Source organism: Caloenas nicobarica, chromosome 6, assembly GCF_036013445.1.
Source record: "Caloenas nicobarica isolate bCalNic1 chromosome 6, bCalNic1.hap1, whole genome shotgun sequence".
In the NCBI taxonomy this organism is placed as follows: Eukaryota; Metazoa; Chordata; class Aves; order Columbiformes; family Columbidae; genus Caloenas; species Caloenas nicobarica.
Window position 1 is genome coordinate 14,601,647 of NC_088250.1, and position 110,374 is coordinate 14,712,020.

At 40.0% G+C, this 110,374-nt stretch overlaps 3 protein-coding genes across 8 annotated transcripts; 2 read left to right on the top strand and 1 right to left on the bottom strand.

Annotated features, from left to right (window-relative positions):
• Nucleotides 1-18,989: 18,989 nt before the first annotated feature.
• HIBCH (3-hydroxyisobutyryl-CoA hydrolase) lies at nt 18,990-59,211 on the top strand. Of its 2 annotated transcripts, none has more exons than XM_065638275.1 (14): nt 18,990-19,078; nt 20,010-20,052; nt 20,792-20,932; nt 22,329-22,413; nt 23,315-23,395; nt 25,471-25,523; nt 36,263-36,341; nt 42,167-42,312; nt 42,721-42,807; nt 44,370-44,428; nt 45,204-45,285; nt 51,242-51,361; nt 52,530-52,563; nt 56,976-59,211. In XM_065638275.1, exons 1-14 carry the CDS (start codon nt 19,047-19,049, stop codon nt 57,089-57,091), a joined length of 1,158 nt encoding a protein of 385 aa, XP_065494347.1. In that variant the 5' UTR covers nt 18,990-19,046; the 3' UTR covers nt 57,092-59,211. The 2 variants fall into 2 exon arrangements, with proteins under 2 accessions (XP_065494347.1, XP_065494348.1); XM_065638276.1 differs by having other exon boundaries at nt 19,057-19,109.
• C6H2orf88 (chromosome 6 C2orf88 homolog) lies at nt 58,744-100,089 on the bottom strand. 5 transcript variants are annotated; one of them, XM_065638279.1, is made up of 11 exons: nt 99,697-100,089; nt 94,380-94,563; nt 88,882-88,958; nt 78,182-78,221; nt 76,314-76,388; nt 71,434-71,669; nt 70,793-70,970; nt 66,452-66,525; nt 65,762-65,836; nt 64,698-64,761; nt 58,744-62,219 (listed from the first exon to the last, which is right to left on the bottom strand). In XM_065638279.1, exon 11 carries the CDS (start codon nt 62,051-62,053, stop codon nt 61,790-61,792), a length of 264 nt encoding a protein of 87 aa, XP_065494351.1. In that variant the 5' UTR covers nt 62,054-62,219; nt 64,698-64,761; nt 65,762-65,836; nt 66,452-66,525; nt 70,793-70,970; nt 71,434-71,669; nt 76,314-76,388; nt 78,182-78,221; nt 88,882-88,958; nt 94,380-94,563; nt 99,697-100,089; the 3' UTR covers nt 58,744-61,789. The 5 variants fall into 5 exon arrangements, with proteins under 5 accessions (XP_065494351.1, XP_065494352.1, XP_065494350.1 ...); XM_065638280.1 differs by lacking the exon at nt 64,698-64,761 and having other exon boundaries at nt 71,434-71,659; XM_065638278.1 differs by lacking the exon at nt 64,698-64,761.
• MSTN (myostatin) lies at nt 99,573-106,514 on the top strand. Its single transcript, XM_065638277.1, has 3 exons — nt 99,573-100,036; nt 102,185-102,558; nt 104,791-106,514. Exons 1-3 carry the CDS (start codon nt 99,664-99,666, stop codon nt 105,169-105,171), a joined length of 1,128 nt encoding a protein of 375 aa, XP_065494349.1. The 5' UTR covers nt 99,573-99,663; the 3' UTR covers nt 105,172-106,514.
• Nucleotides 106,515-110,374: the final 3,860 nt, after the last annotated feature.

Below are 110,374 nucleotides of genomic sequence, written 5' to 3' on the forward strand. Positions count from 1 at the left end.
AGGGATGGTGTTCTGTAGACAAGAGCTCCAAGCAGAGCCGATAAAGCCAGCAGGCTCCAGTGGTCATCCCTCCAGCATCACAGCACGGGCAGCTCCTGCCCAGGACAGCGACCAGAGTGCCGACGTTAACCAGGATACCACAGGGCAAACGCCTTACCTACTGGCATCTTCTCCTTTGTACTTTCTGAGGGAGGATCCCCCTTTCCTCAAGGCGGGGCAGGGGGGGAACCACATTATTTTGCCCAAGGGAAGAAATTGAGAGAACATGACAAGTTTGGGTAATTGAGGCAGACAGAGAGGAATGGCGGCACCACGGGCGTTCGACCCATTTAATGTGAGCCCTCACTGGAGTGCAAGGGACACCAGTCCCCACCGAAGGAAATGCTCTCTCAGGGTCGCTCCCCTGCCACACTAGCGTGCGGATGGGGTGCAATCTTTGCATGCAGATACAAAGGCCATTCGGGACACCATCCGATTAAAAGCTTTACCCTTACAGTACAGGCCTCTCCTGAAGGAGGCAGGAGACAAAAGCTGAATTTTGTAGGGTGATGACCTGGGGCAGGAGAAGGCTTGTTTATCATCTGTCTCTTCATCTTTGAGAATTGCCCCCTTGGCTAATTAACCACAGAGAATGCACGTCTGAGGAAACCAGGAGTGCAGGCCTCCTGTAATGTTGCAGAACTCTGAGACAGACAATTATCCACTTGTACAGTGGGGTTTTTATTACAAAATGTTACTGTAATAAACCACATGTCAGCTCCAACTGAAATTACTTGATGGAGACATGTTGGCAAGTTACTACAAATGCTTTTAGGGAGAACGGGTATTTCAAATTACTTCCAGTCACTGTGAACTGAAAAGGAAAAAGCTGATCTTCGTAGTCACAGGCTACATTTACTGGAGCCACAAAAGCCATTTTTCCCTAAACTCCGAAAACTCAACATCGCTGTCCTTTTACTACTGTTTCTTGGAGCTGCGTTTCTGAGGAGTTACACCCTGATCATCCCCCTTCCTTCTGCTTGGTTTCTGAAGTGCCAGGGGTATTTTCCCCCCTCAAAAAATTGCTCTCAGCATAGAGGAATTAAGACAAAATGTGTAACGTTTCTTTGCAGGCTGTTGCGTCACCTGATACGTGAACAAGAAGTTACAGCTGATGACCAGAAAAAATAATATGACCAATACAGAGTCATTTACAATGCTTTCTTCATATATATATATAAAAATAAATATATAAGCCATATAAATGGTTTCTTATTTAATTTAGAAGCCAAATCCAGTACAAATCCAGTATGACTGAGTTTGGTCACAGAGCTCAGACCGGTAAGTGTTGCGAAAAGCTGTGGCACCAAACAGAATTATTCCAACCTGACAAGCGACTCCAGCATGAGCAGACCGGAGCATAATAGGGCTCTGCATGGTTCTTTCTTTCCGCGAGGCTCTGTGTAAAGATCTGGATTACAGCCTGTTAGAAATTATTACACTTGCTCAGAGAGTTCTTTCTCGGTTCTTTCAGCTGTGAAAATGAGGATTAGCAAAAACAGAGAAACTGCTGCAGTGCACACAAACTGTCCTAATGTATTTTTATCACATATTTCTAGCCAAAGCATTGTTCAGAGAAAAGGAAAGGTAGTTCTAAGCTACTTAAAGTACCAAGTTTTCTAGTAAAACAGTTGCTAGTATAAAACATCACAGAAACTAAAAAGCTGAGTCAGGTGTAAAATCCATTGAAATTAATCGTAAGATCTATTTTTTTTTCTAAGAGCTCTGGATCAAGCTCTGAATCACAGTAAAATGTGATATATGGAGAAACTACCAAACAGCAATCTGTTTCTCTTACCTAACAGACAGAGTGACACTTATAAATATGTACCTGACCACTGGATATTAGTATATTCAGAAATAATACTTTATAAAATAAATATAATTATGTCATATGCATGCCATATAATAAACTCTGTACTATAAACCCACACCTGGGTTAAACTTATCCATGAAATGGCAAGAATACCTCTGGATCTTTGTGGGCTTTTGGTTAAATGCATGTGTTACTTTATGAAGATTTCAAAGTATGTGTCCTATACCACTTTACCATGTATCATGGTGAGAATACTTGCCAAAAAAGATACAAATGCCTTATTGCTTAAAAAACAAGCAAACAAAAAACTTTCATGTCTAAAAGAAAGCCCCATATAAACTGGAAAATTAAAGGAAAGTAGTTATTTTTAAAAGGAAAATAAACAAAATGACATAAAAATACCTGCTGGAACTGCACATGGCTAACCATAGTTGGTTTTGCTTGAAAATGACTCAGTGGTGTCAGCTGACTCAGTTCCTTAGGTTAGAGGGAAAATAAAGCAAATATTACATAATGCAAAAAAACTTCATGGAAAAACATTCTGGTATGTTTTATGTATGACAGATCCATCTTGTGCTTCTGACATTTTCCAGTAATGGCACAGGTAACGTATGATATGGAAATGGTTTCTAGGAGCTTAAATTTTAATCTATAAAAAACTTCCGACTTGGTTTCTTTCATAAGCTAGAGCTGTACTTTGAAAGCAAGAATTTCTGGATGACACAAAGTATTCTGCTGTCCTGTAGCAGCTTTTAAGTCTGAGCCAAAAAAAGAAAAAAAATATAATTTACATCAGTCAGATTAGAATGATAAATTTGAGATTTATGCTGCTAAGACTTGCTCCAGAGTACAACAAAGACAACAGAAACGCTTTCATTTCCATCAGAACTTTACTATATTTTGCATAACATGAACAAAACTACTTTAGTCAGTCTTTTGCTAGGAGAGGCAACTTCATAAAGGTCCCTCTTAAGGAATCTCTTCATAACACACCAGTTTGTACATATCCCAGCGTAAATCTGGGAACAAGATAAGTCATTATGAGGAACAAAGTGGCGTTTCCCTACTTTCTCAAAGACTAAAAGCAACTGTTTTACCAGTAAGAGAAAAATCCCAACAGAGGAGCTAAGAAACAGACATCCAGTGAATCAGCAAATCATACGCCGCTGCAAGCAATGTTAATGGTAACCGAGGAGAAAATATTCACAGCTGGTAAGACAACAGCTGCCATTGCAGTGGTCTGTCTGGTTTGGCAGGAAGCAGAAGATTCTCTTCCTCCACTTTTTAGGTTAACACTCTTAGCAGTATTACATTCATTAGCAAAGAGAAGGCAAAGCAATGTGCAAAAGCAAACACTACTTACAGAAATTGTGTTTACTGTGACTATGTTTTCCTCTCAAAATTAGATTTGCTTTTGCATGGTATCTGCTTGTACAGTACTCAACCTTTCCTCACCCCAAGAACCTTTGAGCCCACTAGCAGGTATCAAATTTGTTGTGCCATGACAGCCTCACAAATATTAAATTCCTGCAAGGTTGTGTGAACACCAGTGGCTGGTGAAGGAGGGAAAGGCAGGGAGGAAAGCCTGTGGCATCAACGGCACAGCGGGCTCCCATTTGGCCCATCAATCATTGTTTGTTCCCCAGCAGCAGTTAAGCTACCTTGTGAAGAGCTGAGGGCCAGGTAAGGGAATAGAGGAGGGAACAGGAGGAAGAATGAGAAGCTTTTAAAGCCGGCGCTTTTAAAGTGATGGAGGAAAGGGAGTGGGTTGTAGAAGTGTGATACACAAACCCATAGGACATGGGCGTCAAACTCATTTTCACCGGGCCCACATCAGCCTCGTGGTTGCCTTCAAAGGGCTGAGTGTAATTTTAGGACTGTGTAAATATAACTGCTCCTGCATTTATACAGTCCTAAAATTACATTCAGCCCTTTGAAGGCAACCACGAGGCTGATGTGACCCCTGGTGAAAATGAGTTTGACACCCCTGCCATAGGAAATTGAGCTTCATTAGTTTTGCTGTCCACTGCTGCTAACATTGACATCACTGAATATGTGTAAAAACATGATGGCCTTGATTCTGTCATAAGCTCCACTGGTACAGTCTGGGAAGTTCACAAAGTCCCACTGACTCTCTAGTCCAGGCAGGAACTAGAGACAATTGATGCAATTTAGCCACAGAACCTGAATTCTGCATTGGCCTGGGAAGCTTAACAGGCCAGAGCATTGAGATGGATCTGCTTCGACCTTCTCTTATAATGGGATCCGCAGAAAAGGCCAAACTTCTAAAAGTTAAACAGCCCCTGCATGCATACACATTTTCTTCTAAATAAAAACTAGAAATGTTAAAATAAAAATGCAAAATTACTTCAGCAGACAGAATAGTTAAAAATATGACATATACACCCACCTCCTCTGCCAATGTGTCCTGGCAGGATGGGTCCTTGCTTCCACACTTTGCTTCAATAACACAAATGGATGCCTTCTACGTGGTATTCTGAGTGTGCTACATACCTATTGAGCCCACGGTGGTTTTAGTAACTGCACACATATGACCGAGGAGAGGCAAACTGACCAGTTCTCTCTGATCCCTAGGAAGTTCCTTGTGTCCCTTCTGAGAGCAAGGGGTTGAGCAAATACTGGCAGTCAATCAAGAAATTATTTTCTATCATTGAACTTTACATACACTGCCCACCCCCCCCCCCATCAAACCATACACCACCACCACACACATAGGGTTAGATATCTCTGTTTTCCTAATTACTAATCAGTGACTTGAGGTCAATGGGAATTTGAGTTCTCAGCTTTTGGCTAAATTAAGTTTCTGAGAACAGCCTTTAAAGGAAATGCAATACCACTGCACAGCAAAATATTCCCTGACCAAAACAAATTTTAATTGAGATTCAGTATTCTACATATTGAAAGGTTATTCAAGAAAATTACTTCTGATTTTACACAGCATTTTATATTCTTCTCCTTTAATCCAAGGACTACTCTCACCATTTATATGGCTAAAAAAAACGTGTTAGCTCAAAGCAGTTTTTAACTGAACTGCGTTTTTTTGAACCAGATACAAGCACAGTCATATCATCTTACCTCCCTGATTAAATTCAGGTTGTCTACAATGTAGGTTTGTGAACCTAAACCAAGACCAAGGCAGGCATTTTTACTTAGTACATGCAAATGCAATTTTTGATGGAAACTACTTGATTGACACAAGCAGTGAAATAATCTTTTGTGCTGAGGGACACATTGCACCAAATTCAGGCTAAGACCAACTGCTGCCTTCAGAGGCCTCACATCTAACTCCCTCTATGGCTGAATTGGCCTCATTATAAATAGGAGCAGTAAATATCATTTTTCATGCAGAAGGGAGTAACAGTGTTAGCCAAGCGATCTAACCCCTTTCTCCAGAAAGCACACTGACCTTTTTTTATTTCGTATTTCATCTCAGGACCACCACCATAACTGATTGGTTAATCTGTTTTAACTTCTTGGCTAATATGACAACAGCCAAGTGATACAGGTAGTTTCAATGTGAATTTCAAACACTCCCCCCTCCTCAAAGCATGGAGACAATGAGCAATTTACTGATACCCTTCTCAAATTCTCAAGATGATATTCCTCACTATAAAGAACAAAGGACTTCAGTACTTCAGTGTCAGTAGGATTGCCATAGACTTCAGTTACAATGAGATTCGAAGCAGTATCTCTGATCAAAAATGATTGTGAAATAAATAGAACCTTTTTAGACAAAGCACTCATCTACTCAACATATGTTTAGGACAAGTAAACTATGTTGTCAGTCATGCCACGGAATAGTAATCATAAATACAATGTTCTCTGATAACACTAGAGAATAATACTTCCATTTTTGTATTCAGATTTCTGATTGGAAATAAAAATCATTAGTAACATATAAGAAACATTCCAGATATTTTGGTTTTAGGGTAATTAGTGCAATGTGAGATAAAGACTTCATGTAATGGTACAAATTGTTTCAGAAATATTGTACACAGCTATTCACTCATTTCCTACAGTAATCACAATGTATTTAAGGTAGGACTTAACATACTGTAGTATTCTCAGTGGAAAGCTTCTGAACATCTGTTTATTTCAGAGCATAAAGTTGAAGATAAAAATTAGACAAACAAAATCTCAGAAGATATTAATAGTCCCATAGTTACTAAGCTCATTAATAAATGCATTGGATTCCTCCTCAGCAATGTTTCTATTCCAAACCTGGAAACTAAATTGTTGACGGTGAAAAAAACCAACAACATATGTTTAGCTTGTGACAGAATATTAATTTATGTTTGAAGAACCTGATTCTGCAGTGTGTATTGGCCTAAACTTCTATTAAAACCAATGAAAGCTGGATATGCACTTCAAGGAAAGACCAGGTCTTACATTAGTGGTATGACATTTTATTTGGTAAAGACTGAGAATATATAGCTTACATCAAACTATTATACTTATATATTAATAGTTGCCATGATATAGCTGCTGTGAAACCCAGCTGGGTTTTAGGAAGCAGCTTCACTTCAAAACAGAAACACATTGCAGAGGAAGTTTGCACCTTCCATTTAATGTTTTATTTCACCTACAGTCACCAAATCATCTCTCTCACAGTCACTCTAACAGAGTTATATAGTTGGACGATAAGAAAATGGACCTCAGCTACATGAATGTTGCTGGAGGAATAATACCACTCCCAGGTAACAGGTTTCAGTGCAGGATCTGTCAAAGTCAGTTTGGAAGTGTGAGCAGGATCTAAATGACCTTATAAAGTGCGTACTCAAACAGAAAAAAAAAAAAGCACTATGAAACTGTTTCCCAGTTTTGAGTTTTTCACTGCTTTGTTGAACAAGGACAAGGTTTCAACCATATGCTATGACACTTCACTAAAGGTGAGGTGTTTTGGAGGCAAAGTGGAAAAAGGGAGCGAACTTGATGAATGCTCCCATTCAGAGCACATGGGTACTGCCAGAAAAATTATGCTGTAAAAGTTAAATGTTCTGATTTAGTGGCTCTACAGTCTATAAAAGAGTAGTTGCCTCTTGTGTTTTTGCCTCACAGTAAGGAAGGGCGAAGTGCCTCCTTCTCATATCGCTGAGCTGTGAGCTCCAGGAGACGGGGCTGGACGTCACTCTCTGCTTGGCACCGTGACCAAAAGTGCCACCTGATTCCACCTGGCCGTTCCCCACTACTGCACAAGGAGCGCAGGTTCCTCTGCTGCGGTCAATAAAGCATTTCAAACGGAGTACTGCGACTCTTGGAAACATCTGAAATCTCAATCCACATCTAAATTTTCCAGCTAACTTTTTACAACATTTCAATTCTTTTTGTCTCCTGCAGATTGTGATCTATTTATACCAGCTCAGCTATTTCTAAACCTCAAGCAGACAGAAAATTGATGCGTCATTGTAAGGATATGCCTTTGAAATGGGTGGGAAAAGAAAAAAAACAACACAGGAAGGTGACAAAACCAAAAAAATAGTCTTTGTGTAACAGTATTAACATTTCTTACATTTTTTTTCTATGCCATATCTCATTACTTCCGAAATCAGCACATCAACTGTGAATTCTAAGTACCTATGCTTTTTAAAGCCATTTACTAATTCCTTTTCTTCTTTCCCCTCTCTTCCCCCTGTTCTATTAATAGTTGAGAAAAGGTCTGTTGCCTGCAGTCTTGGACAATTTTATCTGCTTTTAGGATGTACAACCTAGCTCCCTGAAGATTTCTTATATTGCTATAGTGTGCTGTTAACTGTTTGTTACCAGAAGGCTCAAAACTGTCAAAGTACTTATGAGGTGAAAAAAAAAAAAATTTAAGTGCAAAACCAATTGCAAAGTAAGAAATAATTCTATTTTAGCATAATATATGGATTTTTTTTTTTCACACAGAGAGAAATTCAGACATGGATCCCATATGAATTACAGGAAAAATGCAGTATGGTCTCTTCATTTCAAAAAGAATATATTAGTGTTGGAAAAGGTTCAGAGAAGGATGCTGAAAAGTTTGAAATTACTTCTCTGCCTGGAACAGCTGAGCAGCCTGGTATTGACCAGTCAGGAAAAGGGGCAACTTAGCAGGGATACAGCAGATTTACAAAGTCATGAACTGGAGAAAACAGCTAAATTTACTCTTTCTTCTCATACATGGTACACCAAATGAAGCTAGTAGGAGACACGGCCAAAGTTTGCAAAGATACTGCAGATGCTAAAAGTCTGTCAAGTTCCAGGGGAGGCTGGACAAATGCATGGAAGAGAAATCCCCAGGTTACTAGACTGAAAAAAAATGCTACCACATCCAACTCAGGAGACCCCTAAGCTGAAAATAAAGCGTGAGCCATGTTTGCCCTATTCTTACTTTTCCCCATGCAGCCCCTCAGGGCCATTTTTGGGAGATGGTGTCCTGGGCTAGACCATCCTTCAGGCTGACTCTGCATGGTTGTTTTTATGTATTTTTGTTTCCAAGAGCTGTAATCCTCTGGGGAACAATTAAAATACATTAGAATAACAACAAATCAGAAGCTCTCAAACGTTTTGTACCACGGTTTATTTTCCCTTCAGTTTTTCAAAATATCATGCATTCTTATGATTAAATGTTTCAAGTAAACACTATATCTGTTTTTACAGATCACCTTTGGGTCACTGATGTTTTCATGGACCCTCAAGGCCAGCCACCATGCAAAGAAGTGCTACTAACCCTCATGCTTTGCCTTAAACAATAGCTTATATATGTACCAAGTTAGGAAGGCGCTTTTCTTATCCTGCAGAGCCACTCTAACATACTTAAAACAGTTGCATTTCCTACTAGTGCACGTCTGTCAGTACACGAGTGACAGAAGGAGAAGCCAGAGCAAGCTATCAGCAGCTGGCTCCTTGTTGACATATCTATATATGTCTATATATATATATCTAAGTGAGAAAAGCAGTAGGCAAATGTTCCTCATGTCTTCCATAGCCTTGGTCATAGATAGCAGGAATGTTAAGGAAAGCCTAAGGTGTCAGTTGTTTCTTCCTTCGTGGCATGCGTGTTGAATAATATCACTACAAAGAGTGCAAATGTCATTAGCTCCGAACTTTAGGTTTTTTTATTATTCAGGTTGTAGTAGAATAAAAAGCTAAACCATTACCCTAAACCCTCTGGAGGACAACTGTGAAACAGCCCTCCTGACGCCTAAAAACCCTTCAGACAACACTCTCAGAAGTAAGACTTCCAATCATGAAAATTCTCTGGTAAGCTGGGTTATTTATAATTTGACAAAAATGAAAATGCTTATGAACATAAATGTTTGTGACACATAGGTTGCCTACCTCGTATGTCTCTCTTACATTCTAAATTAATAATTTAAGCATCAACTACCATTCCAAATAGTAATACTGGAGAAGAATTTTAAAGACCTCAAACTGCAATATATTTTAAATTCTGACACAACACCACCAAATTATGAGTCAATGCAGTATCACTAAAATGGAATGCAGTAATTGGTTTACAAAACCTGTCTTATCTGACCCACCTTTAGATTTATTAGCTCAACAAAACTGCTAAACCTTTGGACTCTGAGCTGGGTGGGGTGGTCTCCTTGAAACAACAATGGCTGAACAAATATACCTGGTTTATACACAAAAGGCTCAAAAGGAGGAAGCAAGTGTTGGAAGGTTGGCTACTAATTAACGCAGGCATATCTGGGAAATGGAGACAGAAAGTGAACTAAACTACACTTAAAACTCTATAGTGTTGAACTTTCATTTAGCTATTCATTGAGCTGAAGTACTTTAAAAACATACTGAACTATTGTTTTCAATGAGATAGGTAAATACTGCCCACATTCTACATATTAGATAGGTGTGAAAGATTTACGTGGATCTGCAAACAGTTCCAAGTAAGGTGAAGGTTACACAGCATGGGCCACCGAAATCTTTGGCAAAAAGTTTCCAGGTATTTAAGATGAAGTGACATCTTCTAGGGAGGATGTTTTCCTTCGCCTTCTAGAAATAACTCCACATATTCCCGAGAAATCTGCTTCTGGTTGTTACCAGTCACAATCCGTTGTTGCAGTCATTTTGTAGTTAGTAATTTTTTTACCTGCAAGCATTATGACTGCTTATTGTGAGTAACTAATAAAAGCAAACAAATTATTGTAAGACAGAGAGCTGACAGCTTGTGTGAATACCCTGCAAACCTCCTGAAACTGCATACTGGAGTACCTAACACTTAAAAAGTGAAGAAGGTGGAAAATTCTCAGATTGGTGGGAAATTTCCTCAGAAGAAAAGATAACTGAAATACTCCTGAAGAAAGGAGTGTGGCTGAGTGAGCGCATTTTATTACAGCATGGATTTGTTCATCCTATGCTAAAAAATAAAAAATAAATAAATAAAAAATCCTTGTTTCCTGCTGTAGAGCTGGGAAACAGCTGATAGATGGCAGCACTACAGGCTTGTAGGTGGAATAGCGGTCAGATTATTCGCTAGAAAGAAAAACCATGCATCCTTTCTAACATGCATACAAGACCCTGGTTGGATGTCTGTTTATAACAGTCTACAGAACAGCTTTTCTTTTTCATAGAAGCAGAAAATATATTCCATGGGTTGATTTGTAAAGCAACACACAGAAATTCAAAGCACATGATATCCGAATCCTCTTCCTCTGGATCCCATAAGCCCGGGTCATTGTGGTATGTGGCATTTTCTGGTATGCACACTGCAAACATACAGATAAACTATACTTATGTTTTAGCTCAATAATAGGAGCTATCCTTTGTGTAATGACAAGATGCTATTTCTCACCAGTATATAGCATCTTACTGTTCCAACCATAAAGCAAATGTTGATATTACAATGGGACACTAAGGGTTACTTTCTTCACTTTACAGAAGTGAAAACTAAAGCAGAATAGTGAAAAAGCTATGAACCTATTTCTCTCTGTCTGCTTCTTTTGACTGTTTAAAGAATGTTGGAAACTGTATGTTGCTATTGTAATTACAATGACAGACACCTGTACCTGTAAAATTCAGCAGCCTCTTACTAGGAAGAAACTAGTTGATGGTGAATGTTCCAAAAGACTCAAAAAAAAGCCACAGGGGTGCTAATGGTGGCACAGGAAAAGGAATGCACAGTCCAAATGTGGTTCAATGTGGTTCATGATTCTCCTGCTTCGTCGTGGGACATTTCAGACTGAAAATAGATTTTCCTTTTTTTTTTTTTTTTAAACATAAATAAAGGGTGCTGGCCAGAACTTTCTCTTCTTGAATTTTTTTTTAGGCTACAAATGTCAATAAAATAACTTTTCAAAGTGTCATAAATTTACAAAATAATGTCCCAGGCTAATTCTGTATGGTGCTAGGTCTCCTAGACACAAGCGCAGTCTTTAATTCAAGCAACAGATTTGTGTGCTTTAATATCTTGGCAGGTCCCAGATTGAAACCCTGCCGTTAGCTCCTGCAGTTAACCACACAATAAAGCATCTTCTCACTCCCAGAGCCTGAAGAAGTGCTCTTAGCAACAGCTCTACAAGGTAGTGCCTGCATTTTTCTTGGCAGACAGAGGTGTGTCAAAGGATGACTAAATCACACTGTGTTGCATGTTATTTCTGAAATAATTATATATTCCCACATACTGCTCTCAGCAGCATGAACCCCCGTTCTAGCCTGATATTGCAGAGACAGAGAGAGAGCAAGAGAGAAAGAAAGACTGTCCAGGTCTGGACAGGAGAACCAGTGGCATCATGAAATCCATGGGGCAATGGAAGATGATTACAGGGAGGAACTAATGATACTAGAGACCAAATATTTCCTTGTGAACAACTTAGGTCTACATTGTGCCCAGCCACAGCTGCCACTGCCTTCTTCACCGAGCAGCATATCCCTGGGGAAGTGTATCCGCTGAATGAGGGCACCAGGAACCAAATACTCTGTCCCTGTCACTTCCATTGCAAGTTTGTTTATGATTCAGGATGACCATATTTCTTTTTTAAAACAAACAAACACACACTTTCCCTTCTGACTTGCTACGTGTCCTTTCCACCGCGTTAATAATTATACCCAGAGCTGATAAACTGAGAGCATTTGCTCACAGTTACCCCATATTGGAGCCTGGTAACTTATACTTACGAACAGAATGTAATTGCAGCAATGAATGATATATGCTTATTTTTTTAATAGCTTAAAGGCCTCTATTTAGCCTACCAACCCATTTTTTCTCCTAATTTTTAAGTTCTCCAATCTGCTCTGCTGTCCCTTGCATCATTTGTGACAGTAAATGAGAAAGAGACATCTTTCCCTGGGCAATGTTATTCAAAGGGATTACTTTTTTAACAGTTTTAGTTGTATTCCAGGATTAAATAAAATAGAAATTTTGAAAAATATTCGTAATACTGACTTTTAAAATCAAAGGTAGATCTTTGCAAATGAAAATTAATACCTGTGCAAGGTGTTAGATGAGTAACATGGAAAGGTTTGAATACATACACATCCATTTAATAAGATACTGTCACGCTGTCAGCCATGCTGCCCTGCTGAAGAGCCTCACTTTAATTTAGAGCAACAAATTCTTAAAATAAACATCTGAGGTGTTCTCCGTACTCATCAAATCCCTGGACTGTCAGAAAGCTACTAATTAGCATCAAATGCTTTCGTGCTTAATTCCCCGTGATTTTGACCGAAACAATGTAACTAGCTGTTCACTACAACCCCTAAGGAGGAAAGGTTTGGTACCAGATGGTTCAAGCTGAACAACACATAAAACAGGGAAGCCAACAGAGATGTTACACACAGGACTGAGCTCCTAGAAAAGATATTTAATGCATCTGATTTTTTTTTTTAACTGCTTCTTGAATAATATCATTCCACCACAATAGATCATATGAGGAAAATTTCAGGCTAACAGTAGCTGGCAAGATAAGCATATAATCTGCATTTAAAATCTGAGGTACATTCATGGATATAAAAGGTATGAAAAGCACTACCTTTAAAGTTAACTGAACCAATGCTAAATGTGAGATAGAATTACAAGCGGGCCAATAGTGCTTCAAAATACTGCTGACAAAGGAATGACTGCAATGTTTTAAAGTAAATCAGTCAAGTGACATGAACTTACTATTTGGAATATTGTTCCTCCTTAGGGTGGGTATGTAATTCCAGTAGATTGTAATTATAAGTTACATAAGATTCAGCGGAAGGTTATAAGTATATTTTTAAAATATTAATCACCATTCAGAAATAAGACTTTTAAAACATCAGGATAATTAGTTCCATTAAGGTTACATCTCTATTGGCACTGCTCTAGCTCTTTCTAACATGAGTCTATCAGCTGATCTTTCTGTTGTGTCACATGCTAATGTGTTAATTAGCCTTATTCATAACTTCCTTTGTTTCTGAGCTGATCAGTGTAAGGAATTATGCCTACATTTTTCATTCCTCCTCTAGGGTAAAACCTCCAGAGCTACAGAAAGTAGGCTGGAAGCAGGGGGAGGCACCGAAGTCAGCGATCCCAGTTCCATACTGGGTTGTCTCTGTGCAGTCCTGGCCTGTGAAAGGGACCTGGCAAATTGCTGTGTCTTGACTGGAAGGGAAGTTGCCTTGTGACAGGATTTTGCACTCCAGCGTGCACTCCTTTTCCATGAAGAAAGTTACTTCACGGGGCTAAAACCACTCAAATATCAAGTGCGACGTTTCTACTCACTAGGAGAAAATTCCATGCCCTGTGCAATATTTTTTTTTTAAATCTCCCTACTTGAAGAGCTAAAATTCATTCATTGGCTGTTATTGCATTCCTTTGAAACATTACAGACCACATCCTGATATAAGACTCTGCATCAGTAATATATATGGAAAGTCTGATGCTGGTGAGAAACCTAGTCAAAATAAATGTATGGGTAGAGTTTTGCATTGAGAAGAATGCATATAACTAGGTCAAGTCAGGACAAATTTGATTAGGATGACATACCGCAAAACCTGAACTCCAGATAGCTAAATCAAACCAACTCAGAACCTGAAAGCTGTTCTGTACTCTTGGTTCTTGAAGTCTATCAGAGAAATTTCTCAAGAAACAGCAGTACCACTGTACGCTCTATACCACTAGTCTTACGAGGTCTGTTTTCCTATACTAGTTTCACTGCTATTTTAATGCAATACAAGCAAAGCACCCCAGATAACATCCTGTTAACATAAATAAGCTTGAATTTAATTTCTTATAGAAGAACAAATTTAGAGTAACTCTTGAATTAACTGATATTCTGGGATCGTGCTATTTCAAGAGGTCCAGCAGGAATGGTATTTTGAAATACAGACCCACACTGTGTGAAAACCACATGCCTTTTTCTCTTCCTACATACAGACAGCTCTGACTCTCACAGAATCAAACACGAACATCGTGAGCAGAACAAGAGACGTGATGACACAATGGGATGCAATACAAATATCATTTGCTAAGCAGACTTCTGAAGTCTCATAGGCAAGCTTCCCTGAGTGAGGAGTGCTGGCTGCCACTTGCACTACCAGGGAAAAAGAAACTCAGTTTCATTATTTCCAGACCTGGGAAACTCAGCCCCAAGAACTAATGATACACTCAAAGACACCCTCAACAGCAAGATATCCTCGGGGGATTTTCCTGGTCCACTAGAAGTTAACCGTCCTACCAACAGCAAATTCACTTTCCTCTGGCCCCATTCCCACACATACTCCCTACAGCTATTTCCACCCACGCTACAGCTCTTTTTAACTGTGTTTAAAAAGCTGAAAGAGAAATGTGCTGCTGCTGGTGCTCCTCCTCCTCAGGTGGGCGGGTTGGTAGCTGGTCACTTTTCTGCAGCATTTCTCATTGCTGGATGCGTGGGAGGCCGAGAGCAGAAGGGAAGGAAGCGGGTCCTCTTAGGAAGGGAGCACATCAAAGTGAGAGGGAAGCAAATAGCCCCTTCCCACCCACACATACACAATTATATGCAAATGAAAACCTAACACAATAGATCTGCAAGCAGAGCTTTCCAAGCTGTGGTCCTAAAAAGGTATCAAACAGCTTGGGTCTCAAAGCCAAATTCAGGGGCGACCAGATTTTTCACCCACAAAGAAGAACGGGAGGGAAGGGGGAAGGGATGAGGGCGTTCCTGACAGTTATGGTTTTTTATGTAGGTGGAGGGTGGTTCACGGGGAGGAGTGACAGATGGTGTGTGGCAGCAGGGAAGAAAGACGTGGGAGAGTGGTTGCCCAGGGTCCCGTCTAACCTCAGAGGCACAGGCAGGGTGGATGGCTAAGCCGGGATGGTGAGAGGGGAGGAACCCACTGATGGACGGACCTTGCTTGGAGCGTCTCCCCAGCCTCACCGACACAGCAGCACCGGCAGCAGCACCCAGCCACCCCCACAGGCCAAAAGAAAATGGAAACTACCTCACTCATACAATTTCATTACAGATTTGCTTTCATCCTTTTCCAAATGCTCCTAGTTCGCCACTGATAAGATGCAAATTAACTTTTTTTTTTTTTAAGTTTTTTTTTTTCCCCTCTCACACACTTCCTGGTTACAGGAGAAATTCACTACTGCATGTCGTTAGCTGTGCTCTCATCACAAATCTATGACTTCAGATGTTATATGGATACATTATCTGAAGTCTCTAAGAAAGGCACACTGTTCCCATGGGACTACTCACATTACAGACAAAAGCAAATTTTCCTTCTACATATTAACTTTGTGACTTCTGTGTTTCCCCTGGGCTGGCCTACTGTTGGAGAGTGGAGAAAGAGATTAGTTTTCTACTTATTTTAATTCTACTTCTACTCTCACTGACATCCAAGAAGAGTCCCCACTGCAGACCTGAGCCTTTAGGCGCCCACGTTGGCACAAGGAACTTTGAACCCGTGTCATGCGTGGAGGTGTTTCAGAATATTGTCAACTAAGACTGGACTAAGAAAAAGCAAACTGAGGATTGCTTGTCAGTGCAGTAATAACCAGTTAGCAGGGATGAACTGGAAATTTTCCCATTCTGTTCCGCAGGCCTTCATAGACTCATTTTTCCTTACCTTCATACACTGTGAGGATGCACTTACTACCCACACATAGAGAAATCGGATGCTGTTAGACCAGAAAAGATTAAATTTACAGCAAACCTGGATGCAGGAGCACAGGACTTGATGAAGTATTATATCATTTATTATCTGGTCCTGGTGAACTACACTGGGAGCTCTCAGAGGCAAGTGAGAGGTACTAATTAATTAATTATGTCTATATAGGTTGCACACAGAATGCAGCTGAGCTGCTCTTGGAATCCTTGGGAGCAAGAGCTCCCACATCCTGAAGTGATATGTTTTTCTGGAAAAGAAACAAACAAAAAAAAACCCCAGAAACAGATCCTGAAAACATCTGCTCAACTCTAAAGTCCTCCTACAGTCTGCAATTTGTTTTCTCTTTCCAAACCTGCTGAACACACTGCCAGGGAATTTCTCCAAGGGGAGGAATTACAACCTGCCTGTCCTTTGGCTGTTGCACTTACACTACCTGAGTTCCCGGCTTGGTTATTTAGGGGTGCTGCTCACCCCTAGTATATCCAGTCTCCTGCAGCCCTCCTTGTTAACAGCAATATCATCTGTAACTCCCAGGTTAAAAGTCATCTCATTATGCATATTCTCATGCAACTCCATTATTTTAACTCTTTTTCCTATTTCTACTTACAGAAGTATTTTATTTAATTTTAAGAAAACATTTTCACTTTGATATTCCATCCTGTAGAAAATGAGGTATGCAGGAGGACTAGTAAAAACCAGTTACTTTTGGACTGGCTTTCAGTCGCTAAATGGCTGGCTGTGACAAAATCATTATTTTCCAACACCTACCAACCTCCTCCCTGCAAGCTATCAGTAAATTCAAGCCATCACTGGCATGCTTTAAAATAAAAGTAGAACATTAAGTTTGAGGAAGATGGCTCTTCTGTTACCACCCTTCTTCTTGAAACCAATTTAAAAAAAAAAAAAAAGGAAATAACATGAAGAAAATATTACACATCAATTCAGTGTCAGCACTGTGGGAAAAAAAAATCAGTAGCTATTGTAAGGTACTGGTTGCTGTTTCTTCGGTGTTTACAAATAAGCAGGCCTCACTCTTATTCTAAATCAGACATACAGCTGGAAGCCAGCAAAGAAAGGTCTACACCATTATTTATACTGAAGGCAAAATAGATTAAAATCAGCATAACTAAAAGATGAATCAGACCACTGATTTCTATTCTGGGCTCTAGAACCAGATATCCTATGTAATCATGACCTGATCACAGCCTTGCCCATGTGGACAATGCACAGGTGGAATTTATTGATATTCCCAGGGGCTTCAAACAGCTTCCACTTGCTCTTACCCAAGGGTAGCTTCCACAGGCTGATTTATTTATTTTCTTAATTACACTGACAAAAAATTACCCTACAGAAAGGTTCCGTTCATATTTGTCTGTGACATGTATAGACTTGCAGGCATACAATACATAAGTGTTAGCTGCTTATGAAACTCCCCATAATCTGGTTATGCCTGGCTCTACATAAGGGTTCAGATTTGGCAACTGTGATAATTCAGTGTCATTTAGACTGGTTTAGATTTAATTGCATGGTACTTGCTGTAAAACAGCATATTGGGCTGTGTATACTCAAGATGACACTAATAGGCTGCATCTTTGATGATCCTATAATCTGTAGGTAAAAATTTGACTAGTCTGGGTTGCCTAATGAATTCTGCAATTAATTAGTCCACAGTCGGCAATCTCCCAATGCCTGCAAAAGCATCTCATGTCCTGTTATCAGTTACTTTTTGTTCACAGCGTATAAGAATAAAACTGCATAATACAGAAATGTTCTGTGTCTTTTTTTGTGCCCATTTAGTCTAAGATTTTTACAACCAAATTGAATATACTCTGAGAGTTACTGCAACAGAAATGCCAACACAGATGATGCTGCTATAAGCCTGGGCAGAATCATTTCTTGGAATGAAGAGCAAGGTTGCCCTCTGGAGACTTCTGTAAAAGTGCTTCCAAGAGCTGGGAATTTTTATTCCAGCAAAATCATTTTGCTGTAAGTTTAAGATTTTTCTTTTAAAATATGAATCAAGAGAGCCAGTGCTAAGAACTTACTACATGGAGAGATGATGAAGCTACATTTCTACTTAATGCACTGTATCTTCATTTACTCCATGGTTCATCACACTTTTCAGTATCGATGGCATGCTGGTATGTGTTAGCCTAAAAAATTAATTAAATGGTCTTAGTTAATGAAATAAAAGTGAATTTAGTTCTATAGACTCCTAGTGTGATGGCCATAATTTTTTTTTTTTTATAGACAATTTCCCAGTTGCAATTTCTGAGTCTCTTTATGCTGAACACGTGCTGTGTTGGAGCTCACACTTGTGTCTGTAGCTCCTGCCGGGGCAGTAACCACACTGGCTGCTTAACCCCTGTATTTACCTTGCAGGATAACCAGAAGTGGCGGGCTGTTACCTCAGAGCAGCTCCTTGCTCAGTGATCTGTGTGTCTGTGGCTCAGTGGGCAGCACAGCTGCGGCCAGAGGTGTGAGGGATGAGGAGAAACGGAGAATCCAGAAATTAAAAAAAAAAAAAAAAAAAGTTTTTACTGCTGAAAACAAGGAATCATCGAAACGCAGTTTCAGTCCACGAAGTTCGGCTCTGAAGGTAATTTGGCAACGTGGCTTTCCCCACCTTGGGCATCAACCACGGTGGTTTATGTTATTGCTACACACTGCGCTACTTGCTTCAGCCTCACCTCATGTTCTCACCGCCCCCGCCCTGACCCAAGGCGGGGAGCAGCGCCCCTTCGGTGTGGATCCCTTCAGACAACGGGGGCAGCGGGCCCGCAGCCGCGGTGACGCGCCCTCGTCAGCCGCCGCGCCGGCCGAACGGGCTCTGGAGGCGGGAACCGGCGGCCGCCCCCGCGTCGCCTCACGTACGTGAGCGCTGCAGGGCGAGCGGGAGGCGACCCGTGGCGGGGGGACTGCCCCTCAGAGCGGGCAAGGAGCCCGGAGGAGGCGACGCCCCCTCAGACCCGCCCGTTCCCCGCGGCAGGGTGCCGGGGCAGCTCGAGCGCAGCGCAGCCCGCCCGCCGGCCGCTCCCCCCGCGCATGCGCCCTCGCCCCGCTCCGCGGCGTACCGCTCCCCGGCGTACCGCTCACCCGATGACGGCGATCGAGCGCGCCGGCTGCCGCCATGGCGGCCCGGGTGCTGAGGCGGCTGCCCAGGTAACGGGGAAGCGGCGGTGGCCGCCCTGAGGTACAGCCAAGCCTCTCCCGCGTCGCCGAGGGGCTTTAAATGGCGGCGGGGCGGCCCGACCGGGCCTGCGGCGGGAGCGCTGCTCTGGGGAGGCCTCTGGCGCCGGGGATTGCAACCCCCTCAACTGGGGTGAAATACGATTTAGGCCTCAGTCAGACAGGCCTAGGTTAACTTTCCCATTCTAAAATGAGCGTGTAGTTCTGGATGCCGGGCGGCTGGGATGTAGCATGGTAATTAACTGTGTTTTGTGCTCTGAAGCAGCTGGAAGATAAAAGTTGCTTCTTGTTGTTGACAAACACCAGGTGTCTGAAGTCCAGCGCGCACCATTGATAACTGTCTTCCTCAATAGAGTACAGTGACAATAACCTCGTTATCTAAGTAACATTGTTCACAAAACATCCAAGCACAGGTATCTCCTTTGAGCCTTGTTCAGGCCCTTAACGTAACCCTTACGTAAATGTACATACACAAGGATGCAAGGGCAGGTTTGGTGTTCTGGAAGCTTTGGAAATGGCACAAATTTTTGACAAGGCCATTTAAAAAATGCTAGTATTCAAACATCCAGAAAAAGACTGTAAATATTTAAAAGACATGCACTGCTAAGAATCAAGCATATCCTCCAAGCTCTTCATCTTGTTAACTTCCAGCTTCTAACATGAACACATTGAAAACATTGGTAGGTGGCACTGGTATCTGCCATCTATTTACTAGTAAGCAAATAAGTTGCCAACTGTTATGATCTCAAAATTGTACTCTAATTTACTTGATTTTAAAAAGGAGAATATAAAACAATTGTGTTCAGAAATTTTTCTGACAAAGCTTTGCTTAACTTAGTAGTCATGTATCTGGGCATTGTGTAGCTGGTTTATGGTTTTAGCTGTCTTAATTTTTTTTTTTCAGGGTGAAGCCATTCAACAGGCTGCAAGTAATATTACAGCATTTGGTAAGAAGAGCATCTTGTTTGACTGAGTTGGAAGCTTTTAGGACTCTAACTCCCCTGGGACAGACAGCACATGTGACTTGTTCATATGTTCACAGTGGTTCTGAATGCCATAATTTATTGCTCAGGCATAACGTTGCGGGTGTGTCTGAGCACTTTCTTGCGTGTTCGTAGTACACTGTATATTAAAGCTTAATTATCTTGGCCTTGCCTACTTTTATAGTTAGTGTCTATGTTAGCTTCTGTATTCCTTAAATATCATTCAACAGTGAGTTTGAAACCAATTGTGATTTGTTCTCTGCTGTTAAAAAAAGTTACTTACAAAGCGATGAGTACATTTAGGTTTGCAGTATCAAACTGCCAGTAGAAAAACACGGAACCGTCATTGTTATAATTGTTGCAGGTATTTTCTGAATGTCAGTCTTAAAGAACCGTGGTTTTGTGTTTTGTTTGTTTATTTTTAATGAACTCCAATGTCATTGTCAAAGAGTATGCGGCTCAAAAACTTATCTGAGGTTTATTACACTGAGGTGCTCAAACATAAAGTGGTTTCAAAAAAAACTGTTTAGGAAATGCAACTAAAACTTGAAGTACAGCTTGAAAGCCTTAGCATACAATTCCAAAACGCATGTTTTATGATCTTAAATAGTGCACTTTGAGAATGTATGTCCATAAATACTTTTGTATGTTACTCAAGGTATCCAACTGATCACATTTGCTTTATGGTTTTTTGCATGTACAGAAAATGTCTAAGCAAACAGATTCGACAGCTGAAGTGTTGTTGGAAAAGAGAGGAGGTGCAGGAGTAATAACTTTGAATAGACCCAAGGCTCTCAATGCACTAACTTTTTCTATGATCCAACAAATTTATCCACAAATAAAGGTTAGTAGTTCCACTTCTGCCCAGCCACTATACATGTGTTATCTGAAACCAATTTTAAAATTCAGTCTGAACTCAGTGCATGGATTTAAAGAATGAAAGTCTGTGTGAGTACATTGTCCAATGAACTCAGATTTGTAGGGTGGGAAAGAATAGACAGTTTCCAGCAAGTTAGAAAGAGGATAAGACATGTCAAAGAAACCAGCTGTCAGACAAAGTTAAATTCAGCATCTGGATAGTTAAAGAGGCACCTATATTAAAACCAGAACTGAATTAAAAGCAAGCAGTGCTCAGCATTTATATATTCCCTTTGGCAACACCCAGCTGGTCTGTCATGCACAAATTCCAAGCTATACGTGGTGTCACCTCTAGATTTGGTGCACGTTCTGTGGGAAGGCTGCGTGGCTGAAATAAAAGATACAAGCCATTAGGAAGCAAAGTGCTGTCAGTGTGATTCTTTAAAGGAGAACTTTTTGGATTTAGGGGCACTTTTTCTACAAGCTAGTGAATTAATGTGACATTTTAAGCATGTAAATAGTGCTTTTAAATGTCATTATATTATTTATTATGTTGCAAATTTATGCATTCTTTGAAGAACATTTAAAGAAATAAATACTTAATCTGTAGTGCTGAATACTGGGCTTTATTTGAAGCACAACCTTAAAAGGTCACATGATTTTAAATACAGTAGCTGGTATAGAGAAATGTCTCATCTCTCTTTTATTCGGGTACACTTACTTGAATAAGGGATATGTGAGCATAGTTTAGGTGGGGGAAAAGCCTGTAAAAGGCATCTTTTTCTCAACACAGTTACACCACTGCTGGAGTCTTTTACCAGTGTATTTAATTCAGAAAAAAAAAAAAAACCAAAAACCAAAACATAGTCTTTTTACTTAGCAAAACATCTGCACACAAATTGATTTGATCCAGTCCTTGATTAGCATTGATTGCAGTCATTTTGACAAAATCCGTCAACAGTTTAAATGCTGTTTTCCGTGCCATGCGTCTTAGATTTACACAACTTCCGTGATTTGGCCTGAAACATTGTTATTATATTTTCTATATTACCAGCTTTCTGCCCCAGGATTGTGTTCCCATTGAGATTTATGTCAGGACCTCTGTAAGGGGGTGCTACCTTTCTTCAGAGTTTGAGAGCTCTGCACAGGCATTTTTCTGAAATACTAGACACAGCTCTGCTGGTCTGCTGTGTAGAGGCTGAATAGGACCCAGGAGTGGCAGAAAGACATTCAGCTCTCAAACTTCAGTTTAAGACAAACTATTTTAAATATGGTTTGATTTGCTTTTTCAAAGAGTAAAAAAAAGGATTATAGACTGTATAGAGAGAAAGCATTTTTTGCAAAGCCTTTAATCTTATGTGGAAACATTTACTTCTTTTTAGACTTGGGAGGAAGATCCTGAGACTTTTCTAATAATTATAAAGGGAACTGGAGAAAAAGCTTTTTGTGCTGGAGGTGACATCAAAGGTAAGGATTACAGTCTCTTAAACATTTGACATATCTTTGCCAGTTACTACATTCGTTAACTTCCTTTATTTACTGTGACTCAGGTAAATAGAGGCTTGCTACACAACAGGAAGAGAGATTAGTTGTGCTGACTTCTTATGACACCTGGATGTGCAGATGTTATTTGTCAGGAGACAGCTGTCAGAACATTGTATTAAAGAGTAAAAATTGGGCATTTATGAATAACTGGTAATATCAGCCAAGTCATTCCTAGGAAGAAAGCATTCTTGTCTCTGTTGTTTTCTTCCCAGATTTTCATTACTAACAGCTTCTTTACAAGAAATTTCAAGAGTCCTAATAGGTAGCTCTGGTGCTATTGGACAATTTGTGTCCGATGTTTGAGATGGCTAGATAACAGAGCTGACAATGGTGGTCAATGCATCTGTGATTATTTTGTTATTATGAACTATAGCAAATCTCCAGACTCTGAAAATTAGCAGTTGTTTAAAATTTTAGGTAAACAAGCAGCACAGTTTGTTGTTAAATTATGTGCTGCTCTAATTAACTTCCCATTTTTAGTATTCAGAGTCTTCAGTATAATCAGTTTTAAGTGACTGTTCTATATATTGATATGAAGTATCACAAACAAGACTACCAGACATTAGGAGGAGTTCCATACCGTAGAAAGTAGCCTGCACTTTCACGAGTATGTGACAAAGTCTCCAGCACAATAGAATTGACTCAAATTTGAAACTTGGCATTCATATTTAAGCTTGAGCAAATTATCTCAAATAAAAAAAAAGCAGTATTAAGTTGCTGTTTGATTACTGTAGGAAAAAACTGTTATCATGTGATACTTATTTTTTTACTTGTATTTTCTATTAAACTTATAGTTATTTTAAAAATTTTTATTTCTCTTAAGCCATCGCAGACGCAGGAAAAGTTGGAAGTAGAGTGACAGAAGATTTCTTCAGAATAGAATACAGCCTGAACAATGCCATTGGTATGTTTAATATCAAATTCTGAAGCAGCACAGTTTTCATAATAGTGGCTTTGAATCTAAATTCACTTGCTCTCTTTGCTACTCTAGGAAAGACTATGATAACATAACAGAAGTAGTAATTTTTTTTTTTTTAACCAACTTCAGTACCAATAGTGTAACATGTCTCATTTTTATACTTTGCATGCAGGGTTTGTTTCTTTTGCTAAGATATTTTGATAGCTACCTCATCCCATTCCATTTTTCTGGGTAGTTATATTTCTGCTATGGATGAATTAAGTCTTAAATGCAGACAGTGCACTTCTGCACTAAGTATCATTCATCTACTTCAAAGAAGACCTGAGATGAAAATAGATGCACAGAAAATCATTAATATTCAGTCAGAAAGCAGAAGATCAAATTATGTTAAAGCTTTCCATTTAAATAAACTGCGTAAATGAATACCCAGGCTAGGAGATAACTGCCTCACTTTATTGCAAAGAACCTAGGAGTACGTGGTCTTAACTAACAGCAAAGACACTGGGTAAAGTTTACTGTCATAAAGGATTTTAAGAAAGGATATTAATTCTTTAGAGTACAAGTTGAATGTTTCAGTGAGAAGAAACTGCTCCAAACGTACTTTAGTTGAATACAGTTTTAGTTTTTAAACACTGTAACTAGTGTTAGCTAGCACAGAAGGAGAGGTGAACATGTTGCCTATCAACTTAGGTTGACAGAAGAGCATAGAGTTAGAGTAATTTCTGAAAAGTTATTTTTACTTTGTTTGGCAGATATTCCCGTTATAGCATGTTTGTCATGTACCTTTCTTGCCTTCCTGAAAAAAAAGCTTAAGGTTTCACATACTTGGGAAAAACTAGTATTATCATGGCAGTTAGACTAGATGGTGGTTGTAGGTCCCTTCCAACTGACTATTCTAGTCTATTCAAATATTAAAAGGGTACATACTTGAAAAGTTGTGGGTTTTTTTAATGATTAGGGTGTTTTTAAATGATGTGGGTGTTTTTAAATGATTAGGGTGTTCTATGTCTATAACTCATGTAATTACAAAACCTAGATTTTTTATAACTTTAGTATGATTGTATTCCTTCAAGACTGAGATTTCTTCCAAGAAGATTTATTTATATCTTACATTTCACACCTTAAAATACACAGCATTTTCTATTGGAAAAGCATGCTTCTATAGAAATTTAGTTCAAAGACTAGCATCTAGAACCCATCCATTAGCTTACACATTCTACTTTCTAACTACTAGTTTGAAGAACTGAACAGGCTTTTAAAATAGTTCTTTTTTTAAACGAGGACCTATAGTTGCTGCAGAAAAGCTAACAACATGGCTGCAGCAGATACCCATATCAACAATCTGACTGAACTTTAAATCTGACCTGAAAACACTGAATATGAGGCAGCAATTTCATTCACAGTGAACTTCTGAGTCTTTCCATGAATGGTGATTGAAAGCATCAGGTCTCTAGTTTTATGCCTCCTAAAGGCCCCAACAGATAAAGTTGATAGATAAAACTAGGGTTGGTACTTTAGGACATTATCATCTCAATCTTCTCGTGCCACATTCAGGGTTGTAACATGCAACAGAGCTGGCAGGACAGAACATATTCGCATAGCAGTAGTTCATAAGTCACATTTGGGCTGAAGCCTCCCAGTGCATCCAGCTTTGTGGTAAAGTACTGGAGCACTGGGACACACTCTGTGCTGTTAATCCAGGCTGTGAGATGGTGTGAAAGGGAAATGGTTGTGTCCCAGTGTCCTACAGAGCTATTTGTAATAGCCAGATGTGGCTAAATTGTCAGGTACTCACATAACAACCAATCTGACATTTGATGGTTGTATAATGTTCTCTAACAATGCTCAGAATCCAACAAGTCACTAGCTGGTGTTTGTTTTCATTGCTTAAGAATTACATTAAGTACCTTCATTATAAGTTACTATTTTACTGTTTAATTTACCATATATTTTCTGTTGCTCTTCCTGAAGTAAGACATGGGGAAATGTGTCATGTATACAGTTAGTCACAGGTCCACTCTTTTGAAGAAAATGTACAATCTTTTTTACATTTCTTACAGGCACTTGCAAGAAGCCATATGTGGCACTTATCGATGGCATTACAATGGGAGGAGTAAGTTAAATACCTTGGTGTGATATCTGATATATTTTGCTTTAAAGTAATCTAATATTCTGTACTTGAGTTGAATGAAGCGCACATGTGGCATTTCAAACATTTCAATTCAAGAACAAGCATCATAATGCGAACCTTTGTCTCTTGCTTGTCATGGTAGATGGCTGTGCTTCTAGTGCTTCTGCTGTCCTTTGACAGCTACTGCAACTGCTTTCTCTGAGGATCTGGTGACTGAGAAAAAGAGCAGAATTCTGTCACTGTAGGAAACACCCCTCACAAAGGTTTGCAGAATACTCAGGTGTGAGTTTGTAGATCATACAAGAGCTGAGAAGAATTTTGTGCTCAAAGTGTCTTAAAAAAATAGAACTATATACAAATACAATTAAAGGAGAAATTGGAAAAATATCATTCTGAGCTATACTCTAAGAGACATTAATGAGTTCTCTATTTTTCCAAGAAATAATCTGGAAATGCATCTATTTTCTGATCTCTACAGTACTCCTAAAATATGACTTCCCCCATATCCCCACCAAGGCCACACCTTATTACTAAAGCAACCTGGAGAAGAGTCCATCCCATTGCTAGTTACCCTCAGTGCTAATAATTGTTTCAGCAATTATTGGCTCTAAACACCATGAGTTGGTAGTTAAAGGCCAATACCATGCTTTTCTACATGCTGAAATGCTGTTCAGTTTGACATCTGTTGGATATATTTACACCATAGCAGGGAGTAGAATACAATAATCTTAAGTTATTTTGAACAATGAGTTTGACAGTGAAGTCTGCCTGTCATACTGTCATTTAGATTGTTTTCTTGCACATCAGTATATGGATGTACAGTCTGTTTAAATTAAGCTTGTTAAAGACAGCATGCAGGAAGCGGAACACCACATCATCTATCACCTCTCATGACTCTTCCCTTTCCATCTTTCCTTATACATTTTGTCTACTTTGGTTGTGGTCTTTTCAGCTTGTGATCTAGACATGCAAGAGCTCTCTTCCCCTTTGCTCCTCTGCTACCAAGCCCCAAAGATCTCCACTAGATAGCCATTTTTTCCTCCCAGTCTAGTATGCAGAAATTGTTTCCAGAATAAAGAGGACTAGTCTTGTAGCTCTTTCTGCAGAAGAAAGGTTTTTTTGAACAGAGGAGACCTGAAGTTTTGTGGATAAGAGATATTTTATGGAGTTTCGTGTTAGTTTTGAGTGGTCTTCTATGCTTTTCCATTCTACCACCTCCCCTGTCTGTAGGATTTGGTTTGATCCCTCTAAATGGACTAGTGCTTACATAGGAAAAGTGCTTTAGCTCCCATCTTTCCCCCACCCTCTTCTCTCACCATGTTCAGCAGTGGGAGCTCCATCAGAACTGACCGCAACCAAACTTCAGGCTTGCATCAGCTGTTTTCTATTGTGGTTCACTACAGTGGGATTTTATAGATTAAAACCTCTAGAAAAAGCTCTTGAACTTGTCGCGATGATACTATTATCTCGTTTTGCTTGCTGTATGGAAGTACTCTGTGCTACTGTAATTATTCACTAGAACTGCATACAGTCGAAGGAGTTACTCTATTCAAGGAATAATTAGATGCTTTGTTTTAAATCACTCAGATGCTAGCATCTATGTTTTTAACACAATCAGGTCATATTTCTTCTGTTTCATATGGTCAGGATCTGGCTTAGTCCCTACAAGGCAGTGTGGGAGCTAGAAACATTTGCCACTTACAAACTACAGTAAATGCCTTTAAAAAAAATTTACATCAAGCCCTTGGCTTTAGAAGCAAGTGGTTTTAGCTTGGACTTAAAAAATCAAGGGACACCTCTTAAATACTGCAATTTCACTATAGACTATTTATCTATGAAGGAAAATGCAAGCAAGTCAATCTCAAACTTGCTAAAAAAAAGCAGCTCTATGCACACTGAGTGTTCTGTTGTTTTAATTTAGAATAAATTAAAAATCGGACAAGTGAATTAGAAACTCAGTAATTATGTGCTTAGATAGTAAAAGTTACTACTGATGCACCGATATCATAGATCCGTGATGGTAAAACTTGGAATTGTATCAAAAAATGAACTGGTTGCACTTCAGCATTGATAGCTAGAGGCTGGTGGATGGCTTTCTCGAGAGTTTAATCAGCCAACAGATGGGGCCATGGAGCTTGTTTCTGCACTTCCTTGTCTATATGCTCATGTATGTTCATCAAAAATTGATATTCAGTGTAAATATATCCTTTTGTATTTATTCAGAGCAGTAAGTGCAAATGACAAGTATGTTCGATGAAGCAAAGATGACTGCATTTTACTAAAAAATCGTGAAACAAGTTATAAATACCGCATTTACTGCTAAAGGGTGTCTACCATTTTAGGGAACGCTGAGCACGTACTCATGCCACTAAAAACTACTATTCAGATTATTTCAGTTGACTTCTACCCATAAATTTTTATTTATTTGAAATGAAATACCTAAAGAGTGGACAGGAAACGCAGAGTATTTAAACATTTTTGTTTGTTTTAATATTATTGTCTGTAAATGACGTCCTAACTTTGGGCTTCTTGGTTCTAGAAAAGCCCCAATCTTTCCTGAGTTCTTTGGAGTTGAATAGAAGCGTGCTTTGTAATTGCAGTCTAAATCTATGGTTAGAAATAGGGCTTTGGCACAAAATATATTACGGCGTCAGATACTTTCTCTAACATACTAAAAGGATTAATAAAAATGTATTTTAAACCTGTTTCACAGCCAAATAAAGTACACTAGACAGATTTGAGTAGTGGCTTTCACTTGATTTGGCTGAGAATTCAAGGTGAATATGTGACAGAAAAAAAAAATGCAGGGCATAGACTTTGGAAGTTAATGAATGGGGTTCAGGTCACTGGACTAACTTTATCACAGAATGTCAGGGATTGGAAGGGACCTCAAAAGATCATCTAGTCCAATCCCTCCACTGGAGCAGGAACACCTAGATGAGGCTACACAGGAATGTGTCCAGGCGGGTTTTGAATGTCTCCAGAGAAGGAGCAAATTTAAAACTTTAGTGATATATTGCAAAAGGAGAAGTACATCATTTTTAGGAGCAAAGGCCATTGCTTTTATTTTAGGGAGGAATCTATGACAGAGTATGCAAACTATCCTCTTCCTTAGTATCATATCCTAGAGCATGCATGATTTAGAAACTTCCTGAGTTAGGCTTTATTTCAGAACCACGGTGTTAATAACCATCAGTAATCCTGCTGACCTCTCCATTCATCTGGTAATTTTTGACAATAAGTACGCTTGGTCTTCAGAAAGGCCTGTGGCAATTGGTTTCACAGCTGAACTTCTTGCTTTGTGAAAAGCAATTTGCTGCTGTTTCAGGCCTATTGTCTAGTATTATTGAATGCTTACATGTTTAATTATTAATAAGGCTAAAATAGGCCCCAAAATATTTATTTTTTTACTGATGAGTAAAGACTATTGCTCAAACGTAGGAATTCTTGGCTTTGGACAATTATGTACAGGATTTAATCCTTTATTGTGACCTGTTACACAGCATATTTGTTAACTTTATTTTAGCAAATTACAGATTCATAAAGGTTATATCATTATGTTATACTTCTTGCTTTAACAATTAATGCTTTGAGTTTTAGGATAACACCTTCCTGTGGAGCAAGTAGATTTAAATTATGTGATAACATGCAACATTTTCAGTACAGAGATAGAGTTTGATGGAGTTGCCAGCTCTCTTAAATAGCTTGCAAAGCCCTTTAAGAATCTTATTTTCTAATCATGTTTAGGGAGAGTAAGAGGAAGTTGAAAGTTTGTTATAGCTTGCAATTTAAGGAGAGGAAAGGTCACCCAACCTTATTTCCATCCCCAACTCTCAGATTCTAGGGCCCAGTTTGTGAGAGCAGTAGCAGTACACAGTACTGACTGCTTTATTCTCTCTTCAGTAGAAAATGACCTCAAGCATACGGACTGCAGTTATGAAGACAACCTGTTAATTGGGTCTTGGGGTTCGTTAGTGGCTTTCCATTAGTTTTGTCAACACACCTAGCAGTACAGATTTTTTTAGGCAAGGTCTTTTACTTAAACTGAGAGTCTACATCTAAGTTACTTACATAGAGTATCTTTAAGGTAACTACCACAGAGTAGAATTTTTAAAGAACTGTTTGAGTCTGTGTTAGTCATTCAGGTAGCGTCAAATATGTTAAGCTTTAGATTATATGGAAGTATAGAGTTGAGAAGAGCCTCAGGATTATTCTTTTGCACTTGAAGAAGGGTTAAATATAGCAAGGTAATTGCTTAGCAGTTTTTCAGAGCTCTCCAACAGCAGGAATTAGTTATTCTTTCAGGTTAAGATTCCCCAGTGTCTAATTTAAGTCTTCAGTATGTATAATCAATATATTCTTGTCTTAGTCACAGCTCTCTAAGAACATTTTGAGATAGTTGCATTCCTTGCTCCTAGTCATCTCTCTTTAATAGGGATAAGGATAGTTATTCAGCCTTAGCTATAGATTAAGTCTCTTGGTCTTCTTGCAATCCTCTGGAATCTCTCCAATTCGTGTGCTTTACAGTTCATTACTAGAGACCAGACAGTATTTCAACTGGAGAAATCGTCAGCACCAAGTAGAGCAGAATAATTATCCTCCATATATCACAGAGATAATCTGTCACAAATAGCCCATGTAAATGTCAGCTTCTCAAAGAATCAGGTGCTAGAAGGCCATCACTTCTAGTTATTCTTAAAGCTATTACTCTGAACTCTTTCCTCCATTATATAACATAAACTGCTATCACAGTACATTTCTTTATTACTTACCTTTTACCATTTTTTAAATCTTATTCCTTGAACAAAGCTTGTTCGTCAGAGTTAGTCTTGTGGAGCTACTCTTTTCCTCAAAGTCTACAAAGAAAAAAAAATAGTACTCATTTTCTCTTTCAAGAAACTTGAGTGCTATGTCATCTGGCATTGCCTTTTATATTATAGCTCCCCGTCAATCTGATGAGTCTTCTCAGGTGCGTTGAATTGAGGCTGAGGAGGTAACGCTTCAGCCCTTTGGTGCCTGCTTACAGAATAAGTGTTTGCATTCCTGTGCAATGTAGTGACACATAGATCACATCACAGAGCCAAACATCACTTGTCTACTCCGAGACTAAAGTTGAAGTTTTAAGCTGTACTTTCTAGAGTATTATTTTTTTCTGAAACCTGTGTATGTTTAAAGGAGGTTTTATTTGTGGCTTCATGGAAAGGATTTTCCTACCCCTGCACTGCTGACTGTCATTGCAGTGATTTTTGCAGGCTTCTGCACAGATTTATTCTTTCCATTTAATACCAGACTCTTTCTTGCTAAAAGCTGCACTATTTTTCTCTAATTCTAGGCCTTCATGTAGATGCCTAGTCTCGTATTGAGAGTTCTTTCATTGTTTCCCTCTCCTTCCCTTTATTACAGATCAAGAGAAAAAGCTTCTGAAGAGAATTATCTTTGCGTGCTTCTCCATCCTTTCATATTTCTGCTAATTTTTCTCATTTCCAGAAGAATTCGAATACTCATTTTCTCCTGGATTTAGTTTTAATCTGTCTTATACCTTGTAAGCACATTTTCCCGACAAATAGCACATCATTACAAAATGCCTTCAGTTCACTCCTGTCATCCCAAATAACTGTGCCCCTGTTTAAATTAAGTTCTGTTGCATGTGCCTGTCTTTAAGAACAAGAAGTGTTTCCTCAATTTTAAGATAAAACCTAAAAGCTTAGTTACGCATTGGTGCAAGTTGATGAAATGGATTCCCTCCTGTCCTCCCTGCAGACATTAAGATGTGGCGAGTTGGACATACAGATTTCTTGCGGTAGCTGAATTATTAGGTGATACAGAGGGACAAAGGGACAGAACTTGTCTTCCAGAATTTTAGAAATCATTTTAAAAGTACTTACTTTTGTTTTCTGAACATACGTGGCCAGTTACATATAGGGAGACACTGGGCAACAACATTGGGAAAAAAAGAATGCTTTTAAATTTAACACTAGAAAGTTTCACTTGTTAGTAATTAATTACTTTTGCTATAGGCTCTGACATGAAAGAACTTTTAAAAATTCAATCTAAATTCTTTTGATAAGGGACACTCATTGTAACAGCACTGGTGCACGGAACGGCCGATGTTTGGGATTTTTTTACAAGTTTCAGTGTCAGAAGAACCTAAGTGATTCCTATTAATGTGGTTGGATCAAATTTGTTTACATAATTAGGGATCAGAAGAACAAGACTGAAACATCAGATATTATTACAGAGAATCTGTCTCCAATGGGCTAGTTGTGCTTCTGTGAGAATCTCTGATGCGTAATCAGTATGTGGAAATTAATATTTTACATTTAAATCATATTACATTAATATTTTTGTTTTAAAATATCACACCAGATGATTGAAAAATTAAAAAACTCCACCGTTTTAAATGATATTTGAAAAATACTTTTATAGAGTTGATTTATATTTTATCAACCAAATAAAGTGATATTCTTAGTCCAGATTGATCTGTTATGCTGCATTGCTCTGGTTCACTAAGTCATCTTGTCTGTTAGTATCTACAGATAAAAACGGATTATACTTTCTGGAGTGGTCCATAACATTAACGATGAACAAAGATTAATTTTGATTCAGTTTAAGATTTGCTATGTCTGGATGCAGGGGATAATGCTCTTACATCAGTGATTTTGGATCTAACATCGCTATAAGCTCCTGCTGCTTCCTGAATCAATTCCACTCAATCACTTTGCCAACTGATGCTTTTCAAAATGTTTTTGCTGCACCTTGGTTATTTTTACACATCTGTAGTTAGCTATATTTGCCCTTTGTTGTGTTACGCTCAGTTTCTTTGTTGATTATAACGATTCTTTTGTGGTTCTGGCCCTACCAACAACTGCATTCTTATGCAGTTAAAAATGAGTGTGATCATTGCATGTTAACTGGTGCAACAGAACTTTCACTGCAGACGATATTAATATTGGTATTATCACAAAATTATTTGCTTGAAAAGCTAAGAATTCTTTATCAGCCTAGCGAAGATGATAAAAGCAACAATCCTGAAGGATTTTCTGTTTGTATTTCTTTTATTCTGTTGTTTATGCTTTCCTAGGCAATGTTTACAGTCTGAGTTAGGTTATTTAGTAAATAGACTAAAAATAATTTATGCTTTTGCTGTGACACAGATCTGCTTTTCTGTATGTGAACAGATGTTTATGCATGTCATTCAGGAAGGACATATTTATTTTGTGCTGCATGTTGTGGTGTCCCTCAATTTCTTAATAAGTTCCCTAGATGCGATGAGTTCTCTGATTTACTAATATGGGTCATTCTCAATTCAAGATATTATAAAACAGCCTTCCAGCTACAGTTTAATTTTCTGTATTCTAGTTCTCCATCTATCAGTAATTTGCACCTTGGTTTTCATTTGAAAAATACTCCTAGTTTCTGTATTCATCATGATAAAAACCATGGAAATCAATGATAAATTTTCTATACACAATCATATAATGACTTTTGAAATATGGCATTGAGTAGGAAATAGGGTATCTGAAGTAAAATTCAGATACTCTACCGGCTGTTTTAGAAGCTTGTTGGGGAATTCAGACTGAACTGCCTGTAATATCATGTGCCTTATTAAGGTGAGCTGAGCCTTATAGTTGAGCTGTAACACACTGGTTTTAGGATTAATATCTTAATATCCATGTAGTAATAAATCTAATTTGTAACCAAAGACCTGCATAGCTAATCGATCCCTAGTAATACATTGTCAGACCACCATTTCTGCTATTATCTATGTTTTTGCTTAATTCATATGTAAGCCCTACGGGAAGATTGTTTAAATTAATTGCTTAGTAATTTCTTAACTTCTAGTCTTATTCTTTAAGCATCCTTTATGAAATTCAAACATTCAGCTGTCAGCAGAGGAAAAAAAGTTTAATGCCAGTATTAAGATAAACTACCTGCATTAAAAAACAAGCCTGATTCACCGTAGGAATCTATTATCTTGGAAAAGTCTGAAGGAAGACATTAGCTTTAGTATATATTTTAACTCTAATTGTGTAAGATTTCAGTTAAATTTAATTTTTAAAAAGCCAGAAATGAAAGAGGAATGCATTTAGACTTCCTTTACACGGGATACTATTATATTAAACTAAGAAGCATCTGTCCTCTGTATTAGATGGAGAAGGTTAAACACATACAGTGAATGTGTTAAAATAACTATTTGGGAAGTTGAAAATAAACATTTGAAAGCACATGATCACTAGTTTAATAAATTACGGGGGTTTCTACCCTCAAAGCACTAACTCATTTTTCTCTCCTTATTTTATTTTCATGTTGGATTATTTAGAAATGATCTTCAAAGAAGTAAGGACATATTTGCATTATTTTCTTTATAATGGATAAAAAGAAAATATAGTTTTAGTCTTTTAAATACACATCTAAAATTAAGCTCTTATCTATACTATAAAGCTTGAAGGCTATCTAGAAAACAAATCCAATTATGGCTTTAGCGCCTGAAAAAGTGAAATCTGATTTAATTACTTCTTTCAAAAGAAAACTACCTCTTTCAACATTTATTTTTAAAACTCTACAGTTATTTTTATCACTATAAAAAAGAACAAGCCTGGAAGAGCAGCTCTCTTCATGGAGTTCACACTCTAGTCTTTGTTACTTAGTACTCAAGCTGAAAACTTGAGTCCTTACATAAACTTCCGATTGTCTCAAAAATAAGCCAGAAAAAACGCTTTATGGTAGATAGTATTTATACTAGATGTGGGATTAGAAAAAAATTAATTTCAGCATTAGAAAGAGCAAAATGGGCATGATTTTTAAGTTTCATTTTCTTCATAAAAAGATGGTAATTATTGCTGGACATGCATAAAAACAACAGCAGGCTTTACCAAATACAGTGAAAATGTGCTTTTATGATATTTTTAAAAGAGTTGGAAGTGATGAAGTCACATTTCCATTTCATTGAAGAGTTCTAGAGCTGGTTTTGGCTTAATCTCTGGATATAAAATCAAGTATGATAACCAATTATCTTAAGTGTCCATTTCTCAGGAAATTAGACTGGAATCTTAAAAACTTCATACGTCTCTATTAAAACCTGAGGCTGGCAGATATTCATTTTACAGAAAAAAACCTGAAGATATTTTCCAGTTTAGTCAGCTATCACCCTAATGGAATAAGCAGTGACAATTAATTTCTTGCTGGGCAGAATTGGAGGAGAGGCCAGGGAAAAATGCATGAGAATGGTGTGAGGAAATGGATGTAACTTGTATTACATTGAGATAACTTTTTAAAATTAAAAACCCCACCCAAAGATCTCTGTAGATAAGCAAAATGACAAGATGCTCTGCTATGTTCTACTCTCTCCTTAAAATCCCATCAAATATATAACGCTGGTCCAAGCCCGTATCACCCGATTAATCCCACTATTGTTGATGCAAAGTATGAATTACTGTGAACGCTTTTGTGGATACCAGTAGCCTTACTTGGATAAAGTGCCATTTTTTCTAGTATCTAAACAATTAGAAATGTTACTTAAAAATCTATTATATCTTCATTAGACACTGACTTCTTTTGGCCAATGTTCTTTAAGGTATCTTAGTTTAGTAGAAAAATTGGGTGGATAGAAGGACTAAGCAAAGGGAAATTTAACAGCAAGGAAAGGAAATAAACTGGAACAGTGGAAAGGAAAAGAGAGAAAATACTTGTATGAAGAAACTTCTTGGTAGAGGGTTTTGTCTCAAGTAGGATCTAACACACATTCTTAATTGACATGTATCATGTAGATAAGCTTTGGGAAGTGGGACTTCTTTACCCATATGTTGTGGTTGTGTCCAGTAATCCAAATATTCTTGGATTGCTTTGAATATTACCGCTAAATAATAGTAACTTTGTCAGATAACCATTTTTCTTTAAATTTGTCAGTTTGCCTCTTGAGCTGTATCTAAATTAAATTATTTTGTGTGAACTGAAAATATCTTTTTCATTTGGCCTTGCTGCTGCTTACTGCCTAAATCTGAAAAGATGTGATGGCCAATACCAGGAGCTCTTCTGCTCCTGAGGGAAGTGTCAAATCAGGAGGGAGTGCTAGAGAATACTAGATACCTAGAAATGTGAATTCTACTTCTGACTTGGAGAATGAAAGTCCTCAGGTTAAAAAAGCAAGTTTCTGACCACATACTTTGAATTTTAATCAATAACACTGAACTGAAAGCTTTTCCTGCTTAAAATACTTCTGTATTGATATAGTAGGTAATTATAATATTATAAGAACAGTTAAATTTTTTTTTAAGTATTAGAATTACAACTTCGTGCAAGTCGTGTATATTCTGAAAGTATTGGTGGGCTTTTTTTTGGTGGTGGTTTGGAGTAAGTGCAAAAATTATAGATGGGGTAACGTTAGCAAAAGGATGTCAATTTCCGTAATATTCTAATGGGGAAAATGGGTCACTCGTTTATGTTGTTGCTGTCTCTCATGGGTGTTTGAAGTTAATCTCTGCATGAGTCATCAGTCTTTTAAAGCACAGAATGCTATTTCAGCCAAATCATAAAGGTAATATGATGCTTTATTAGTGTTTGAACCGTAAAAGGCCTTTTAATATTTTGTTGAGATGTGCATGGTAAATCTAATGTTATTTCATTGTAGAGCAAAGCAAGAGGTGCATTACATAGGATTATGGTTATGATTATTTTTACCGGTAATTTTATAATTGTGTCTTTTGTTTGTGCTCCATGCATAGGGAGTTGGCGTTTCAGTCCATGGACATTTCCGAGTTGCTACAGAGAAGACAATTTTCGCAATGCCAGAAACAGCAATAGGTAAGTATTTTAAACAGATTATCACATGTTAACGTGTTTATAGTTTCACTGTTTGTGTAATTGGGATAAAAGGTCTTTGACTGAAAGCAGTGGCAGTAATGAAAGAATTTTAAAAAGGAATCAGAGACGACCATATTTTCTATTAAATTAATAGAAACTTCTCTGTATTCTGGGAGGTTGAACATTGAGGTTCTTAACCTGAGTTTACTGTCTAGACTGACACAAAGACCAGCAGGATACAATTCTTTAAAAACAGAAGTGGATCTGAGGAACTAGGTCTTTGCTACAGATGTAGGCAGGTAAAGTGTGAAGCTCCCAGTGCAATGATGTCACCCAGCTTTACATTTGGAGGGCAGTATAAGTCAAACTAGCTGTACCACAAGCTGATCTGCAATATTAATGAGACAGATGTTGAAATTGCAGCTTTTCTTGTAGATTATTAACATAGACCCATTACAGTTGCATACAGATTGGGTGCAGGTGAGATCACAGTGTTGTCTTTTTTTTTTTTTTTTAAATAGCAACATGTATCTGGTGTTTCCTAATGTTTGATCCTCCAGCTTCTTTGTCAGCTCTAAGATGTACAAAATCACGGAATCACAGAATCACAGAATCACAGAATGTTAGGGATTGGAAGTGACCTCGAAAGATCATCTAGTCCAATCCCCCTGCCAGGGCAGGAACACCTAGGTGAGGTTACACAGGAAGGCGTCCAGGCGGGTTTTGAATGTCTCCAGAGAAGGAGAATCCACAACCCCCCTGGGCAGCCTGTTCCAGTGTTCCGTCACCCTCACTGAGAAGAAGTTTCTTCTCACATTTAAGTGGAACCTCTTGTGTTCCAGCTTGAACCCATTACCGCTTGTCTTACTGTTGGTTGTCACCGAGAAGAGCCTGGCTCCATCCTCATGACACCCACCCTTTATATATTTATAAACATTGATGAGGTCACCCTTCAGTCTCCTCTTCTCCAAGCTAAAGAGACCCAGCTCCCTCAGCCTTTCCTCATAAGGGAGATGCTCCACTCCCTTAATCATCTTTGTGGCCCTGCGCTGGACTCTCTCCAGCAGTTCCCTGTCCTTCTTGAACTGAGGGGCCCAGAACTGGACACAATATTCCAGATGAGGTCTCACCAGGGCAGAGTAGAGGGGAAGGAGAACCTCTCTCGACCTACTAACCACCCCCCTTCTAATACACCCCAGGATGCCATTGGCCTTCTTGGCCACAAGGGCACAGTGCTGGCTCATGGTCATCCTGCTGTCCACCAGGACCCCCAGGTCCCTTTCCCCTACACTGCTCTCTAATAGGTCATTCCCCAACCTGTACTGGAACCTGGGGTTGTTCCTGCCCAGATGCAAGACTCTACATTTTCCCTTGTTATATTTCATTAAATTTTTCCCCGCCCAACTCTCTAGCCTGTCCAGATCTCGCTGGATGGCAGCACAGCCCTCTGGCGTGTCAGCCACTCCTCCCAGTTTGGTGTCATCAGCAAACTTGCTGATAGTACACTCAATTCCCTCATCCAAGTCATTGATGAATATATTGAACAGTATTGGTCCCAGAACTGACCCTTGAGGCACTCCACTAGATACAGGCCTCCAACCAGACTCTGCCCCATTGACCACGAGACTCTGGCTTCTCTCCTTCAGCCAGTTTGCAGTCCACCTCACTACCCGATCATCCAGTCCACACTTCCTCAGTTTTGCCGTGAGGATGCTGCAGGAGACGGTGTCAAATGCTTTGCTGAAGTCAAGGTAGACCACATCCACTGCTCTGCCATCGTCAATCCACCTTGTTACGTCTTCGACGTAACACAATATATAACTACAATATAACTACAAAATATTGTGTCTCAGAGCTCTATGAAGATCGTGGTATGGCTCAAGAGAAGTCAGTCAGATTAAAGTGAACCCTCCTGTGAAATCATTTGTGCTTCCCTTTAAGCCAGTCCTGGCACCAACAGGGTATCCCCATTGAGCCTGTTACGATCTGGCATATATACTGCATTAATGCTTTCATCAGTGTTCCAGTCCCTTCTCCCTGCTTATCAACAACGTTTATGAAGAGCGCTTAAAACCTATAGCCTATCCTACATTTCTCTCTTGCAAAATTTCTAGTTTCTACATCCTTCCAAGGCAAGGCAGCTGAAGGATGATTGCGTTTGTTCTGATCTTTGTGTCCTCATGCAGGAGAATGAGGCTGGTCTGTAATATGTGGCCCTGTTGAACATATTTATGCAGAAATGAGAATCTTATCTGATGGTTAAATAGTTTAAATGGCACCAGACACGGAGCCATTAGGTTCAATCTCAGTTTCACTTTGAAGAATTAGTTGTAAGGACTAGTGACCATTATTTTCTTCAAAGAATTTCCGAACAATTACATAATACTAAAACAAAGAAATAAGGTAAAAAACTACCAACAAATAAGTTTGGGATGAGAAAAACAAAAACTATTGTGGCTCTCCAAATACTTTTTTCCTGCTGAAGGAAAATGGTAAATTAAATAGCTTAAGCACTAAACCAACATGAATTTGCTAAACTCCTGAAGTTCATCATCAGTTGTGTACAAGAAAACCATTTGAAGGAAACTTTTTTTTTAACAGGGAGGTTCTTTGGCATATGAAATTACTCTAACACTAAAGTTATCTTCTTTGCTTGCTTCTTCAAAGGTAGTTTTAGATTAATAAAGATTATGTACTTTACATACATTTCTTGTGTTGACAAGGACTGACTTAAACAAAAATAGACTGTGAAGACATGGAAAGGAAAAGCTTAGCAGTTGCTTAGGAAATAAAGTAATGAAAACCCTTTTAGGATCAATTAGATGTAAAACCACTGAAATCTGTTTGGATTTAAGGGCTTAGTTGTTTCGATCTGTGGTGTATGTTTAAAATGTCTAGCTCTCTAGATGTTTATTAATTTATTTTTTTCATATGTTCAGTTATTCCAGTAGGCATTACACCTTTTCTGTGAAATGAAAACAAAGCCTTCATTCAGCTGCTACATTTTCACACAATTATTCTGCATTCATACACCACCATAAATAAAAGGATATAGATAGATACGCCACTTTGCAAATAGAAATAAAGGGCAGTTCCAGATTATAGGAGTTTGAACCTGATAGACATAAGATAAGATAAAGCACTGGAAAATAGTTCAGGTAGAACAAAAGGTGAAAGTACATTGTAAGAAGTGGGCTCTAAGGTGATGTTCTGAAAACAGTGGACACTTCCTTGTATATCCCTCCAAGTTTTTAGCTTTCTGTAAGTCATTTACTAATAAATCTCTAACCACCTCTGCAAGTTAAGGTAGGAATGTAGCAGCAGCACCTTTACCTTATGTTTGGCAACTGCGGGGAGTTTCACTATAGTTATTACAGTGAAGCACGTTGCATCTGTCTTAGAGCGCAGACTGCAAGGCAGCATTACAGGCACAGGTTTTAGCCTGCTCAGCCCAGCAGACAGTCAGTTCTTCTTTTATTTAAGTAGGAATATGAGAAATAATTGGTAAACACTATGAAAAGGAAAAAAAAAATCAAGTGTTATGGAATATGGTAAGAGAAATCCAGTAGCAAGCAGAAACATACGGGAAGCATTATTGAGAGAATTAAGAGAAATATGTAGAACAGGGAAAAGAGGAGTAAAATTAGAAGAAAAGACAACAGGGACCTTGGAAAGGATACAGTAGAAGCTATAGTGGACTACGCTTATGCAACCAAGTTAGTTTAAAGTGGATTACTTACACCTTCACTAATCCTGTGTGTAAATTCCCTAATAAATTAAAGAAACCTTAATTCAGTTTAGTTTTATTCACCTCTAAAGCAACTTAGTCTAACCAACTTCCCAGTTTACTTAGAACTAATTTCCCTGTGTATGGCCACGTGGAAGGGCCCTGTAGATCCCAACAGGTAAATGGCTTTTCCTCTGGGAACTCAGTGGAGTGTGGAGAGGATGGTACTTCAGCGTCGGTATTTTAGTTACAGCAAAGAGAGAAAGGTTGTTGCTGCTGCAGTCCTGGGGGATGGGGAGAAAAATGTAATTGCCTTTTTGCTTTGGAGGGCATTTGTAAGAAAGTTTCATTTTGAAATGAAGGATTTTTTTTGCAGTAATGGGATATCCAGGGGGAGAGAGATGAATAGCAGCATAGAACTAAATTACAATCTTGGCATCAACATTATAGATACGATGGCTCAAACTGAGAAGGTTTGCAGAGTAGACTATTCAGAAAGTGAGTGCAGATGAAAAAAAGATCAGTGATGAACTGAGGTTAATACAGCTCAGGGCTTTTAAAGGGTGCCAATGAGACAATCAGTGATTTGGGAGAAGAGCTGTATGTCTCAGGAATAAATCAGTGAATGGCAACATGCACGTCACTGGGAATGGGAATAGAATACTAATAATTGGTAGGAAGTGGCTACTAAAAATAACTTTGTGATGTATTAGAGGCTGCAGAACTAAGAGAGGACCAAGAGGAAACCAGAGGAGAAGCTGAGATGGGTGAGAACATAAGGCAGTGTTGAACTTTAAAGATTATCGAGAAGAGAAAAACACTGAAGAGAAGCTGTCTGAAAAAAACCTCCCCTTGATTCCATCCAAGGGGAAGGGATGTTCAGGCACCACTAATTTCCCACATCTTAAAATACTTGCAATAAAGTCTTTTTATAATACATACATTGACTCTTTTGTGACTGAAAGCAACTACTTGTGAGTTAAAAATTATCACCTTCTGTCAGAACCCCATTTAAACTCCCTATGTACATCTTAATCTTTCCAGCTACTATCTCTGCTTTTGGAAGTGTTTTCTGAGTTTCTTATTGCTCATTTGTATCTTTTTTTAATTTATTTTCATGTTTCGTTCTCTCAAAGTGAAAAAAAAAATCACACCTTTAATTTCTTCAAAGGACTTTCAGTTTCATGAATGCACCATGGGTGATTATTTCAAAGTAGTAGCAGGACACTGCTTTCCATTTAGATTTCTGAGCTTGATACAGCTAGCTTAAGTTTTCTTAAGTATGTTAAAAGTTACAAAAAGTGTTTGAATTTATTTTTTAGGTGATTAATATATATAACGGAATAAGGTAGATATTGACAAAGTTATTTTAAATATTTAAAGTTTGATAAAAGTAGTTATGTTTTTAATTTACTACTTTTAAACATCTTTTAAATTTTATTCACAGCTTTGAATTTTTTAAAATTACCCTACTCTATAGATTTAAAAAAATATATATGTAAGACAGTCACTGAATGGGAAAGTTATATAATATTTTAAATTGCAGGTTAGTCCTAGTCATGTCAAAGAGACGGGTATTAGGTCAGCATGTCGTGCCTCCACCTTGAGGAAGACCCTGGTAATATTGTTGATCTGTTAAGAATTTCTCAGCCTCAACATTTGTTTAGACTTTGATGTGCAGGAGGCAATAAATAACAAATTTCAGAGAAAAAGCAGCAACCAGTTTGAGATGGCACAGATTATTTCACAGTTCTTTGTGTCACCTCTGTTTTTTCTGAGAGCACACTTGATTCTTCAGGCTTCTAAAAATGTGTCAAGTTGCTGGCAAATAGAATGAACACTGTTGTCTGGTAGATATTTGTAAATTATGTGCCACTGGAAAGGAGGCAGTTTGGAAAGGGTTCCAGAGTTTGCTTTTAGGAAGGGTTTTGATGAAAGAGAAATGTCAAACTAAGTCAAGTAGAGACTTGGGCGAGAGAGCTGTGCCTACATCAGGGAGATAAAGGCCAGACAAGAAAAAAATAGCTGCTAAGTTACATGCATGATTAGGACAAGTTCTTTTCCCTTCATGTTTTGGTTTTTGTTTTGTTTATTACAGGCCTTTTTCCTGACGTAGGTGGGGGATATTTCTTGCCAAGACTTTCAGGAAAGATGGGCTATTTCCTGGCACTAACAGGATTTCGGCTGAAAGGAAGAGATGTACTAAAAGCTGGCATCGCCACGCATTTTGTAGACTGTGAAAAGGTAAGTGCTAACCAGGGCTAGCAAGGGCACAGCCTGCACCGTAACGACAAGTTTGAGTTGTGTAGCACACCAATATGCTTTTATCAGCATGCAGAGGCGCAATTACATTAATAAACTGGCCATGCACTGTGAACAGGTTTTTTTTAAATAGAGTTAACACCCCATTAATGTGTTCTTTATCAGTCTGTTACTCATCACTGCAGACATAATTAAATCCAGATGGTTCAACACTGGAAAGTGAACTCTGGTTCCTTGTGTTGTTTACTTAGTACGTCTTTAAGATCTGTCCAAAAGTTGTGGGGTGGTGTTTATATACATATATACTATCTAGTACTATTACCAGAGCAGTAATAATCCAAGAAGTACATTTTGTTTTACTTATTTTTAATTAAATCTTATTTTTAATAGCTACCTGCCTTAGAGAAGGACCTGATAGCACTGAAATCTCCTTCAACAGAAAATATTGCAGACTTACTGAACTCTTACCATGTGAAGGTAATCTGATCAGTTGCTGAAATCAAGCAGAACTGTTAAACATATGTAAATACAAATGCTTTTTTTATCCATGCTATTGATCATTTGTTTTATGGTTAAAAACTAATGGATGTCCAAACTCTTTGCACTCTATAAAATTCTAATTTGTAGCGCTCATTCTATAGTGGTCAAAATTAAAATTTAAATGCTTGATGCATTTGATGTAAATTTTAGCATTATTTTGATGCAGATCATCTGCAGTTCCAATTTGAAACCTGAATTTAAAGGCTCGAGTTGTTCCTTTAATTTCTGAAATATTTTATATGTTTGTAACCTTGAGATAATTGAAAGACGGAATAAGCACAGCAGTTATCCATAGGATAAGTACTAGCACATACATTGTAGGGAAAGCACCTGAGGTCTTACGGCAGTATTTTAAGTGGGAGAAAGCTGCTGCTTTCCCAGCAGACAAACCCATAGCTCTCTGTTGTGATTTCGGACGTGAATGTAACTCTGCTGAGAATACATAATCAGTATTTGTATTAGCCCCATGTAAAAACGGGCATGAAAACAATACATTTGGGCTTTACAATTGCTTTATTCAGTGATTATTTTAGCTGTTTTGATGTGCACTGTAATCTTATTTCAAAAGAAAGGAAACTTCTGGAGTCAAGTCAGGATTCAATGTATTCAGTCAATCTATTACTCCCCAGTTGTTTGGCTTTAAAATGAGCAGTGTCTACTCTTGTTATTTCTGGTTTGGAATGACTAAGTTAATATATAGAGATTAATCAGAAAAATAAATGGGATGAGCTAATTTACATAGTAGTACTGATTATTTTGACAAACTGGAAAGCTATGAAGTAGTGATGATATGTTGCAGTGTAGTGCTTTACAAGGTGACACTGGGTGGAAAAGGAAACTGTGTATTTTTAGTTACCAGAGCTGAAATGACAGGGAACCTTTCTCAGCCTCAGCTGCTCTTACTGAAACATCTGCTTATGTCCTAAACCCCCAAATGCCAGAAGATAGGAAACATTTGACAGCCTTTCCACATAAGGACAACAGATCTTCTGTGCTCTTTAGCTGTCTAAATAAAACTTTGTAAAATGACAGAGAAAAGATAAAGAAGAAAAATGCCTCTTTTTTTGATAGCTTTTTAAAAAAATACATACATACATGGCTTTATATTTTTTGAGGAAATAAAACTGCTGGTTTTTTTTTTTTTAAAACATCCTCAGGTTTTTGAGTAGATTTATCTACACTGGCTTTCTTAGTGTATATTATAGAAATGTATTGATAGAATAATAATGATTGCTTGTGTACAACATAAGCGCCCACTCAAATATGCATCAGTAGTAGCTCAGAGCAAGCACTGCATTATGAGGTGACATCTTTAACGTTCACAGGATAAAGGGACATGTTCATTTATACACACCGCAAAATAGTAATTCATTAAAAGTGTCAATGTCTTATGAATAGTAAATGTTAATATATGATATTTCCGTAACACGAGTAATTTAATTTTTTCAGTACTGATAAGCTTTCAGTCTAAAATAACCAAGTATTTGCTTTTTAAATAGAGCAAAGTTGATCAAGAAAAGCAGTTTGTACTTGGTGAACATATGGAGAAGATTAACAGGTATTCAGCAATCTTTCTTATTTTTTTTCTTTTGGATAGAGAATATGAAGTTAAATCCAGTAACAGTACTAATATTCCACATATAAGGTGACAGAAATTACATTCAGGTTAATAATTTAAACTTTTTTGTCTTTAGGGAGCTTTATCTGAAGCTCATTAAATATTTCACTCATCAGTATACTAAATACTGAGCATATTTACATGATTCATACACCATTATATTAAGCAACTATCCTTTGGCACATTAAAATGAAAATTTTCTATAGAAAGTAGATGGGGACTTGTGAGAGTAATCGTTCAGTTGGACATAAAATGTTACGTAGTGCATTTACACTCATTGGTATAAGACCATATCTATGATTGGAAATTCTGTGTATCAGAAAGGGAAGGAGAAATAAATGAGAGCAATAAGAATCAGCTAAAACTCTTGAAAAAGGATGGCAGTAACTAAGTTTAGAGGTGAAAGATGCTGGCACCAAACCAGTAGAATGGAGCCCATAGCTAAAGATTTGATGTGTTATAAAAATACAGATAAAACTGAAGGTAGTCATTAAAGTTTCTGGATAAATGTCGGAGTTTGTGAGTGAGATTTATTGAAATGCTGGAGACTTGTAAAGGAAGAGGAGATGCCTGTCACTTAAGTGAGTTACTGAAAACAACAATTGCTAAGAAAAGCCAGATCAGCTGGTTACACTTTCTAAATTCTGTTGCTATCACTTCAGAGGGAGGAGGAAGCCTGAAGCATTTCATTCATTTATTAACTCGTTTCTTTTAGTATTTTTTCAGCAAATACTGTGGAAGAAATTGTTAAAAAATTAAAGCAAGATGGTTCTCCTTTTGCCATTAAGCAGCTAGAGGTAATGTCTTCTATGTTATTTTTGTCACAGATTATTTCTGGTTCTGTACTTTCTTATCACGGGGCAGACTTTAGTCACCCTATTAACATCACTAATGCTACGTGACACCAGTAGGACACTGGACCAAGATCCTCAGGTTCTCACATACAGTCCCGTGGGATTGTCAGTAGTTCTACACAGACAAGAATCTTCCTCTGTAAAACCACACACTGTGCATACCATCATCTATCGCGTAAAATTGTAATCTAGTAAAAAAAACCCCTCCCTTTCCCTTCTCCCCTTCCCATGTTTGGGGGTTGTTGGTGACAAAGGTTCCTTTTACAGCTGCTCATTTTATTGCCAAGGATTGCAATAAAACAGGGCCAGAACAACGTTGTTCTTCTTCCTCCATTCCAGATATCTCATTTGGGTAAACAGCAAGCAATTTATCATCACAAAGTGTTTTTTGATCTCTTTAATGCATTTCTGGGTGTTGGATTTAGTCACTACTCAAAAAAAAAGTGCAGTAATACTACACACTTAATACACACTTCAGCCTCAAAAGCAAGAAGCAATTTATCTTCATTTCTAAGTAATGTGTGTATTTTCTCATTTTCTTTTGAAGTGTCTGTATTCAGGTGCATTGTACAAGTTTGTCCTGGAGCTGTTAAATATTACTTACAATTGGATAGAACAAGCTTTGTTTGTACTTTAGTTACAGCTTACAGAAGAAATCCTGCTCTTGTAAGAAAATAAAACATCCATAATCTTCAGACTTTTGTTTGAGCAGAAAGAATATAATTTTATAATGTAGTATCATTAACATTAGGCATCCTGTCCCAGATACACAGATACATTTTGGGGTTTAGTTTTTAATTAAAGGTTTAACATTTGGGGACTGGAACTCTCAAACAGTTTTTGAGAAAGGAAGTTTTAAAATTATCATTGTGCCAACAAGTATGCCTAGTACATTGCCAGAAGTTTAGCATATGCATTATGGAAGCAAAACTCGATGAGAGTTTTGCTTATATTACGTTCAACTGATATTCAAGTTTCATTGAACAAGAAAGTCCAATGAGCTAGTGCCAGAATAATAATTTTATGTGTTTGTAGACCTGAATTCTGCATAGGCTACCATCATGGTTTTCCTCCAAACTGTGCAGGCTGCATTATTCGCTTCTTCACTGTTTCCCTCTCTTATGATGGCAGGGAAAGTATTTATATTAAGATCTGCTGAGACATTTTGATAGCATGTGAATAGCAGTCGCTTTTGGTGGCTCTTATTTCTTTATAGTATTGAGCTACAAGGCATATTTTATTTGTAGATTTTGTAAAGCTTAATATTATTCCCTAGGGATATTATATTGATTAGTTTCAGTGAAGGTTGAAAACAATCAAGAATTATTTGCATATTGCTTTTCCTAAGTTCGTTTCACATAATTTTATGGCACTTCAAAACATAATCAGACCTAGTGGAACTCTTTAAAACAGCATATAGCCTTTAAAGGATGCTTTGTTCGAAGTACAGTTTCTACTACAAAACATGCAAGGAGTCCAGAAACACTTTGTTACTGAAATACATTCACTAGGTAGTTTGTTCTGCCACATTTGCTCTAATTACCCAAACCTGCTCAGCTTGCTTCCCTCATCTGCAGCCTCATGACTCAGATCTCCTTGATTTAAAAAAATAAAATAAAAAAGTAGTTCTTCCTTGTTGTTTAGAGGGGTACATTTGTTTCATATTTTAAATTTAGAACTTAAAACTACGTCATCTACTTCAAAGTTACGATTTTGTGTAACTGATTTTTTTTAAAATTCCTGAACAACAAAAAAAGGCTCTTTGGTTGCTTCTTCAGTTTTCTTCTTTCATGTCTTTAATAGGACTTTATAGCAGCTTTTTTCTTTCCTGATTCATAAATGAATGACTGTCCTTGGAGCTGACAGAAGTTCCTGAACAATTGTCTGTTGTCTGTTCAAGAGATGAGACTATGTTAATACAAGTTGCTTCTGCCCAAATAGAAATTTGGGGGGGTGGAAGCACCCCACCTTTTGTGGCAGGTGCCAGGCTTATTTGTGTGAACAAGTTCATAAGAGTCGGACAGGTTTCTAACAGCACACATTCTGTGCTAAGCAGTAGGATTAAGTCAGCTTGTAGGAGCAGATACTTCCTTTCTTCTGTGAAAGATGCACAAAACCGAGGAAGGAAAATGCATTTGTGGGAGGAAAAAAAGCTATAAAGGGATTCAGGTATAAATCTGGCTTTCTCCAGGAAATGTTTGCCAGTTAAACTGGAGGCTTTGATTTACTAGGGAAGCAGAATTATTATTAAACTTAGTTGTAGCTGGAGGAGGAACAGCAGCTTGTGCCCTGGCAGCTGCACATTGCACAGCACCTGCAGCCGCGGCACCGGGCGGCTGTCATTCCGCCCAGAGGAGCAGGGCTCAAAGAGCTGGGAACACGGAGCAAAACCAGGGCAGCCTGAGAGGATCAGACATGATCCGTGACTACAGGTCCCTGTGTGAAGCGAGGCGTTTTCCTCATCAGGAGTATCAGAGTACCAGGAGTCTGCCCACAGGTGATAACCGTCCTGTCACTCTGTGAAACCACGGCTTGGCTTTTATGTCCACGTACAGGAACAACAGTGCATTCAAACGATAAATACAGAGACTGCAAAGGATTCAGTAATAGCAATGTGTATGCCTATTTCTTTGTTTCCCTGTGTATTATTACGACGTTATTAGTAAGTTTATGGAATAATCTCTAACTGAAAGTCTAATGCAAATACCCTCATTTGGAGGTACACCTTGGATTTACAGGTACCTTTTTGTGTTAATAAAATGGAACTTCTAGTTTTGCTATAATCCAAGTATGCTGTGAGCTGTGCTATCCCAGGTATCCTGTCCTGTCCTATCTACAGTACTTCTGCTTTTTGCTTTCAGAACATGCCTGGGTGGCAGGCTTTCACGTATCTGATAGTTAAGTGGTTTGCATGAATAAGAATAATGTAAAGTTTTTAAAATTCTACTTGAGAATGGCTTTATGATTTAAATAACATTTTAAACTCAGTTACAAATAGGTAGAGAACTAGAGTACTAGCACACTTCTTGAACTCATAGTAAAATATTTTTTAAGCCTTTAACTTCATAGCATTACTTTGTTTTCAGGATTTACAGGAGCCAAAAAGCTTTAATCTGTGTGGCAGAAGTACCACTTCTAATTCGATGAAGTAAGCTTGTGGGGTCAAAATCTGAAAAGCATCAGATATATGACTTAGTTTTCACATGATGCTTTCTTACAGCTATTTTGGCAGGACAGCGTACCTTCTGATGACCGATACTTCCTGGTTTAATAGCCTGCCTTGTTACTGAATGAATTCCAGCGTAGTGTGCAGGACACTGCAGAGACTAAGAATTACAAGACACCTTGTCCAGCTCTACTAGTCAGGCTGGGATGCAGACACTGGCTCCTGGAACTTGAAATGGGTTTGCAGCAAGTGGGCGAGAGAGATTACAGGAATAAAGCTGGATGGTGTCTCAGTAGTGTTGAATTCAAGCAAAACAGCATTCTGAAACTCTTAGCAGATCAGCAAGAGAGCGCTATTTCTGTCCTTAAGCAGCTTTTCTGTGATGCTTTGGCTAGATACACCTATTTTGTCAAAGCTTGTCCAGAACTGTTGTTCCCTGTGTATAAACAAGTGCTTTGGTATCTCAAAGTATAAATGATGGGCATCCTCACCTATTGCAAGGGAAGTGATACACCGGACCTCTGAGAGCTATTTTGTTTATTTTTAGGTTAAAGCCTCCCTCAGGGACCCTCAGAAGCTCATGTCAGAAGCCTTAACAGGCCATGGAGACAAAAGATGCAGCCGCTATTCAGCTGTTATTCTTCTAAGGGTCTCCACTGAGTTGGTGCCACTTAATTCAGTCACCCTCTGATAGTATCTACTTGGAATTCAGGTCTAGTGCAAATTCAGCTTGTAGCTTTCAGGATCATTATGTTGAAATGAAGACGGTCTCAAAGATACAGGAATAGATGTCAAATATGTCTGTGAAGACTTCTTTGCATTTTAGTCCCCCCACTTCTCCTTTTCAGGCTTGTTCCCTAGCACTGATCCCCTCCTCCTCCTTGTACAGGGAATTTATTTCTAGATACACTGGTGACTCATTTTTCTGCAATTACACCTACCCATTTTCTTTCCTCATTCCTCTTCAGACTGATTTATGGCAGTGCCTCCTCCACCTTCAGCCTCATTGGTATGCCAAGAGAAGGCAGCTGCTTAATGCCCTAGACTAGTTGAGTGCGGTTTTCAGATCTTCCCCATTTTGATGCTTTCTTTGACTGGAAAGAACTTGCTGTGACCATTTCACCTGTGGAACCATCTGGTTGCACTGTGCATACCATTTAATCTGGCCTGAGCGAAGAATCCTTAATCTAGTGACAGAATGTGAAATGCAAAGGTGAAAAGGTCCCGTTCAAAGGTAGAGCCAGCAAGAGTGTATCACAGGAAAGGAAGAGTCCAGTTAAGAGTCGCTATCCATCCAAGACCTACATGATGATATCATTAGAGGTATAGCTGGTTTCTTTATCTGCTGAAAAGCAGCTCGTCATTAGAGAGCTTTACCTGAACTGAGGAGATGTCGACAGCTTGAGCCAGCATTAGCTCTTTCAAAACCAGCTTGTCTCTCAAGGCAAGTGGTCAACACGCAAATAACAGACTGACAGAACCGGTGCTTTTCCAATACACTTGGCAATCGCGTGTTTTCCAGCTTAACTAGGCAAAATGGGTCATTGCTGCATTAGCTGGTGTCTGGAGAGGGATGAAGAGTAATTGGGAGCCAGGAAAAATGTTAATGTTGATGACCTGCCATTTCAGTCTGTGGGTGAGGAGTCTAATGTCTGCCATGAAAATAACGTAAAGAGGCAAATCTTACCATCTGCCACTTTTCACTACTGGTAAAACGTCCTAATCAACGGGAAGTATCTATTGTACTTGAGTACTACAGAGCTTTTAGTTGGGTTTAAAGGGAAAGAAAAGTCTTGTTTGGAGCAAGAAAACAAAGATCAGCAACAATAAGGTTTAGCTGCTTTCCCCCACAACCCTGAAAGCTTTAAAACTCAGTTGTTTTCTTAACTGGGTTTTTGTCTTTCTCCCCACCTCCCCATTCTGTTTGCTGGCATGTTGTTAACTGAAGGATAGTCATGAGAGCCAGATTCGCAGCATTTGTTTGGGTGCCTTAATGAGATCCTGTCACATAATATTTATAGCTCAGTCAAAAGGAGGGTAAGACCTCCAGCCTTCCTCGCGGCAGAGCAATGCAGGGCTAAATTACTGCAGTATCTGTTGATCCCAGACCAGAAACCTGGACAAATACACATTTATATTTCATTTCTTTTAATACATTTTTTCTTCCACAATTTTCTTCTTAGTCTGTTGTCTAGTCTTTGCAGATGATTCTAAAGCAACTACTTAAAGTCTGTGGCTAATCTCGCTATTATTACCTTGCTATTCTGGCTATTTTACCAAATAAAACTTAAATGCTATACAATACTAATATCAGCTACCATATCAGTAACATCCAAGAGCAATTCAGACTATATGGTATTAAAAAATTGAGTATAATTGCTTGTAACACTCGCCTTCACTTCTCAAAACAACCTGTTTGGAAATGGCTTTCAAGCTGCATTAGGTTCTCTGGCTAGTAGTAATTTGCTCATAAATTATGTGACCTTAGGAGTTTGAGGCTTTTCACAAGGGATGGCGCACAGCCCGGAGATCTTGCTGATAGAAGTTCCTGCAAGTAAGTTCATTGAGGATGACAGCGCGGTGGGAGGGGGCAGAAGGAACAGGTATCACAGAAGCACGCTCAGGGGGAAGAGTGCTGTCATGTCCTTCACAAAGTCTAAAATGCAAAACAGACAGACTTGCAAATGTATCTGAATTGAAGAGAATAAAAATAATCGTTAATATCTTCCCCAGACTCTTAATAAGATGTCACCTACCTCCTTAAAGATTACTCTCAGGCAGCTCAGAGAAGGAGCTTCCATGAGCTTGCAAGACGTATTCAGGATGGAATACAGACTGAGCCAAGCGTGCATGGTGAGCGAGCGGTTCTTTCCATCAAAGACTCACAATTTATAAGTTTTAGTTTTCAATATCTTCTTTGTGTGTTTGTTAGGCAGTCGCTTGCTTTTTTTTCCAGTTCCTTGTCTTTCCGTGCAACTCGAAGGAGACTACGTTAACGATGGTCAGATGGGAGTGGTAGAGGGCTTTTGTTAAGAAAACTGCGGTAATGTTACAATATAGAAGGTTTTGTATTTGGACCATAATTTTAAAACTCTGCTGTTCTTGAACAGATTTCCTATTTAAATTACTTAGTCCTCAGTGCCTCAGTTCCCATCAGCAGGATGGGAATAATTGTATATCACTGCCTTTCAGGAGTGCTGCAATAAAATTATTAAAGAAAACAAGAGATGTTAATATTATTTGTAGTAAGGGCTGAGTACTCGGATAACATTTGAGGAAGAGATCCTTTCAGTAGAACAGAGTTGCTAACTAATTATCTGAACTAATTCCTCATAAAGCTTCCCCATGGCATCCTTATTATTAGTTTTGTCAGATTTTAAAATAAGATTTTTATGTATCCAGTTAAATGATATGTGATGGCTAAAGAAAATGCTTTAAAATAAAATATGGCTGAAAAATGTATCTAATTCTGACATGTTGTAGTGCCTGGCAGTATCCTTGCCATATCTGTCTTGAAACTAGTAGTATTCCTTCATTGCCAGTGAAGCATCCTTAGAGATTTAAGTGTTATGTTTCCCTTTATAAAAAAAAAAAACAACAACTGGATGTTTCCAGGATTCCGTTTAACCAAAGCGTTCCAAGGATGCAGAACACATCACAATTCCTGAAGACTGGCCTTTCTCTGAAGAATTTCTGATCCTACACACCTTGCCTCTATCATGCAAAACTCTTTAGAAAAACAAATAAAAATCTGAGATGTAACGCAGAGAGAGGGTGTGCACTGCGTAGAAGTTGGCTAATCAACTATAGTTTAACAGACTGATTTTAAGAGTTGTGGCTGCGTTCAAGCAAGAGAATATAGAGCTCTTTAGTAAGTGACGAGAAAGCAGGACGAGATGAGGACAGTACAAGTGGGATTTAAACAAATCTTGAGAACTTGCGTTTCAAGCAGAAATGGGACAAGGAAAGCCAGGATAAAAGAATCTGTCATGTTACAGCTTTTTTTTTTTTAATTTTTCAGAAAGGCCATGACTTCTATGAAGGAGTTCGAGCAGGTAAGCATGCACACCTGAAATGCTTCCCAAATTTAATAATACATAGACTCACTGTTGTGTTGCACCTCTAGAGGTTAAGAACAGTGCAGCAGCAGCTGCCCAGAGAACACTTCCCAGCTTGCTACTGGTTTTGTTTGTTGGACTCCCATATGATCACAATTTATTACTTGTTCCGCAATGTAACGCACGTGTTCTTTCCTTTGTGCAACCTCAGTTTCCTAACATTATTTATCTGCCTGGTAACGCAGCACCATGAAAGGGTCTCACCAGTTCATTGGGAAAGTTCAAAATTTATTTAATGCTGACAGTAGCAAGTAGCTGTATGTATCATTTGTGTGTCCAGATGGAGTGTTGCCACAGAGCTGGTTCAGCCAGTTATAACATGGTTGAAGACTCAAAGTCAAGACCAACTGTTTGGATAGAAAATTGTTAGAACAGACACTACATTCACCCATGTCCAATATATCTCTGTACACAGGTGTTTTACTATTAAAAAACTATATACGCAAACTTAAATAATTCAGCATTTTATGGCATGGGTCAAGATAGGTAAAAGTAGAGCAGCAGCTCAGCAAGTTCATCTAGGGGACAGACTTAGACTCTGTCCTTGATTCTACTGCTGATTCACTGTGCAGTTTGTCAAACCCAATGTCACATCTGTTAGAAACTGTAGTAATTATTTATGTACTATTCAGCACAAGATGAAACAAAGCACCGGCATTTCCTTTTCCAAGGAGCTTACAGTACAAGACATTTGGATGAATGACACTTGGGAGTTGAGGGAACCTGCCTTTTAATGCACACAGTTTTATACTTGACTATGTATCATCACCTCCTCCTTATTTTTATATGTCTTTATAAAGTAGTTCAAAATCTACTTGAGTAGAGGATACTAGTTTGAGTGTTCACTATTAGTAATACTTTATTTTAGATATACATATAAATGGTGTGAGAGGTGCAAAGTTTGTTTGTACAGCATGGGAAAAGACTCTGATTTTAAGAATTCATCTTGGCACTTATTAGCAGAGACTCCTTTGAAGAATTTGCCATGCATGTTGAGAAGTGCATGGTTTTCTTTGTGTTGGTAATGGGGACAAAGATAGTTTAAAAGGAATATTCCTAGGATATATTCCAAATCACCATGTAAACTGCTGAAACGTTACTCACGAAGCAACGGACTCAAAGGCTGAGAGGCAGACGAACCCCAAACCAAATTCTCACTGTAATGCACAAGGTCATCAAACCATCTGGGGATGCAGTAGAGGACAAAAGTAAATCATTTGTCAGCATGGCCAGTAAATTACACAAACTGCTTGTAAAGGAAGCAGCGGCAAGAACAGCAGTTGAGAAGCTTTGACATAGGGTGATGGAGCAAAGTCTTAACTCTTAAAATTGTTTCTCTTGTTTAAGAGTGATGTAGAATCTCACTCAAGATCATTTTTGTAGTTGGGTCTAATCTCATAAAAATCATTATCCAACAATGTGCTGAGCATCCTTGTTAATAGGAAGTAAGATTATTAAGCACTTCACAGGATCAAGCATGATGAATAAAAATAATAAAAATTTTAACTAAGTATTACCTTTTTCTATATTAAAACATTACATTACAAGCATTTAAAAGCCAGCTGTTGACCCTGTCTACCACAAAGTAAAAATATAATCAGATTTTAGTTTTTAATGATTGTTTTTCAGCAGCAACGGCCACAGATTAGGTTTTAATAATAGCTTGAATCTGCTTCAAACAATAACTTTAACAGGACTGCTAGGGAAGGAGTATGCTTAAAAGCTTTTTAAGCCTGCTTTGACCTGAAGTCAAAATTTCTTTTTTCTTTTAGCTAGTTCTCTTTCAACCAGACTGAAAATCTGCTGGCAAACAGTCCTCCCTATTTATGATTCTTGCGATTGGAGCTACTAAAGAAAAGCCAAAACCCTTAAGGCATAAAATACACAGATCATATTTCATTGTATTTCATTTTCCATATAATAGTAAATGTGGTCTTTGAACACTTTAGGTATCAACGTTTCACCTTGATTTATAGAAGAATACATAAACTAAGAAATGTGTAGCTCTGGGTGATTTCCAATAATTTTGTTTTTAAATTTTTACTGCATAAGAAAGGTAGTCATTTTTGGAGTCGGTGCTCAAACACATCCAGACAGACCACAACCTCAACAGCTGAAGGGGACAAAAATCTGTTAAATGAGCCTCCTACGGACTTGTGCAGGGATGTACACCCCAACTGGAATTGTAAAGGCCTCCTACATATTCTTCGTCCTGCAAACACCTTATTTCTGTGTGGCTCCTGCCCTCTCCCCTACTAAACAGAGGGGATGTTTGTTTTTTTGTTGTTGTCGTGGGTTGTTTTTTTTTTTTAAATGTAAACCACAAGAACAAACCCTTAACACAATGTCTGTTCAGTTACTTTTGTCTTACTGAACTTCCCTTAGCTTACCTTTGAAGCTTCAGAATTTTTGCTCCATTCTTGTAGCGATCGATATCTCAAGCTGGAGAAACACAAAATATACAGAAGTTACTACAGAAGGGGAATACTTTCATGATCCTATTAGAAAACAAATACTTTAACTCAGTACAAGGTTAAAGATTTCCTTTGAGAGACCATTATGAGCAGTTTATCCACCAGAGTAAAACTGGCCACAAATCCAAACAGAAAGATTAATTTAATTACACAGCGGTGCCATAGAGTGAAGAATAACTAGGAATTACAACCGTATTTCAGAGTTGAAGCTGTAGTAGTAAACACATGGACTTTTTTTTTCCATCTATGTAATGGGTTTCTTTTCAAAATCAGCGTTTTATTTGTATCAATGAGTCCTTAGTCCTGTATTTGCAGGTAAATGGATGCGGGACTCAGGTTCTCCTTTCTCTTCGGAGATGCAAGTTAAAGGGTTGCGATACCTGTATGTCTTCGGCTACAGAAATATTAATTAGTGCCATTATCATTTAAACAGTATTTATTTTCTAGGTATTTTCCAAGAGTTGGTTAGAGAGGGAGAAGTTAAAAATAAGTTTTCAAGTCATATTTTTTACCACAGACTGCCATAATGCTTGTCTTTTACTAAGACATAATCTTTAGGTAAGCGTTCTTTCCGCTGAACTTCAAATCTGACTCCTTTGCACGTTTCTCATCCTGGCTGGTTCTAGTTTAGTCACCACAAACGCAGCCTGTTTAGAAAGACATGACCACTTACCAGAAAACCTGTTATTCTTCGAAATATCTAGTCTCTGAGTGTCTTCTGCCCACACACCTTTAGAACCATCCTGCTCCAAACTTGTCAGAAAAGAAACAAGTTCTGTTCTCAGCAGAGGAACTGGGAGGTGTTTCCTCCCCATCCTCCCTCATGTGCTGTGTGTGGTCAGGAGGTCTCCAGGACACACCTGCATCTCCAGATCAGCTGCTCGTACCGCACACCTGCAGGGAATGTGAGGAGGGGTGTTGGCTGATCAGTCTATCCTGGAGACCTACCCTCACTACAGCTGCTCTTTTTTGAATTATTAGAAACCCCTACATTTTTAATAGCATCTTTATGGGTTTTCTTGGAGCCAGAAAGGTGCTTGGAAGGACGTTCTGGGATTCCATTCGCACTGGTCATTTTTACACACAAATAAACTCTGTCTTGTCTTATTATTCTTTGCCAGTGCAGCTGTTCTTGCTAACATGCTGTCAACACTCCCATGATGCAAGGAATGCTTTTTGAGAATTGGTATTTTCTTGTTACACTTTTACACACGATTCGTTCAGTGATGATTTGCTCTTCGGCAATGTATTTCCCAGGATACAGTGTAAAGGATACTTACCAAGATTATACACATCTTCACAGTTAAGTCTACATAGGTCTGCAGTACCTGTCGGTATTTACAAATAAATATTCTTGATTTTCCCATTAAGATACTCTGCTTTACTCTGTCCTCATTAGTCATTTCATTAGGAGTTTATTTGATGTGTTTAAATTAGCTTTAGGCATTTAATACCTACTTTGAGTCATCTCCTATATGCTACAAAGAGTCAGATTTTGCACCGAGATGCAGAAGCCCTTGTCCAGAAGGAGCATCATCCAGACTTAGTTTCACACGGAAAAGCAGAAGTCAGTAGTAAATCGAACAGAAAGCACTAATTTCAGATCTATTCTTTCAAAGCTTGGGCTACTGCTGCAGTGATCCAGCGTTCCTTGTGTCATCAGGAACCCCCAGCTACCTCTCTAGACAGGTCACAATGCAAGAATTTTTATTCTAGTAGAAATAATTCTGTTACAAAACCTCCATCTTCTCCAGAGCACATTGATTCTCTCCCCCATGTACCTGCTATGGTTGTCTGTCTTGGTGCAATCTGACCTCATCTGAATTAGACAGAGTTTGCAAAGTAACTTTTGTGTTTTTATTCCCCACTTGGCAGTGCTGATTGACAAAGACCAGTCCCCCAGGTGGAGGCCAGCTGCTCTGGAAGAAGTTAGCGATGAATTTGTGGATAATTGTTTTAAGCCACTGGGAAACAACGATCTCAAGTTGTAAAAATCAAGCCTATGGACATCTTATACATCTGCTTAATTCTATGATATAAAAATTAATAGTAGTGTGATAAAGTTTGTCAAGGCTCTTTAGCTAGCCTGAGATTCCTGAGTCTAACTTTTTGCATTCAGGAGCATTGTTTGTTATGCTGTCTTAATGGCAAAATAATCATATCTCTGCTTATTATAGGGGAAACATTACTTCAAGGCAAATTGTTATTTTTACTGCTTTACCCAATGATTAACATTTATTTTTTTGCATAAACTCTTTGGGGGACAGAACATAGTTAAGGTATGATCTGATCAGCAAGAAGTCAGGAGACCTTTGTGTTCTCATCTCTGTCACTGATCTGTTAAATTTGGATTGCGCCTCAGATTCTTCTCTGTACAATGGAAATAAAATATACATAACGCTTTAAAGCAGCTACAAAGGAAAATGCAAGACGTTAAATAAGATAACGAGCAGCAGAGGGAAACATTAAATATCTGCTGCTACACGGATAGTATGGTATTTTAACACAACATATCCTAACAAATGTATTTTTCGGGATCAAAATTTAAATATACATCAAAAACCCCACGTTGTATGTGTATATGTTGCTAGGTACTAATACTAATACTTGAAGTTGTATGAAATAACCAGAGCTCCTTGATAAAAGTATCATCTTTTGGGGGGGTAAAATTAATTTTTCTACTGTTTATACAACGTACAGCTACTAATCTTCACGATCGAGACTGCGTGCTTTTTTATGGGTAATCAAATCATATATCAGTAGCTCATCCTGCTTGTTTCTACGCTTATAGGCAGGTGACAAATACAAATTTTTGCTTCTCTGAAGATGAACCACTGAGACTAAAGGAAGAAAACTTTTGTTCAAATAACATAGTCAGTAATCAGCCCTGGGGAATCAAAAAGTAAGAGCTACAGCAGAACCGGTAACGCAGTTTCGAACTTTGCGCAGTTTTTCTTACTGACAGTAGCCGGCTATGCTGGCTCAAGGCTCCTTCCCTCCCAGCAGCTGCTGCCTGGAAACAAAGTCCAGGAAACGGAGGCATCGAGGTGAGCACAAGGCTGATTTTCAAAGAAAGAGAGGTGAGCAAAACGGAGAGCAAAATCCAGAAAAACTCACACCTTGCTTTGTCACTAGAATCTTTAAAATTGTTAAAAATTTGAGCTGTGACCTAGTGCTCCCATGTACATATTTGTTATGAGACAGTCCTGGAGTTTATTTTCAATGGCAGCTGAGATTTCATCCATACTTTTAGGGTAAATCTGAAAATATGACTTGAATTTCTGCCTCATGCTGGTTCCGTAAGAAATGGAAACTCCCCCTCTTATTTTTTAAATTTGTATATGTTTTAGTTTCTTAAACAATGGCTATTTATAATTTATTTTTTAAAAATTGGTTCATTCCATTCTTTTTGTACAAAAGGAGCAATCTTAAGTGACCATGTTTAATGAAAAACACAGGGATCATGCCTTCTCTGACTGAACGTTTTAGCAAGAGTGCACTTCTGAATCCGTAAACTTTGGCTTGCATGTTCAGTTGCTTCCAAAATGTATGTGAACGGGAATTATCCCAAACTCCTGGTAACAAGATCCTGGTCAATCTGTGCATTTTTACCAAATAAAAGTCATACAAGCAGATGGTAACTTTAATTTTATTTGGTCCACAAGAAAATATTTTCCACAAAAAATATTGTAAAAATATACTGTAGTGTGTTTTATTTGGGCATACTGACATATTCTAGAGATGTTGATTTTACAAAGTTGTGCTGTAGTTAATGTGTTTTGAACCAGTTTTAGTATATCAAGTCAGTCACGTTGTACCCACTCAGCCTATACTTATGTTTCCTGGAGAAAATATAAAGCAAATGTATTTTTAACTCCTAAATAGAAGTAAATGGTTTTGCAGAGTATGCCAGTCCCATACTGCCGTGCCTTTATTACACAAAATCAACTCAAAGAATCAGTAGCACTGTAAGTTGCTTTATGAGACTATAGTACAGCTTAGAGTAATCTAATGAGAAGTAAACAGATCTAACTTTATTTAGGTAAAGAAGTCTTTGTTACTATTATGTATTAGTATTGTGCCCATTAAAAATACAGCAGAACTCTGGAAAGAGATCCTTCAATCTCACTAGGTCAGAGTCTTGAACAGGTTTTTTTTTTATTAAGGGTAAGTGCATTATTTATTAAAGCCAGTGCCTTGTAAAGAGAGATTTTCCTGGTGAGAAGCTTCACAAGCTTGTTTGCTTACACCAAAGTAACTTGCTCCTTTGCGGAAATTCTGAGTATTTATCAGTAGGGATGCTACGATGGAACTTCAGGCTGCTTTATATTATTTTATAATTCTGCCGTGGCAGTCTGCTGACGGAGAAGCTGCTTCCGACAGCACGTCTGATATTGTGACTCCAGAAGAGTCGGATGCTAAAGCTGCATCCAAGGAGAGGATTTGAGACATTGCAAGACCAAAGTCCCCATGGCAGCCACCAAGGTGTTTCTGCAAGGGCCAGCACAGGTACACCTAAACGCACTTTAAAAGTGCATGCAGATTTCTATCTGCTATTCACCCAGCTGGCAAATCACCTCTGTGGAGTTTGGTTTGGTTTATTTTTTTAATCGCTGTCTTTGGCAGTGTTAACATTCTTAAGACCAATGTTACTGAAAGGTTGGCCTTTTTTTTTTTTTGTAATAAAGCTTTATTTTAGCTATAAGAATAGGAATCTTTTTTTATATCCAATTAATATATACTGATCGGTGTTTTGCTTTTTTTTAATTCGCCTTAATATATGGCATGGAGTTTTTTTAGACAGAGCAAATGCAGGGGATGATCTAATGATTTACATGCGTTAGAGCTTCAAGGAACATCACTGTTAGCAGTAGAATTTCAATGCGCTGTAATACCTTCATCCCACTATATATGGGCTTCAAAGAACTCCATTACATCAAAGGTGACAGTACAGCATAAGCAGATTTTGTTCCCTTTTTCAGCAAAAGCCCAAGAACAGTCTTAACAGCAGGGTCTAGTCTGGTCACTGAATTAATGGCAGTCTTGCGCTGCTACAAAGCAGCATTTGATTTGATATAGCTTCCCCCTATAGGTGAAGTTCAAATAACTGAGTTTGCGTCACAAAGTTTGCAAAACAGCTCAATTCATAGACTGTGTCATGTCTGAGAATAAGCCAAAAATAATGACTTACGTGGTCCTCTTCCCATTGCTTCAAAAATCACCCTTTATATAATTTACTAGAACTACACGTACCTTTCAGTAACAGTTTTTGCCAGTATGGAAAGCATTTTTCTACAAAAATGAAAACATAAAATAGAAAGCACTTAGATATAGGAAAAAAACCCCAAAACCTGTGTCCTTTAAACTGGCCACAACAGAAGAAGGTGCTGGAAACTCAAGCTTTTACAAGGCATTCACTTTGTAGAAAATGTCAGCAAAAGCCTACCCTTAAGATGACTACGATTAACTCATCCCTTTCGCAGTATCTCAAAGGCGAGTTCTGAGGACGGTGGCTCAGGCTGCAAGTCCGGGAGGAGCAGGTGCAGCGCGTGGATAGAGAATGGGTGAAGAACACAGCCCTGCGGCTTTGGGCCTGAGGGTTGTTTTCGCCAATTCAGCGCCAGGCTCTGGGTTTCTGTCGCTCATTTTTGCATCGCCACACGGAGTTTCACCAACGGGGAAGCGATGAAGCCTGCAGAGCCTGAAGGCAGGCACACCGTACCAAGGGTGTTAGGGCGGAATTTTAGTGAAACGCAGCCATAGTTCCCATGAAAGAAACAGTCCCAAAACATTGTTATGCCTCTGAAGGTTCATTTTGCTAGTCAGCATCAGCAGTTTTTCAACGCTTATCAGGGTTACAGTAAAAAACCACAACAAACACCCCCAAACCCAACACAAAAATAAAATCCAAAACCCCAAACCAAAACCAAAATGAACAGCTTTGGTCTGAATGCAGATTTTAGAGAAGAGCCATCATGCATTTACGGAAGCCAGAGCATCTGTTACTGATACAGCACTGTTGATCAGTATTGTCATGTTTCTCACTGCTTCACTTGAGAAGGGAAGCTGAATAGTATCACAATCCCTGTGGTTCCCTGAATACTGGTTTTATAAAATGCTTCTCATCACCTTCGTGATTTTGTGATTTACAGATATTGTCAGGTCAAAGCATCAAAGTAAAATTTATGACAGCAGTTACCTTTGCTACATGTAGACCCTGGTTTCACATTAGCAAAATGAGGACAAATTTACCAAGTATTGCAAGTTCTTCTCATTTCACCTACAAACAGGCCACTGACTTTTTATGCTGTACCGAAAAATAACCCACGCTTTGTTGTTGAGCGTCTTTGGGGCCTCAGTGACAGTGCCTGTACAGTTGCAGGGCAGCCACATTCTCATCCCCATTTTTAACACTAATTTCTGATCACATTCAACACATGCAAAGACAGAATATACTCAACGTACAGCTGATAACAAATGACACTTGATTAATAGATTCTACTGTAATCCAGTTAGTTTCTTAGCAATATAGATTAAAAGGCAATTTTTTTCAGCCTCTTTTTGCAAACACATTCATATAGCAGCTCAAATTATGCTCAAATCACAGCTGATGTTACTTTATTTGCACTAGTACCAAATACAAACTGCACAGCAGAGATGACACTCGCAGTGGAGTCGGTCCTCGCCGCTCAGGGCACATCACTTTCGATAAAAGGGATGTCGCTGTATTTGCTCTCAGTCACTGCCCACTGTTTCACGGCCTGATCGAGAATCTCCCGGGACAGTCGGTGCGCATAGTCCAGCACTATCGTGCTCGATGGACCTTTCTCGTCCGCCTTCGCTGCGATCAGTGATGATTTCTCCCCAGCGCAGCCTTCGTCACCTTCCCGGATCCTTTCATCCTGGGTAGCATTGGAACCTGCAAAGGCGTCCTTGGATTTGATGCATCCCATGGTACATTTGAAAACGCAGCCGCAAAACTCAGTTCAACAGCATGTTTTGAGAACCTGGAAATGGTCTCCTTGTTTGATGCACAGTGTTGCTGCTTCTTGCTGCTGGTTGCAGTTATTTTCACAGAACAGAATGTTTCCTTTTGCCCTTCTTTACTTCTGAAGAAATCTGTCAAAATAGTGTTTTGTATAAACACAATAAATAGTTTACCATTCTCAGTGAGCTCAAAGGAAAGCTAAATTCACTACAGACACTTGTAGAGGCAACTTTAATAAATCTCTGCATGGTGTGCGTAAAATGTTTTTATCAGTAACATCCACCTACTACGAGTAGGCAAAGCTTGACCTGATTCAAGCCGCCTTTGAATGCAATTCCCAGGATGTGATGTAAGCCATCTAGGAATGTAATGGTCTTGGAAAAAAATAATAAATCTGTTTCTTCCAAAGTGACAATGCAGTGCTCTTTTCTTGAGTCTGTAAACAAATACTGTTTAACTCCAGTGACTGCTGCTGCAAAAGAAAATAAAAATAAAACCCCAAACCGCCCCACGGAAGCACCACACAAGCACCACCGAACACGCACCATGTGTCATGGCTGTTGTGCGCCCTTTGGGCAGGAGTGACACTAATTCTCAGTGTCATTCTGCTGTTGCTCAAGGAGGCTCGGGCACGCAGCCACGAGAAGGTATTCACCAGAAATGAGCTGCTTTCAGTTTTTTCCCTTGAGAGGCTGGGAGAGCAGCAGCAGATGATGGCTGCGCTCAGAACAGTTCTGACGGAGCCAGAGCCCTGTTCTCACTAAAGCAGGACAACTCCAGAGCTAGACAAGGGAGAGGGAGGAACACAACACCCCACTGGGTCCTCTCATCAAACTGCTCAAGCATCAGAACTGGTCAGCCCCAAATTCTGGTCTCTGCTTTGGTTATTAGCCTACAAAGCTGGTTCTCAGGCTACTTCTTCTCCATGGGCAAAGCAGAATCCCATGATGTGCCTGACTTTGCTTGGCATGAGCTTACCCGCTTCTCAGAGTTAATCGACTGGCAGCCAAAATACAGACTGTGCTGCACAGAAACCAACTGTTCTCTACAGCTTCACCCGATGATGTTGTACTAAGGTCAGCCAAAGTTAAACCACTTTTTTGTAAATAGCCTTTGAAAACATAATCATGGCAAACATGTTAAGCCTTATTTATTCGCTTTATGTACTGAGGGGAACGGGGTCTCCGATCAGTAACCTGATCGCAGGCAAATATTTGCAGTGGAAATCGATGCTGTTTGCAGGCAAACGGTGCTGCACAGGTAGGACGGGACTTCCCTGGCCCAGCAGCTGACTCAGGAGAACCAGGAGCTTCTCTCCTCTTTCTGCTAGTTCATGAGAACAGCACTACCTGTTCAGAAAACAGCTTGTAGAATTGAAGTGCCAGCACTCCGAGGTGCTGGTTGGAGTTCCTGGAAGACAGTCAGACCTAAAGGGCTTCTGAAACCACCAAGGACATACAAACATTTTCATACCTTCAGCTTCGTAGAGGAACATTTCAGTGGTTTAGAGAAATGTTTGTACATCACTTTAATAAAATTCAGTAAGTTACTGTTGTGCGCAATGACACACGGCAGCATGAGCCAGTGTGTTCTGGAGCAGGCAGTACAGTTAACAAGCCTCTAACAAACCCTGTTGCTGGCATTTGTAGTTTTACCCAACGCAGAGAGCCGAGCAATGGGGGAGATTTTTATTGTAATAACTTGTTATTAAATGAGTAAAAGGAAAGATTCCTTTCGCTGCCCAAGGTTTATAAGAAAGACATGAACTTTATACCCATGTCTATCAACTGCATGGATTGATGAAACTTAAACAGCTTACAGAACATGCGGACAGACCAGAGGCTGATGGCTGAAAGCAATTCAGACATCTGAATAATTCAAACTGTCCTAATAGCAGTATCTTGTGCATGTCTAATGTCAATATTTACCCTTAATAAAACATTAATAAAAAGAATTTCCACTTGCTCATCTGGACAAATATGTAGCTTGAAGTACCTACTATGGTACCGGATCACTAACTGCACATATAAGGCAGCGTGCTGCCAGCCGCAAGCTGCAGCTCCGTGCAGAGCAGGCAATGGCCAGGTGTCACCGGCAGGCACACAGCTGTCCTGGCTGATCCCTTCTTACTGCACCGCTGCTCACAGAAGTTTTAGATTAGAGATCGTGTCCTCCTTAGGCTGAGTCAGAACTGTAAATACGGTAGATTTACACCTTAGATTCCCCAAGCATACAAATGCTCTACACCACAGTAGATACAACAATGCATTTTATCAGAGTTTTATCCCTGATGGTTTACCTAATGACTATTCAGCTTTAGATTTTTTTAATCTAAGTTTGGAGCCGTATTCTTTTATACATTACCCATTTTTTGCACTTTTTAAAGGAGATCTGTTAAATGGTAGCCAGCTTTAGTTAGTATTTTGTTATTGTTATAGGACGTTTCCATCCTACAACTGGAGATTTCCTTTCCTCTTCTGTTAGGGGACACCAGCAGCTGAGTTGGTGTCCAGCAGAAAGGAGGAAATGTAAGCAGAAGAAGGACAAACATCTCCTAAAGCAGGTAGGGAGAAATCTCCTAGGGCAGCATCTTCCTCTGTAGGACTTACCTCAGCTCCCAACTTCTTACCTCCACCTTTTCATTTGGGCTAAATCAAAGTTTGTCTGACTGTCCTACACAGAGGAAAAGGGCAGGCTATAAAACTTCCAGATAGAAAGGCATGCAAGACAACTAAATTGTTCCAAATTGATTACTAGTTAAGCTTAAAAGCAAAGTTATTGACCTTAGTTTAAATTCTTGACTGTTGCTCATTTCATTATTTATAGGGTGCGGTACTTTCCAAGTCACTGCAGTAAGTTTTATAGTTTGCCTGCTCTACTTGAGTTAATAATTGTTGGCACATAAATGACTGCAAGTGAAGTTGCTCTCAATCTTCTGACTGCTTGCCTGTTTTTCTGACAACCATTGCTTGCACATACACAGTAAAGTGCTGTTTAAATCTTCTCAACTCATCTCCAGAGCTTTAAGTTCTGACAGTGATTTTAACATCTCTAGCTTCCCTCACTACACTCACACCCTCAGAGGGGAAAAAAAAAAAGTTCATTTTACTCCCAGCACGGTGTTCCATTCCGTAACTGCACAAGGCAAAACTGTCCGATAGAAATCTGTTTCTGTCTCCAAGCTCTAATCTGTTGCCAGTTGCATTTCAGAAACTGCTGCACAGCTGAGTGGAGGCTCAGGGCAAAACCTCTGCAGCTGCAGCTCCCTGTGTGAGCAGCTGCCGGCAGAGCCTGGGGAGCTGCAGCCTGTTCTGGGACACTGTCAGCCAGGAGGTAACACAGCACCAGCCTTAACATATCTGCTCTTTTAAAAGACCGATTTTACAGTCAGTGAAATGTTGATTTAATTCATCTTAAAAATACAGACTCCTAGTTGTGCTCAATTTCAGTGGACATATAGTCAATATGCTTCTAAATACCTCGTTTAACCTCAACACGATAAACACTGTGCATTGTTTAAAGAAGACCCCTGAAAATAACGGATTGCCTTCCATGTCCCTGGAGCTGCAAGTTCCCAAGGCCAAGTTCAGGCGTTGTTTCACCTGTTCGGTTATGTACGACCCGCGTGCCCTGCGGTAATGCAAGGAGAGAGGCAATACCGAGCTGAACTCACCTTGCATCAGAGGGCTCAGCACTCTCTGCTGGCCTTGCTAAGCGTATCCTGCCAAGGCAAGTTCATTTCTCATCACTGAAGGAAACAAAACAATGGTAAAAAGATGGCTGCAATTCACTCTTCTGCAATAAAAAATGCAGGAAAAAAACCCCACTGATAGCATAACTACAGTTTTACTTAGACAAATAAGACTTTTTAAGGTATTAAAAATATCAATAAGAAATAATTACAAAAAGATACACGCAAGCTATCCAAAAATAAAGAATTTCGTATGCCTCTTTGGAATACACTTTCCTATGAAGAAGACAGGCATAAGAGCAAGAGTTCTGCTGTTACACAACATCTTTAGCTTATCACAGGCGAATAAGTTCCTGCCACCATTTAAATGGTTTCTATCCATACAACTTTAAAAAAAATCTCCTTGAAGTTCAATGCTATACTGCAAAGAATCACTTTCTATCACACTCTGTTATAACAGTGACCAGATTAAAAATAAATCATACTTTTCAAAATAGCTTAGTGCAGCTTTGCCCAATTGAGCACAGTGAGTAATTTCTGCCGTGACAGAGCCAGTCTCCTCACTTTCCAAACTTTTAGGTTCAAAGATGAAACCTCGAAACCCTCCTTCAGCCAGGGCAGCTTTTAGTCTTTTCCTCAGTATCTGCGAGAGCAGCTCAGTATGCTACTTACCCAGAAAGCGTCTGCTTTTAACAAGTTGTCCCACTTGCCCCCAGCACAGCACAGCCAGCTTCACGACTGGGACTCTGCAGAGGGAATCAATACATAAAACTCAGCGCTCGGGAAGATGTCACAGTTAGCACCTTATCACGAAGTCAGACGAACCTGTAGTGCTGTCCTTGAAGCAGCCTGCTTGCCTGTTCTCCCACAGTACTTGGCTTTGCCAAAGGTAAAAGGATGACAAAGCACTTAAGAAACACACAGCACCCAATCCCGGGTGCGCAGTGGAGCCGCTGCTTGGGCAAATGTGCTACATGCAGGATTCCAGCTTCCGTCTGCAGCAAGTCCAGTTAAGGACGATCTCAGCGAGGATGCAGGAAGGGTGACACCCCACCATCTGGAGCGCCCCATCTTTTGTGCTGGCTTAAAAGTTCTCTCGTTGTCCCTTCTCCCTCTCAGAGCTTCTGCTGAGACCTGGACCTTTATCACTCAAGCACATATTCACAGTGCTGTCACGATCATGGGAACAATACACATCACTCTTTTGTAGCAAAGACCTTCAGACTCCAGGCAGGTGACCCAGCTCACATACCAACTGAAGGAAGCCAAACAGCTTTTAGGCATCCAGACCTCTGAACTGCACCTAACAGTATGAAATATTTACGTCCTCCATGTAGTAATGGAGAGAAACAGACACCCAGAACATCCTATGTCTGCCTTTTCTCTCCCTCATGAGGTGAGATGTTATTCACAAGGATACACGACATTATGCCTTTGGATATTCTGCAGTTTTGAATGGAGCAGCGAGCACACGGCAGAGGGATGAATCATTCCCTTAGCGCACAGCGTCGCCTCGGGACTTGGGCTCCCCGTGCAGAGCAGCCCCAGGCAGGGGCTCTCAACACAGGCCGATCCACTGGGTTTAATTTCTGCCTCTCCTTAACACCCAGTTTTCTACAAAACCTACAGGGGAGACGCGCCATAGTAACATTTATAATAAAGTCTCCTTCCAGTCACAGGAAAAGGAAATTTTAAAAAGCTGGAATTATTTTAAGACAAGCACGATTCCCAAGATCCAGCTACCTCCGATCACCAAAATACCTAAATACGCTGAAACGAGTTGGGAAACAACAAGCAAAACCAGAGCCCTCATTCCGCGCAGGGCTGTCCTCTCCCTCTCATGTTGCTTGCTGCCAGCAAGAGATAACGGAAAGGGCTGGATGCGGGAACCGCAAACAACTGCTGTGCAGGATTAGCAGCGAGTGAAAGTCTCCCGGTTATCTGCCTCAGGGTACGGGCTGGAATTTCAAAGGTTTGGGTTTTTCCCCTCCATGGCCAGAATTGATAAAACCTCTGCAGGCTTCTAAGCATTTTTTTACTGAATGGGGAAACAACACACTCACTTTTCAGAATGGGGCATAATCTCCAGTTTAAAAGGCTTTTCAATAAGGGACAGTTGATGTAGCAAGGAAAGGTGAAGTACAGCCAGGAACCTTCAGGGGAAAATCCCAATAGTTCAGAAAACAGCAAGGCCAATAGGTACAGTCCTCAAGGTTAGTTTTCATCCAGGGGAAAAAAAAAAGCCTTGTTAAAATTAAAGAACACCGTGTGCTTAGTAGCCGTCTAATTTAATGAAAGTAAAACTGCACCCAGTCCTCCTGTCCTGAAATCCTCCCTCCTCCCTCCAGTACAGCTGTTTATTTACCAGAACTGCTTGCAGGTCGGAGAGCAGCCTGAAGACAAGAAGAGAAGAGGATGCTGAAAACTTCTTACAGGTCCTGCTCTCATTTTAACTTAGCTGCTTGTCCAAGCAACTGTACGTACTACTATTCTCTCCAAATTTGGACAGAAATATGTCCAACAATTCTAGATGAGTTAGAGCAGACCAATGGATTTCCTTAGCAAGGGAGGCCACAGAGCAAGGCTGTAGAAGAAAAGGCATGAAGAAGACAGAGGGTTTCTCAGAAACTCCATCTTGCAGGAAGTTCAGCCAAGATTTAAGGAACTCAACTATGGATATTACAGAGGAATGCCTTGGTTCAGAGGAAGGAAAAACTCATGGTCATAGAGTAAATATGAAACTCTCTGAGAACTCAAACACAAAATAATGCTCAAAACTGGTGTGTGAACAGAAAGAAAATATAAGAAACAGATATAAAGTTCTTACATAGATGTACAACTGTTTCCTTGTCCCACGTAACATGAAAAAATAAGGTTTCAACACACCTTTCGACAAAGCCCACAGTTCTTGCAGTTATCAGCCCCCCATACGTATTAGCCGCAGATCTACAGTGTGAAGAAGACCCCCACAAACGTTTTCCCCACAGCAGGGGAAAATGCCAGGTGTCTCGCCAAACAAAGGGTGTCAGAGATACGGGCCAAGACCCACACCCAGGCTAGACTGCTCCACGGCACGGCACTGGGCCCACACGGAGCAGCCTCTTGGTTTCTAACAACGCTGTGACAGCATTCGGAATGAACTAGAGCGGAAATTGGTATTTTCCTATATTTACCACAAAACTTCAATCCCAACAAGTCAATCGTGGAGTCACAGCTCACCTTCAGGAACGTGTTAAAACATCAAGCTACTCATGCTCATGCTAAAGCTTTGGCTCTACCCTTGTTTCTAAAGATCTATTACTGTCCTCCACAGGTGCCAGCCAAAGCCAGGCTGCTGCAGGCCACGAGCGGGGATGCATCGATCTTTACAAGCAAGAAAGCCCTTCCTGCCACTGTTGCTGGCTGCTGCCCAGCCTGGGGATCCTGCCAGCCAGAACTGATGAGCAGCAGCAGGTAAAACAGTGCATCAGTATCTCAGTCTGACAGGGTCGCGGTTTATTGTAGTATCTGTCACAAGATTCTGCTCCGAACATATGGAGCTGCAAATCATAAGGGATGAATTAGGGAAACTAGTTTGCTTTGTGATGCCCTTATGAAGGCAAAGGCCCCACTGGATTAACACAAATAAAAGTAAGAAGGACGGGGATGGCCAGGATCTGCCCAAGATCAACCAGAGAAGAGTACAAGAAAAGCGGCACGCAACCTCATTCTATCCTTTAATCTCCCTATACAGAACCCAATTGTAAAACTGGGAATCAGAATTAGAAATGCCACACAAGACCCTTTTTTTCACATCTCACACAGGAATGTTCAGAACAACACAGCTCCACGTTTTAAAATCACAACTACGTTACTAAGATGGGCAGAAATCAGCTGAGGCATAAGAGAACAAAGCAAGGAGTTAACAACCAGCTGCTCCAACTGTACAAAAGCTGCCCAGAACTGCAATAAAGAACTACGTCAGCCTTAAAAATCACACTGTCTCACAGCTCTCCCCCAGTATTTGTTTTCTTGAATTTCATCCCTCCTAACGTGCCAGCTTCTACTTCTCGGGGAGCTGCCGCCCTCGCAGCGGGGCAGCCGGCAGCCAGGAGAGGCGGCCGTGCGGGCTCTGCCCCCCGGGATGCTGCCCATGGAGCCACCTTGTCCCCGGGGACACAAACATATGACTTGTAAAAACCAAAGTGATTTTAAGGAAAGGATTTTCTCAGCAGAACCCAATGTTCAGAAGAAAACTTGTTTGTATGTATTTGAAGGTTAAAAACACCACTTTTTTAAGACTATAATATAAACACCTATATTTTTCCTTTTTTTTAATTACCATATTTAGAAACCTAACTTGGACTCCTACTTCCTGAACCATGAGAGAACATAAGATGTTTCTAAACGTTTTACAATTTTTTGCCATGACGGATCTCATGTTACTAAATCTGTATTTTATAACGTGCCAGATCAAGGTAACCTTTCCTGTACAGGTTTGCGCTGAAGCTTGGGAAAGGTCCTCACGACAGAACAGAGGCAGAGGAGAAATCCTCTCCCCACCTTGGCCAGCAGATACAGCTGTCTCTTGTCTCCCCCGCAGCAGGAGAGAAGCAGCCATGCCATTTACCTTCCCGCTCTGCATCACTCATATCGCTTTATGTTGTACTACCTCTTCCCAGGCAATCCCACGGGTGCCCAACTGGAGCAGCACCTCTGGGTTGCTCAGTTTTGAGGACTTTTCTGCTAGCAACCTTGCTGCGAGACGATGAGAGGAGGAAGGCGTCGCCTCTGCCAGCCCCGAAACACCCTGCCTCAAAGCCCAGCTCTTCTTCCTCTCCTCTACAGCGCCAGCTTACGATGCTGAAGGCCAGTCCTGCCCACGGCCACTGCTCACCCCACGGATCACCACGCACCGTGACAGCTGCGAGGGAACGCAGCCCGTCCCTCCTGCAACACCGTGCCAGGCTGTCCCAGTCCTCCTTGTAGGACCTGAGCAAGATGAGAAGGGAGCAAGAAACCCGTCTGACCTACCAGCACGATGGGGCTGGTCTAAGTGCGAAGAACACGTTGCAAACGTGATCCCACCAGTGTGCCTCCAGCCATCGAGCTGAAACTCCAGTGGCCAGTCAGCTTGGAGAGCGCTGCTCCTTCCTCCGAGGCGCCTGCAGGGTCAGGCCCTCGTCCCACCAACGCCGCGTCCTCCAGGTTCCTGTTGGTAAACAACAAGGACACGAAGTCATCCTCCAAGTCCATTTTGACACCACTTCGGGGAAACGACCCGCAAGCGCCGCCGGAGCAGCAGCACCGCGGGGCTCCCGCCAGGCAACGCCCAGCGCCGCGGCCCCGCCAGCACCGCCCGCCGGGCCTCCGCCACCGGCCCCGCCGCCCCGCTCCTCGCCCGGCCCGGCCGAGCTCGCACAGGTAGCGGCCGGGGAGGGGCCCCCGCTGCCGCCGCCGCCACTCACGCCGCTCCGGCGGCCGCTCTCCCTCCGCCCTCCCCGCGGCACGGCCGGGGCTCCGGGGCGGGGAAGGGAGGGGCCGCGGCCCCGACCCGCCGCCCCGCCCGCCGGGCCGCCCCCCACACCGCCCGCGGGGGCAGCGGGGGGCAGGATGGGGCCTGCGATTTAAAATTTAAAAAGAAAAAAAAAAAAGGGGGGGGGGAAACCGCGTACCCAGGAAAGACGACTCTCATTGGCTTCTCCGTCTTTTAAATGAGGGGAAGCGTTTCTAAAGGACAGGCACCCTCCGAAAGCTTCTGGTCGTCAGAATCGCAGGTTCGGCTCAGCCCTTGGGTAAAACACCAACGTGCCACAGAACGGTGAATGATTCGGTACTGGTGAGTATTAAGTGAAGACAACTGCGGAAAGTGCTGGGGCTGAGGCCTGGGTGATGTGTCTCCTATTTTATCCTGCCAGACAGCATCAAATCACAACTACAGAAAAATATTAATTATAGCAAACCATTTAAAAAAACGCCCCCACCCTAAAACAAAGCTTCCTAAATGAAGAACCTGAACAAACTAAAACAACATTTTAAATTTTTCTAAAATAAAAGTGATGCCACGAATGAAAAGAATATTCCTCGACTGAGGCTGAACAGAGATCCCAGGTAAAGTGTTCCTGCCTTTGGGGAGTCCTGACATCAAAGCTGCTGCAAAAAGCACAAGCGCGCGCCTTAGGTCTCACCTCTGTGAGACCACCCTGGAGCTCACGCCTGGCTGGGGCTGGAAACCAGCACCCCAGGACTGGCAGGGGTCTCCCAGTCCTGGCAGCGACAGGCTCAATGCTTCGGGATGTGAGGCTCCTGCTGAGCCCTGCTTTCTCCTGCAGCGAGAGGCTAAAAGCCAGGGTGCTGCGGGGCTGAGCACTGCGCTCCTGCCCCTGGCTGGAGGTACAACTGGCTTTAAATGCCTGTGCTGACCTGCGGCGAAATCTTCCTCTGTATTTAGGCAACTGTTTTATTGTCAAGTAGGTTTCTAATGTATTTCCAGTTAGTCATTGGCCAGCTGAGGAATTTATTGCAATATTATCAAAGCCAAATAAAACACTACACTGGTAATATTAATAAAGAAAAATAGTATAAATATAGCTGCTGGGTCACGATTAGTTCATTGCATGGCTGTTACTAAGTCCTGGGGGTTCTGTGCAGAGCTGGACAGCCAGGGCACAGAAAAATACACATGAGCAGCAAAAGCAAAGCCCCCCTTCTCCAGCCCAGAGTGCTGGGCAGCCCCCCATGCACCTCCACAAACAAAATCCAGCAGCTAACGCAAAAGGATCGCTGCCTACAGCTGTTGTGACCACTTGACAACAGCACGCAATATTACACTCATTACTTGCAAATAGTCCATCAGTGAATAAAAAAAATATACATATTTTACTAATTACTGCCTTGGGGGCCTGGAGGAAGCATTCAGCTGACAAGTCCTGTGCATTGGGATCGCACATGCCGCATTTGCTGCATCATTTCACCGAAGCACTAATGGGAACCACGCTGCCCTTAGAGAGTGAAGGGAGAGATTCTGGGGCTGGGGTGCAAGCAGGGGGGCAACCTCGAGCCTCCCCGCAGCAGTGGTTCCCAGGGGAGGCAACCTCAGGTACCAACATCAGCTCTGGCCGCTCACACGTGGGATTTTCAAGTGATGAGTTCCCCAGCCGGGAGCTAAGCACGTGTATTTAAGTGTTTGCAGGAGCGGGTTTTAGGAGCTTGACCCAAAGCCTCTTAGAACCGGCAGCATTACATCCTTTGATTTCAAGGAGCTTCGACTTGGGACCCGCTGCCTTGGGTGGATTTCAGTCAGATCTTTTATTACTGTTTTAGTTCGCCCCTGGCTGGGTAGAAGAGCAAACCAACTAAAATCATAGGCCTGGGAATTAAAACATGACAGAGTACTGGAAAGGCATGGTTGCCTTGCATTAACACAGTGGTATTGTTACAACAGTGATTTTTAAACTATATACACTTTAAAAAAAAAGAATTTCATAACAAAATTATGAATATCTTTGTAGCAGTTTACGGCTACTGTGCTCTTTTTTATTCTAGTCTGCTTTCTAACACAGCTCCACTTTGAACTTCAGTTTTTAAGTGAATGCAATTCCCACTGAGCAACTTTGAGCCGTGAGGCAGACATTTCACAGGCTGCAAGTACATCACTAGCACCCGATTGGATCACTTTGTTACATCCCAACTGCTAATAACCATACAGCACTTGTGCAGTGCTCGCCTCCCTGTGTCATGACTTGACAACAAACCGTTTAGTCTGAGCAGCAGCACTTCAGTGTAAAGCAGAGGGAGACAGGGAGGTAAGGAGAGGGAGATAGGTGTGATGAGAATTTTGAGTAGATATTTATTTCTGGGTGCCAAAACATATTTAATATTTTATAAGCTGTGGAGTATGCAAGACAGCTTATTATGTTTGGCTCTAGCAAAGCAGTCAGTCTTTTTAAATGCGGAGCATCCATTTGAAATGACTACCACCAGGCAGTCAATGAAATATTTTGCTCATAAAGCATTTTGGTGGGAAAGGCTGGGGACAGACACATGTGCTGTGATGTTGAAAAGCACAATGCCCAAATCTGAAGCGCCCCAGCACGGAGGCCTCAGAGGTGCAGCAGTCGCCCAGGGAGCGGGGCTGCAGGGTCCCCACCCCCTGCCAGGGCACAGGAGCCCACGCTGCGCACTGACCAGTTTGGGAGGACACCAAAGCCTTTCCTGGGACTCAGTTTCCCAGATCATGCTGTTTCTTGCAGCCCCTTCCCAATTTGAGTGGCTGAAAGCATTTTCCTGTAGGGGTAAGAAAGGCATTTGCCCTCTGGAAGAAATGGTTTTGAAACAAGTTTGACGTTTTTCTTGTCATAAGATCTGATGTTTATTTTATTAGCTATTTTTATTAGTTATTTACTTATTGGAGTTTGCTAGATCTTCCTGTAATAGCCCTAACCCTCTAAATGCTTGGCATGCCATGGTCTGCACGCAGATGTCCCCAGAGTGATACAAGCACTTTCTGATAATAAGGTGGATGCAGTATAAATATATTTGCAATGGGAGGAAAATGGCACAAACCGAATCATGGAAGTTACTGAATGGTACTTGAACTGGCATTGCTGGAGCAGTCACCAGCTCCAAGACTTGATGGTAGCTATGCTGAAGTTTCAGAGGAACTTAGGTGAGAAATTGCTAACCTACTACTTTTGATGTAAAATTTGTCACTTACCAACCTCTGTACCAGATTGCAAACTTTTAATGAGTTTGTCCAAGGGTAACAGAATAAATTAAATCTGGTTTCTCCTTCCCTCTGATACAATTTCATAGTTTCTGTCCTCATCCTTCCACCTGCTGCCCTTCACAGCTTCTCCACGTCTGCAAACCCCTCTCCAAGCTTCCAAATCCTCCTCTATGTCCCCAAAACCCACAATATCTGACACTCATTTCTGTACTACTCATGTCCTCCTCTGTTTGGCAACATCTCAGCTCCCTCCCATTTCACCTGTGCCCAATTTGCACTAACCCCAGCTTTCTTCCACATCTCCCGACCTGTGCTGTGCAGCCGGCCAGGTGGACAAAAAGCGACACGTGCTCTGGTTTTGATTAGGCACTGCCCAGATAGCCAGTCCTTCAGTCCTGCACACCAACAAATGCTGGGTCAGATTCCCCCTGCCTTTCTTTCAGAAAAAGCAATCCTTTTCCCAAGCAGTGCTTAAATTAATTTAAGATCTCACTGACATGGGATGTGGCATTCAGAAAGTGCTACAAAACTCCATGGAGGAGTACTGGATCTGTCCAACACAGTCATCCGTTGCTCTCTTCATGCTTGCTCCATTTCTCTCTCTCTTTTTTTTTTTTAAATATACATCCACACACCTGTGTTCAGGAGGGCTTTATTGAGGCACATGTTTCTAATTCAGTTGAAGAATTACAGAAGGGAAGGTAGGACAAGTATTCTCTGCCATGGTAGTTCCCCCCCTGCACGCCCATGGTCACGTGGTGACTTTACAAAATCTATTTATACGTGCAGTAACTCACTAACTGTATGGGTTGGAAAATGTTACGCAGTCCAAAAATAATCAATATAGAGTCTGAAGAGCTAAAAAACCCCAAAGTTTTTTTGTTGACTAAAATCTCTTAATCCAAAAGCCTTGAAGTTTTACCTGACATGCCCTGATCACCCTGCAATAAGGTACTTTGGTTTCAAAATCAAAACCATGATGCAAAGCTCCACTTCCCTGCAACAATCAGCTTTATGGACTAAGTAACCATCTTTTAAATAAAAGCTATATTTTCACAAACTTTGTTGATGGGAGAGATGCTCCTTTCCTCAGCTATGGATTTTTCCTCTCCTTTTTACTTAATTCTTGTTTTATTATGCATTGCTCTTATCTTCTGTGCACAACTGAGATTTACAAAAGCCTTTTCTCAGAGCTCATAGTTGTCTTAAAATATTTCCTTGATGTCTACAACTAGATGGATTAAGAGGATGGACAAGTACAATTAGAGTATCCCCAAGCAGCATAGGCCACAGAAATCACTGAGGGCTGCCCTAGTTTTCAACTCTCTTACTATAAAAGTACATTGCAGGGGCGATTGCACATTTGCTCCAAACCTTAGGGCACAACATTGATTTCTAGATCACAATTATTTTTGGAACATCCCATCCTCCCACTCTCAAAAAAGGGTTTGATGGTTTTTAACTAAGTTTAGAATATAAAGGTAAACCCTTGTTCAGCTTTCTTGTATGAAGGTATCCTGAATATTTAAAATATAATGTTTAACCTGTTACTATTGTTTTTTTTTTTTTTTACTTGGATGTGCATATACTGCTATAGCTCAAAGGAGAACAAACAACATGAACCATCCATATATTCACTGAACTTTGTACACATTAATGAATCCCCAGCACTATGTGAGAATAGCTGACTCTTATCGTCAATCTTCATCATAATTGTAATGAGATATTTGGGGAAAGACCCTTTTTTTTTTTTTCAAAAAAATGGGTGAAAAGTCACATTTAACAGCAGAACTTGAAGCACATGCTCAGTTTTACTCATGTACTTACGCTTCAGCGTGTGCTGCAGTCTTTCAGCATATAAGGGCTGAGTTGCAGTAATTCATTTCATCCAGTCATCAACACCTGTGTGAAGACATTTGGAACTACTTAAGCCACCATATTCACAACATTTTCCATGAGAAAAACAACAATATTTACTTAGAACTTGTCTAGATGCTTACTAATGTGCTAAAAAGATAATTACGACAATATGTTACACTATAAAGGCACTCTGCCCAAATAAAATGAGATATAATGTGTGGGTATTATTTTCTCCCATAGAACAACTATACTTATCAGTAATAAAAAAGAGGAAACCAGAAGAGGGGTTATAAAATAAATTACAAATTTATATACAGCACAAATGTTTAGCCAACTGAATATAACAGTTGTTAGATGCATTTGTTTCAATGTGTGTTAACCATTAATCCAGAAATTAACAGAAAGTTTGTAGTGGAAGTCTATTTGGGAAATTTTAGGAATCTTTAAAACAGAAGTTAAATGGATCTTGATTGTTTGATAAAACCTGTAATATTTTCAAGAACTTACATCATACCACATCTCATTGAAATACCGTTAAAAGGACTCCATTAAGAAAATATGTTTAGCTTTTTGTACAACAGACAAGACAAAGTTTACAAGAAAGCATTAAGTCAGAGAGAGCCCATGGAAGCTTTTGTCCTCTGCTCTCTGCAAGGTAAGGCCTGAAATGCTTTCCTTATTTCTGTTTTTTAGTCAGAAACCTGATGCCTGTTTGTAATAAATCTCCTCTTGTCCTTTCTTTATCATTTTTGTACCTCTCCTGTCTTACGGCTTTGTTTAGCAGATTTCTCAAGAAACATTTATAAACCAGTAAATATTAAATACAGAAAAACATTGCTATCTAACATGCATTACATCTTCCGTAGCGCTGTTACAATACAAAAAGATGCTTTCATCATATAGGGAGGTAAAAGCAGGACCAGAGTCTGGCCTAAGGATACAGAGGGAAAAGCCTTTAGGACGACACAATACAGAACATTGTATCTCTAACAGGAAGAACAAGACCGACATTTGGATTATTAGTCACACCAGAAACAAATGTATCTTTCCTTCCTTCACGAAATTGAGATGCTTTTGTAACGTAAAGCCTCGTTTTATATGCCCCATATGCTCTAGAAGTGTAACTAGAGGAAAATTTGGTTTTGAGCTGAAAAACTAACTTAGAAAAGTCTTGATTTTTTAGTAATTATCTAGTGACTGATGTGAAGTAGTTTCACCATACTAGATTCTCCTGGGTTGCTCTGAAGTGCAAAGATTATTATATTATAAAAGCCTAATGTTTTCCCAATGCTCTTGGGGCTTTCCAGGTTTTGTCCCCTACAACAGGGAGTGGTACTGACCCCCTGGGACTCTCTAAATTACCTCGCTCTGCAAAAGCAGGGTAGTCAGCGTCTTTGAGTAAAGGCAGAGCAACGACACCTTGGAATTCAGAAGGAATTCAGAAGCAGCCAAGAAATCTTGAAAAAAATGATGCTGACTATTAATTCTCATTTAATATGACAATTTTCTAGAATAGTGGAATTTCTTACAGTGGGAGGAGGTTGACTATTTCAACTAACAAAGACTTTCTAAACGATGGCTCCTTCTGTGATGTGTGTAGAAGCTGAGCACTGAGTCACCAAAGCAGCACTGCATGTTCATCACAAAGGAAAACTGAAACAGCAGCAATAGAAGCTCCCCAGGAGCTCTGGGGAAAGTGACAGCTATATTTTGTCTAGATATGAAACTGGAGATCGTGTTTGGCAGAAGGTTAGGAGTGAGTCTGAGAAGCTGTGTGTGAGAGACAGCGTGGACACGTGGCTTCAGCCATACAGCCCAGGCAGTCGGGCACTCACCTCCTTCTCAGTGGAGACCATCCTTACCCTCTCCACAGCACTAGAAAACATAAACCAGGAAAACAGTAAATACCAAATATTATTTACATTTTTGCTAATAAGGCAGAGAAAAATTCCTAATTTATATGCAAATCCCCTTTTCTTTATTGTTTAATCAATATCTAACAGCAGTAAAACATGAAGCACAGGAGGACATGCAAACTGCAGCCCTGCAAACACAGCAGCACAGCAAGAGGATTAACCATGAGGCATTAGAATATTGCAAAGAGGATCAAAAGAGATTTGGGACTGAAAAGCTGCCCACCAGAATTACAGTCAGCTGAGAAGCAGGACAGACAGAAAGCGGGTAAATCTTTTACATTTAGATCTCTCCTAGAATAAACTCAAACTTATTGCACACTGCAATACGTCACATCAGGCTTCCCTGCAACATAAGGCCGCAAACGCCATCTTCTTCTACATTGAAATTTATAGCTTTGTGATAGGCAAATATTATCTGGGGAAAAGACAAAAATCACATTGAATATGTTCACTGGCACACCAGAAACTAAGAGCCCTGAGGACGGCATCAAAGCAGTAGCTGCACAAAAAATTGCCACACAAAGGGAAATAATACAGAGAAGTAAGGGGAATTTAAGGACCCAGTCTTCGCATTCCCTTCTCTGAAGTAAAAATCAATCTCAGGGTTCCCAATCCAAAAAGATACTGAAGTAAAATATTAAACAGGAAATTTCTTCTAAACAGAGATAAAGACACGTGTGGCTGCAGGTGAAGCCATGGACTAGCACTGACACACTAAGACCCTGCTCCTCCTGATCCTGTAACACCTGCGGACACTGGTGTACTTAATGTGGAGAAGTAATGTGTTTCAGAGGAATGTTGTACCAACAGCTGCACCTTCAAATTTTCACGCTGAAATCAACATCATTATGAGCAACAACTGAATAAGATTAACACACGTGAAACAAGTAACAGGCTTTGTACTTGCCCTGGACCTCACAGGGATGGGGTTAACTTTCTCCACAGCAGCCCATAGGGTGCTGCAGTTCGGATTTGCAGCCAGGACAGTGTTGATAACTCACCAATATTTTGGCTTTTGCTCAGCAGTGCTTGACTTTGACTGGAAGAGACCCTCAGGATCACAGAATCACAGAATCACAGAATGTTAGGGATTGGAAGGGACCTCGAAAGATCATCTAGTCCAATCCCCCTGCCAGGGCAGGAACACCTAGGTGAGGTTACACAGGAAGGCGTCCAGGCGGGTTTTGAATGTCTCCAGAGAAGGAGAATCCACAACCTCCCTGGGCAGCCTGTTCCAGTGTTCCATCACCCTCACTGAGAAGAAGTTTCTTCTCAAATTTAAGTGGAACCTCTTGTGTTCCAGCTGGAACCCATTACCCCTTGTCTTACTGTTGGTTGTCACCGAGAAGAGCCTGGCTCCATCCTCGTGACACCCACCCTTTATATATTTATAAACATTGATGAGGTCACCCCTCAGTCTCCTCTTCTCCAAGCTAAAGAGCCCCAGCTCCCTCAGCCTTTCCTCATAAGGGAGATGCTCCACTCCCTTCAGCATCTTTGTGGCCCTGCGCTGGAGTCTCTCCAGCAGTTCCCTGTCCTTCTTGAACTGAGGGGCCCAGAACTGGACACAATATTCCAGATGCGGTCTCACCAGGGCAGAGTAGAGGGGAAGAAGAACCTCTCTCGACCTACTAACCACCCCCCTTCTAATACACCCCAGGATGCCATTGGCCTTCTTGGCCACAAGGGCACAGTGCTGGCTCATGGTCGTCCTGCTGTCCACCAGGACCCCCAGGTCCCTTTCCCCTACACTGCTCTCTAATAGGTTGTTCCCCAACCTATACTGGAACCTGGGGTTGTTCCTGCCCAGATGCAAGACTCTACATTTTCCCTTGTTATATTTCATTAAATTTTTCCCCGCCCAACTCTCTAGCCTGTCCAGATCTCGCTGGATGGCAGCACAGCCTTCCGGCATGTCAGCCACTCCTCCCAGCTTGGTGTCATCAGCAAACTTGCTGATAGTACACTCAATTCCCTCATCCAAGTCACTGATGAATATATTGAATAGTATTGGTCCCAGAACTGACCCTTGAGGCACTCCACTAGATACAGGCCTCCAACCAGACTCTGCCCCATTGACCACGACTCTCTGGCTTCTCTCCTTCAGCCAGTTTGCAGTCCACCTTACTACCCGATCATCCAGTCCACACTTCCTCAGTTTTGCCGTGAGGATGCTGTGGGAGACGGTGTCAAATGCTTTGCTGAAGTCAAGGTAGACCACATCCACTGCTCTGCCATCGTCAATCCACCTTGTTACATCTTCATAAAAGGCTATGAGGTTGGTCAAACACGACTTCCCCTTGGTGAAGCCATGTTGACTGTCCCTGATGACCCTCTTATCCTTGATATGTCTTAAGATGGCACCAAGGATAAGGTGTTCCATCACTTTCCCAGGGATGGAGGTGAGGCTGACCGGTCTGTAGTTGCCCGGGTCCTCCTTCTTGCCCTTTTTGAAGACTGGAGTGACATTTGCTTTCCTCCAGTCCTCAGGCACCTCTCCCGTTTCCCAAGACTTGGCAAAGATGATGGAGAGCGGTCCAGCAATGACTTCAGCCAGCTCCCTCAGCACCCGCGGGTGCATCCCATCTGGACCCATGGATTTATGGATGTCCAGATTGCTCAACTGGTCCCTAACCCAGTCCTCATCAACTGAGGCAAACTCCTCCATTGCCCTGCCTTCCTCTGGGGCCTCAGGGGTACGGGGCTCCTCAGGACAGCCTCCAGCAGAGTAGACAGAGACAAAGAAGGCATTCAGTAATTCTGCCTTCTCTGTATCTTCTGTCACCAGGGCACCTACCCCATTCATCAGTGGGCCTACATTGCCTCTGGTGTTAGTTTTATCTGCCATGTATTTGAAGAAGCTCTTTCTGTTGTCCTTGACCCCTCTCGCCAGGTTTAACTCTAAGGAGGCCTTAGCTTTCCTAGTTGCCTCCCTACATCCTCTGACAACAGCCTTATATTCTTCCCAAGTGGCCAGCCCCTCCTTCCATGATTTGTAAACCCTCCTCTTCCACTTGAGTTTGCCCAGCAGTTCCCTGTTTAACCACACAGGTCTCCCGGCTTCCCTCCTTGACTTCCTGCGCGTCGGGATGCACTGATCTTGAGCTTGGTAGAAGCAGTCCCTGAATGTTAACCAACTATCTTGGGCCTCTTTACCTTCAAGCAGCCTTGCCCACGGGATTTCCTCCAGCAATTGTTTGAAAAGGCCAAAGTTGGCCCTGCTGAAGTCCAGGCTTGCAATTCTGCTCGGTATTCTGCTCCCACCACAGGAGATTCTGAACTCCACCATCTCATGGTCACTGCAACCAAGGCAGCCCCCCACCTTTACTGCTTCAACCAGACCCTCCTTGTTAGCGAGGACGAGATCCAGCAGCGCACCTCTCCTAGTCGGCTCCTCCACCATTTGCATCAGAAAGTTACCGTCAATGCACTGGAGGAACCTCCTAGACTGAGGCTGGCTGGCTGAGTAGTCCTTCCAGCAAACATCAGGGAAGTTAAAATCCCCCATAACAACCAGAGCCTGTGACTGTGAGGCCACGCTCAGCTGCCCGTAGAAGGCCTCATCAACATCCTCACTCTGATCTGGTGGCCTGTAATAGACTCCCACAACAGTGTCACCCCTGCCAGCCTGCCCCTTAATTCTCACCCACAGACTCTCAACTCGCTCCTCAACCGCACCTGGACAGTACTCTATACATTGTAGTTGCTCTCTCACGTAAAGAGCAACTCCACCACCACGCTTGGCTGGCCTGTCTTTCCTGAAAAGGACATAGCCATCCATGACCACATTCCAGTCATGTGAGCTGTCCCACCATGTCTCTGTTAATGCCACCAGATCATAATCTCCTGACCGAACGCAGGTTTCTAACTCCTCCTGCTTATTCCCCATGCTGCGCGCATTGGTGCACAGGCACTTCAGGGAGCGAGCCGAGTACACCGATTTCACCCTAGGGGCCTGAGGGGCCTCCCGGTCTTTATCGATTCCAGCATGCTGCCCCACTGATGCAAGCCCAGCTACAATCCCATCCCCCTTCATATCTAGTTTAAAGCCCTGCAAATGAGCCCTGCTAATTCCTGTCCCAGCATCCTTTCACCCCTGTGGGATAAACCTTTCCCACATATCACTGACCGGACTGGTGTCTTATAAAACCAGCCATTATCAAAGAACCCAAAGCCCTGCCTGTAGCACCAGTCCCGAAGCCAATCATTTACGGACTTAATTTTTCTATTCCATCCCACATCGTCACCTAAAAATGGAAAGAGGGAAGAGAAGATAACTTGAGCCCCAGACTCTTTCACCATTCGTCCCAAGGCCTTGAAGTCTTTCTTCATTCCCCTCAGACTACGGGATGCCGCTTCCTCCCCATCTGTCTGGAAGATCAGTAGGGGGTAATAGTCCGTTGGGCGCACCAGGTTGGGGAGCGCCCTGGTGATGTCCCTGATCCGAGCTCCAGGTAGGCTACAAACTTCCCGATGCTGAGGGTCAGCTCTGCATATCGGGCCCTCTGTCCCTCTCAGAAGGGAATTGCCTACCACAATTACCCTTCTTTCTTTTTTATCGGAGGCAGTCTTGAGGCGTGGAGTCAATCGCCTCTTCCTATGTGACCTCGTAGGCGGCCCTCGCACCACATCCCCACCTACATCTTCTTCAATATCCAGGGCCTCAAACCTATTACGGAGGGGCACCTGGGGAAGCAAAGCAGGTAGGGAGGGGGCTTGCCCGCGACGCCTAACTGGAACTTGCTTCCAACCCTCCTCAGCTGTTTGGCCCCCTACTTCTGCCCGACAGCGACAGGATCATCGAGTTCAACCATAAACCCAATACTGGCACTAAACCACGTCCCTAAGAACCTCATCTCTGTGTCTGTTAAACCCCTCCAGGGATGGTGACTCCACCACTGCCCTGGGCAGCCTGTTCCAATGCCTGACAACCCTTTCCGTGAAGAAATTTTTCCTCATACCTAATCTAAATCTTCCCTGGCGCAACTTGAGGCCATTTCCTCTTGTCCTATTTCTTGTTACTTGGGACAAGAGACCAACACCCTCCATGGTACAACCTCCTTTCAGGTAGTTGTAAAGAGTTACTTCATCCCAGCTTTGTTCAGAGCAAATCAGGCTGTCGTTAAGAACTAATTCATTCCCCAAAATACGCTTTTCATGTGTTTTTATGGACAAGGCTAAAGACGCTTAATGGGTATGAAATGGAGAGGTTCTCCTAGTACTTGTAGTAACTCCCCAAACCACCTTTGCCTGGAAGATAAACTTCTCAACCTTGAAAAATTAAGCCATATAGACAAACCTGTGAAAGGGTGGACTCAGCTGTCATGTCTCTTGCTACTTTAAGAGTCTGGCCCACTTCTCTGCATTTTCCTTGACGGCAGAACGCATCCCCCCTCACTTTAAGGGTTATATTTTATTTAATTCATTGTTCAGCTGCCTGCCCAGCACATGCAGCCCATGGGGAAAGCACCAAAGGCTCGCCCTGCGGTGCAGTCTGAACTGGTCAGCACACTCATGAGGTGGGCGGAAAAACTGCCTCCTTTTGAGCACAGAGCAAATGGATTTTCAAATAGGAAAATGAGCCAGAAGAGGCCTTAAAAGAAGCTGGAGTAGAGATTCTCTCAGAGTCTACACTAGGGCAAAGACAAAGGACTAAAGGATGGGGATGCGCATCCCTCGGGGAGATTTATGGGTGACTGAATCAGAGCTATTGCTGCTGAACTCTTTCATTTCCCTAAACTGCCTTGCTGGCTGAGATCAAACTCTACGTACTTTCCCTGATGCACCAACATCATCTTTAGCAGCATGAATGTCAAATACATCCTTTATAAAGTCACAAAATTACTTCAACTGTCAATGATATGAGAAGATAAATTTGAAATTCATTTTCAAAAGTCTAATTTACTGACGAAGAACTGTCATCATGATTACCCCACATAATAAATATTTTTATATCTATAGATATTACCCAATACCCAAATGATCTAATTATCTCATCTTATCTGAGCGACTACCCAATACCAGGTATCCTTTCCACTCAAGAGGTTTTCAGCTGCATAATCCTAAAATCAGAATTCTTGTACACGGTGGAATTTATGACAGTACATATATCAAATGGCAACATGCAATGAAATTCTGTTTGGAGATCATAAATGTAAATATTATCTATAACAGCACAATGGCAAAGAAGAAAATAAGAAAATGGGTTTCAGTCATGGTATACGTAGACCCTGATACCCCTAATTTTGCAGTTTGATTACAGGAGAAAACAAACAAACAAACACACACAATGCCTTGGGGGAGACAGGGGACTGTCTTGAGGACACTGTGAGCATTGCAGGACAGTTCAGCTGAAATAAATGCTAGTTGTGGATGGTCTGTGTAACAGTTACTTTATACTGAGAGATCTCACACAGTGTGAGTGCACATTTTGGGAGCCCTTTTTTAGGATATTGCCTAGCACTCTGTTTTCAAGTCTCAGTTTTCCCAATTTCTCATTAATTTTACAATATCAATTCCTACCTTAAATACAGCAGTAGAAAGAATATTTTAGTTGGAAGATTGAGTTAGACTGCATAATCTTCCTATGCATTTATTTCATTACAGCAAGGCTTTGAAGAAAAGCTGATTTTGATCAGATGTGGAAGAGTTTTATGACTGAAAAGACACAATATATTTGATGTGATAATATGCATGATTATAAACAACCCCTTGAAGCTTATAATCAGCTACTGCTAAAAAAAAAAAATCAAAAATTGAGCTGGTATGCCACTAGAGCATGATTTGAATTTGTGGAATAAGCGTTGGGACAGGATAAATCCAGTATTAAGACCTGGGATTTAGAGGTCAGAGTTAATTGAGGTCTTGGTGTTCACCTTGGACAGGTGGTGGGTATGGGGTCAGGACCGGCAGGGGCTGCTGTGCTAGGGGAAAGCCAGACACTAGAGCAAAAATTAACGTCCAGAAGTATGCTGCCAAAATACACTAAGAGGTGATGCCTAAGCATTGGTTTGCAAATAGGGTTTAGACTGAAAGAAAAACATGCAAAAATCAAGTTTATACAGGACCCCAAAGCTACAGAATTTGCCACTGAAGTTTGATGGTAGCAGTTCCAATCTCCCTTAATTTTCCAGAAAGCTTTGGCTTACGAAAGAGCACACCTTGGTTGGTATTAATTGATACTGCCTTTGCTCTCCAAGCAGAAATGTACACGAGAAAAAGACCATGAAGTAGTATATGAGAACTAAACCCATCTGGATCAGCCTTTGGCTCTTGTAGAGCATATCTGTCAAGAAGCATCAGACATCCTGTATCATATCAGTATGGGATGCAGTCCCAAATTTCAACATGGAAGCATACACAGATCTATATATAGTTTTGTACATATCTCTATATATATGTATATAGTTTTGTACACAAATGATCTATGATGATCCAATAGCTCATAAACCCAAGAGCTGTCTTGCACTTAGTTGCAGCACAATGTTATATGGTTATCTGATTTGATAAAGTAGTCAGTAAAGGAAAGGCAATATAATCTCTGACAGACAAATGGATCACAAAAAAAATGCAGCAAGGCCATCTTATCCTAGGTGGTCTGCCAGCGACCCTACAGCTTGATGTAGGAACTGCACTCCTACTGACTGGAATAACTTTTCACTCTCCTTGTTGTCCTTTCTTCCCCTTGCCCCCAACTCTACTTTTTGATGTCTGAATTAAACTTTGTTCATCTTGCACAGTTCAAAGTTCGAGATCCTACTTGTGTGGGGCATGACATCTTACTTGCTGGAACAATTTAGTCAAATACAGACTCTGTGATGCAAGGCCAACAACTGGATAGAATTTCCACAGCAAAATTTGTGTCACTTAGCTGCAAAACAAGCTTGCATTTAGAGAACTAAAGGAGCGGTTCAATGGCTCAGCCAAGAGTTCACAGACACACGTGGTCTGCCAAATTCTTTTCAGCGAGCGTCAATAGTACCCACAGACAGACATGCATTTCAAGCTTCAGTTCTTCTGAATCAGAGAGGATGAATTAGGATAAATAGTTTCAGCCAAACAAGAATATTGAGTATTTTTATCTATCTCATCTATGAACAGCATTACACACTATCAGTAATTAAATAACTGCTTAATGTCTGCAACCTGTACCACTTGCCATCTCCTTACCCAGCTGCCTGTGTGCTTACAGAGGTCTCACCAGGGCAGTGTCTTGGAACATCATACATCCTCCCAGTGGAAAATTATATTGACTTTTTAACAGTGGGGAAATGAGGGGGAAAGGTGGCAAAGTTTGGAAAACGTGCATGCAGTAAAGGGCTGTGCAGAGAGATGCCTGAACCCAGCATCACTTTGTGGGGTGCAGGCCTGCCCAGCAAGCGGGCAGGCAGGGAGCTGCTGCTATCGATTGAATAAGGTCTCTATTTAACAATTCATCCTCTTACTGCTATTGGTACTGGATGAGAAATACTAAATTGATTTGCCCAAGGTCACGCACACCACCTGAAGAACAGTCTCAGAAAACTGCCCCTTTGGTTTTTTATAGTCACTCCTTATAGAAAGACTTCATACAAAGAAGAGATGAATTCATATTTGCATAAGCGACTGACAGAATTATCATTTATTTCAGCAGAGCCAAGACCCAAGTTTTAAGATTTTGAAACCAAATAACCCTTTCCTCATTTCCCAAACTGACTCTGAGCTTTGCCAGTCACATTTTAATATACTGAAAGATTGGTTCCAGCCGACTGCAACTTGTTTATGGCTGTAAACAACTTGCCACTCAATTTACTATTGGCATTATTTTAATTAACAAAAGGGTTTGTAAGACTTTTTTTCCCCTAAAGTCTTTTGACAGAACTGATTAAAAATACACTAGATAGATAACTACTACTAGTAGAAATCACTTTGAATGAAGATGGATCTGTTGAATTTGCTTCCAAGATTCCCTGCATACCTACCGTTCAAGCACTTTATTTCAAACATACTGATAGCAACAATAAATTAATTACTTGTATTAGTGAACGTAACATTATTTCATGGATAGCACACACACAGTTATCACACTGCCATGATATTTGTTTGATATTCATTTAATGACACAGTTAAGAGTGTTCATTACCTTTTTATTAAGGTGAGGAAAAAAATGAGAAACATCTCTCACTTGGAAGATGCTCGTTTGGAAATAATTTTGAAACGTTAGCCCTCTCAGGAGAGCCAGCAAATATATCACTTCTATCATCTTACAAGAGTAGCCTGTGAGCCACGTTAATCATCTTGGACTGAAATTTATAACAACATATGGAAGACTTGCTTCACTATTATTAGAAGTCGCAAGTTTCACGTGTGTTCTTCAACTAATGTAAAGTTCACTTCGGCTTTGAACATTATACCCCAAGTGATAAGTGCTATAACAGGTCATTTGCATTCAGGAAATTATTTTTGGAAGAAGCTCCTGCCTGATACAAAAGGGCAAAGGCCACAGGAATCTAAAGTCAAGAATCGACTTCTCTTAGGGCTTGATCTACACCGCCTTTGGAATTCCATTTGATCTTTTAAATCAGTTTCAAAGGATTTGGATAACACTACCTTGGGAATATTTCGTCTTTAGTGATATTTTGCCAGGGTTTATTAGTATTTACTTACGGCTCTGGGTATGTGCTTGTTCAAGAATGGAACTGCACACATCCCTTCAACCAGCACTGTGGCTTTTTTGAATCTTCATTATGCTTCAAATTTAGTATCATTATTTCATCCTCTGAAAGAAGAAAGGTACTTCATGCTATAAACTCTCTGCATTTGACTCTGTCAGTATTGTAGGCATGAATAAAGATTTTTGTAGAAAAATGTGTGCATCTCTCTGAATATTGATACAGTTTCTTTGTTCTCCTTAGGAGAAAAATATAAGAACGACTTTGATTAATTTTTTTACCCCTATGAATCTCATGGTGTTGGAAACGTTTACATGGGCGTGCTGATGTACATCACACAGTATCTGTACTCCAGCCTCTCCCCCAAAATCAAGACCCCAAAGACTCAGTGCTACAGTGGTCACGAGAAGATATTTTGGAAGATTCTCAGCCACTTCTCAAAGTCATCACTGAGTGTCAGTCAAGTGAACAAAGTCTGTTTACTTAAGCTCTAAGACTTTTTTCTCTTTTTCTTTAAATATTCTTCTGCTGCTCCTACACTTATGCATACTGCAGATGGAATGTAAATTCATTCAAATTAGTTCCTGAAGTCTTAGCCATGCAGCAGTAATATCACAGGCAGTATTAAGTATAAACAGTACTGGATAGTAGTAAAAATAATGTTAGCTTACTCTGATTTGTACCTTGTAAGGAATGGTAGAAAATCAAAGTCCATGTGATACAATCTCAACTTTGAGAAATGTTGAGTTCTTATTCACTGTTAAATTACATTTGAGGGATGTCACTGATAAAGTACTTAGTATGGTAATTTTCACTCCTGTAAACTTAAGTGCAGTGTTTAAAACTATTACATTATTTTTAAAAACTTAATAATACATTGCAGATTTTTCTTTAACTCCCAAATACTGATGTGCAGAATGGGTAAATGTAAGACAACTATAGTTTATCTACAGCTAATCAATACGTTACCTTGCCTGAAATATTGTAGACATTTGCAGAATATCGTTGATTACTCCATCTTAAACCAAACTCCTCATGGAGCAACCCTAGAGAAGGGAAACAAAAAATTATACAGGACTGAAAATAATAATATTGAAAAAGTGGAGCTATTTACTACAGAAAAGAACAGAACATAAGTTGTCTAAACTTATGCGTGGAACAGAGGAGGTAGATAATAAATTGCTGTTTTCAGTTTCTCATAGAAAAAGTACAATAGACCATATAATGGAAAGGAAAGAAGGAAATTCCACAGTGATTAAAAAAAAAAAGGAGAAATCTCTTTACATAATCAGCCCACAGGAGATGCCACCTTTATAATGGATTTAGAATACATACATTTACTGTAACATGCACCTTAAAGTTTTTTAGGATTTTTGATCTCGTGCTTTGACGCTGAAGCCAGTCCTTAGCAGAGATCCAGGTGGAGAGCTGTGAGGTGGCAGATTATTTCGCAGGTTTACTGACATTTCTTGAGGATTATGCAATTTCCTAATGCACATGATTTTGGGAGAGAAAAGGCTTTTTCAGCAGACTTGAAGGACCTGGTTATGTGTTAGACACATGCATGTTATCTCTGATTTCACAGCTTCAATTGAAATTGAGGGTTTATTAATTAAATGGCAGAAAACAGAAATGAACATATTTCACAGAACATGCAGCTTAGTGACAGTTTCACTGGAAAACAAAATAAATCAGTAAATACCAGAGGAGAAATGGAAAGACAAGAGGTGGAACAGACATTCAAGAAGCAGTTTGCACTCCCTGTAGCCTTGTTTCTCTTTACACCTCTGTGTACAGCCACGTGAATGCGATGAAAAAGATGCCCATAAATATTAAGGAACAAGCTATTACAAAGCACAGAAATACAAGTTAACTGAACATTAATGCTTAGGAAGCTGAATGGCTGAATTAGATCCAAAAATATAACCCTGAGAGTCAACAATGAGATATTTAAAAGATATTTGCATTATCCATTTATAAAAGCAGAGAAAGCTTGCCAGGCTTATTTGAATTAGAATGAAAATAACGTGAATTCTTGGGTCTCAACTGATTCTGTCACACAGATGCAAAACCTGCTCTGGAGGCATGTGACTCCACTGACACAAGAATTGTACTGAGCCCCATTAGCTTTCTTATCAATTACTACTTGTTAACGAGATTTGTATTTTATTGTTGTTCTCTGTTAAAACACCTGCTCTTTCTCTGATCATTTGTAGAATGCCAAAAGAGGTTTTCCAAAAAAACCCCAAACCAAACCCCCAAACCCACACTAGTTTTTAGTGGCTGCTGCTGCTGCTACAGAAATTTGTGAACAAAGTATCTGGATGCAAACTGCAATGGATATTTCAGCTTTGCTGTGGGAGACAAATGAACCTGTGTAGGTAACACAAAACCAATTCAGTTCTTTAGCCATGTCTCAAAACCAGACTTCAACACCAGCTGAAACTAAATTTATTCCTATAAAGTAATGTTCAAGATAATTAGCTGTATTTATGATTAATAGATTAGAATATTAATTTATATCAATATCAGCTGACACCAAATCCTGGCTGAAGTGCAAGAAGATGTGCCTGTCTCTAAATAATTAGCATTTCTAAGTACAATATCCTTACCATATGAATGACAGATATATACATTTTATCCAATTCCAGACACATGGTGAAATAAGTAATCCCTCATTGTTTTGATAGATCTTATTTATCGTAAGAAATTAATATCATTCATTGTGTAGCACAATTCTGGAAAGTATTCAGTGACGTTTTGGCCCTCCTAGCTAATGCCTGATTGATTGACGTGAGGGAAGAGATACAAAGAAAGGCAATCTGTTTTATTAAGCCAACCGGTGTAGTAATAAAAAATAGCAAACTTTTGAGCAGAGAACCTGCTCTTTTGGTTGAATGTTTAATTAAAATCTATATATATATGTACACACAAACCTTACATAAATAAACTACATAAATACGAACATAATATTTTTAACACAGTTTAGGATCTAGTGAAGCAATTTCTCTCTACCAAGTTATTACTGGGATATTAAAAGTTACCACACTGCTTTTTCAGAGCTATTGATATAAATCATTAGGTTGCATCAATCAAACTTTAGAATTAGCAAAGCAGTCAACTTCAAATTAGATAGTTTCTAATTCGTTTTCCTTTCTTCTAGAGGCTTTGGACAAAATGACAAAATGGTGCAATTTCTTAATGTTGAGCTACTTTGATAATTGGTAGAAAGGATAACAAAGTAATTTGATCTAGTTGATTTTATTTCTATATTGCATTCCCAATTGTATCATTCATCTATTTTAATCAATATGCTCTAGAAAGCCTTAAAGGTATGGTCAAACAATTATATTTTTAATAGATCATAAGGTTGGCTTCTGTACGCAGCAAGAGACTTTTTTCCTTGTTGAAACTTCAGAAACAGTCACGACCTACTTGCATGAAGTTCCTCAGATTTGTGTACTCAAAATATCGTGGTACCCAAACAGTCAATTCCTTTGTGGTTTATCTTTGTTTCTCATCAACTAGCAGCTGATGCTGCCAATTAGCAGGCTGACAGGAGAGAAAAACTTGTGTGTCCCAAGAAACAAAACAAAACCAAACTTGTAAATTTTTAAAGCATCAGCCTTTAAATTGTGAGGAATTGGAAGCATCTGCTAAAGGAGCCAGAGACAATTCCCCAAGAGGAAAGGGCAGTAGCGCTAATGCTTTAGCCAGTACAGGCAGCTTTCCTTCAGTTGATGCTCTCATGTGATGCTACATAATGGAGCTCAGAAATATGAAAAATGCTTACTACATCAACAAGGAGCAAACAACAAATACGGAAAGACATAAAAAAGGAGAGGGAGCACAATTACATTCACACATTTTTGTTATTAAATGACTTAGAGAGCTTTAATATGTTATATTTTATGATTTAAAAAATTAGATGGTTTGTTGGTGGTTGGTTGTTTTTGGTTTTGTTTCCACTCCACCTTGCCCAAGGTTTTTGAGAATTCACATTACCAGCATTTTTTAACATCAAGGTTAAATCAGGGAGCCTTGCTCTAAACTGTCAATTAGACAATTCTGTTGCTGATGAATATGCCAGATTCAAAGGCCTTCTTGGGCAATTGCAGATCTGAATGTGTTTCTTTGATTTCTTTGAGAACATTACCACCACTTTCCATTCCGTCGAAGAGGCTCTTGCCTCAAATTAAGCTGACTAAAACCTGTTAGCAAACTTCAGATAGAGGGAGTCCAAAGGATTAACTTCTTGCTCCACACCTTAAGTGTCCGGAATGCGTGATGGATTCTAGCACTGGCTGACACTGATCGCTTTGGGGAGTACCAGTGGGATATTTCTGCAGCTATCCTTCTCCCATGAGTCAAAATACAAGATTTTGCCGCATGTTCTATTGGAGGTCAGCATGCAGCAAGAAGGAAAGGAACAGCTGTACCTTAATTTTATCTTATTCTTTCTGCTTGCTGGGAGTAACAAAAGGAGATGAACTGATGAGCACACCTTTGGGCAAGAACTGCGATCCATATATTTCTAAATTGTCTTTGTAAGCCTGAAAAAAAAACATTACCCCCCTCTATCAATCCTCTGTCACTATGAGGTATAAACTAGCACCTTCTAAAGGAAAAAGTTGCTATTACTGCTCTTTACTGTATCTTCATTACTGAACAATTTTGAAATAAGTTTCACTGGCAAAATCATGTTGTTACATTTCTTTTCACCTCCCTTTCTCCTGGTATGTATTTTAAACAATCTGCTGTTCTTGGTCTGAAAGATGATCTTCCTTTTTGCTTTAGGTTTAAAAAGTCCTAAAAATGCCGATACAACTTAATGCAACTAAAACTTCTTACACTCATACAGCAAAGAGTATTTAAAGTATTCCACAAGATGTGTCTTACAATTTCTGAACTTCTGAAATATTTGTGTTTATAATACTTAAACATGGATCTAAGCACTATCCAAAAAATCAGAAGAGGAAACAAAATCTATTCTTACCCCTGTAATTCCTTATAGACAAGCAGGTGCCAGGTGTTACAGGTTGTTCCCCTTCAGCCTGTACCTCTTGAGCAGAGGCAAAACCACAGAGTGGGACCAAAGCAAAGGAGACACACAGGCCGTAGGGAGGGCACCAGAGGGGTAATGTGAGATGAAGAGCCAAATCCATCCCACATATAGCTATCTTCTGATCAAGAGTTAATTTATTCAGTCCATTAGGGCAACTGGGCAAGATTAAGCAGACTCAGATTCACTGCATTTTGCGAATCAGCATTTTTCTGTTTTGGTGAAGGATATCTGTTAATTTTTAACCCATCATCTATAAATAAAAAGAAAAAAAGAAGAAAGAAAAAAATAAAAAAGAGGAAGAAAGGGAGAAAACCACAAAAAAAGAAGAAAGGAGGAAGGAGGAGAAAGGAAGGAGGAGAAAGGAAGGAGGAGAAAGGAAGGAGGAGAAAGGAAGGAGGAGAAAGGAAGGAGGAGAAAGGAAGGAGAAAGAGAAAAGGAAAAAAAGAAAAAAAAAAAGAAAATACTCTTCCGAGCAGTGGCGCCGGTTTTGCAGCTGATGCTGTTCCCGAACAACCCAGCAGAGGACAGGCCGCTCATACCAAATCACTGACCTCCCGGGCCATAAATCCCCTTCAAAGAGTTGCGCCTTAGAGAAAATACAACAGTTCTTGCAGCTAGTAAAACCAAGGTGAAGTATTTTGGTATTTCAAGCACTTTGACTGTGCAAATGCAGAAGTGAAACCCCTCCAAGTACAGTAACCGTCCCTTCGAGGAATTCAAGGTTTCTCATCCGCAATGCAGTGGCTGATGCAGCTACTTCAAAAGACGATGAAAAAGATGAATGTCAGAATGAATGCCAGAAATCCTGGGTAAAAGCATAAAAGCTACAACTTTAAAAAAAAAGATAGCATTTTTTAGCAAGGGTAGAGCCTTTAGAATTAAACAGGTATTTAACAGAGCTCTTCTATCAGATTTGTTATAAGATCGGTAATTAGATGCCATAGTGCAGGCTGCTAAATAAAATATTGAGACACAAAAGAACTCAGAAAAACTGGCAGCTTCTACTATTAATTGCATCCTTCCTTAAATGTTTTTAGTGAGTATAATGGGAATATATCTTCCTATCTGTTTCTAAAGTTCATTTCTATTTGTATGTCTGGCTGGCTCTGGAACAACATGAATTAACAAGTATTGGGATAGGTAGGAGAGAAAAAAGCGATGGGGCATTTTTGGCCCGTTCCACACATATGGTTACGCGTGATCCCACAAAAGCTGTAGGCTGGAAGGAGCAAGAGTAAGCCAGAAGCTGATGGGGACCCCATATGACTGCCCTGAATTCAGGGCATTCAGCAGCACTTCTTGGGCAAGCTAAGATGTGCAGGAAGGGCTGAAACCACCGCAGCACCAGTTCGCCACCAGTTTTTCCTGTTTCCACCACTTTATCCATTGCACGCTTACATACCATGGTTCATGAGAAGCTCCTCAGCAGGTGGGACTCACTGCTGTCTCCTGTAGCTCCTGAGTTGAGGAAATCATCCACCAGACAGAGAGACATTTTGTGCTGGTACTCGAACTGCAGACACAGACCTACGTACACCTTGGGGGAGGGCAGTCAAAATCCCAAATCCCTGAAGATTGTGGTTTTCCTGGGAAAACAAACCGAGAGCAGGGGTTGAAAATGAGTGGCAGCGCACCCCTCACCCAGACACCAGCGTACCCAGCACGGCGCATGCTTCTCTCCTACATGAAACATGCTCTCCAATACCTGGAACTCCGAAATGGTGAAAACAAGATGAACTTATTTATTTATTTTATTTTTTGTAAGTTGAAGGAATTCAATGTCCATACCATCAAAATGAAGAAATAAAGTTGACTTCCAGTAGCCAGTATAGCAGTGTTTAGGTTATATGCAACTACCTTTGTAGGAAAAAAATATAGCAGGAAACAAACTGTTTCAGTGCACTTGCTACAGAGCAAGCATTTATACTAGTTACTGTTTTCACATTTTAGTTCATGGCAATAAGTTTAATTTTAAAAGTGGTTACTTTTGCCTTATAGTAGGCTGCAGCTTTAGCTTACATAATGTGATTGTGATGATGTTTTCATAGGCTTTTTGTTATTGCAATATTTCTTTCTACATATTTTATAGACATGACCTTATATCTGCTTTAAAGGTTCAAAGTAATCCATTTATCTTGCAATTCAGGTGGCCAACAGCAAGCACATGGTGTGTTAAGACAGCTGGGCCCATAGTTAAGCACTTAAAACACCCTAACTCCCTTGCATTTAATTATATGTCTGACTTTTTCCAGCAAAATTACTCCACAAACATTATTCCCAGCTTATTGCAGCTAAGTGAGAGATGAATCCAGTCTCAAAAGTATTTTAAATGGATTTTTCTATCCATTTCAATATGCTATTCCAGAAGGCACGTTTCGTGCTGACAAAGGTGAGAGTAAAGGTGACTCAAAGTGTATGTTCCTCAGAGGCTCAGGAAGAACATTATAACACAAACCAGGGAAAGAAGTCAGCTCATTCTGAGGTAGGACTTGACATCAATGTAAACAACAATCACAGATTTACAAGGCATTTTACATGTGACTTTTTTCCTGAAGTTCTACCTTCTGAGGGGCATCAACTTGGGGAAATACTTCATTTAATTTAAACAACAGAAAAAAGAGAAGGGTGAATTTCTGGTCCTGCATGCTGTAAGGAAGCATTTAAAAATCTAGCCTACAACAGAACAAAAGTCATCTGATTTCTGGCAGGGTTATAAACCCGTGTCCCTGCTCCTTCACCCCCTGTAACTCTCCCTTTTCTCAGAAATGTCCTGGTTCCCTTCCATGTCCGTTTGGTCCCCCTCCAAACAAGCTCAAATCCCAGCCTGCTCCCTATCTCTTTTTTCTGGGTTGCTGGCCAGGCAAGGGCTGACACATGGTCCATGGTCCAGAGCTATCAGCCTGCTGACTAATGAGGAATAAGCACAGGCTGATTGGCTAATTAGAGGCTGCCAAAAGGATGGGTAATGGTTGGGCTCCATTCGCCTTCTCCTCAGGGAGGGCGTTAGTAATCTCCTTTTCCTCTACGCAATCACTGTTTTGCCATAAAACTCACAGTGTCTTTGAAACCTCTGTATTGGTCAAAATTGTTGGGGGTGGTGGGTTGGTTGGGTTTTTTTTGCTCCCCCGCACCCTTATTTTTTTTTCCCATGTTTTCCAAAAGCTCCTGGTGGAAGGGGGAAGGAGAGGAGGAGCTGACAGGTAAACAGATGTGGGCCTTTTTCCTTTAGAAAGGAACATTCCTACACTGCCTGCTTTTGGGGACCTGAGCCATGATCTTTGAATAGTTTGTATTGGGAATACTATTGGCAGGCACAGCGGGTAGAATGACACAAATCCCAAAGATAACATTAAAATGGCATAAAGTTCAGCAAGATGTGCATTTCATTTTTAACTCTTCTTTAGTTTTGCTGGTGGTAATGTGCTGCCTTTTTTTTTTTTAATTATTTTTTGCGAAATAAATTTTTGGAACAGCTTTTACCCGGTCACTTTGTCACTTTTCTTACCTCTGTCGCCTACTTCTGTAGCCATCACTTTCTAAAAACGCTACAATGAAAGTCAGAAAAAATAATGAATTGCATATTGTATTATTAAAGAAATGAGATCTTTCAATAGCTCCTGATCAAGTGCAACTGTTTAAGCTCTCTTCCAAATTCTTCCAGTTTCACAGAAAAGAAAAAACTGGCAACAACAAAAGATGAAGAGAAAGGTATTCTACCAGCAGCATAGGTCTATTCAGAGTATGTGGATATGAAGTGCATTTTATGAAAAAAATGGAAAAATATTGCTCTTGGTAATGCAGTTGCTGGTGAATTCTGGGACACATTTGTCAGCTGTGGTCTGTAGTCCCTGTGTCACCACTCCAGCTGCTATTTCTGCCACCTACTTCTAAATAGTGAGCAGAGGCACGGTGCTCAGCAGGGTCTGTTTGCCACCACGTGTCACCTGGGTGGCTGAGAGCACACTCAGCTCTTGCTCGGAGCTCACTGGGGTTTCAGGCTTACAGGAGAGGACTTTGGTCCTGCAGTCAGAAACAAATGCCTCATGGATGGGACTGAAGGGGACCTTTTTTTGCAGATTAACAGAATCATTGCAGAAGATGGGAGAAAGCCCTGAGGTTCTGCATGCATTAGCTGATGGTGAACCACAGCCAGGGTGAGGAGCCTCTGAAGAAGGAGCAGGACAAGTACTGGTGGGGCTGCTGAGCTCCGGGTAAGCTGCTACAGGGCACGTTCAAAGAGGAGTCACGGTGCTGGAGGCTTTGCTTTACTGAGTTCTTTGCTCATCCCCTCTCCAACACAAGTGGGTCACGGCCACAGTCTGCCAGAGCAGTTAATTACTCTGATATTAATGGCTGCATCATTATTTCCACCTGTTTACTGATAGATCATTGCTCTCTTTAAAACTCGTTCTGGTGTGAAACTTGGCACCTCTCAAGATTTCCACCTGGGGGGAGATTCCCTTTTTATACCCAACTGGTTAAGTCATTCTGGTTTAAAATAAAGAATAGTTTTATTATGACATTCACTGTCATAATAATAAACAAACAAAAAGAACCCCAACCTAACCCCCCCAAAAATTCACCAGCAGGGCCAGCGCTTTTGAAAAAGATTCTTACTGTACATCTTCCAAAAAAAATACATCTCCAGCACTTGAAATGCACTAAAGATCTGTTTAAAATATGTTATAGAAACAGTAGGCAGTCTCCACTACAAACTCAGATCTATCCTGACTTCTGTTCCAATGAACTACAAGCTCATTTATGTTACCACATGTTGAGAGTAGCTGCACTTTCTTCTGTGAGAAGCAAATGCTCAGGAGCTAAGAATTCAAACTGCTTGCTTTAAATGTGGATTTTGGCTGAAATCAGAATATCAAGGTCTGACCCTAAAGCCATAGGCCTGGAATGTGCAAGCATGATACGTCTATCACTTGCATCAACTTTACACCAGAGTAGGACAATCAATTTAAATTGAATACCCACTATTTACGTCACTAGTCATGAGCTGAATATTAGGCTCAGTTCTGTGTTATGCAATGAATTTGCATGCCCTGGAAAGGTGATACAAAAGAATACGAATGACCAGGCAGAAAAAAAAAAACTTTAAAAGTTTTGTCCCTCACCTTTCCATATACCAACTTTTTTCCTATTTGAACATATGCAAAATCCCCATTTGCCACATTTTAAGTGCAATCAGAATGAGAAAAGAACGGAAACTCTGAGAAACTGATAATTCAGTCGTAACTTAGGCAGGCAAACTTTGGCATATTGCATGAAATTCTAGGATTTCCATTTGCTGTAATATACAGATTTCAAATATACAAATACATACAAGATATACAAATTCCAGGATTTCTGTTTGCTGTAATATACAGCCTATGCTGAGGAGTAACCACCCAGCCCCCCTCCCCGACTAAGTGCGAATTCCACAATTCTTGCTAACAAGACATCGAATGTGAACTACATTGCTGTAAGATTTTATAAGCCATAACCTGTAAGTATAAAATCACATATAGATGTATCTCTGTTATGCAGAAAGCATATAACAATTGTAATTTTTAAAATATAAGCAGGATATAGAGAACTTACAACTATTTGAGTAGAAAGCGAAAGGAAGCACAGAAAAGTATCATTTAAGTTGGCATAATAAAGATATTTTGAACAGAAATAAAAGATTACATAGAAAAAGAAGATATACTCAAAGTAAAGACGTAAATGTTTGAAGTCTTTTAGTGCTTTCACTAATAATGGAAAAAGCAAGCTGGACTATTCCTGCATAATATTAGAGTGGGTAGCTAAAGATATTCCTTAAAAATACCTTTGCTACTAAAGATCTCTCAATATTTAATTTTCTGCCCAGGATTCTGCTGACCTGGTGACAGTATGAAGAGGGGACAGACTCATTTTTCATAACTGACTGTTACAATAAAGGATTTGTTCTGTGGATTTTGATCTATACTAAAGGGACAAACAGACAAGATATGCATTTGCAGGGAGACATATATGCACAAAATCTTCATTACTGCTTTAGTGAGTTCCTAGCAGAAAAATCCATAAAGGCTTTCTCAAATATGAACTGCTCAATATATTTGAGCTGTTGAACAACAGAAATGAGTACTGTTTACCATGCATTTCTGATTTTTTTCCCCTGTCTGCTAAGAGTAATCCCATGGGATTTTCTTTTAAATAGCACAAACTTTCAAGTCAAAAAGACTTGTAGAAGCCTCAAGCAAGTTTAGGGAGACGTCTGTCTTGCTTCATAGTACAAGTACACAGTCAGTATATATTTAAGAATGACAGTGCTGTCTTTCAGTACTGCTGCCCACAATGCTTGGAAATATATCCTTTCAGTATGTGAAGACATATCCTCTACGAAGCACTCAGATAAATCAGTTCACCCTTGGCTGTAACTAAACGCTGTCTAGTGACTTGTGATCGACAGGGCTTTGCCCTCTGACAGCCAGATTCATTGTTGGGACAGCAACCAATCGTCGGGTTTGACGACATGAGCCTAATCAAAGTTGGAGTATAAAAAGCCCCCTTCGAATATATAAGGTACACCAGTGTGGCAAGCTGTCTCTCAGATTGCATTTGCTTTCACGGATCTATTTAGTACTGAAAGGGAAAGGGGGAGGGAAAAAGAAAAAAAAAAAAAAAAGGAAAAAAGCTGCACTGAATGTGAGATCATGCAAAAGCTAGTGATCTATGTTTATATTTACCTGTGCATGCTGATTTCAGTTCATCCCTTGGCTCTTGATGACGGGAGTCAGCCCACAGAGAACGCCGAAAAAGACGGACTATGCAATGCTTGTACGTGGAGACAGAATACAAAATCTTCCAGAATAGAAGCCATAAAAATTCAAATCCTCAGCAAACTGCGCCTGGAACAAGCTCCTAACATTAGCAGGGATCTTATTAAACAACTTTTACCCAAAGCTCCTCCGCTACAGGAACTGATTGATCAGTATGACGTTCAGAGAGATGACAGTAGCGATGGCTCTTTGGAAGACGATGACTATCATGCCACTACCGAAACGATAATCACAATGCCGACGGAGTGTAAGTAACCCCACTGCTTTCGTCTCCCGCTGCTCCTCCGAGAGAGTTGTCTCCCTGCCGTAGAGCCACGCAACTCCTCCTCGGGTCTCCCAACAGGCTGGAGGCTGCTGGAGGGAGGGAGGGAGGAGAGCGTTATTTCTAAAGAATTTGAGCCAGGTTCAGATGACCGTGTTGCGATCTTTGTTTTACTGTTTCATTTTCAGCTCCTTATAACACATACGCCCTGTAGCACTAGGGATTTGTCCACTGCCTTAGAAAGCAAAGGGAGATCTGCAGTTTAGTTGACTTCGTTATCTGCAGTGCTCGGGGCATTTCCTATCACAAATACAAAGTATGAGTGCAGATATTGAGATAACTATATTTTTCTGAGGGAGGTTGCACTGACCAGTATTTTTAGGAGCAAGAGAAGTCAGCAGAAATACAGCTTAGAGCACTAGATCTACCTAATTGCAACATGTTACAGCAAGTGCAAGTATAGAGTTAAATTCTTGCTTCTTTGCTAATCCCATAAACTAGCACCACCCACCTTCGAGTTAAAACTATATATTTAAAGCAAATATGCGTGTAACAGATTTAAATGTTAAAATGTCCATGCTACAGCAATCAGCTCCAGTAGTCGTGCCAAGGAAGAATGAAGGCATTTACTGAATGAGCAGATTCTGAGTTATCTTCTGAGTGCTAAACATCTGCTATGGCTCCTATCAAGTATCTTTTGCATGGCTAATACTATAGTATCTTATGTTCTTCATCAGCTAAAGTATTTGGCTATGGCAGCTGTTTTTTAAAATAACACTTACGAATATGATGTCAAACAGGAAAAAGATGACAGGACATATAAGGCATGTTAGCAGTTACAGATATCATTATGATACACATATTAGAACAACATCGGTCGTTCTAGCCAGCTAAAAATGTGCACATCAATGAAGAAGTAACTTTATCTGTAAAATTTTTCAATGTATTAATAAGATGTGTACTTAATAGCAATATATTACTGCAGCCTTATCACCAAGCTGAGTTCTGCCAGCAGTTTTATTCCAGCCTATTACGTCCAAGGCTTTATAACTCTTTTTAATTAAACTGTTACATAATTACAATGACCAAAGAAAAGTCGTTCAGCTTCATTGATTTGAGTTCATCTCCTGCATTTTACAAAAAGCCCTTGAACTATTTCAAATGCACTAAAGAAACAGGTATCTTAAGTGGTGAGATTTATGATTGTTAAAGCCCTGCACCATTTAAGATTAGTATTACCCATTTTATCCTGGCATGGAAAGCTCTTGCCATGACTAGGTATGACAGCTGCGTTGTAGGCTACAGGAAGGAGGAACACTGCACTGCACGTGACTTTCCTATAATATCATTCAAATGAAAACAAAATGATCCTTAGATTAATGCTCTGTTAATTAACTTCTTTTCTTAGTAGGAAACGAAGTAAAGTGTTCATGTGCCCATGGCTGTCTCTGTACGATGTATATAGCACACTAAGGCTAGTTAGTAAATTAGAGAGAGCTAGATCACCACACGCCCATTAGTCAGCTTGTGCAAAGTTGCTGTTGTGCAGGTTTAGGAAGGTCCTCATGAGGTGGCCAGCAGAAGGGCGGTGGCAGTAGTCCCTGTGAGGCGGTACAGGCTGTGTCCTCTCCCCAGGCAGTTTTTGCTTGGGAAAGAGGCAATTTTGCCGCTGGACAGGTCAGCCCACAGCGCCCGTAGCCCTGGTCTGAGCCCCGAGCACGCGGAGGACTGCAGAGGTCCTCCCCAGTGAGCATTTCTTGTCATTGCCCATCATTTCCCAGTTTCAGCCCAAGCACACCTCTGCTCGGCTCAGCCTGCAGAGCACAGGGCACCAGCTAGAGTTACTTAGAAAATGATTAGCCAAACCTCATTTTAGCCTGTCTAAAAAAGATCCATGGGTTCCTTGTCACATTATGTTACTTTTAGGTGATAGCATAATGATTTTGTTGATATCCATTGAATTTGTTGCAGGGCATAAACCACAGAAAATTATTAAATCCACTTTGTTACTGATACTGTTTATTACATATTGTAAGACTTCCTACATGGTCTGGAAAAACATAAATTTGGTTTATATATGCATATTTCTTTTTGTTCCCTGTTCAGTAATCTGTTCTTTCCATTCATTTATAGCTGATTTTCTTGTACAAATGGAGGGAAAACCAAAATGTTGCTTCTTTAAGTTTAGCTCTAAAATCCAATATAACAAAGTAGTAAAGGCACAATTGTGGATATACTTGAGGCAAGTCCAAAAACCTACAACGGTGTTTGTGCAGATCCTGAGACTTATTAAACCCATGAAAGACGGCACAAGATATACTGGAATTCGATCCTTGAAACTTGACATGAACCCAGGCACTGGTATTTGGCAGAGTATCGATGTGAAGACAGTGTTACAAAATTGGCTCAAACAGCCTGAATCCAATTTAGGCATCGAAATAAAAGCTTTTGATGAGAATGGACGAGATCTTGCTGTAACTTTCCCAGGACCAGGAGAAGATGGATTGGTAAGTTTATTTAGAAAAAGCTCACTTAAATATCTTGCATTTTATTGGAAAGTGTTTAAGTTGTGTTTTAAGGATAAAATGGAAGCATTGTTTAGGGAATGGAAGAGTTCTGTATAGCAAATTCTTTCTTTCCTTGCTCCCTGATCATGTAAAAATCAATAGCATTCCTGTGCCTCTGTTTGTCTGTTTGAAAAATTGAGGCAGATTGCAGCACTTCAGGGGGATGTTGAGAGGCATTAACTAGAAAATGTTTTGGTATTTACTGATGGATGGTACTATCAAAGCAATGTTGTTTTCAAATTTGAGAGCAAATACTGCTTGATAAGCAGTTACGTTACATAAAGCTAAGAGTCATTAGATTCTTTCATTGATAGGAAAGTTGCATCTGATATCGCTGAGAAAGTGAGAGAGTTTCTCTGTGATCTGTATGTCTATTTTCTGTTAACGACAGCAAGAATTATCTATGTTTGTGAAGGTGAGAACATGTTTTCCTAATGTTAAACTATGTATGTGATAAAGTGTATCATTCCACTTATTAGTAATGTTTGAATAGAGAAATCCTGCTTGCTTCAATAAACGGGTGATAATTATGAGAAAGAGCATAAAATAATTATCTGGTTTCTTTTCGCAAGTAGATATTAACAAATTGAATCCAAAGTGTACTGGTTAAACTACATCATTTTCCTTGTTATTGTTTCTGCAAGTCGCTAACTATCTACAACCTATAAAAATTCCTGAACTTATCACAGCTGGAAAAAATGACAACCAAGAAATCCCTCCTTTTGAACAAAATATCAACATCATTGTTTTACTTCTATGCAGTAGATCAATCTGTTTATCACAGGATCACTTAGGTTGGAAAAGATCTTTAAGATCATGGGGACCATCCATATTTACATAGCTATGTAACATTTAACTTCACAGCAGTATAGTGCAGGTAAAAGAACTTAAAGGAAAAATGCTGTGATGTCTTAATTGTAGATCCATTATAGATGTGTATCTCAAGATACTTGAAACAGGCTAGCTGGATATCATGAACTAGAACGTCCTCACCACCTCCATCCACTCAAATACCCAATCCTGTGTTTTCACACATGTGGATAACCGTGGTTGTTATCATCATCTGTAACAACAAATCGATTCAGCAGCAGGGCAGGGTTAGATGCACAGCTGATAACAGGAGAGAGAATTTCTCTTCTCTTCGCTCTGTCTCCTCTCTGGCAGCTCCCGGTACCAGGATGCTCCTTTCACCAAGCCCCTGCCTGTATCATTTACCTTTGGGAGGAGCATCTCCAGCAGCTGGACAACTTGCAGCCACAGAGGCGGGTATCTTGGAGGGGATAAACCCACCTAACAAACTCAGCTGGGCTGTTAGTTACTCCTAAGGAACAGTTTTCCTTTATGGGATGGCCCAGTCAGAGCCAAACTGATGCACGGGGCTGAAATCAGCACGTGGAAGGGAGGAAACTTCAGGAACTTTTTCAAACTCGTGATGGTAAAGGTTGCGATTTCTTTCTATTCTCAGTTGGTCACCATGGAAACACACGTTTGGGAGGAGGCACATGGCTCAGGGGCCTACCAAAAGTACGTTCCTGGCCACAGGGCTCAATCAGGAGCTGTCCCTCCAAATTCAGTAGGGCAAATTCAGCCCTCAGGCAGACGGGAAAGCTGTGAAGTCCAAATAACCTGTCCTAGCAGGTGAAACACTCACTTCTACTGCCATTGCAGTCATTCAAGAAAAATAGCAACCACAGGACGAATTCTGTCCTCCTTGGTCTGGACAAACCTTCCTTGATATCCAGAAAGCCTGAACTGGTTATGGTTTTAACGGAGGGAATTTCAGGACTCACAAAAAGGAGACCCACACCAGTCAGTAACTCTTAGTATGGGGTTTAAAACAAACAAATCCCACAGCAAAAGTGAAAATCCGGCATCCTCAAAATTTCTGAAACATTGTTTTAGCAGCTAACAGAAACAATGCTAGCACTGAGAAGATGCTGATCCTTAGCATGAAAAAGAGGAATAATCCTCAAGCAGAGATCAAATATAACAGAGATTTAGAGGAGGACAAATTTCTCCAAAGGGTGTAACTTCAGAAACATTTGCAAATATTATTTCAGTATATTGACTTGACATAATACATCTATGCCTGAAACATTCTATATTTGCATGGTTTTACTGAACTTAGGCTTACCTCAGTAATGCTTCTGATTCGTTCTCCTCTCCTCACAGAACCCATTTTTAGAGGTCAGAGTTACAGACACACCAAAACGATCCCGCAGAGATTTTGGCCTTGACTGTGATGAGCACTCGACAGAATCCCGATGTTGTCGCTACCCACTGACTGTGGATTTTGAAGCTTTTGGATGGGACTGGATTATCGCACCTAAAAGATACAAAGCCAATTACTGCTCCGGAGAATGCGAATTTGTATTTTTACAAAAATACCCACACACTCACCTCGTACACCAAGCAAACCCCAGGGGTTCGGCAGGCCCTTGCTGCACACCCACCAAGATGTCCCCCATAAACATGCTGTACTTCAACGGGAAAGAACAAATAATATACGGCAAGATACCAGCCATGGTTGTAGATCGCTGCGGCTGCTCATGAGATTGTCGTGAGATCCACCACTTTGAAAATTGTGGAAGCTACCGAAAAAAAGAAGAGAAAAAACCCCAAGTTATACCCCCTCACCAGTCTTTGAAACCGTGAAGTTACGTACACTAGGCATTGCCGACATCCTATATGCTGCATGATAGGCTATCGTACAGATTTAGTGCAGCACCAGCTCCAGAACCTGAACTGAAGGATGACAGAGTTACCTAATGGCTGGCTTTGAGCCAGTGAAAAAGAAGAGCTACAATCAAAATCACCGGATTCGATACACAAAGTTCTTACATGTGAGGGAATCAATTTTCAGTCATTCAGATGCAAATTTATATGCAGGTTTCAGTACACGTTGGTAATCAAAAGCAAGCTCCCTCTCACCTGTGGACGGAAGGAGCAGGCTTTTAACTCCATTTCTTCACAGCTTCACTTCATATTGTATTTACAGAAAAATACATACTGGTTAACATATACACCACTACACAATACCACCAGAATTATCCTTAAACACTTGAATATATAATGCAGAATTGTGAAATGTATCAGACGAAATTCCACATCAATGGACAAATCCTGACATTAGGGATGGCATAGTGTATTTAGCATGTTTCCATTCCTTTTTCTCATTAGTGTGTTAGTAATCAATGGCAATGGTGCTACGTAAGCAGGCTGAGTAAATAGAGAGGTAGTTATCTAAGTGAAAGAATTTAGAATAATAATGAATTTGCCCTATCCTCAGGTACACTATTCAACATTCGCAAGAAATAGTTATTTTTTAAGCGAAAGGGAATAGTTTTCTAGACGTTGTAAACCAAAAGGCAGCAGAGAAGGCTAACATTGAAATCGTAATCCCACATTATAACTTGCCTTTGCGACATTACCGTTTGCACTATGATAAACCAATGCAAATAGTTGGTTGCTACAGATATTGTTTAAAAAAACCACTTTGATATAACTGACTTGTGTAATATGTATGCATCAATATTTTGTAAATAAATGTTTATTTTTTAATCACTGTTGGTATATGTTCATCACAGAAAAGAGTGACTTTAACCTGTACTTTAGTTTAATAAACAAAACCAATATTCTCTTAATAATATAATTTTCTGGATTTAAACATAATAATATGTAGGAACAATGCAACAAAGTAAACCATATGTTGAGAATTATACTACATTTTATATGTTGAGGTTTGTTTTTTTTTTTTTTTTACATTGGTATGAGCCATCTGTGATAAATGATGGGTGTTGACATGTTTATAAGGTTCTTTGGGTTACTGTTTCTATGGTCAGTTTGATCCATAACTGCATTTCCGTACTTTTAATGTTATGTCCATAAATAATGATGATACCACAAAAGATTGCTATTAAATGCATTTTATTATATTTAAATGTTTGCAGCAAAGTATTATCTTTATTTGAGCAAACATAGCACACTGATTTCCACACAATTTCTGTACATTTTCCTTATGGGAAAAAATTGTTAAGTGAAATTAAAAAAACCTATTTACTATAAAGTCCATTTCATTTCACATGTGAAATACAACTGATAAACCAGGTGTTCATTAAAACAACAAAATCACTGTTAAAATATTTTCATGTTGGTATGATACACATTTGTTATAATCCAGAATTCAGTTTTGAATTTTCCTTTGTGTAAAACCACCCTAAAATTGCAAAAATGCTTGGTTTTCTTTCCCTTCCTCTTTTATATATTTTCTGCCTAGGTGGTAAATATTTTGTATTGAGTTTTCTACTTTTTTTTTTTTTTTCATGTAAGGACACTAAATTTTAAAGTTTGAGTGATGAGTTTTGAAACGTAAAAGCAAACAGATTTTCTACAATTTCTTTTGAACAATTAGGAGTCCTGCTAAAGCTGTGTCCGAGCATCAAGCAGATGTTCAGCGTCTCCTGATGGAGTTCATCAGAGCAGGTCTCTGGAGCCCTTAAATACACTTTCAATTTAGTTTCCCACAAAACACAATCAGAGTAAATTAAACATCATTTGAAAACTCTTAGAATACATAGTCTTGGTGAAGCCTTGAGAAGTACAATGCAGTTTCTTCCTCTCCAAAAACTAAGGTTTCAGAATTAAGGCAGAAATCTTAGTTTGTTGAAGTTAACAGCAAAACTTCCACTGGCCTTAAGGGAGATCAATGTTTTGCCCTTTGACTTTTAACTCATGACATTGAGGCACCGCATAGTCCCACCCTGCTCATATGAACTATCAATATTCTCTCTCTGAACAAGGCATACGAAAAGCCTCTTAAACTCTTTGGAGATTTCAGATTAGCTTTCATTGTATATCCTGTAGTTAGACGTCAGTTCATATAGCAACAGCCACTGAGATATAGCAGCGTGGATTTTGGAGTGGAGAGCAAATAAAATATATTTCCGGTCTGTACCAAAGTCTTTTTACAACACCCACATGATTATTTTTACTCCTGAGAGCTAAACTAAAGCTAATGCAAATTCGGTTACCTCCATATAGGTGACATCAGGGGGTGTCTAATAAGAACTGTACCCTGCACAAATGCAGTGCACAAGCGATGGATTTTTTTTTTGCTGGTATCAGTGAAAACAAAAATAAACCAAAAAGGAGAAAAGAAATAATATGAATTCCCAATAGCATCAACTCCAACTAGCATTCCATCTTGATGTTCAGACACATTTTATTCTATGGAGATTTCATGCAATCTGTGTCCTTCATATTTTGCCAAACTTGAAATTATTGTAGAGCAGTCCTGGCTCCCATGTTTTTAATGCTGGCCTCACATGCAAGTGGCTACTCAAGGAGCGCACACTGGGCTTTGGTCATGTTGATTTTAGCCGCTTAATGATTCATAATTAGTGTGTTTATTGGCAATCAATCCAAGATGTCAATGATTCATTCAGTTCTTGCTGTTACATCCTTATATTTCCAAGGCTCAGGTCCTAGATACTTCAGCAGCATCTGCGAGCACTTCATGTGTCCCTCAAATCTCGCTGTACCCAGGTTTTATGGGTGGTTTCTTTTTTAATCAGGGAGGTTATTGAATTGACTCATCCTTGGATGCGAATGAGCTCTTTTGGCTCAATGTCTTCAGAAAGAAATCAGCCTGAGACTAGGCTTGGACAGTTCAGTCCAGGCAGTTACATTTTGTTAAAGTTACAGCAAAACAAATTGGGGTATTATAACGAGAAGTACTGGACGGACAAACTTAAGCAAATGATCCCACCTCCACTTATAAATTTCGTGAATAATAGTTTAAAAATATTGGGAAATAGTCCACAGAAGGCACTAACTAGAAGCTTTACATGACAGGTTTATTACAAAACAACACTGTACCTTTGTAGTTCAACAAAAATGTCACAAAGAATCTTAGTTACCCATTTTAACTGGCCCAAGTTAGCTGTGTGCTTGCACTTCAGCTTCATCCTGACAATATTATCTAAAGCAAGTAGATATCTATATATTGATTTAATACCAAGACACATGGCAAAGAACCACTCAGTAAATTACTAATGTGACTGCATCTGCTTCTCTATGCAATCTTCCTCTGCAAGCAGTAAGACCATAACTCTCCCTTGGAATGCACATGTAGCACGTTTGAATCCATAAAAATAAGATGTTAACATGCTCTGGAAACACTGAAATGCCAATTCTCTCTCCTGTTTAGCTTATAAAAGCCCTGATGAGATCCAGAAGAAGTAGTTAAGGCTACAGGCCAACTTGTGAATTTCAATAGGCATGAAGTACAGCTCTGTTCACTCTTGGCTGTTTCTAAAGAATCACAAAGTAAGTGATAGTGTCTATATCTGCTGAAGCAATCTCGTGGAAAAAAAACTATGGAGTATAAATGTACCATTCATTCAACAGTAAACTACTGCAATTAATTACTAGGTATATCAATAAATTAAGCAGAATTATTTTCTTTGATGCTTGGATAGGCTGAACTTGAGGTATGAAGAACCATTACAGTGGGTATTCTACTGTCTGATTTTCAGTACTCCAGAAGCACAGATGACAACAAGCCCTGAACCCCTCTGTAGATGAGGTGTCAAGATCAGCAAGGAGCTCTGCAGCATTTTGGATGTAAGCCTGGCCGACTTTCACCAGCCTTGACCATTAAGGCCTTCTGAGGCTACAGGAAAGACTGTTCCTTTCCTTCAGAAGTGGATGCACTAAGCATGCATGTTTTCCAAATAGTAGTTTCCAGAGAAAGCAAAAAACAGCTTAGTGTCCACGAGTCAACCTGTGATGTATCAGTTCTTAACCTAGAGGCTATTTGTGCTTTAAATCTAATTATGCATCTAAAGTAGCCAGTGACCCTAAAGCTATTGCCTTTTCTCCTCATAGAAATGCCTTTCATTACAAATCAAACCCCAGACTTAATTTCAAGCCTGTTGCTTTTCCATTACATTTACCACATGCTACCTTGAATGCTTAATAGCAAAGCCATTCCCTGTTCAAGAGTGGAAAGGATTCAGCTTGAGCAGATCCTGCCTGTGGAAAGGCAGAGGGACAAGCCCTGGCTCAGCGCTGGCTTTTCTGTTCCTCCTGCTGCATGAGCAACCTTTGGGTGAGATCTGGTTCAGATCTCTGGCTAGGAAAGCACAATAATGCTCATTTTATACGGAAGTGCACCTTATACTGCATGATTCACCAGCAGAATTAACAAGAGCCCTTAAAGATTAGGATGGTACGGAAGGAGTACCCAGGAGAGCATTATGGAGGCATTACTTGACAGACAGTTTCCACAAAACTTAAAACAGGCAGTTTGGGAGAATATATTGATATCATGCAAGGTGTAATATTTATTGTAAAGCAGTCATGTGCACAGGATGGCTTGCTTCTATATATTTCAAGAAACTGCACATAATACAAAAAGCAAAATTTAAAGGAGTTAAATAATTTGATGTGATATAAGCAAGATAGCAAGAAAGATTTTACCTTCCCAAGTACAGGATGATACTGGAGGCACTTGCTAAACTTTGACTTCTTGACCATACGCATACTTAAACTGAAAAGGTCTGTTATTTGCCAAGATTAAAAGAACATTTTAAGATGTTTTAAAGTAGATCTAACTTAATTATAAGCTGTTGCATCATAATCTGAATATGTAGCAATCCAAAATACAATTACTCATTACTTGGCTAATAGCTTGCAGTTAAGATTATTTGACTCATGAACTCTTCCTGCAGAAATAGTCAACATTTTTATTTTC

Bases quoted from the DNA above. Each gene is read 5' to 3' on its own strand.
- HIBCH (XM_065638275.1), top strand. From the start codon at position 19,047: ATGGCGGCCCGGGTGCTGAGGCGGCTGCCCAG. The intron at 42,313-42,720 runs GTAAGTGCTAAC...TATTTTTAATAG, and splicing joins ATTTTGTAGACTGTGAAAAG to CTACCTGCCTTAGAGAAGGA. The intron at 51,362-52,529 runs GTGAGCGAGCGG...TTAATTTTTCAG, and splicing joins GACTGAGCCAAGCGTGCATG to AAAGGCCATGACTTCTATGA.
- C6H2orf88 (XM_065638280.1), bottom strand. From the start codon at position 62,053: ATGGGATGCATCAAATCCAAGGACGCCTTTGCAGGTTCCAATGCTACC.
- MSTN (XM_065638277.1), top strand. From the start codon at position 99,664: ATGCAAAAGCTAGTGATCTATGTTTATATTTACCTGTGCATGCTGATT. The intron at 100,037-102,184 runs GTAAGTAACCCC...ATTCATTTATAG, and splicing joins AATCACAATGCCGACGGAGT to CTGATTTTCTTGTACAAATG. The intron at 102,559-104,790 runs GTAAGTTTATTT...CTCTCCTCACAG, and splicing joins GACCAGGAGAAGATGGATTG to AACCCATTTTTAGAGGTCAG.